Genomic DNA, 129,240 nt, shown 5'->3' on the forward strand with positions numbered 1-129,240 from the left:
GATAGATTTAATGTAATTCCTATCAAAACCCAGTATGCCTTTTTTCCTAGATACAGACAAGATTAATCTAAAATTTTATGGAAAGATAAGGGAACTAGAATAGCCAAAACAACTTTGAAAAAATAATAAAATAAAATGGGAGCAGTCAGGCCACTGTTTTAACACTTATTATTAATGTATATCTACAGTAACCAGGACTGTGTAGTATTTGCAGAGACATAGATACATGAATCAGGGAACACAGAACCCAGAAATAGTCCCACACAAATATGCTGAACTAATTTTTGAGAAAGGTGTGAAAGTAGTTCAAAGGAGGAAAGATAGACTTTTCAATAGGCTACAGCTATGACATTATGGGCCAAAACCTTGGAATACTGGGCCAGTGAAGAACGAATATAATGGTTTCATTGACGTTCTATTAGGTGGTGATGGGTAGGGAGAAATAATGTACACTCAGCTCAGGATGAAAGCTCCAAGTGCTGGATAATGGTTTATTTCATCTTTCTGAATTCAGCTTCTTCTGATTGATTAGCGTCACAGGTTCTGGTGATGTTCCCATAAGCTCCCACACTGCAAAGCCAGGTCACCCCTAACTGAGCACACAGCCCTCCAGACTCCATGGGCTGTTCCAATAAGCATCTTTCTCAGGCGATATGAGATAGCAGGATGGCTCTCGGTAGCTCCAAAAGTACAGCCTCCTGTGTTCAAGTCTGCCGGAAAAGAGAGCTTTTTCTAGGTTTTGCGACTCCCATCCAACTCCTGGGATTCATTCTGATTGTACCAACCTGGTCACCACCACGACTTCACACACACACACTTGAAGTGTAGCTAGGGTGATTTTGTGTGACCGGTGCGGAGTAGGCGCTCAATTTGTTGAGTTGCTGAATAAGACTGAGCCACAACTCACTGTTAACACTGACACTTGTTTCCGGCTGGATTCTCTGTCCTTCGCCATAACGCTGAGGATCCTGCCAGCTCTTCCGCCCTGAGTTAATGACAGTTATAAAATTCCGTGATTAGCTGTGAGAAAACAGGTGGCCTACCAAAGCAGCTAAGACTACACTTCCCGGAGAGCATTGCGGTACTCTCTTGCGTCAATTTCAGTTTACTTTTCCTCTCAGGGAATTTCCGGGTTGTGTGGGCGGGGCCAAAGGAGTGACCCAATAGGCATCTCCTCAGGCTGAGGGGGTGGGAAATTGTCCAATGAGCATCTCCATAGAGGGGCCAATCAGCGGGAAACTGGGGTAGCCGCCGCGGGTGGCGTCACTAAGCTGCGCCAGCTGAGCTTGGTGGAGCCCAGCCCCTCTGTCCTGCCTATTCTCCCGCTCACTCTTTCCTCAGGCGTCCGTCGATCCGGTTTCCATGTCTCCGGTGGACGCACCACCCCGAAACCTCCACACCCATGGCTGCTAGCCTGAGGAGGCCCTCTTTCACCACCTGTTCTTCCCCTACCGACACGGACGACGAGGGCGTGCGCGGCACTTGCGAAGATGCTTCTATATGCAAGAGGTGCCTGCCCGGTGCGGGGTTAGGGGCCAGCATTCCGGGGGTCTGGGGCCTAGGTCGGGGTGCGGGCTGTGTCTAAGGAATACGCTTTTACGCCAAAAGGCATCGGTCAACTCGTGTGACATCTGTGAAATGCTCAGAGCAGGGATTCATCTACTTAACTTTTAATTATCCAACTTTTGGCGTTTGCCAGGCACGGGACAAGCCAGGGGTTTTTGTGCCTGGGACATGGCGCCGAACCAGGCAGACATGGACTTGGCCTTCTCAGAGCCACATTTGTGTTGGAAACGCGTGAAGCAAGTAACAACTGCAGTTTTGATGGGTTATGAGGAGAAGTGCAGGTCCTCCCTCTTTCATAGGTTACGTTTCACTGGGACTTGTCATGATCCCCATTGTGCACCTGAAACTCAGGCCAGTTAATGGGGGAGATGACCTGTCCAGGGCCACTTAATATTTGCGTGCAGCGCCAGTATTTTCCAGAGCTGTTACCTGTGTGTTATGGGAGTCTACACTTTTAGGGGTGTGGTGAGGGCTGTGTGGGGATCGCTGTGAGCAAAGGTATGTGTCAAGTACCTGAAAGCATGAAGAAGAAAACATGAGGCTTGAGTGTATGCTACTCTTTCATTCATTCAACAAAAATTATTGAGAGCTTACTTTGTGCCAGGCTTTTCCTTTTGGTTGGTAGGTATTCAGTGATTGAGAACAAAAGATGAACAAGATTGACATGGTGTCTGAACTCATCTGCCTGGTTGGAAAAGGCAGGAAGCAAGTAATTACTCAGGAAGTAGCATAATTACAATTTTGTGTTGGGTGCTGAGAAATACAGTGCACCATTAGAGTTTGTAATTTAGTTGATAATGTTTGAGCTGGGAACAGAAGACTTAAAAAAGAAAGAAAATGCATGTAGGAGGGTGTTCAGGCAGAGCAAGGAAGGCTCATGGACTGTTAGAGGAACTGAATAAATGCCTTGGAAGCTGGGGCCGTGTAGGCACTGAGTCCAGAAAACAAGTTTTGGTTTAGGGCTTGTACTTTGTGTAGGTTCTTGGAGACGAAGCATAGTGATTCAGAACATTGACTCTGGAGCCAGACTGTCAGGCTGGTCCCAGCTGCGGAAACTTGTGCAGGCTACTAAACTACTTTCTGTTTCAATCTCCTGATCTATAAAGTGGGGATGAAATAATATTCAGTCATCTGTAAAGTAAAGATGAAATAAGATTCAATATTAGTAGAGCACTTAGGACAGTGTCTGGCATGTGCTAGGTGTTAGTGGTGGTTGATTACATAAATAAATACATTCATAAGTATTAAAGGCCTGAAGGCAGTTCTTGGTGGAATTTATGACGTTAATGAACTACACCCAGCTTATTTCTTCTCCAGCTTTTGGTTGCTGTTGACTACATCTGTAGCACTGTTGAATTAAAAGCAGTTTTTCTCATATTGGCTGCTGTCTGCTAAGAAAATCAGAAGTGTCTTCAGAATTACCAGAGGAAAATAAAATACTTTTCAAGAGCAAGTTAGGGTTAGGTTTACTTAATATCAATTGGTAATGATTGGCTTATTTAATGTTTGTTGGTAACATTTGCTTGCTCGCGTGTGTGCTAAGTTGCTTCACTCGTGTCTGTCTCTTTGTGACCCCAATTCTGTAGCCCACCAGGCTCCTCTGTCCCTGGGATTTTCCAGGCAAGAATACTGGAGTGGGTTGCCATGCCCTCCTCCAGGGGATCTTCCTGATCCAGGGAGTGAACCTACTGTCTCTTAGGTCTCCTGCATTGACATGGGGTTTCTTTACAACTAGCACTACCTGGAAAGTCTGGCTAACTTGCTTACTTAAAGCTAATTAGCTACTATATATAAGATAACTAATAAGAAACTACTTTATAGCACAGGAAACTCTACTCAATACTCCATAATGACCTTTATGGGAAAAGAATCTAAAAAAGAGTGGATATATGTCTATCTATAACTGATTCACTTTGCTGTAGTAGCAGAAACTAATGCAACATTATAAACCAACCATATTCCAATAAAAATGATTTTTAAAGCAAATTAGCTATAAAATAGTTCAGACACAAAAAGTACAGAGAAATAATGTAACTAGAGCATGTCTTTCCTTGTCTCTCTCTTGGATAGTTTTATAGTTTCAGCTCTTCTCTGCTTCGGATTTTAGCGCCCTCAGTGTTCTTCAGCCATCTCAACATTGTAGAGAAAGTTTGGGTTTGGAACTGCAGAGAATCTAAGGCAGTGGTTCCCAGCCTGAACTGCACACCAGCGTAGACCATGGAGCTTTTAAAACATATGCAGTTACTTGGGCCCAACTCTGGATTCACTGAAGCAGAACCTTCTGGGATGGGTCTTGGGTCTATAAAAACCAGACCTGTTTGCCATCTGGATGCATTTCTTCAGAGCCTTTTTTTCCTTTTCTTTTTTTTGCACCAGGTTTTCTCGCATCTGGAAAAAACATGGGATGAGATGGTGAGAATCCATAAGTTAATGTTTTAAAAACATTTTGCAGGATTCAAGGACTTTCAAAGTCTGATACTGTGACTTGCATCTTCCCTGTAATGTTTAGAAGCCTTAAGTCTTGTCACAAATTCATCTTGTTAAATAGGGATTCCTTGTGTGAATTGTGGGCACGTTACTGTCTTTTCTGCCTCAGTTTCCTCATCTTGAAAATGAGGATAGTAATGGTCACTGGCCTTTTGGATGGGAGGATTAAGGATTAAATGATGTCATACAGAGGTTAGCACAGGATCTGGCATAAAGAAAAGCCTAAAATAAATTCTTATTGCTAGTTTTAATTTGTCTCCAGTCTGAATGTTAGTTTGTTTTTTTTTTTCCCAATTATTTTTATTAGTTGGAGGCTAATTACTTTACAATATTGTAGTGGTTTTTGCCATACATTGACATGAATCAGCCATGGATTTACATGTGTTCCCCATCCTGAACCCCCCTCCCACCTCCCTCCCCATCCCATCCCTCTGGGTCTTCCCAGTGCACCAGCCCCGAGCACTTGTCTCATGCATCCAACCTGGACTGGCAATCTGTTTCACACTTGATAATATACACGTTTCGATGCTGTTCTCTCAGATCATCCCACCCTCACCTTCTCCCATAGAGTCCAAAAGTCTCTTCTATACATCTGTGTCTCTTTTTCTGTCTTGCATATAGGGTTATTGTTACCATCTTTCTAAATTCCATATATATGCGTTAGTATACTGTATTGGTATTTATGAATGTTATTTGTTTGAAGTTACTGAAATAGCTGTGGGTCTGACTGGTTCCTGCCACCCTGAGTTACAGCTGTGAGATCCCTAAAATCATGTTCAAAAAGCCAGTTAGCTCCCCAGGGCTCCTACAGTTCAATTGTTTCTTTCTTTTTTTAAAAAAATTTATTTATTTGGCTGCACTGGGTATTAGTTGTGGCATGCTGGATCTTTCATTGCAACATGCAGGCTCTTCATTGCAGTGCAGATTCTCTAGTTGTGGCTCATGAGCTTCATTGCTGTGTGGAATGTGGGATCTTAGTTCCCCAACCAGGGATCAAACTGTTAGTTCCTCTGCATTGGAAGGTGGATTCTTAACCACTGGTCTACCAGGGAAGTCCCTGTTGTTTCTGTTTTAATTTGTTCTCTTCTTTGGTACAGAGCCCTTCTGTGGCTAATAATGCTGTCCTTGGTCTTAGCTGTTTGTTGTGAGGATTAAACGTGCAGTGCCTCCAGCAGCGCTTGGTACATAGTAGGTGTTCAAAACTGGTCGTTGTCGTCATCAGCATCATCCCATTGTCCCCAGTCTTCATCAGCATCACTACCACAGACTGTATCCCTCCTCCAGTCCAATAGTTAGAGCTCTTCTGTTCAGGTATACTAGGTTTATGCCTAAGAATCCCGTCTGATTCAATAGCTATCTATAAAGCACTTAGTGTTCTTGCTAACTTACCCCAACTCCCCATTCCTCCTCTCCTATCTCCCACTTCATGCTGTGCCCCTCAGTCAGTTTCCCACTCTTGTTTACCTTTAACCCCCAGCCCCCTCCTGCAGCTCCTCCTGAGTCCTTTGAAATTACTACTTTGATCACCAGCCACCTCTGTTTCCTTAGCCTCTCTTTAGTCATTCCCTTCCTGTCTTTGCACTGACCCTGGTCCTTCCCTGGGGGCATTGTTTACTTAAAGCCAAGTCTCGCCTCTGTTTTCTCATACCCTGGCTGTCCTAGCATTGTGTGGGTGCTTAGTCACTTCAGTAGTATCCAACTCTGCGACCCTATGGACTATGGCCTGCCAGGCTCCTCTGTCAATGTATCCTCCAGGCAAGAATACTGGAGTGGATTGCCATTTCCTTCTCCAGGGTCTTAGCATTAGGATGGTCAAAATTTATGTCCTTACTGCCCTTTGTCTCCTCCCCCTGTTTCTTTGAGACCCATGACCCCAGCAGCCTCTCCTCCATATTGCTGTTTTCTGTCTGTTTGCTGGTTACTCACCTAATTCATTGACGACTTGGGCACCTGGCCCACAAGCCTTCCTGTTCATGCCATCATCCTAGTTGACTTTCTAGTGTGTGTGTGTGCAGGACCCACCCTATAGGCCGGGTACTTGTTTTCTTGAACACCTAGCCTGCAGTGATTACCTCTGCTCATTCACCTCTATTGCCATTCCTGCCATAATCCCCTGGATTTCCAGGTGCTGCGTATACCACCTCACAGATGAACAGTGCAGCACCGTCCAACCCCAGTCTCTCTTCAGCATGCTTGATCAGTTATTTCTGCTCTGCCTTCAGAACCTCAGGGCGTCCATGGTTTTCTCCAGCCTTTAGATGCTCCCCTATAGGCTCCTAGCTGTCAGTTGAGCTCAGAGTTCATAGTCCATTCCCTGGTAATTCTCTTGGCAGTGCATTTATCTCCCTTGCCCTTCATCCTAGTAAACCTCAGACCCTGTATTGAACCAGACTCTCCATCTCCACCTTGAATACTGATGGTAGAAATCACACAGCAGGGCAGCTTGGCCCTATGTGGACTCGTGTCAGCCAGCCTCTTCTGTACTCTTACGAGCTGACTCATTCATTCCAGTATGATTCTTTGGCTAGCTCCCTTTCCCACTCTCCGGAGACTTAAATCAGACATTTTTCACTTTCCTCCAACTTTTGATTTACTCCACCTTTCCTTCATCTTCAAGATCATCAGGGTGATGCCAGGGTATTGCTTCACAGAAAGTGGAAGCCTTCAGATTGGCACTCAATTAACTTCCCTCCTGGAAACTTCACCATCCTTTCCTACCATGAGAGTTGTCAGTGTCCTCTAGCAGAGAACATTAGAAATATATCTAATTTAGTTAAACAGGGTTTTTTTGTTTTTTTTTTTAATTCGAGTATAGCTGCTTTCAAAATCACTGCAGATGGTGACTGCAGCCATGAAATAAAAAGACGCTTACTCCTTGGAAGAAAAGTTATGACCAACCTAGACAGCATATTAAAAAGCAGAGACATTACTTTGTCAACAAAGGTCCGTCTAGTCAAGGCTATGGTTTTTCTAGTGGTCATGTATGGATGTGAGGGTTGGACTATAGCTTAGCACCGAAGAATTGATGCTTTTGAACTGTAGTGTTGGAGAAGACTCTTGAGAGTCCCTTGGACTGCAAGGAGATCCAGCCAGTCCATCCTAAAGGAGATCAGTCCTGGGTGTTCATTGGAAGGACTGATGCTGAAGCTGAAACTCCAATACTTCGGCCACCTGATGCAAAAAGCTGACTCATTGGAAAAGATCCTGATGCTGGGAAAGATTGAGGGGGGGACGACAAAGGATGAGATGGTTGGATGGCATCTCTGACTCAGTGGACATGGGTTTGGGTGGACTCCGGGAGTTGATGATGGAAAGGGAGACCTGGCGTGCTGTGGTTCATGGGGTCGCAAAGAGCCAGACACGACTGAGACACTGAACTGAACTGATAGCTGCTTTAGGGGCTTCCCAGGTGGGTGAGTGGTAAACAACCTGTCTGCAATGCAGGAGACGCAGGTAGACTTGGGTTTGATCCCTATGTCAGGATGATCCTCTGGAGGAGAAATTGGCAACCCACTTCAGTATTCTTGCTGGGAAGATCCCATGGACAGAGGAGCCTGGCAGGCTACAGCCCATGGGGTTGCAGAGTTGGACACAGTTGAGCGCACATGCACACACACACATAGCTTTGCACTGCTGTGTTGGTTTCTGCTGTTGCATGTGGTGAATCAGACGTTGTATATGTGCATCCCTTCTTCTTTGTCTTTCCTTCCTGTTTAGATCACCGCAGAGCGCTGAGTAGAGTTCCCTTGTATACAGTGGGTTCTCATTATTTGTCTGTCTTATGCATAGTGGTGTCTATATGCCAGTCTCCTAACTCGTCCCACCCCCTCTTCCCACGTTGATGTCCATATGTTTGATCCCTACATTTGTATCTGTTTCTGCTTTGCATATAGGTTCATCTGTACTATTTTTCTAGATTCCCAATATATTCATTAACATACGGTATTTATTTTTCTTTCTGACTTACTTCACTGTGTATGACAGCCTCTAGGTCCGTCCACATCTCTGCAAATGGCACAATTTTGTTCCTTTTTATGGTAAATGGATTTAATGACTCATTCTCATGAGGGAGCGCTCACCTCATGGGGAGCTTTGGGGTCTCTCCATAAGGGGTATAAGAAAGAACTTATAGGATTTAGGCTTTGGTTGGATAATTTGCTTGGGGGGAGGGGTTTTCAAGGAAGCAGGGATTTGCCCAGGATTGGGTGCTCACAGGAGGCAGAGACAGTTCTGTGGTTGCGTAGATAGCTCAGAAGGCGGTGTGACAGACTTCCCCAGTGGTGCAGTGGATAAGAGTCCACCCGCCAGTGGAGGGGACACGGGTTTGATCCCTGGTCCGGGAAGATCCCACGTGCTGCAGAACAAGTAAGCCTGGGCGCTGCAACTCCCGAAGGCCGCGCACATAGAGCGCTGCAGCGAGAGGGGCCACCTCGATGAGAAGCCCGAGCTCCGCATCCGAGAGCAGCCCCTGCTCACCGCAGCTAGAGAAAGCCTGCGCAAAGCAGTGAAGACCCAGCACAGCCTGGAATAAACAAGCTCCAAAAAAAAAGAGAATTAAAATAAATGACAAAATTTATGAAAAAAAGAAGAAGGAGGTGTGACTCGAGTCAGATATGCTGTGGTTAATAAAGAAGCCATAGTCCCTCAGCATCAGCCGGGGGACAGGAGTACTGGGGACCCTGCAACAGGCCTTGGTTTTGTCTGTTTGGACAAAATTATAAAGGAATCCTGGTTTTGTCTCACTTCATCACTGTTCTAGTGTTACCTTGTGCAGGTCGTCCTGTGAGATTGTTTCTGTCCAGCCAGAGGACAGCGTGGCCTCTGTGAGCACCAGGCGAGCATCTAACAGCAGTGAAGCCTGGCTCACGGCGCCAGGCCCGCTCCTAGGGGTCAGCATCACTTTTCTTTTTTTCACTGGGGAGGAGTTGAGTCTTAGACAGATGGGTGTTGGCCAGGCAGAGGAAAATAGAGACGTCGAAGAGCATAGAGATCGAAGCTCTTGAGATTGAAGTGTTAGGGGAACTTGACCTCTAGTGGGGGCTAGGTAGAATTCTGGAGAGGTTGTCAGGGAACAAAGCAGGAATGGTCCTGCGGGTTTTAAAGTGGGGAAACTGACATGCTTTGAGTTTGTATTTTAGAAAACTCCCCAGGGACTTCCCTGGTGGTCCAGTGGTTAAGAATCCACCTGCCAATGCAGGGGACATGGGTTTGATCCCTGCTTTGGGAGGATTCCCCCATGCCGTGGGGCCATCAGGCCTGTGAGCTGCAACTATTGAGTCCACGGTCTAGATCCCGTGCTTTGCAACAAGAGAAGCTGCTGCAATGAGAAGCCAGCTTGCTGCAACTCGAGAAAGCCTGTGTGCAGCCTTGAAGACCTAGCACAATCAGAGATAAATAAAAATTTAAAGAAAAAGAAAAGTCCCCAGCAGCTGTGGGGGGAGACAGGCTGGCAACAGACGGAAAGTCTGTTCCGTTTTCTTCCTGTTGGCCGCAGCCCTTGCTCACCTGACCTGGCACAGAACGTCCTTATTGTTTTGCCCGCTTCTAGTCTGGCCACCTCCCCTGTCCAAGTGTTTATGCTGTGGCCAGGGTGATTTTTCAGAATCACAAGTGTTACCCTGTCACTTTGTTACTTGAAACTTTGATTCTCCATCTGCCACAAGGTAAAACGTGACACTCAGTGGTAGGACACACCTCACCTTTCCTGATCAGATCACACTGCTCCAGATCTATCCCTGCCAACCGGATATCTCTGTTTGGTTGTCTCAGAGTGACCTCAGGCTTCCCTGGTAGTTCAGCTGGTAAAGAACCTGCCTGCAGGGCTGGAGACCTGGATTCGATCCCTGGGTTGGGAAGATCCCCTGGAGAAGGGAATGGCCAGTATTCTGGCCTGGAGAATTCCATGCACAGAGTAGCTTGGCGGGTTACAGTCCATGGGGTCTCAAAGAGTCAGTCAGACACAACTGAGCAACTTTCCCTTTCAGAATGACCTCAAATTCATTATTTCCGAAACTGCACTCTAGATAACCTTCCCCAATTTTCTGACAAGCCATCCCTCCCCCGCCCCCCGCCCCCAAGTCAGTGGATGGTGCCCGTTTCCCCTTGGTTCATGAGTAAAAAAGATTGGAGTCATCATGGAACTGCCCTTGCACTCACCCTTTCTGCGATCAATTACTCAGACTTTAGATTGTACCTGGAAAATATTTCTGGAATCTATTTGCGTTCCTCCACCTCCACGGCTGCTGACTCAGTCCACGCTCAGGTCATCCGTGATCTGAGCCAGGGCGCTAATCTGCCTGCTGAGCTCCGCAGTGGTGCTTCCCTCCCCAAATCCAGTTCTCACACCGAAGCCAGAGGTTTGGGAAAGGTGCCTGAGCCCATGTTACTCCCTGGTTTAATGGCTTTTTATTGCTGGAGTAGGAAATGGCAACCCACTCCAGTATTCTTGCCTGGAAAATTCCACGGACAGAGGAGCCTGGCGGGCCTCAGCCCATGGGGTTGCAAAGAGTCGGACACAATTGAGCACACACACTCTATTGCTGTTAGGAAAATAGCGAAGTTCCTCTCACGGGGCCCACCCGGCCCTGCCTGCTCCACCCTGCTTCTCCAGTTTTGCTTCCCCCGACTCTTTCCCTTCTCCCCACCTCCCTCTCAGTTCCTCCAGCCACCCTGAGCCTGCCTCCCCTGGGGCCTTTCAGCAGGCCAACCCCTCCCGAGATGCTTTCTGCCTCCCCTCCTTGTCTGATCAGCTCCATGTCATCCCTCAGACGAACTTCTCCACTTGATGTTCTTTACTGAGACCCTGCTCGATGTATGGCGACTCTGTTGTAGTGCCGATGTAGAAGTGAATGAAGCAGGCACACGCGGCGCTCTTGTGGGGCACGTAATGGGGGAAGCAGCCAGGAAACAAACCAGCAACGTACCTGACACCTGCTCTGGTGGGCGCTGCCGCAGGAGTGTGGAGGGAGTTGCCCCGTGAGCTGGGATGCCCAGGGACAGTCCCACCCAGAAGGTCAGTGCTGGGGAGGAAGTAAGCCTGGGGATGGACAGGGGAAACAGTGTCCCAGGCAGAGGGTACAAAGGCCCTGGGGCAGGAGCTGGCCTGGCTGGTCCAGGAGTAGCAAGACCGCGGGGGAAGAGGAGGAGAGGAGCTCTTGTGAGGACCCAGCTTTCAGTCTCAGCGAGATGGAAGCCTCTGGGGGCCTTGGAATGGAAGATACATCCACTGTCTTGGGGTGGAACAGGATCCTCTCAGCGTCTGTGCTGAGAACAGGCTGTAGGGGGCAGCATGGAGGCAGGGAGACCTGCTCTCGGAATAGCTCAAGTCAGATGCTGGGGGCTTGGATCAGGATTGTAGTGGTAGAGATGCTGGGAAGCCATGATTCTGGATACACTGAAGGCTGAGCTGATAGAGCGTATTGACAGATCAGATATGCGGTAAGAGAGAGGAGTCGTAGATGGCACCGAGGTTTTTGGCTTGTGTCAGATGTGGCTTCTTCAAGGAGGCCTCTCTGGCACCTGCAGGCAAGATACAGCCTCTGTTCCATGTTCCTGTGACACTCTGTGCGTCTCCTTTGTGGTAATCAGCCCAGGTGTAGTTCAGACATGTTGTTTAATGTTTGTCTTTCCTCAGAATAAAAACAAAGCAGGGACCTGTCTACTTTAGTGCCATTCACAGTATAGACACACAGCATGTGTCGGATGGTTAAAGTGATTAATGCTCAGCCGCTAAGTCGTGTCTGACTCTTTTCGACTCCATAGACTGTGGCCCATGAGGCTCCTCTGTCCATGGGATTTCCCCAGGCAAGAATACTGGAGTGAGTTGCCATTTCCTTCTCCAGAAAATGATTAGACCTGAATACAAGTGCTCAAGATGATACTTCCTAATGAGGTCTTAGAATTCTGGTGTTCTGCTTTGCTGGTTTTCAGCATTCTGTATGTGTTAGAAACCAGACCAGGGGCCGTAAGGCTGAAATTCTGTTGTGCAAATTATAGAAGTTCATCTGATTTCTCAACTAAATCCAAAAATTCCCCCCCTCCCCACCCCGCCCTGCCACCATTGTCATGAAAGCAGGTCACAGGTCACAGGATCACCTCTTAGGAAAGCCGGTGTTTTCCTGAGGGCCCTGGCCTGACCAGCCTACTGATTGCATCTTCACAGCTGTACCCCAGAGAGCAGGGCCCAGCTTCTGATCTGAAATATTTTGAAGGCAAATGCCAAGCTGCTTTCCTATTTTTAATTTGCATTTCTAAAATCACAAGTGAGACCGACCATTGTCTGCTCACACTCGTGGATATTTTTAGTGCAAATCCACTCTCCCATGTCACTACCCTACTGGGTTGTTGTCTTTTTTTTGTTTGGTTATTTGTATTTTTATTACTGATTGGTAAAAACCTTCTGTATCTGCAATAGTGATCTGTTGCTTCGCTATTTGTTGCAGTGTTTTCTTTCAAGCTGTTGCTTGTCTTTCAGTGTAGCTTGTACTGTCCATTTCATAATACAGAAGTGGTGACTCTTCAGGTTGTAGAGTCTTGACAACGTAACTTTATGGCTTGTGGTTTTTGGGTAAAGCTTTGAAAGGCCATTCTTAATCCTTATAGCATTTTCTTTTAGCACTTCTGTGGATTTGGCTTTATGGTTAGATCATTCATCTATCTTCATTGTTTTGTACATCGTAAGATGGCAGTTTTAACTTATCTTTTTCAAAGCTTATTTATTTGGCTTCCCTGAGTCTGCCTTGCTGTGCGTGGGCTTTCTCTAGTTGTGGGCGAGCAGGGGCTACTCTCTAGTTGCGGTGCACAGGCGTCTCATTACAGTGGCTTCTGTTGTGGAGCGTGGACTCTAGGCATGAGGGCTTCAGTAGTTGCTGCATGTGGGTTCAGTAGTTGTGACTGGCAAGCTCTAGGCACTTGGGCTCAGTCGTTTTGGCACCTGGACTTAGCTGCCCTGAAGCATGTGGGATCTTCCCGGACCAGGGATCTAACCAGTATCCCCTGCATTGCAAGGCAGATTCTTAACCACTAGATCACCAGGGAAGCTCTTACCTTAATTTTGTCACAAATTATTAGCCAGTTGTCACTACATCATCTGTTGAGTGGTCTGTATTTTCACCATTGATTTGAAATGTCCCTTGTATCACATACCAAATTCTTATATATATTTTAATGCAGTAATGCATATGTCATTCTTGACTTGCAGTTAAATTTTTTTTTTTTTTTCATTTTGATGTCTGAAAACTTCTGAGTAACAAAATTACTCAGTTGTGGATTGATTCAGACCTCCCATAGCTTGCTTCACAGGGGAAGGGTAGATTTATGGCAGGTTATCAGAATTTTTTGTCCATGTGAGCAGCTGTGCTCCAGGCAGAAGGAAAAGGAAGGAATACTAGCAAGAGACATGTTGTGCGTCTGAAACCGCCCCTTTTCATCAGGAAAGCAGTAGCTTTTTGGGAAGGCCTACCCTGTAGACTTCCACGCACTTCTCATCAGCTAAGGTTAGAACACATGGCTCTGCCCCTGGGTGCAGAAGAGTGTGCACCTAGTAGCGCAGATTGATGCCTGAAACCAAATTGGGGTCCTCTTAGGCAAGGGGGTGAGTGCACATTGGAGAAGGAACTGGAGGATGTGCTACATCCTTCATCTTTTTCCCCTCGAGAATTTCCTCAGACAGTCATTTTTTTAAGGATCATTTTTTATAGTTTTATTTACTTTTGGTTGTGCTGGGTGTTTGTTGCTACGCAGGCTTTTCCCTCCTTGGCGGCGAGTGCAAGCTTCGCTCTAGTTGCGGTCCACGGCTTCTCACAGTGGTGGCTTCTCTTGTTGCCGAGCATGGGCCCTAGAGCACAGGCTCAGTAGTTGTGGCTTAGTTGCTCTGCAGCATGTGGGATCTTTCTGGATCAGGGATCAAACCCGTGTCTCCTGCATTGGCAGGCAGATTCTTTACCACTGAGCAACCAGGGAAAGCTCCCTCAGATGTTGATAGAAGGCTGGCAAGGAGAAGGAGATAATTTATACAGAGTAAGATATTCAGTTTGATGAGTATTGGCAGTTGCATATATCTGTGTACCACCACCTGAAACAAGATATAAAATACCTCTGGGACTCCAAAAAGTTCCCTTGTATCTCTAGTTGGTCTCTTTACCAACTAGAGATGGTCGGTTACCCAGCAACCATTTTTCTGATTTGGGCTCTCACAGGTTTCCCAGTTCTGGAATGTCGTATAAACGGAATCATACAAAATGCATTCTTTTTGTGTCTTCTTTCACTCAAGATGGTCTTTGAGATTCATCCATGTTGTGCACATTGTCAAAGATAAAGCTGGATGCCAGTTAAAGTGGAAAGGTCAGATATTTTAGTAAGTAATAACTATTGCAACAGGGAAAAGAATCTAGCATGAACTAAACTCAACTCTGATTTGTATAGAGGGTGTGCGAAGGGGAGAATGAGGGAGGAAGCAGGGGGACAAGGCAGGAATCAGTAGAATCAGAGAAAAATTATAGAAAGTGTGAAAAGGGGAGTTAGTCCATGTGAAACCATCTGGATTTGCTAACTGGGAGACAGCAAGGCTCTATCTTCAGGTGTTGCCTGGAACAAACAGTAAATTCTTCTAGAGTTTTCTCAGGTCGTCCCCCTATGGGGGACTGGAGACATCCTTAGGGGTGTGGCCTCAAGCTGTTAGAAACTATGTCAGTGTTTGCTCAGGTCTTTATATTATAGGCCAAGACCAAGGTCTAGTCCAGGAGGGCTCGTTGGAACCTGGCTAGAGTTTGGTCGAGGAGAGAATCTTTGTCACTGTAAAATGGCTTGCTCCTTTGTGTGTTGTGTGAATACACCATGATTTATTCATCCATTCCACTGATGATGAACATTTGAGTTGTGTCTAGTTTTTGGCCATTCTGAATAAATGGCAATGAACATTTTTATATAAGCCTTAAATTTCTCTTGGATCCAAGAGTAAAATTGGTTAGTCATAGGGTGAGTATGCATTTAACTGCAGACAAATTTCCAAAGTGGTTTATCAGATTATACTTCCCACCAGCAATGTGCCAAAGCTCCGGTTGCTCCATATCCTCGTTTAACATTTGTCAGTGGGTGAGCAATAGCGTCTCATTATGGCCTTAAATGGCATTTCCTTGGTGACAGATGTATACTTATTGGCTTTTCCTACATCTTCATTTGTGAATTACCTATTAAAGCCCTTGCCTATTTTTATTGATGATAATGTTGATTTTTGACTTGTTAGAGTTCATTGTATATTTTGGATAGAGATACTTTTTCAGATGGATGTGTTTTACATATACATACACATATAGGAAAATGTGGTGGTGTGTGTGGTCATTTTGTCACTAAATTGTGACCAACTCTTTGCAACCCTATGCACTGTAGCCTGCCAAGCTCCTCTGTCCATTCTCCAGGCAAGAATACTGGAGTAGATTGCCATTTCCTTCTCTAGGGGACCTTCCCAACTTGGAGATCGAACCCTGGTCTCCTGCATTGCAGGCAGATTCTTTACTAACTGAGCCACCAGGGAAGCCCAACATAAAGGAACATGAGCTGCCTTGGCTCTCTGGGTACAAATCCAGCTGGCAGCACTGGTATAGGTCTATTTCTGTTTCATCAATCTATTTTTCCACCTTTATGCTGAGACCACACTGTTTTGATTACTTCAACTTTATAGCAGGTCTGAAAATTAAGTAGTATTAAGCAGTTTTAGTTCTCCAACTTCACTCTTCTTTTGAAGATTTGTTTGGGCTATTTTAGATAGCCCTTTGTGTTTCCATTGTAGAATCAATTGTTAGTTTCTTACAAAAAAAGAAAAGATGGCTAGGGTTTTGACTGGGAGTTAGTTAGAAACTTAGCATTATTCAGGTCCATGGCATCCTGTTACTATGTTCTGTGTTATAGTAATTACATTTTCTGGTTTTGTTGTTAAAAAGTTAGATATGGGACCTTACACCAAAGGGACTGACTTGATTCTCCTAGTTATTTCACTCTCTGTGAATGTAGGTTCCTTTTCCATTTACACTTTGTCCCCTATTCAATGACTTCTTACAAGCAAGACAGTAGATTGTAGATCATATTACTCCTTATAAAGTAATTAGATGTTACATGAAGCCAAGAGGCCAGTCTCCTTTGGGAGGAAACTATCCTGTGAGTCTTCTTAGTTATTCAGACCCAGTTTTTCAGGTGGTTGATCCCTTAAGGTCTGCTGATCTACTCAGGAAAGCAACAAGAAGCTTTCCAGAGTTCCCAAGAAGGAAGCGAATCCAGACTCTGTTTAAGTACAGAGTCTGTTGCCCTCAAGACTTTGCTTCCTGTCTTCCATTTATAAACCAAGAGTGAAACCAACAGGAAATAGAAACCAAAAATTGAAACTAAAAGATGTGAAAGAACAACAATAAATTTAAAAATGAGAGCAGTATCTTAAAGACCACAGGGCTTCCCTGGTGCCTCTGACAGAAAAAAATCTGCCTGCAGTGCAGGAGACCTGGGTGGGATCCCTGGATTGGGAAGATCCTCTGGAGAAGGGAATGGCTACCCATTCAGTGTTCTGCCTGGGGAATTCCATGGACAGAGGAGCTTGGCGGGCTACAGTCCATGGGTTTGCAAAGAGTCGGACACAGCTGAGTGACTTAACTCTTTCACTTAAAGACCACAAGCAGTGTACAGTTAAAATCCCTAACTGAGGAGTTCAGGTTTTTTTAAGCATGAGGCACCTGTTCTCCTTGCTTGGCCCTGCAATAAACCTTTCTCTGCTTTAAGAAAAAAAAAGAAAGAAAAATCCCAGACTTGAAAAATTAAAAAAAGAAATCTTTTAAATTATTTATGTATTTTTTGGCTGTGCCAGGTCTTAGCTGCGGCACAAGGGATCTTTTATTTCAGTTGCGGCATGAGAACTCTTAGTTGAGGCATGTGGAATCTAGTTCCCTGCATTGGGAGTGCAGAGTCTTAGCCACTGGACCACCAGGAAAGTCCCCCAAACTTGAAAATTAATGCTGAGAATACTCATTGACCTTTTTTTTTTTGCAATTGCTGCTGCTGCTGCTGCTAAGTCGCTTCAGTTGTGTCTGACTCTGTGCGACCCCATAGACGCCAACCCACCAGGCTCCCCCATCCTTGGGATTATCCAGGCCAGAACACTGGAGTGGGTTGCCAATATATGGAATTACATATCTACATATGCATCTGTGGGCTTCCCTCATGGCTCAGCTGGTAAAGAATCTGCCTGCAATGTGGGAGACCTGGGTTTGATTTCTGAGTTGGGAAGATCTCCCAGAGAAGGGAATGACTACCCACTCCAGTATTCTGGCCTGGAGAATTTCGTGGACTGTGTAGTCTATGGGGTCGCAGAATCAAAACACAACTGAGCGGCTTTCACATACATATTCATCTATAAGTAGTTAAACAACACACACACACACACACACACACACGACAAATACGTACCATTTAAGCACCTGAAACATTGGGTGGGCGTGCATGCTCAGTTGCCTCAATGTCCAACTCTTTGCAGCCCCATGGACTAGAGCCCGCCAGGCTCCTCTGTCCTTGGGATTCTCCAGGCAAGAATACTGGAGTGAGTTGCCACGCCCTCCTCCAGGGGATCTTCCCGACCCTGAGGTTGAACCTGCAATTCCTGTGTTTCCTGCCTTGCAGGCAGATTCTTTACCAGTGAGCCACTGGGGAAGCCCTGAAACGTTGGGGGTGGGGTCTGAATCCACATAGGTAAGTAGGTTTGTAAAGTAGTCAGATTAATTTCCCTGAAGGTTCCACAGCTTGAACAAACTAGTACTTAGGGTTGTTTTGAGGGTGCTGTGTGTCTCTATTTGTCAGGCATTTGCCTGGCACGCAGTAAGCACATGATGAGTCTCCAGGAGAAGTGAAACGAACCAGCCGCTGCCTTGTTCCTGCTAGTCTGAGACAGCAGGGAGGGCCCCTTCCCGTTCCCTGAATCCTCAGATGAAGAAATCCCTGTTGGAGGGCGTTTCACAATTTTCCATGAATTTTCCAGTATTGCAATTGACATTCATGCAAATAAGACAGAATCAGTAAATGTTTCTTTAACGAATAGATGGTTGGGCCAGATCAGTGTTTCTCACAGGAGGAATGTGAGATGGTTTTAGGTGGGACAGAGATAGATCTTTTAAATGTTAATAGTTAGGTATTTGTTACAGTGTGTGTTAGAAGGAAATACTAGATAGCACATCAGAGCTGAGTACTAAGAAAATTGAGTTTATTTAAAGACCTATTACTTTGGGGAGAGGTTGTTGGGGAGGGAAGGATTGAGAGTTTGGGGTTAGCAGGTACAAGCTAGCATATATAGGATGGATAAGCAGTGAGGTCCTACTGTATAGCCCGGGGAACTGTATTCAGTATCCGGTGATAAACCATAATGGACAAGAGTGTGAAAAAGAATATATTAATAGATATATGTATAGCTGAGTCACTTTGCTGTAGAGGAGAAATTAATATAACATTGTAAATCAGCTACACTTCAGTAAAATAAATTTTTGAAAAAGACATATTACTTTGACTAGGTGGTACGTGAGTGTCATGAACATTTTAAAAGCAGCAGTAGGTTGGATGAAGACCGATTGAGTGACTCTTTCAGGTCTTTCCAAATCTGAGATTGTTGACTCTTCGATTCTGAGTTTGAAACATGAAATCATGATATTCAGATGGAAGGGATGTTTTCTGAGTTTGGGAAACGAGTGCGATCGTGGACATGACAGCAGACCTAGGTGCACAGTGCCAGGGAGATCTCCGCTGTTAACATTTCAGTATCTACTTTATACGTCTTACACATTTGTTCTAACAAACTTAGGGATGTCCTGTCCATGTAATCTTGTAGCCTATCTTGTCGACCTGATACTATAAGTCCAGTTCAGTGGTCTTATTAGAAAAAAAAAAATCTTTGTGTTCATTCCTAATTATTTTCTAAGGATAAAATCCCGGTAAATGGGACTGTTAGCCATTGTGTTCACACGTAACTCTGGCTCTTTGTACCTGTTGCCACAGTGCCTTGAAGCATGACTGCCAGTTACCAGTTTGGGCAGTGGTGCCCCAGGGCCCTCTTCTCATCCCTCTCCAAAGCCAGGTTCTACTGAAAAAGAGTTTTATTGCAGATTTGGTAGGAGCACTGCTGCTCTCTGTTTTTGCTTTCGTCTTCATTTTGGTTTTTTTGTGATCATCAGTAAGGCTGAGCTTTTCGTTTGTTCACTGGCCAGTTGCTGCTTCTTTTGTGAATGGTTCATTTTTGTCCTTTACCCATTCTTCTGCGATACTCGTTTTTTCCCTTATTAATGAGCCCTTTACATTGTAAGGATATTAGCACTTTGTGACTTGTTACGCATTATTTTTCTAGTGTAATATTTGCTTTTTATGTTTGGTTATGAAGTCCAAAGTTACTGCTGCTCTTTTTTTTCTTAATGAGTTTTTTGGCTGCACTGGGTCTTTGTCGCGGCTCTCGGGCTTTCTCTGGTTGTGGGTGCAGCCTTCTCATCGCAGTGGCTCCTCTCGGTGTGGGGCCTGGGTTCTAGGGCACGCGGGCTTCAGTAGCTGCAGCACGAGGTATCCGTTGCTTCATGGGCAAACTTCCTGTTGCTCTTATTGTAAAGACAGTATTAATTTTTTGATGGGAATAGTTAATTTAATTAAAAAAGAAACAATAGCATCATTTAAAAATGGCAAATATTCCTCTCGTTAGCCACTTCATTGCTAAATGTTAACGTTGGGAGAGTCCCTTATAGTCATGGCGGTTCGTCACAGTTTGGTACTATGTTTTTTGTAATTTTATTTTTTATTTATTTTTAAGCTAATTTTCATTGGAATATAGTTGCTTTACATTGTGGTGTTAGTTCCTACCATACAGCAAAATGAATCAGGCATACATATACCGATGTCGCCTCCCTTTTGGACTTCCTTCCAATTCAGGTCACCACAGAGCGTTGAGTGGAGTTCCCTGTGTATACAGTAGGTTCTCATGAGTTGTTTTGTACATACTATTAATATCGTGTGTATGGCAATCCCAGTCTCCCAGCTCCTCCCACCATTCTCCCATCCCCTGCTTGGTATCCATACATTTGTTCTCTGTGTCTGTGTCTCCATTTCTGCTTTGCAAATAGGATCATCTCTACCGTTTTTCTAGATTCCACATGTATGCATTAATACACAGTATTTGTTTTTCTCTCTCTGACTCACTTCATTCTGTGTGACAGTCTCTAGGTGCATCCACATGTCTACACATGACCCAATTTCACTCCTTTTTATGGCTGAGGAATAGTCCATTATTTATAGGTACCACATCTTCTTTACCCTCTCCTCTGTGATGGACCCTTAGGTTGCTTCTGTACTATTTTTTAAAATCAAAGTATAGTTGATTTATGTTATTGGTAGTTTCCGATGTACAGCAAGGTGATTTCAGTTATACATATATATGTGGCAGTACTATCTGAGCCATTCTGTGATGCACGTGGTCTTGGATTTTAACTTTTCTGGAGTCAGATGTGTCTTAACTCTCAACATTACTTGCAGTCGCTGTCAAGTGACATTAGAGGTGTCCTTACCTGTGCAAGCAGACACAGATTCCTGGTGGCATGGCCTGCTTGGAAAGCTGTGACCTCAGCCCCCAGTGCTTTAGTCCACCTACCTTTTAAGGCCATTTGAAGAAAGAACACAAATCCTGTTTGCTGTTGAAAATCATTCCTTGATATCATCTGATGAGATCAAGAAAGAGCCAGTAGCCAAACTTCCAGGCTGAGGGTCAGCTTCTTGGAAGAAAATCTCAGAGAGAATGTTGGAGATCTCTTAAGAAATGCACCCGCAGGGGCTTCGCTGGTAGCTCAGTGGTTAAGACTCTGCCTGCCAATGCAGGGGCCATGGGTTCAATCCCTGATCCGGGAAGATCCCACCTGCCATGGAGCAACTAAATCCGTGTGCCACAACTATTGAGCCTGTGTTCTAGAATCCGGGAGCCACAACTACTGAAGCCTGCATGCCGGGAGCCCACGCTCTGCAACGAGAGAAGCCACTGCAATGAGGAGCTTCTGCACAACTAGAGAGTGGCCCCTGCTGTCTGCAGCTAGAGAGAAAGCCGCGAGCAGCAGTGAAGACCCAGCACAGGCGAAATAAATACATAAACAAATATTAAAGGAAAGAAATACATCCTCACCAATGCCCTCGGTGACACAGAGGTCATTATTGTGTGGAAAGGCACAGACATCCTGAAAGTGAAGGCTTAGCCCGCTTACCTCACTCTTTTTTCTGTCTGTACAAGAGAGAGGGAGATGATGACACTCTGGCCCAATAAAGGAGCCTTTTCAATAATTACAAAAGTAAAATTCTAAGCAATTAAAAAAGAAACATTCACTGGTAGTGTTTTTTAAATTTCTTTTTTCAATCTTGAAATTGATGGTGTCTTATATGACGAAATATAGTGTATGTGTTATGAACCTCTTGCCATCCCCAGTTCTTTTAGTTCATAGGTTTCTTTCTTTTTTTTTTTTTCCTTCAGCCGCCCTATGCAGCCTGTGGGATCTTAGTTCCCCTGCGTTGGGGGTGTGGAGTCTTTTTTTGTGTGTGTGTATTAAAGTTTTATTAAATTATAAAGGAGATAGAGAAAGCTTCTGACATAGGCATCAGAAGGGGGCAAAAGAGTACCCCCGGGGGTGTGGAGTCTTAACCACTGGACCATCGGGGAAAGTCCCCTAGTTCCTGTTATAGATGACTGGTTAGTATTCATTGTGGAGGCGCACTGTTACCTACTCAGCTGCATTGGCGGCCTGTAAATCCTGAATCACGGTGCTCACCTCCCTTCGGACTTCCCAGGAGGGGGCCCAGCAGCGCCCTCTTCCTTCTCTTCCTAGCAGTGTGTTAATTCGGCTTTTTATCTTGGCTGCTCTCCCAGGCTAAGCTGTGAGATCCTTTTTAACTCCAAGGCATGGTAACCACCGGCAGTTGTCTGGATTTGAGGACTGGGCAGAGACATGTGATGGTAGCCTTAGGAAGCAGGAGTCATGGGAACTAGTGATCGGGGGTCCTTGTGTTATGTCTGTGTGTCTCCCCAAGTGACTGGGGGGTCCTTGGGTTATGTCCATGCATCGCCCCACCTTTTTGTACCGCCGAACAACACTGACTGCGCCCTGAGTGCTGTGGGATCCATCCCAGGCTCCTGCCAGGCCCTGTATGACCTGAGTCCACTTCTCTCTCCAACCTCCTCTCCAGTTTCTCCTGTTTCCTTACTCTCCTCCAGCCCTCCCTATTTCCTGCTTCTGGAACATTCCACGTCCATCCCCACCCCAGAGCGTTTCTGCCTGCAGTTCCTCCTGTCTTGAATGCCTTTTGCACAGCTGCCCTTCTCTAGTTCTCTAGGACTCAGCTCAGCCATGCCCTGGAAGAGAGGCTTTCCCTTTCACCTCTGCTGTAGCTCCTCCATTCACCATATAAGTACATCCCTCGTTTGTCGTGATCTCTGTCTATGTCGCTTCTCGGTTTTGTTCACCACTGTAATCCAATGCCCAGCACTCAGCAGACAATAAATACCGCTAGACACTCAGTAAACATTGCTGGACTGAATCAATAGTATGAAATCAACTGATAATGCTGAGTTGGAAGGAATAGAAACTGCTCCTTGTTATCCAAGAGGGCACTAGTGAATCCAGCAGGGAACACTTGGAGGCAAATTGATCAGCTTTTCAGCAGTTGGAGCTTCTTGGTGGTGGGGCGTGTGCCTTCTCTGTGGGGAGTAGTCAGCAGTAGTTCAGTGTTGTCGACAGGATTCTTGCCCTGGATGTTGGGGCAGGAACAGTTTGACCTGTGTTCTCATCACATCTACATCATCTACTGGTCTTGCTTCAACTGCACATATGACTTTTACCACTAGATGGCGAGAAATGGCGAGAAATGATTCCTAAACCAGTGTTTCTTTTTTTTTTTTCTTTTTGATAATTGCTTGTGGGATCTTAGTTCCCCCACCAGGGATTGAACCTATGTCTATTGCAGTGGAAGCTCAGAGTTGCAAGTCTACCGCTGGACTGCCAGGGAGTTCCCAAGAACACTTTTTTCATAGCGCTTATATACCCAACATACATTGAAACAGAAGTTTCACAAAAGCAGTCCTGACTTCTCCAATATAGTATGATGCTGCTATTTTCTGCTTTACTGTGTTCTACTTCATTTTTTAAAATGGAGATTTGCAAACTATTACATTGATTTTGTGATATGAATGGGTCACAACTCATTGTTTGAAAAGCGCTACTTTCATTGGCCGAGATGCATGTCTTAGTTCACCAACCAGGAATTGAACCCTTGCCTTTAGCAGTGAAAGCATGAAGTCCTAAGCACTGGACCTCCAGGGAATTCCTGAGAATCACTGTTCTGGACAGCTGAGCAAGTTTGCTTTGTAAAACTCTGTGGGTCTGCTGTTCTCCTTGGACAGTCTGGGCTTTTAGCAAATTGTGTTCCTTAGTACTTTGTGTGTTGGTGTGTTGCGTTGCTGCCTCGAGTAGCTCCGCACATGTGCCTCCTTGTGATGCCTGTGGATGTGCAGACATGGGTGCAAGAGACCGGGGGGCATGTTTGTACAGAATTCAGCAGCTATTGCCGTTAAGGCAGCAGTAAGCCTTGATGGTGGGGGCTTCCCAGGTGGCACAGTGGTAAAGAATCTGCCTGTCAGTGCAGGAGATTCAGGAGACACAGGTTTGAGCCCTGGGTTGGCACGATCCCCTGGAGTAGGAAATGGCAACCCACTCCAGTATTCTTACCTGGGAAATCTCATGGACAGAGGAGCCTGGTGGGGCTACAGTCCATGGGGTCGCAAAGAGTTGGGACGTGACTGAGTGACTGAGCCCATAAGCCTTGTTGGTAGGTATGAAGAAAAGAAAAGATGTAAATGTGTGTCTGGGAGCTTAGAACTTAACTGGGTGACACCATACACGCACACACACACTCGCTTTAAGTTTCAGCTTACCAGGCAATGTGGAGTGGATGTATCATGTGGGATATCACTTAGGATGCTTAAGGTTGTAAGTAACAGAAGCCTGACTCAATTTGATGTAAGTGGTAAAGACATTTGTTATCTCACTAAATTTTCCTTGTGAGGTAGAGAAGGCTCTGGGCCCCTGAGGGGTGTGGTATGGCCCTAGGGATCCAGATTCCTTCCCTGACTTCTCATTTGTCCTGAGGCTGGTTCCATTCATGATTGCCAGAGATTTCCAGTGGTAATCAGGGCTTTAGCTCTCCGGCTTGGAACACAGTATCTATCATTCTTGTAGTGTAGACTAGGGTTGAGAACCTTTAGGCTACCCTGGCATTTTCCAAATTGGAGCTGTTTTATTTGTTCCTGGTTTCTCCACCACAGCCTCCTTAAGGGACATGAAAGGACTGACAGACAGAGTCAGGAGAAATACTTTGTTAGTTATTAGTGATATTTGCTATTTATTTTGGGGTCTCCCTTCCCCTGGACACAAAACTTTTGTTTGAGCAGAGTTACCTGACTAGCTCCGGCCAGTGAGTTTGCTGTGTGAATAAATGTTCAAAGAGCTGTATGAAATACAAGGTGAGCTTACGTGCTGTTTAGGGTCCTGGGAAAGGAATTAATGATATGTGGGAACAGAGAGGTAAGAAATGACTGGTGGGAAGTGTGATGGGAATGACTGTGAATTTAAAGGTGGATGGATGAGTCTGTTTAAACTTGTGCTGGAGCATTGAATGTTATTTGGCTTTTTATTTTTTTAAATTGAAGTGTAGTGGATTTTTTACAGTGGGTTAATTATTGCTTACAACATAGTGATTCAGTTATACATATATGTGTGTGTTTTTTGTGTGTGTATACTCCCACACATACGTTCTTTTTTAAAATACTCTTTCCTGTTATGGTTTAATGTAAGATATTGAATCTAATTCTCTGTGCTATACAGTAGGACTTTGTTCTTTATACATTCTGCATATAATAGCCTACATCTGCTCACCCCAGCCTTCCTCTCCATCCTTCCACCAATGCCCTCCCTTTGAAAACCACCAGTCTGTTCTCTATGTCCACGATTCTGTTTCTGTTTCACCAGTTCAGTTCAGTCGCTCAGTCATGTACAACTCTGCGACCCCATGGGCTGCAGCACGCCAGGCTTCCCTGTCCATCACCAACTCCCGGAGCTTGCTCAAACTCATATCCATCGAGTTGGTGATGCCATCCAACCATCTCATCCTCTGTTGTCCCCTTCTCCTTCTGCCTTTAATCTTCCCCACCATCAGGGTCTTTTCCATTGAGTCAGTTCTTTGCATCAGGTGGCCAAATTATTGGAGTTTCAGCTTCAGCATCAGTCCTTCCAATGCGTATTGAGGACTGATCTCCTTTAGGATTGACTGGTTTCATCTCCTTGCAGTCCAAGGAACTCTTAGGAGTCTTCTCCAACACCACAGTTCAAAAGCATCAGTTCTTCGGTGCTCGGCTTTCTCTATAGTCCAACTCTCATATCCAAACATGACTACAGAAAAAACCGTAGCCTTGACTAGACGGACCTTTGTCGGCAAATATTTCTGTTTCATAGATAGGTTCATTTGTGTCATAGTTTAGATTCTAAATTTAAGTGATATCACATGGTATTTGTCTTTCTTTTTCTGACTTCACTTATTATGATAGCCTCCAGTTACATGATTTGGCCAGAGATAAATCCCTGGATCCTTGATCTGGTTCCTGGGAACTTGCCCATGGAACCTGGCCTGACCCTACTCTCTAATCACCTGTTTCCTTTTTCATCTCTTTCAGGTTTGCAGTGAGCATTGGCTACTGGCAGGACCCTTACATCCAGCATTTGGTGAGACTTTCTAAAGAGAGGAAGGCTCCTGAAATTAACAGAGGCAAGTGCCCAGCTCCCTCCCCTACTTCTCATGAATCCCTGGGGTTCTAGGAATTCATTCTTAAAAAGAGAGTTCTGGGGTGTACTGTCTTCACCAGAGTGTGGAAATGCTCGTTTCCCAACTTCCACACCAGCACAGTGTATTATGAAACTTTTAATCTTTATTTCTCTGGTACATGAAAAATGGTGTTTTACATTCCTCTTATTTTAAGGTGTGGTTAAAACTCATTATTCTGCGTTTAAAAGCCACTTACATATCTTTTACTGTGAGCTGTCTGTTCATGTAGGGGGTTATTTTTGTAGTTGTTGCCCTATTTGTTAGTAACACTGTTAGGTTCTGCAAGTAATTTCTAGCAAGGAAGTCAAAGGATTTGAGACAGGAGTGTGACTTAGTTGCAGCCAGATTGGGAAATTGACCACTGACCATGATTCTTGAGGGCTGGGGGGAATCTTGGCGTTGAAGATGGGTCCTGTAGGTGGGTTCTATAAGAATTGCAAAGAAATGTGTAAATGGTGGTTCCTGAAGAGAAGGACATGGTAGTTAATATTGAACTGAGGGTAAGACTGGGCAGCAGTCAGCCTGGGCAAGGCCTGGCCAAGAGGCCTTCCTGAAGCCTGCCTCCGCCGCTGTGCAGACAGATTTCCCAGGGAATGTTCTGGAGGCAGGCAGCCGCCGATCTTCATAGTCCTGGGCCGCATGGCAGCCCCCTTCCTTCTTCCTCTCCCGGGTCCACATCTCTAGAATGGGGACCTCTAGCCCAGGAGGAGAGCACTGCCCAAACGTCTGAGGTGAGAACATTTTTCCCTCAAATTGAATCCATTGTGGATGATATTCTGCAGAATACAATAAAGATGATTTGCTAGAGGCATTTCCCTAGTGGTCCAGTGGTTAAGAATCCATGCTTCCACTGTAGGGAGTGTGGGTTCGAGCTCTGATTGGGAAACTAAGATCTTGCATGCTTCGCGGTGCGGCCAAAAAAAAAAAGGTGATTTACTCGAAAAATAAAATGCAAGCACAAGCCCAGAGTATTTGTTTGTTTATAAATCATGTAGGGGTTATCAGTTGATTATTTATTTGGCTGAACCACACAGCTTTGTGGGATCTTAGTTCCCTGCCCAGGGATTGAACTCTGGTCCCCGGCAGTGGAAACACAGAGTCCTAACCACTGGACTGTTAGGGAATCCCCCCAATTATTTCTCAGCACATTCACTAAAATTTCTCTGTCAAATGACAAAGTTTCTGCATGCTTCTCAAATTTTTCTCTTAAAGCATTCACACCTTGAGTATCAGGCCTTTAGAATAGATAGCTGCTATCTTCCTGTCTCCCTTCTGGGTTTCCCGTTTCCTTTGTTCCAGCTTCTCACCCTAGAGCTTAACAAGTCCATTAATTAGGCCACCACTTGCTGGTATCTCCACTTCCCCGCTCTGCCACCCTCACGTTGGTGATGCCATTATATAAACAGAGGCTGTAACCCACACAGGATGGAAGTGAAAGGAACAAGATAAGAATCATGGCTCTCTTTGCTTTGACATTCATCTGCCCAACTTCCTGACCTAAAAATGTTATTTTCCATGTGTGCTCAGTCCCTGAATCGTGTCCAACTCTTTGGGACCCTATGGACTGTAGCCAGGCTTTGTCCATTGGATTCTCCTGGCAAGAATACTGGAGTGGGTTGCCATGCCCTCCTCCAGGGGATCTTCCCAACCCAGGGATCGAACCAGCATCTCCTGCTTCTCTTGCATTGCAGACAAGTTTTAGCAGAGTACTCGTTAACTTCCCCTAGAGCCGTGAAAAAGCACCTTTCCAAGAGGACATTCAGATCAGATGTCTTGATAAAAGATACTCGTCTTTCCTAAGTAACAGGACAGGGCATTTTCTTTTTCTTTTTTCTTTTTTTTTAAATTTTTCTTAAACTACCATTTAATTTGTACTTATTTTGGTCCGACCAGCTAAAAAGGGAGAATTTGAAAGTCATTATTTCTCCTGACCCTGAAGAAGGGCAAAGTGTTGTTTTGCTCTCCCTAGCACTCTGGGCTTTGCACGGATTATTCCTGGCGTCACCAAGTGATAGCTTGCCTCTCTGTCTGTCGCTTAGGATACTTTGCTCGAGTCCATGGCGTCAGTCAGCTTACAAAGGCATTTCTACGGAAGACGGAATGTAATTGTCAAATTCTAAATCTTGGGGCCGGGATGGATACCACCTTCTGGATGTTAAAGGTAAATTTCCCCCCTTTTCTCCAGTCATTTTAATTTAGTTTGTTGAAGATGTTCACCTGGTTCAAAAACTTGAAAAAATAGATTAAAACGGGGTGACAGCCTGTCTCCCATCCCCCACAACTTCCATCAGCTCCGTACTTTATCCCACCAGGGCCCTAGTGAAGATATGTGGGTTGTTGCTCACATTTTGCTGCCACAAAAAGGGTTATAATACAATTCCTTGGGTACATTTTCCTCTGCACGTGTGGATATGTATCAGGAGAAAGAACTCTACCAGTAGAACTGCTGAGACAAAAGAAGACATGTGTTTGTAATTTTGATGAGAACTGAAGATTTTATTGTTAGAGTAACAGTGTCTTAGATAGTAACATCGGGAGATTTGCAAGACTGGGTAAAGATAACATGATCCAAAGCCTTTTTGAAGTCATTCTCTGATTTGATTCCTCAACTGTTCTGTTTGGGGTTGTTCAAGGGCAGGTGGGATTATACTCACTCACAGGTAAAGGAAACTTGGGTCTGGTTAGTGGCAGACCCAGCGCTGAAGTTCTGATCTTTGATTACTGGACTGGATCTTATCACCAAATCTTCTCCCTACAAATATCTCACTGATGGCATTTTTCTTTCTTTCCTTTTTTTTTGGTAGGTTTGTACAGATTTTTCTTGGTTCTTCTATCAGGTGGCAGTAATGGGTATGTGCATTTCTCCAGATTTCTTAACGACAGAGAGCAAGATAAATCAGAAGGTATAGGCTATAAGTCAACCTGCATTATCTATTTTGTCCCCTGTCACATGATAAGAAGGTCTTTGGTCATAAGAACGCTCAACCTTTCTCTTACTCAAAAATGAGTGGCCTCAACATGGCCCTGGTGTTAATAATTTGCTGCTGTATTCCTCCTTCTGGATAAGATAACTGATATTTATGACGTGCTTTTTTTTTTTTAATCTATTTATTTATGGCTGTGCTGGGTCTTTGTTGCTGTGCAAGCTTTTCTCTAGTTGTGGCAAGTGGGGACTACTCTCTGGATGCAGGGCCTGGGCTTCTCATTGTGGTGGCTTCTCTCGTTACAGAGCTTGGGCTCTAGGGCACAGGCTCAGTAGTTGTGGCACGTGGACTTCAGCAGTTGCGGCTCCCGGACTTGAGAGCACAGGTTCAATCGCTACCACTCTGTGGCATGTGGGATCTTCCCGGATCAGGGATTGAACCCGTGTCTCCTGAATTGGCAGGCAGGTTCTTTACCACTAAGCCACCAGGGAAGTCCCTATGAAGTGCGGTTACATACGTGACCTCAGGAATTAACATGAGAGCTCTGTTGGGGGAGCTTACACAGATGGGGAATATGGGGTTTTGGAAGCTCTTCCCCCATATTGGACAGCTAGTAGCATTGGGATGTGGGCCAACATTGGCCTCCAGCTGATCAAGTTCCCAATTCCTTCCTCTTTTTTCTGCACACAGCCCTGTGGTCACTTGGGGGGCTCTTTTCTATGGGTTAGTTGTGCCTCTGTAACACCATGACCTTCATGTGGTTCCACTGGAACAGAATGCGGTGTAAAAGAGTGTATCGCCAGCATCAATACGGGCTGCTGGAGAGATCCCTCCTCCTGATAACCTTTGGACTTGATCATGCTTTTTTTTTCTTTTTCCCCCATCTAGTAGGTGGTTTAATCATTAATAAATCTGAGATTTTAATTTCTGAGCAAGGTACACTGAGGCATATGTGCCCCTTGCAAGAAAAAAAGACAAGAGGCTTTCCCAGCGGCTCAGTGAATAAGAATCCGCCTGCCAAATAAATGCACGAGGCCGGGGTTCAACCCCTGATTCGGGAGGACCCCACATGCCACAGAGCAGCTAAGCCCATGCACCCCGACTATTGAGCCTGTGCTCAAGAGCCAGGGGGCCTCAACCACTGAGCCCATGTGCCGCAGCTACTGAAGCCTTCACGCCCTGGAGCCTGTCCTCTGCAGCAAGAGAAGCCGCGGGAACTAGAGAGGAGACACTGCACTCTGAAACTTGAAAAAAACCCACGCAACAGTGAAGACCCAGCACAGCCAAAAATAAATAAATTTATTAGAAGAAAAAGAGGCGAGGAAGGGGGCTAGCACAGGGCCTCAAAGTCCTACGTAGAAATTTGGAAATCAGTGTAATTATCTGATAATTATATTGATCTAAAGGGTTGTTGTTGTTGTTTTTATCTAAAGTTCTTCTTTTTAAGACAGATATTATCTGGTTTGTTCTCTTAGGGCAAAGGTTGCACAGGCCAAATCCAGCCTGCCACCTGTTTTTGTGAATAAAGTTTTATTGGAATACAGCCACGCACATTTATTTACATCTCACGTATGGCTGCTCTGGCACTTGGACAGCAGGGCTGAGTAGTTACGACAGAGATCTTCGTGTCTGCCAAGGCTAAACTGCTTACTTTCTTGCCAGAAAGTTTGCTAATCCCTGTTTTAGAGCTGTATGTGCCTCTATAAAAGAACAGGGAAATCTTGTCCATTGATCTTGATGTCTTGGGCTCTTGCCACCTGGGACGGCGCCCCCAGCTGCCCCAGCAGAGGCTCCTGCAAGTCACAGGCTTTGTGGGGCCATGAACATGTGAGCTCATTCTGTATAATCTCAGGGGCTCAAGACTGAACAGTCACAGATGCCCATCTTGAGGCAGCAGGCAGGAACAGGGAAAGGTGATCTTGTCATGAGCCAAAAATAAAGGGTAAGTGAAACCCTGTAAGGGTCCTCGGTCCTTTTTTTATTGTCATTTTTAATCGGAGTGTAGTTGCTTTGCAGTGTTGTGTCGGTTTGTGCTGTAGAACAACGCGGGTCAGCGCGCTTAGTCCCCCAGTCGTGTCCGACTCTGCGACCCCACGGACTGTAACCCGCCAGGCTCCTCTGTCCTTGGGATTCTCCAGGCAGGAATACTGGAGAGAGTTGCCATGCCCTCCTCCAGGGCATCTTCCCAGTCCAGGGATTGAGCCCAGGTCTCCCGCAGTGCAGGCGGGTTCTTTACCGTCTGAGCCTCCCGAGAAGCCCAAGTGAATCGGTGTGCATATATCCCTTCCCTCTTGAGCCTCCCCCACCCATCCCGCCCCTCTATGTCATCACAGAGGGCCTTGATTCTTGGTGGCCCTTGGATTCTGTTTCTGCCCAACCAGAGGATCAGGTGTGGAGGGGAAGCAGTCTCAATGTTGGCTGCCAGTGAAGCAGTCCATCACGTTGCATCTTTGATGAACCCCCGCTTCCTCATGGCTGTTCCCTGCTGCCCCCTGGTGGCCACGCTCAGCCCTGGGTGTCTCCCTGCCTCCTGTGCCCTGTGAGCTACTTGGGAGTGGCGAATCGCAGAATGAAAAGTTGAAGTATCACTTGCCAGAGCCATTTTGCCCTTTTCTGGAAGCTAAGAAAGAGGATGGCTGTTTGTGAAAAGCTCCCGATGTGCCTTTTAGAAACTTTCTTTTGACAGTGACCCCTTATTCAGAAGTCTTAGGAGGATCAAGTGCCCGAGTGCCTGGGAAAGTGCTTTAAAAAGTAAAAAGCGATGTAGGACGCTATGCTGTCCTTCATTTATTTGCTTTGGATTGTCTTTGTGATCTTCTGGAATTTTAGGCCTTTTTTTTTTTTTTTAAATTTTTAGTAGCTTTTTTGAGTGTACTGGGTCTTCACTGCTGCACACAGGCTTTCTCTAGTTGCAGTGTGCGGGCTTCTCACTGTAGTGACTTCTCTTGGTCCAGAGCACAGGCTCTAGAGCACTGGCTCAGTAACCCCATGGCATGTGGAATCTTGCCGGACAAGGGATCAAACCTGAGTCCCCTGTGTTGGCAGGCAGATTCTTAACCACTGGAACACCAGCGAAGTCCCAATTTTAGGGCGTTCTTATTGCTCTGTACCTTGTGAGTAAAAGTTCTTGAAAGGTGTTGTAGAATTTCTTAGCAAAAGTCATTTCGGGGTATCCTTTAAACACATCCTCCGAACATCTTCAGACAGCTTTTACCTAGCCCTGCTTTGCGGTCGTGCAGCAGGCGTGTGTTGCAATTCCAAGAGGGAACGGCTGAGGGTGGGTGAGCCCAGGTTTCCTCTGATGGCAGGAAACCGTGTTATCCCTTTGTTCTGTTGCTTTTTTTCCTTCCTTCTTCCTTCCCTCTCCTTCTCCCTCCTTCCCTCTTCTTTCCCTCTTCTCCCAAACCAGATCCCCTGACATTTTAACTGAGGACCATTTTCCACGTGGGTGGATCTCCTCATTCTGTTCCTTGCCCTTAGGGGTCACCTTCCTACCGGGAAGTACGTGCTCATGGTTTCTGCCCCCATCACTCTGTCCTTGGGCAGGTCTGCTCCCACTTCCTACCTGTCCTCCGTCTCTCATTTGCTGTTGTTGTTCAGTTGCTAAGTCATGTCTGACTCTTTCTGACCCCTTGGACTGCAGCACGCCAGGCTCCCCTGTTCTTCACCATCTCCAGGAGTTTGCTCCACTCTTCTCCAGTAGTATACTGGACACCTTCTGACCCGGGGGAGCTCATCTTCCAGCGTCATATCTTTTTGCCTTTTCATATTTTTCATGGGGTTCTTGCGGCGAGAATACTGGAGTGGTTTGCCATTCTCTCCTCCAGAGGATCACGTTTTGTCTGAACTCTTCACTTTGACCCGTTTGCCTTGGGTCACCCTACATGGCATGGCTCATAACTTCACTGAGTTACGAAAGCCCCTTCTCCACAACAAGGCTGTGATCCATGAAGGGGCCATCTCTCGTTCCTGTCTTCATAGATGGTATTAGCTGCCGGATCGCTCAAGTCAGAAACAAGGGTATCATCCTTACCCCGCCTTTTTGTTTGTCCTATCCTACACCAAGGAAGCCCCCACCAGGCTCTGGATATCAGCCCCTTTCTGGGTATGTTGGCCAGGTTGTGGGGTGTCTTGTTTCTTGCTAAGTCTTGGGGTGTGGAGAGCTGCTACAGCAAGTGGGGGTGGTGTTTTGTCTTCACAGCTGAAGATGCATCTGAGAAGTACAGTTGAATTACAGTGTGTTACGGCAGAGTGATTCAGTTACACATATGCCTTTTCCCTTAGTGGTTATTATTAGTATAGTCTTCTGTGCTATACAATAGGTCCTTGTTTGTTATTTTATAATTAGTAATGTGTATATATGGGCTTCCCTGATAGCTCAGCTGGTAAAGAATCCGCCTGCAATTCAGGAGACCCTGGTTTGATTTCTGGGTCGGGAAGAGCCCCTGGAGGAGGGCATGGCAACCCACTCCAGTCTTCTTGCCTGGAGAATCCCATGGACAGAGGAGCCTGGCAGGCTGCTGTCCAGAGGGTCGAAAAGAGTCAGACACGACTGAGTGACTAAACACCCAGCAGTGTATATACATATAAAGTTCCCAACTTATCCCTCCCTTCTTCCCCTTTGATAACCCTAAGCTTGTTTTCTGTGTCTGTAGGTCTGTTTCTGTTTTGTACATAAGTTCATTTATATCATTTCTTTTTTTTAGATTCCACATATAAGTGATATCATATAATTTGACATAATATTATGTTAGTTTCATAGTATTATTACATATGATCTCATATCTGCATACTTTTGTGTGTTTGTGTGTGTGTGTTCAGTTGCTTAGTCTTGTCCGACTCTTTGCGACCCCATGAACTGTAGCATACCAGGCTCCTCTGTTCATGGAAGTCTCCAGAACTGGACTCCAAGAATACTGGACTGGGTTGCCATTTCCTCAAGGGATCTTCTCAGCTCAGGGATCGAACCTGAGTCTCCTGTGCCTCCAGAATTGCAGGCGGATTCCTTACCTTTGAGTCATTGGGGAAACCCATTTGCATACATTTGGGGCTAAGTTATTGATTGGATAGGGAGGAGAAGCTGGGAAGAATTGCAGCACAACCAGTAGGTGACTGGATGGGGGTGTAACCACTGACTCAGCTAGAAAAAGCAAGAGGGAAGGAGGGCTGTGTGTGTGTGTTTCACACTTTTAAAAGTTGTAGCCACAGTAAAAAAAAAAAAATAACTGTACACCCCTTCAGTTCAGTTCAGTTCAGTCGCTCAGTCATGTCCAACTCTTTGCAACTCCATGAATCTCAGCATGCCAGGCCTCCCTGTGTATCACAAACTCCCGGAGTTCACTCAAACTCATGCCCATCGAGTCGGTGATGCCATCCAGCTATCTCATCCTCTGTCGTCCCCTTCTCCTCCTGCCCCCAATCCCTCCCAGCATCAGGGTCTTTTCCAATGAGTCAACTCTTCACGTGAGGTGGCCAAAGTATTGGAGTTTCAGCTTCAGCATCAGTCCTTCCAATGTACACCCCTAGCCAGGACCTGAATCTATGTACATGTACATGTACATGTCTGTACACACAAGATATAAGGGCACCTACTAAGGGCAGGCCCCATTCTGAGTGTTACTCATGTGTTTCTTCTTTAATGCTCACAACCCTATGAGGTGTTAATCATTTTCTCTACTTTTCAAATAAGGAAACATTGGCCCAGGGATTTTAGTGACTGTTCCAAGGCCTTACAGCAAACAAGTGGTGTAGTGGGGATTTGAACCTTTCCCCCACCCCCCGGGCTCCAGAGTACCTTCTATTTACCTCCCCAGTGTTCTCCACTATCTCAGGAAAAAATAAATATATCACAAAATAATGCTGACCCTAATTCCATGTGAAATTTTCTGATATATATTACTTTGTTTCACCCCCAGTCTGCTGGTTACAACTTACCACATTGGTTTCTTGACCCTCTAATATGTCTGAAGCTGTGTTTTTGAGAAATACCCTCATGTCCTGCATCCAAACCACCTCTTAACATCCCTGTGACCATTCTCCTGGTTCAGACTCCCCAGCACTTCTCTCTTGGACGACTACAATAATCTCCTTTTCCCCTTCATCCATTCTTGATGCTGAGACCAAGTAAATTGGAGAGTACATTTCTGACTATATCGTTCCCCTGATTTTATTTTAATTAATTTATTTTTTGTTTTGACCACTCTTTGAGGCATGTGGGATCTTTGTTTGCCCACCAGGGAACAAACCTTTGCCCCCAGCAGTAGAAGTGTGAGTCTTAATCCCTGGACTGCCAGGAAAGTCCTCATTACCCTGCTTTTAAATCCTTAAGCACCCCCATTGTTCCTTGGGCCCTAGGACTTGGTACATGAAAGTGATCCGTAAATGTATGAGTAATAATTGTATAAAAATTGCAGGTGTGCTCAGTCACGAAGTCGTGTCCCATGGACTGTAGCCCACCAGGCTCTTCTGTCCATGGGATTCCCCAGGCAAGAATACAGGAGTGGGTTGCCATTTCCTTCTCCAGGGGGTCTTCCTGACCCAGGGATCAAACCTGCATCTCCTGCATTAGCAGGCAGGTTCTTGACCACTGAGCCACTGGGGAAACCTTGTATGAAGATGACTCTCTGTTTTTTTTCTCAGGATGAAGATCTTCTACCAAGGAAATATTTTGAAATCGACTTTCCGATGATAGTCACGAGGAAGCTCCACAGCATCAAGTAAGTGTGGCCTTGGCCGGAAGCAGGAGCCTGGTGGGATCAGAACCGGCTCTGGGAGACCCCAGGTCCGGGTGCAGGAGACCACACGTTTCATCCCCTCCCTGCTCTCTCTCACCCCAGGACCCTCATTCCAACGTACTGTGCAGGTGTCAACAGGAAATATACCGTCCTTTGTCACTCTTCTCTCTGTTTATGTCATTCCCTTGAACATTAGCAAAAAACTGACTTATAGCAGATTAGTAATCTGAATTAAAAAATTTTTATGGAGTATAGTTGATTAACAATGTTGTGTGTTAATTTGAATTTTTGCGTGTATTTTGCTTACTCCTTTATCCCTAGGGTATAGAAAGGTGCCTGGCCCCAGAATAGATATGTAGTAAGATTCTTTCTTTCTTTAAATAACAATAGCATATTTGTTTATTTTTTTGTGCATGCTGAGTGCTGGGTAGGCTTTCTCTGGTTGTGGCAAGCGGGGGCTACTCTCTAGTGTCCTGAGGGCTTCTCGTTCTGGCGGCTTCTCTTGTTGCAGAGCACGGGCTCGTGGGCAGTCGGACTTCAGTGGTTGTGGCTCTTGGGCTTAGTGGGATCTTCCTGGACCAGGGATCAAACCTGTGTCCCCTGCGTTGTCAGGTGAATTCTCAACCATTAGACCGTCAGGGAAGTCCATTCAGAATTTTTTGAATGAATGAATGGGAGGCTGAAGTTATAGTTACTCTATAAGAGATGTTATAGGGGCCATTCTGAGTTTAGTTTTCAAGGAGTTTGCCAAGTTGTAAGTGATGAGTTTGCTAATCTTTGCCAATTTTCTTTGCTCACATTAAATGCTTCACTTGGATGGTCCTCCTCAATCCTCAGAGCCGACTCATAAATTAAGTGGCATCATTGACCCCTTTCTACAGGATGAGAAAACTGAGGCTCAGAGAAGTTTAGTTAATTTGCCTAAAGTCACCTAGCTAGAAGGGAGTGGAATTGAAATTTAAACCCTGACTTCAAGACCAAGGTTAAGGTTTTCCAACAGTTATAACCTACAGGTCCACTCTCCTTTTTATAATGATCACATAAATAAAATCCCAATTCCTACATTTAACCAAATTTTTGATAAGCACAAAAGTTTCTGCTTATCCTTTAGAGATGTCTAATTCTGTAGACATCTAGAGAGAATTGGAGGTCATTTTCAAACTTTATTTTTTTAGTTTATCCTTGTATCTTTTGCCACTGTAGGAGATGCAAGAGACACGAGTTTGATCCCTTAGTCGGGAAGAGCCTCTGGAGGAGGAAATTGCAACCTGCTTCAGTACTCTTGACTGGAAAATTCCATGGACAGAGGAGACTGGAGGGTTACAGTCTAAGGGGTCACAAAGAGTCAGACGTGACTATGCACACACACACATGAAAATAAGTTTTTTTACCCTTTCTAAATACAAAATTATGTCTTACATTAAATATGCTTTGAAGCTGCTATACTGTAATTCTGATGTTCTGGGAACACTACGAAGTGTGACTAAATACAAACTGTGACTAAACTTGTTGGAACTCTTGAGTGAAATCAGGGCAAGTAGGCTCAAGGCCCAGGGTGGTTTTCTGGGGTTAAAAAGCATTGACATTTGTGTATGGTTGTTGGGATATTGAACTTGGTTCTCTGATTCCTGATTTTTCGCATAGTCTTTTTTTTTTTTTCTGTCCATACCATGGCCTGTGGGATCTTAGTTGCCTGAACAGGGACCAAACCCAGGCCCCTGGCAGTGGAAGCCTAAGTCCTAACCCCTGGACTGCCAGGGAATTCCCTAGTTTTTTGCAGATTCTTGATTGAGGGAGTTATCACATAAATGTTACTAAACTTGAGGTCCCAGTAGCAGTCAATATTTTTAGTTTGTCTGTGAGAAATAATAAGCTATCTTAAAAAGTTCTGTTTGAGAAGAGGCAAGACACTAGTGATGACTTGAAAAATACTGGAACATTTGAACGATTCTTGCTAGCCTCTCTGTAGCTGTTTCTAAGTGTGTTGTGATCTGTTTGTGATTTGATAGCAGATTCTCAGTGTAAAGCTTAGTTGACCTAACCTGAGACTTATATCCCATAGACTTTTACTGTATGGATCTAAGGTCAAGTGTGATTAAACAGATGACCATTTGGCGTGGTCCTTCTTTTGAACACTAGTGATATTGGATTGGCCAAGGAGTCTGTTGGATATTTCCATAACATCTGATGGAAAAACCCGAGCGAACTTTTTGGCCAACCCAGTATCTGTTTGCTGTGTCTGTGTGAGTGTGTTTTAGCGGTAAATGAGCTACTTGCCTCATCTTTCTTTTTCCCATCTTCTGCAGACTGAAACCTCTCCTATCAAAACCCATTTTAGACTTGCATTCAGAGGACACACTTCAAATGGGCAAGTATCCATAACCTGAGTCATACAACCTGGGATATAGGACCATGTCAGCTCTTTTTTCCCTTTTTCTTTTTAAAGACTGAGTGTGAGTGTGTGTATTTGTGTGTGTGTGTGCGTGTGTGCACGTGTGCACTCACATCTGTCCTTCTGTTGCTACAATGTTCTCTTCCACCACTGTTACCAGGAAGAAATTTAAAATGGTTTTTGGTATGACTCAGGCTTCCTTGATAGCTCCTGCAATGCAGGAGACCCCAGTTTGATTCCTGGGTCGGGAAGATCCACTGGAGATGGGACAGGCTACCTACTCCAGTATTCTTGGGCTTCCCTTGTGGCTCTGCTGGTAAAGAATCTGCCTGTAATGCGGGAGACCTAGGTTCGATCCCTGGGTTGGGAAGATCCCCTGGAGAAGGGAAAGGCTACCCACTCCAGTATTCTGGCCTAGAGAATTCCATGGACTGTATGTATAGTCCATGGGGTCACAAAGAGTCAGACGCAACTGAGCGACTTTCACTCACTTGGTGTGACTCACCTTCGATGTCCATAGGGCCCCAATCCTAAATCGTTTTTTTTTTTAGAGAGAATTTAAATTAGTTGTCAGTGTTTCAAAAATAGGAGATTTTTCATGAAAGTCTTGATTTCCAGTTTTGCTTGGAAATATCAGATCTTGGAAAACATCAGATCCTGACTCCTCCATGGTGGTCACTGGGCAGCAGCCGCCTTGGTTAGACAGGTCGTGTCCTTCCCAGCTCTGACCCCGCCACCCATTCTTTTCTCACACCTGACCTGCTTCCTGGTTTATGTCACCTGCTTGGCACCTGCCTTCATTTTTCCCCTCAAAATTAAAAAAAAAATTTATTTATTTGGCTACACCGGGTCTTAGTTGCAGTACTCAGGATGTTCCATCTTTCTGCATGCAGGATTTTTTTAGTTGTGGCATGCGGAATCTAGTTACCTGCAGAGGAATTAAACCTGGGCCCCTTCCGTTAGGAGTGTGGAGGAGTCTTAGCCACTGGGCCACAGGGAAGTCCCTCCCCCCAAGTTTTAAGTATGAATGCTTGCAACAACACTTTCCTCATTCCTAAAGCCTCTCAAATTATAGTAAAACTCTTCCAGAATGTTCCATCATTCTCAGTCTGTATCTGATAGAGACGTTAAAGGGCCTTATTAAAAATTCAGGTCAGAAAATGTGCTTAGAGAGGATGGCCTTCTCGGATGGGTGATGTAGCTAGCACAACAAATGTCAGATAATTGGGTACGCCTCCCCTTTCACACAACCACAGTGCCTTAGACACCTACTAGTGATCAGATTACTAAGAGAGTTTCCACAGAAAATAACATCTTCCCCATCCTCTGTTGCCCTTATACAGATTTTAAGTAGAAACTGTTCAAGCTTTGTCATTTGCTGGCCAACTTGCTTTCTCCACACTTTGCCTATCACAATTTTCTATGTGTTTGGTTGATATTTGAGTCAGAACGATTATCTGTAGTGAACTGTCTAATACTTTGCTGGAACTTTGATCCATCAGTGTAGAAACATACGAAGGAGAGAGGACCTTCCCCTTATCCAAGATAACCAGTGTTCTGAGTATTTTCTCATATAGATGAGCAGTGTACCCAGAGAAAGGTGAATATACATATAATAAAGTACATACATAAATATAATCCAATGCCTGGTACATAAAAGATTCAGTGAATTTTTGTTGAATGAATGTCTATACAGATTGAATAAATATCTGTTGTAGTTTAACATGTATTTGTTGAATGAATGAATCTATGCTTCTATATATGAATACAGGTTTATATGTAATTTTATTTTATTATTTTTTTATTTTTATTTTTTTTTAGTTCTACCACTTTATTGCTACCAACCCATCTCCCTCCACCCTCATGCACACATGCTCAGTCATGTAACCCCATGGACTGCAGCCCGCCAGGCTCCTCTGTCCATGGACTTTTCCAGGCAAGAATATTGGAGTGGGTTGCCATTTCCTTCTCCATATATGTAATTTTAATAAAATAATTTATACATACTGTTTTGTGACTTGCTCTTTTCATGTCCTGCTAAATCATGACTGTCTTTTCATGTCAGTGTATATAATCCTTCCTCATTATTTCTAGTGGCTTTATAGCCATTTCCTCTGCACGGAAATTCCATTTTATTTAATCTAGTCCCTACTGATGGTCCCTGATAGCTCAGTTGGTAAAGAATCTGCCTGCAATGTAGGAGACCCAGGTTCAATTCCTGGGTTGGAAAGATCCGCTGGAGAAGGGATGGGCTACCCATTCCAGTGTTCTTGGGCTTCCCTTGTGGCTCAGCTGGTTAAGAATCCACCTGCAATGCAGGAGACCTGGGTTCGATCCCTGGGTTGGGAAGATCCCCTGGAGAAGGGAAAGGCTACCCACTCCAGTATTCTGGCCTGGAGAATTCCGTGGACTGTATAGTCCATGGGGTCGCAGAATTGGACACAGCTGAGCAACTTTCACTTTCACTGATGGTCATTTAGATTGCTGCCTTTTTATGTTTCTGTATTCAACAGTGTTGTAGAAGACACATGTATATGTGCATATTTGCAGAAATTGCTAGGTTAAAGGATTGTGCATTGTGAATTTTAATAGCTACTACCAAGATGATCTCGAGAATTCTTTTTATTAATTTATGTGTTCACTAAGAGTGGATGAGGATACTCTTTCTCTAAATCTTCACTAATGCTGGATATTTTCATATATTAAATATTTTTAAATATTGGTAGAAATTTGCCAATCTGATTAGCTGAAATGATGTCCTGTTGTTTTAAAATCTTATATAACTGCGTGCTAGTGAGTTATTTTTCTTTCATTAGTCTTTGGGAATTTCTTTGTAAATTTCCTTTGCCCAATTTTTTCTTCAGTTGCAATGTTTTCTTTTTTTTTTTTCAGTTTATAGGAACCCTTACGAAGATAGTTATAAGGGTTTTGTCAGTTTTGCCTTTTGTCAGTTTTTTTTAATTGCAGATTTTTTTTCTTATTCTTGCTTGTCTTTTTTAACTCTGTGTCTTAATGTGGGTAAATTTTCCAGTCTTTATAGTTGTTGTCTTTCCAGTCTTTTATAGTCGTTGATGTTGCCACTGTACTGAGAAAAGAGAAATTGAATAAAAATAAATTAAAATTAAAGTGCAAATGAAAATCTGAGAAAAGTGATAGGTGATAATAAAAGTGACAAATTTTAAAATTATCCTTTTTCTTCAAACCTGTGGGTCTGTCATTTTAAGAATCACCACTGTTTATCAATAAGAAAGAAAGAGTGTTGACAAATTAAACAGATACAATATCAACTGTTAGATGCATCCTGATTTCAGACATGTTAAAATGTTTAAAAAAAAATATGCACCTTAGAGTTAATGATAGATGTTTTCATAAGCTGAAGTATTCATAGGGGAAAAAATTAAAAATATATATATGGATACACAATGAAAAATAAATCAGGATGAATTCTTAAAATGGAAGTCAGGTTCTATGACTTCCTGGTTAAATCTTCCCAGAGCCGAAATCCACGTGGTTAATCAGTCAAATGGATGCCTCCTCATTTTATTTTCGACCATAGTAACTAGGATCTCGCCGCACTGCCCTCCTGCTGTCCTCTGATTGTGCCAAGCTCTCTCTTATCTTCAGACCTTTCTTTTTCCTCTCCCGTTGGTCTGGAACTCTTTCCCCCTGGTTTTGCTTGATGGGCTCCATGTCGTCACCCACGTCTCATGTCAGCTGCCACGTCATGCTCTACGCATACTATTCTGTTGCTGTTCAGTTGCTCAGCTGTGTCCAGCTCTTCACGGCCCCATGAACTGCAGCACACCAGGCTCCTCAGTCCTCCACTATCTCTTGGAGTTTGCTCAAATTCATGTCCACTGAGTCAGTGATACCATCTAACCATCTCATCCTCTGTCACCCCCTTCTCCTCCCCCCCTCAATCTTTCCCAGCATCAGGGTCTTTTCCAATGAGTCATCTCTTTGCATCAGGTGGTCAAAGTATTGGAGCTTCAACTTCAGCATCAGTCCTTCCGATGAATATCCAGGCCTGATTTCCTTGAGGATTGACTAGTTTGATCTCCTTGCTGTCCAAGGGACTCTCAAAAGTCAGTTCTCTGGCACTCAGCCTTCTTTATGGTCCAGCTCTCACATCCATACATGACTACTGGAAAAACCATAGCTTTGACTGTATGGACCTTTGTTGGCTAAGTGATGTCTCTCCTTTTTTAATATGCTATCTAGGTTTACCGTCCTCTTTTCTTCATAGCACTTAATACTCTGATGTTATCTTGATTCTTCATTTGTTCTGTGACTCACTGTCTCCCTCTCTGAAGGAATAAGCCTCATGAGAGCAGGGACCCTTCCTGTCTCATTCATCCCTGTATCGCCAGCACCCAAAACAGTGCCTGGGACACAGAGATTGTTAATGGAATAAACACGTACCCGAAGGCTTGAATGAATGAACATTTATGTTTTTGTAATCCATCTCGACTCCTGTGTGGAACTGGATGAATATGAAGTAAAAAGGGCAACCCAATCAAAGCATTTCCAAATATCAGGCATTTCAACTGAACCCTAAGAAGGAGAAACTCTAGGGAGAAGGTTGTTTCAGTCAAGGCAAGTGCAGACAAAGGAGGAGTGTGCAAGGATGCTGAAAGCCCAGAGTGACTGAACTTGGCAGTGGGGCGGTGTGCCTGGCTCACAGGGAAGCTGATGAAGCCGTCAGGGACTGCATCACCTAGGATCTTGGAGGCCGGGCCAAGAAGTCTGGACTCTGTTCTAAGGGAAGTGGGATCCTGTTGCCACAAGACCGCCCCCATCTTTGTAGTGCTCTCTACACTTGCCCACTGTTCATCTTCCCTGCTGGATCACAGGCCCCATGCGGGCAGGACAGGATCTCCCTGTTCATCCTCTTATTCCCAAAACTCAATGCCCCGGACATAGTGAGAGCTCAGTAAGTATTACCAGGTGGACTGATGGACAGTCTGTGTGGTCCAGAAATCCACCTGAGGCTGAATCCATTTTACAACACGCACCCCCCCCCACCTCTTTTTTAAACTGAAGTGTTCTAGGAAAATCTATAGACCTAGAAACACCTTGCAGTCCTAATAACGAGTCTGTCTTTGAAGACATACAGTAAATGAGATTGATGGGCTTCACTCCAGCTTAACAGCACATAGGAACCCATCTCTCTTGAAATGCTGACTTGGAGGTGATGGAAGAGATCATGACTTGTATGCCCTGTGGATTCTGTGTGTGTGTGTGTTTACACTGTTGCATTGTGTAAATCTTACACTTCTTCATGCCTTTTGTAGGCATGAGCTTAATGAGGCAGATAATTAAAGCCTATGTGAGCTTTTGCTCTGAAACAAACCACTGCAAAGCACATGGCTTAAGATAACAGCTGTCTGTTTATCTCACCATCTTGCAACTTGCCAATTTGGGTTGGGTTCATCTGGGTTGGGGACTTCACTGGTGGCTCAGATGGTTAAGAATCCACCTGCAATGCAGGAGACCCAGGTTTGATCCCTGGGTTGGGAAGATCCCTCAGAGAAGGGAATGGCTACCCACTCCAGTGTTCTTGGACGGAGGAGCCTGGAGGACTGCAGTCCACAGGGTCTCAGAGTCAGACATGACTGAGTGAATAACAGTTTTCATCTGGGTGGAGCTTCTCAGCACCTGCCTGGATTTAATGATCTGTGTCTGGTCTTCACAGAAGACCTCCGTGACATCCTAGGCATTGGGTCAGAGAAGGAGTCCCTACTTTCCTTGGATCACAGTGCCCTAAGCGCCTCAGTAAACTTTTCATAGTGACTCTGGGTTACAAAACATATCAACAATTCTGTTTATTAATAAGTTTAGGTTCAAGCATTGTAAGCATTTATATTCTAACAGTTTCTTGATCATTTGGAAAAAAAGATGCATACAGTTTAAGAACAAATGCTCTTTTAGTTTCCTTCTTAAATAACCACAGTTACTTCCAATGGGATACGTGCTCTTGTCCGGCACATCATGACCTTGCCTGGGAGCCAGGTGGGACCCTACCACCTGTTCCTCTTGGAGTATTGCAAGTGATGTTTGAGCCATAGTGGCATTTTTTTTTTTTTAAGTCGCAGTCATATCTGATCAACTTTGCAGAGATAGAGTGTCATTAAAAGTGAGTGTACAGAAGTCTCAAGTGGACACTGTGACTGCTTTGGACTGGTGGTTTGCTTGCATCTGATCCATGTTGAGTTTCTGTGTTTCCCTCAAAAATTTATTAAAACATCCTGCTCTGCCAAGTTGGTTGTGTTGTCCCAGGACACCTCAGGGTACACAGTTTGGAAACCAGGAAGCTTGTACTTTAAAAAAATAATTAATTTTGGTTGCACTGGGTCTTTGTTGTGGGGCATGGACTCTTTGTTGCTCCGTGTAGGTTTTCCCTCATTGCGGCAAGTGGGGGCTGCTCTCGTTGGGGTGCTCATTGCAGTGGATTCTCTTGTTGCAGCTCGCAGGCTCTAGAGCATGGGCTTTCATAGTTGTGGCGCACAGATTTAGTTGCCCTGCGCCATGTGGGATCTTAGTTCCCAGTCCAGGGATCGAATCCATGTCCCTTGCACTGGCAGGCAGATTCTTAACCACTGAACCATTAGGGAAGTCCTGGAGCTCACTCTTTTACATTGCCCTTAATGTTTGCTATAGCCATATGAGGGTTCCGTTGTCTGAATTTTATGTTTAAAAGAGAGGTGGGCGTGAGTGGTGTGTCGTATGACTGGGAACTGGCAGAATAGAGCTTTACTCTTAGGGTTGTTTTGACCCCAAAGCCTGTTCCTCTGCCGACGCGTTTCAGAGGATTTTCATCTTGGGAACCATGTCCTGTTCCCAAGCTACAGTATGTTACGTTTCCCCTATCTGAGAATAATTAGAACTGTTCAAGGAATTTTTTTAAACTTCAACATCAACTAATGATCTTCGAATTTTTGTGTGTAAGTCTAGCACAGTGTTTCTCAGCCTCAGTCCTCCTAACATCTGGGGCTGGATAATTCCCTGTTGGGGGACTGTTCCACACAATGTCTAATGTTTTAGCAGCGTCCCTGACCTCTACCTACAAGACGCCACTAGCATCCCCCAGTTGTGACAACCCAGAATGTCTCCAGACGCCACCCAGTGTTCCGTAGGGACAAAGTTGAGAGCTGCTGCTTGAATGAAATGATGACCAAGCCTGAGGAATAGGATTTTTATACTCGTCTCGCCATTCTGGCCTGGTATTAATTTGTTCTTAATTTTTTTAAAAAACCATGTCATGGTGCTATGCCTTCAGGACGTCTCCCTTTTAAATCCTCTTGGAAGTCAATCCTGTAGTGATTGATCACAGAGAGAGCTACTGGTAGCAGTTTAGGGTTTTAAATCAATGTTAATTTGCTTTCCAGAATTGGGTGGGTACCAGCTATTCCTTGAGAAAGTTGTTCTTATGTGACTATCACACAAAATGCTTTGAAGTCCCCTTCTATTTTTCTCTTTGGAAGTAGAATATAGAAATAAAGGAAGGGATTCTGAATCTCATTTTGGTGAGAAGGTCTTTTTCTTACCTGCTTTCAGAAACATTCTAAAGGCACTAAGGTTTTTCTGTTGTTTTCTGGGTCTCTTGCCACTGTTAGATTTTTGAAAAATGGTGCATTTTCCTAGAATAGCAATGTGTGCTCACTCATGTCTGGCTCTTTTTCGACTCCACGGAAGATAGCCCGCCAGGCTCCTCTGTCCTTGGGATTTTCCAGGCAAGAATACTGGGATGGATTGCCATTTCCTTCTCCTGGGGACCTTCCTGATGCAGGGATTGAACCCAAGTCTCTTGAGTCTCCTACATTAGCAGGTGGAGTCTTTACCACTGTGCCACCTGGGAAGTCCCAGAATAGGATACCTCCCTTGAAACTTACCCTGGGCCTGTATCTTCTTTCTGTTTCTTGTGAAATGAGGGTCAGGCATTCTTCAAGGGCAGATAACAGACTTTCTATTTCTGCACAGCTTGAGTAGCCCCTGACTTCTGAGGATCATGACAGGTGTGGTGTTTGTGTGATTTAGAGTATCAGATTGTATCGTTTGATGACACCTTGGGGTCATTGTGTCTAGGGCTTCCCAGGTAGTATGCCAGCTTGCCTGGGAATACAGCTGGGCCACTGCTGGGTGCAGCCCGGGTCATGGCCCCTTGCAACTCTGCCATACCTTATGTTCAATTGTTAAGAGTAATCATGACCATGTGCAATTTTTGCCTTGCATATACCTTTAGATCCACATCTCTTGGTAAGACGGGTCTCTTGTGAATTGCATGGTCCAAGGGAACCACATGCTTCAACATTCTGGGCCTCTCTCTCTTTTTTTGTGGTCAGGGATGGAAAACCTCAACTTTAATATCTATATTATTTGTCAGGAGGCACATAGGCATTTGAGAGTCATTGCTTGTTTTCACAGCAGGGCAAGCAAGTGCCTTCACATCCTTTATATTCTTTTCTGAACTCGGGTGTTGCAGGGCCCGGGACTGACTCTGGGTCTCCTAGCTTTGTCCTTGGGTGGTTTCCTGCCATCTGGCAGGTTCCTAGAAGGTATATCTTGTTAGCTTACGGGATGTGGCCAAGTGTATTTGAACTAGCTCAGTGGGGTTCTCAGGAAAGTAAGGGAAAACCAGCTCACATGCTTTTTCCCTTCCTCACACCTTTTTGCTGTGGGTTCTCAGGAGAGAACTGAGTTCTCAGCAGGGATGCAGGGTGGCTGTCGAATGTCCCAGCTCCTTCCATAGTTTGTACCTTTGAGAAAGTTGAGCAAACAGTGCTTGGAGTAAATAATCAAGCCATTTAATTTCTTTTTTTATTCTAATCTATCTTTAAAAGTGGAAAGTTTAAATTGAAAAGAATTTGAGGGCTACACAAAAATAATATGACTAGATTGATGAATCTCCTTGTCCCATCGCCTAATTTTATTGCCAGTGTCATTTCATCTGTACCTGTGGTTCTAAAAGTGTAGTCCCTTGGGACTTCCCTGGTGGTCCAGTGGCTAAGACCCCATGCTTCCAATGCAGGGGGCCTGGGTTTGATCCCTGGTCAGGGAGCTAGATCCCACAAGGCTGCAACTGAGACCAGGTACAGCCAAATAAATAAATGTTGAAAAAATAAATAAAAGTATAGTCCCACACTAACAGCACCAACACAATTGGAAACTTATTAGAAATATGGATTTCCATTTTTGAAAAGACCCTGATGCTGGGAAGGATTGCAGCCAAGAAGAAAAGAAGGCGGCAGAGGGTGAGATGGTTAGATGGCATCACTGACTCAATGGACATGAAGCTGAGCAAACTCTGGGAAATAATGAAGGATAGGGAAGACTGGCATGCTCTAGTCCATGGGGTCACGAAGAGTCAGATACAACGTAGTGACGGAATAACAATAACAACATTTTTTAAAAATATGAATCAGAAACTCAGGGGGTGGAGCCTGATCAGTTGTTTCAACAAGGTCTCTGGGTGATTCTGATTCCTGCCAAAGCTTGAGAATCACAATATATACCATTTCTTCCAACCTCTGTTAGAATATCTTAAAGGGAATATTGTTTTACCTTCCTCCTGAGAAACCAGTATGTGGGTCAAGAAGCAACAGTTAGAATCATACATGGAACAACTGACTGGTTCAAAATTGAGAAAGAAGTATGACAAGGCTGTATATTGTCACCTTGTGTATTTAACTTACATGCAGAGTACATCATGCGCGATCCCTGGCTGGATGAATCACAAACTGGAATCAAGATTGCCAGGAAAAATATCAACAGCCTCAAATATGCAGATGATGCCACTCTAATGGGAGAAAGTGAAGAGGAACTAAAGAGCCTTTTAATGAGGGTGAAAGATGAGAGTGAAAAAGTTGGCTTAAAACTCAACATTCAAAAAACTAAGACCATGGCATCTGTTCCTATCACTTCATCACAAATAGAAGGGGAAAAAGTGGAAGCAGTGACAAATTTTATTTTCTTGGGCTCCAAAATCACTGCAGATAGTGATTAAAAGATACTCATTCGAAGGAAAGCTATGACAAACCTAGACAGCATATTAAAAAGCAGAGACATCACTTTACCAGTAAAGGTCCGTATAGTGAAAGCTATGGTTTTTCCAGTAGTTATGTACAGATGTAAGAGTTGGACCATAAAGAAGGCTAAGTGCCAAAGAATTGATTCCTTCGAACTGTGGTGCTGGAGAAGACTCTTGAAGACTCTTGTCTGCTTTGGAAAAGGAGATCAAACTAGTCAGTCCTCAAGGAAATCAACCCTGAATATTCATTGGAAGGACTGATGCTGAAGCTGGAGTGCCAATACTTTGGCCACCTGATTTGAAGAGCTGACTTATTGGAAAAGACCCTGATGCTGGGAAAGATTGAAGGCAAAAGGAGAAGAGAGTGGCAGAGGATGAGATGGTTAGGTAGCCTCACTGATTCAACGGACAGGAATTTGAGCAAACTCCACCCAGGAGATAGTGAAGGACAGGGAAGCCTGTCATGCTGCAGTCCATGGGTTTGCAGAGTCAGACACAACTTAGCGACTGAACAACAAAGTATTATTTTATCTGTAAATACTGTTGTACATCAACTGTTTTCTTTTAAATGTAATATCTTGCAAATTGACAAAGCATTTTGAGAGCAATTAGTACCAGTATTTAAATAGGCTTCCTTTTTGATCTCCTGATTCTGCTCATCATGACCAGCATAACTGGGCAAGTCCTTTGTAATATGTATATAAGGATATTCATTGCAATGCCTCAGATGAAATAAATTTGGAAATACTGCCTGTCGAATACTGAGTGATTGGCTAAGTAAGTTGTTTTATCTTCTCAGTGAAGCACTGTGATATCATTACAGAGAATGTTGTCCCTCATACTTTTTTTTTTCCCCACGTTTTATTTTATACTGGAATATAACCCATTAACAATGTTGTGATAGTTTCAGGTGAGTAGCAAAGAGACTCAGCCATACATATACATGTAACCATTCTCCCCCAGACTCCCCTCCTATCCAGGCTGCCACATAACATTGAACTGAGTTCCATGTGCTGTACAGTATGTGATTGTTGGTTGTCCATTTTAAATACAGCAGTGTGAATGTGTCCATCCCAAACTCCCTAACTGTCCCTTCCCCCATCCTTCCCCCCAGCAGCCATAAGTTCTTGCTCTAAGCCTGTGAGTCTCTTCCTGTTTTGTAAGTTAAGTTCACTTGTTCCTGATAACTGTTGTTAAATAGGAAAAGCTTTCAGAACAAGTATTGGGTGGTCCCATTTTCTTTTGTTGTGCAAAGTGTGTGTGTGTGTGTGTGTGTGTGTGTATTTGAGGGGGGAGAATGGGGGGAGGATGTGTCTGTGTTGTGTATATGAATTTAAGCACATAGAAAAAGGGATAGAATGCTATACATTAAAACACTAATAGTTACCTTTGAAACATATGATTTTAGTTAATTTTCACCTCGTCTTTCTTGATTTTTCCCCCCTATAATGAGCATGCATTTTTATAGTGGAGAAAAACAGTACATTTACTTTTGTTTTGAAAAAGCCACGTCCATTGAAGTTACAATCTCTTCCTAATCAGTTTCTGTTGAAATTACCATCTCTTCTTGCATTTACAGATGGGCACATGATGGATTCAACAAGATATGCCATCATTGGAGCAGATCTCCGAGATATACCTGACCTGGAAGAGAAGCTAAAGAAATGTAACATGAGTACACAGTGAGATTTTTTTTTAACCTCTTACATTTGTGATTTCGTGCTAATTGAAGATAAGGCCAGTTGGAAATATGGTGTAATTACATATACCATCTTGTCCCCTGTAATCTTTAGAGTAGTTTCTGAAGTTTTTTTCATTGCTATTTAGAGTAGTTTTCTGAAGTTTTTTAAGAAGCAGTGTTCCCCAAGTCTGTTTTCCCATGAGAATCACTCATCACTTTTGTAAAATACTGATTCCTAATATCATAAGTTTGAGGGGAGATAATTGTATACATAGAAACATATAATTGTAACATATGTAAGAAAGGATTAGCATCCAGGATATAAAAGAATAGCTACTATTTTTTTTTTTAAAAAGCCTGGTGGAAAAATGGGCAAAGGATAGATGACCAGGCAGCTCAGAGGAAACTGGGTATCATGTTAAAACAGCATTGAACTTCAGTGGTAATCAGATGAAATTCTGTTTTACTATCACCAGGTTGGAAGAAATGTAGAAGTCTGACAGTATCAAGTGTTGGCAAGGATATTGGGGGAAAGGAATGGTCATACACCACTGGTAGAAGTGATCTTGGTATGACCACTGCAAGGAGCAATCTGGAATTTAGTAAAATTGCCAATATCATGTGATATTGCAGTTCCATGTTTGGGTGTGTCTCTCCCGAGAAGGTCTACATGTATGTACAAGGAGGATGTTCATTTTTAGTAGCAGAAAATTGGAAACAACTGAAATGTCCATCAGGAGGAGAATGGATGAATGATATATAAAATACATGACTTTGGAGAGAGCTCAAAAATTTAATGTTGAGTTTTTAAAAATTAGATGGCAGAGTTGTATGCAGAGTGTGATATCAAATGTGTAAAATCAACTCCTCCCCCCAAATACTGTATTTTTGAGATTACATGTATACATCAAGGAAGTATTTTTAAAATGGACCAGAAGGGTACACACCAAATTCTTGAGTGTGGGTACCTTTGGGAGGCAGAGGAGGGGAGTGGGAGGAGTGGTTTTAGCACAGTGATGCTGGTCAAATGGATAAAGAGCTAGTGGGAGGAAAAGGCATACCTACTTGGTCTGCCATAGGTGAAGATAACACTTTCAAGGATATTTGAGGTGAAAGACTCAAGGGAGAGGTTTGGAAGGAAGGGAAGGAAAAGGGAAAGTTATTTAAATAAATAAATTGAAGGCAAGGAATCAGCAGCAAACAGTGAAAAACGAACAATGAGGGAAATCACCGGAGGAGAGGGAAGGGAGGAAAAAGAGCATGGACTGCGTTAACTAGCCTTTGAAGGAAGAGAAACACCCCCCAGTCTCCTGAGACGGGAGGAAGGAGGCTAAGGACAGATACAAATACAGATGAGCTTTGGGCAGTGGAGGGTGAGGGAAGTATAGAGGGTGGAAGAGTGATCTTCCTGACGCATCAGCATGGCGATGGCCGTCATCTCAGCGTATTGAAGTTCTCGCTCACATTTCTTCTGGAATCATCAGCTAGGTTGTCATTCACAGGATTTACGTCCCCACCAGCCCACATGTCAAAATGGGCTTTGTCACTCCAGCTTTACTGTCTGAATCTGTCTCACTTGAGTGTTCAGAAGTAAGGTCCATACATTGTGAAGAGTATTTATACTTCTTTTTTCCTTTGGAGAGACCCTTGCATGGTTCACAAATTGCAGAATATGGTGTGTTTTCTTAAATTTATTTTTTTAAATTGAAGTATAGTGATAAACAGTGTTGTGTTAGTTTTTGCTGTGTAACGCAGTGACTCAGTGATACACACATTTACGTTCTTATTTATGTTCTTTTGCATTATGATTTATTGCAGAATATTGAGTATAGTTCCCTGTGCTATACAGTGGGACCTTGTTGAGTATCCATTCTATATATAATTGTTTACGTCTGCTAATCCCAAACGTAGTCCCTTCCTCCTTCGCCCCCCGCCCCCACCCTTGGCAACCACAGACTTGATCTCTGTGTCTGTGAGCCTGCTTCTGTTTATAGATAGGTGCCTTTGGGCCATGTTTTAAGGTCCACGTATAAGTGATGTCATACGGTATTTGTCTTTCTCTTCAGACTTACTTCACTTAGCGTGATAGTCTCTAGTTGCATCCATACTGATGCAGATGCCACTGTTTCATTCTTTTTTATGACTGAGTAGTATTTTGTTGAATATATATACCACATCTTCTTCATCCGTTCCTCTGTCAATGGACATTTAGGTTGTCTCCATGTTTTGGCTATTGTGAATAGTGCTACTCTGAACATAGGAGTTCCTGTATCTTTTTGAATTGTAGTTTTGTCCAGATATATGTCCAGGAGGGGGATTGCTGGATCATATGGTAATTCTATTTTTAATTTTCTGAGGAACCTCCATACTGTTTTCCATAGTGGCTGCACCAACTTATGTTCCCACCAACAGTGCAGGAGGGTTCCCTTTTCTCCACACCCTCTCCAGCATTTTTATTTGTAGACTTCTGAATGAGGGCCATTCTGACCAGCATGAGGTGATACCTCATTGTAGTTTTGATTTTCATTTCTCTAATAATTAGCGGTGCTGAGCAAGTAGTGTGTTTTCTTTTAGCAGAAGGAAAGTCTTGACTTTCAAGGGTGTGTTGCTAGATTTCTTGGGAGCATGTGGGTTTGTGAAGGTCAGCAGGAGATTAGTTTTTAAAGCTGATACCAGTGGACTTGGAGCCCACTCAGAATGAAGAGAGCATGAGTCTTGGAATCTTACCCTGGATTCCTATCTTACTTCTGCTTGTTGTTATTGTTGTTCAGTCACGCAGTCGTGTCTGACTCTTTGCGACCCCATGGACTGTAGCATGCAAGTCCTCTCTGTCCCTTACCATCTCCTGAAGTTTGCCCAAGGTCATGTCCATTGCATCGGTGATGCCATCCAGGCATCTCATCCTCTGACGCCCTCTTCTTCTGCCCTCAATCTTTCCCAGCATCAGGGACTTTGCAGTGAGTTAGCTGTTTGTATCAGATGACCAAAATACTAGAGTTTCAGCTTCAGCATCAGTCCTTCCTACAAATATTCAGGGTTGATTTCCCTTGAGATTGACTGGTTTGATCTCCTTGTTGTCCAAGAGACTCCCAGTAGTTTTTTCTAGCTTCCACATATGATTATACAGTAGAAGTGGTAAAAAAAAATTCAAGGGGTTAGATCTGATAGAGTGCCTGAAGAACTATGGTTGGAGGTTCATGACATTGTACAGGAAGCAGTGATCAAGACCATCTCCAAGAAAAAGAAATGCAAAAAGGCAAAATGGTTGTCTGAGGAGGCCTTACAAATAGCTGAGAAAAGAAGAGAAGTTAAAGGCAAAGGAGAAGAGGAAAGATATACCCATTTGAATACAGGTCCAAAGAATAGCAAGGAGCGATAAGAAAGCCTTCCTCAGTGATCAGTGCAAAGAAAGAAAGGAAAACAATAGAATGGGAAAGACTAGAGATCTCTTCAAGAAAATTAGAGATACCAAGAGAACAGTTCATGCAAACATGGGCTCAATAAAGGACAGAAATGGTATGGACCTAACAGAAGCTATTAAGAAGAGGTGGCAAGAATACATGGACGAACCATACAAAAAAGATCTTCATGACCCAGATAATCTCGATGGTGTGATTACTCACTTAGAGCCAGACATCCTGGAATGCAAAGTCAAGTGGGCCTTAGAAAGCATCACTATTAACAAAGCTAGTGGAGGTGATGGAATTCCAGTTGAGCCATTTCAAATCCTAAAAGATGATGCTGTGAAAGTGCTGCACTCAGTATGCCAGCAAATTTGGAGAACTCAGCAGTGGCCACAGGACTGGAAAAGGTCAGTTTTCATTCCAATCCCAAGAAAGGCAACGCCAAAAAAATATCCAAACTACCGTACAATTGTACTCATCTCACACGCTCGCAAAGTAATGCTCAAAATTCTCCAAGCCAGGCTTCACCAGTATGTGAACCGTGAACTTCCAAATGTTCAAGCTGGATTTAGAAAAGGCAGAAGAACCAGAGGTCAAATTGCCAGCATCTGTTGCATCATTGAAAAAGCAAGAGAGTTCCAGAAATACATCTATTTCTGCCTTATTGACTATGCCAAAGCCTTTGACTGTGTGGATCACAACAAACTGTGGAAAATTCTGAAAGAGATGGGAATACCAGAACACCTGATCTGCCTCCTGCGAAATCTGTATGCAGGTCAGGAAGCAACAGTTAGAACTGGACATGGAACAACAGACTGGTTCCAAATCGGGAAAGGAGTACGTCAAGGCTGTATATTGTCACCCTGCTTATTTAACTTATATGCAGAGTACATCATGAGAAACGCTGGGCTGGAAGAAGCACAAGCTGGAATCAAGATTGCCAGGAGAAATATCAATAACTTCAGATACACAGATGACACCACCCTTATGGCAGAAAGCAAAGAAGAACTGAAGAGCCTCTTGGTGAAAGTGAAAGAGGAGAGTGAAAAAGATGGCTTAAAGCTCAACATTCAGAAAACTAAGATCATGGCATCTGGTCCTATCACTTCATGGCAAATAGTTGGGGAAACAATGGAAACAGTAAGAGATTTTATTTTCTTGGGCCCCAAAATCACTGCAGATAGTGATTGCAGCCATGAAATTAAAAGACACTTGCTCCTTGGAAGAAAAGCACAGCACATTAAAAAGCAGAGACATTACTTTGCTAACAAAGGTCCATCTAGTCAAAGCTATGGTTTTTCCAGTAGTCATGTATGGATCTGAGAGTTGGACTATAAAGAAAGCCAGGTGCCGAAGAATGGATGCTTTTGAACTGTGGTGTTGGAGAAGACTCCTGAGAATCCCTTGGACTGCAAGGAGATCCAACCAGTCCATCCTAAAGGAGATCAGTCCTGACTATTCATTGGAAGGACTGATGCTGAAGGTGAAACTCCAATCCTTTGGCCACCTCATGCGAAGAACTGACTCAATGGAAAAGACCCTGATGCTGGGAAAGATTGAAGACGGGAGGAGAAGGGGACCACAGAGGTTGAGATGGTTGGATAGCATCACTGACTCGATAGACATGAGTTTGAGTAAGCTCCGAGAGTTGGTGATGGACAGGGAAGCCTGGCATGCTATAGTCCATGGGGCTGCAAAGAGTCAGACGTGACTGAGCGACTGAACTGAACTGAACTGAACAGTTCGAAGGCATCGATTCTTTGGCTTTCCGCCTTCTTTACAGTCCAACTCTCACAACAGTACGTGACTCCTGGGAATACCATAGCCTTGACTATACAGACCTTTATCAGCAGACTAATGTCTCTGCTTTTCAACATACTGTCTGACTTTGTCATAACTTTTCTGCCAGGAAGCTTACTTCTGCTTACTAGTTGTTTAATAGAGGGCAGGGTTTTGGGGTTTTTGCTTTTTTTAATCTGTTTGAGCCTTGGTGTCTTCATTTATGAACTGGGATAAAAACTATTTCACAAGATGGTCTTGAAGATCAGGTAGCGCATGTGAAAACAGTTGAGAAATTGGCACATATTAGGCCCCTGAGTCAGCTGCATCTGACTGAATACAGTTGCAGCTGAATAGCCAGCTATTTGGAAAATGTGCTGGAAGGTCATGGAAGTAATCGTGTATAAATCAGACTAGATCTGCATAGGAAGTTTGCCTCACTTTGGAGATCTACGAAATAGATGAAGAACAATTGGTGTAACAAGTATTCAGATTTCATTTGTGTTCTCTTTTTTCCTTTATGGGCTGTCTTGTCTGTTTTTCTTTCACTTTCATTTTAAAGAGTGTTAATCCTCTTTCTAATGTTGCTAATGGCTACCTCTTACAAAATATATTGTAAATATGTCTAACTTCATTTTTTAAATGATTCAAATCTACAAAAAAGTTGCAAAAATCATGCAAAAAATTCCCAAATAGGCTTCTTTACCTGGCCTGGGCTTAGCTGGGTGATTCATCTGCTAGGGGCCAGGTTTAGCTCAGGTCCTCTGGGGTTTGTTCATGTGTGGAGAACAGATTGGTCAGTGGAGCTGCGTCATTCTCAACCACAGGACCTCCCCTCTGAGGGCAAGCTCGCTTGGGTTCATTTCCATAGTGGTTTCAGGTTTCCAAGTACAGCAGGAGAGCAAGCCCAGCGTCCAGGTCCTTTCCAAGCTTCTGCTGATATCATGTCTGTTGCTATTCCATTGGCCAAAGCAAGTTACACGACTCACCCAGATTGCAGGGGGAGGGAAACAATCTCTGCCTCCTGAGTGGGGAGACTCTGCCTGGTCAGAGTGCCACAGTGTGGGTGTACAGTTAGGAAGAACTTGTAGCCATTTTTATAGTCTGCGTTTTCAACAGCCAGACAAAAATCATCGCTGATCACTCACCTTTTTGCATTGTAAAACTGAAAATTCGTGCTGCATTGATGGTTAATATGAAAACTGAAAACCGAAAGCACTGGGGTATGAACTGCAATGTGAGTGCATTTAGAGAGTCCCACCTGGATGAAAACCTATCTATGTGCCTTTTTTTCTTCCCTTAAGATTGCCGACCCTCCTGATAGCCGAATGTGTGCTGGTGTACATGACTCCGGAGCAGTCTGCAAACCTCCTCAAGTGGGCCGCCAACAGTTTCGAGACTGCCATGTTCATAAACTACGAACAGGTAAGAGGAAGCTCAAGAAATCCGCGTTCTGCACAGGACTCCAGGGGTGACTTTTCCGCTCTTGAGCACCCTTGGAATATGCTTTCCCTTATTCTTTTCCTTCTGCCTCTGTAGTTCTCATATAGCTCCTTTGTTAAATCAATTCCAGCAAACCTAGTATTCTTTTCTTTTCTTGAGGTTTATGTATTTAATTGTTTTTTGGTTGAACTGGGTCTTGGTTGCGCACCTGGGCTTTCTCTGGTAGCAGCCAGCAGGGACTACTCTCTGCGGTGCCAGGGCTTCTTGTGTGGTGGCTTCTCTTGCTGCGGAGCATGGGCTCGAGAGTGTGGGCACAGTAGTCGTGGAACATGGGCTTAGTTGCCATGCGGCACGTGGGGTCTTCCCGGACTAGGGACTGAACCGGTGTCCCTTCCATTCCAGGGTGGATTCCCAACCACTGCCCTAAACCAAGTATTTTTGAGTTCATGACTGCCTGCAAACTTTTATGTAGAGTTTCTGGAACTTCCATCTTGGCCTTTAAGGAAGCTTTTTGTGTTCTTACTTTATCTCCGTGTTTACTGTAAAGTCATAGATCGTGATGGAGGGAATTTTGGCTGTCATCAGGGTAGGGGTAGGGAACTCACATGCCTTCAGAGGCAGATAGTGATGCAGATGGAAGAAGCTGGCCAGGTGCCATAGGGTGTGAAGTGGTGGGGCCTGTGGTGAACTGGGACACCCACGTTCCATTTCACGAGATGCCCGCTTTTCACTGCCAGTCAGTTATTACCACGTGGAGTGAGCCTAGAGTTGCCTGAACTCCCGATTTTGCAAGAGAGATTAGAAATCCAGGGTTTTACTGTTAACATTTCCTGTGGTTCAGCTGGAATGAGCTGAGCTGAGCTCAATGAGCTCACAGCTCCTGCAATGTGGGAGACCTGGGTTCAATCCCTGGGTTGGGAAGACCCCCTAAAGAAGAGAATGGCTACCCACTCCAGTATCCTGGCCTGGAGAATTCCAAGGACTGAATTCCTGGAGAATTCACTTCACTTTCCTAATTTCTAAAATCACTGAGTCTGGCCTCTGGTTTGTTGTTCTTTTCTCATCTGGTGCCTAAAAGGTTAGGTTTTAGTGTTTTGGAATAATTCGTCTTGGGTCTGTGTGACCTGCAGCAGAATTGCTTTGTGGTTGGGAGTTTGTGCTGTGGAGACAGACTGCCTAGCTCTGTGATCTGGTCAAGTTACTTAACCTCTCTGTGCCTGTTTCCTCATCTGAAAAATGAAGATAACGATACCCCAACTTCATCGTTCATAAATGAGCTAACAGGTGCACAAGCATTGACAGCATTAAGTAAGCTGTTATTAATTCAGTTACTATTTGGATCTCTCAGAGCCCCAGGGATAAGAATACCTGCCTCTCAAGTCTAAATAATCCAGACTAAATTTGGCAAGTGCATTCATTAAAAAAAGAAGAAGACTTGCCTCTCTGGATTATTATGGGAATTCCTGAGATGTTGAACAGCAGTGGACTGATGATGAGCAGTGCCAGTACATGTTAGCTACTGTTATTGTTTATTTTAGTTTAGCTTTATTGATTTTATTTTATTTTTTTTACCGCTTTTTATTTTATTTTCAAATGTTATTACAGATAAGGGCAGTGCAGCGCCTTGCCCAGTGTGACATAGCTACATACAGGTCTGGGACTGGACCTTGGTCTCCTGTCTTCCCCACCCCCCACCCAGCCCAGGTTCTGGTATAGGTGGTTCTTGGTTGGTTGAGTTTTCTTCTTTTCCTCTCTTTAATTGGAAGCATTCCTCAGATTCAGTCTTTTTTTTTTTTAATTTAAATATTTATGTATGTATTTTTGACTGCACTGGGTCTTCGTCGCTCGCATGGGCGTTCTCTGGTTGCAGAGTGGGGACTCCTCTCGAGTTGTGCTCAGACTTCTCATTGCAGTGGCTTCTCTTGTGGAGCACAGGCTTCAGGGCACACAGGCTTCAGTAGTTGCGGCTCACGGGCTTAGTTGCCCCGAGGCATGTGGGATCTTCCCGGACCAGGGTTCGAGCTGGCATCCCCTGCCCTGCACAGTGGATTCTTAACCACTGGACCACCAGGGAAGCAGACGTCGTCTTTTGACCTGGTGAATGAATATAATGGCTGCTGGCCTCGTCAGTCTGTACTATCAACATGGAGGAATCCTGACGACCTGTCTCTGTTTTCAGGACACCATACCTGGGGAGGAGGAATTTCACTTCCCACGTGTCCACACGTTTCAGATGTGTACTGTTTCATTTGTGTGTTCTTTTATTCAACATCACGTGAGAGATAAAGGGTTAAATAAATTTTGGCCAGAGACCCTGTCAACTTTGGAGCAGGGCTGAGATTGTACTAGTTTTTAGTATGTTGACCACAGCTGTCCCTCAATGGGGTTAAACCCTGACCACCACCTTCATTTTGTGAATAATCAACTTTTAATTCATTTATTTCTTGACAAGTACAGAATCATCAGCCTTGTGTTCGTCAATTGCTCATATGTCTTATGTTGTTATTTAATTAATAGTTAAATGACAAAACAACATGGATGATGATTATTTCATTAATAATGATTTCAGATTCTTAGGATTTGATTACTTATATAGCCGGCGCTTTTCTTTGAGTTTCATATATATTAACCTGTTTAATCATTACAACAGCCCACAAGGTAGGTACTAGTACTATTCCTGGTTTTACAGGTAAGGGTTTGAACCAAGGGATTAGGTATCTTGCTCACAGCTATTAAATATCAAGCCAAGATTCAAACCGAGGCAATAAAATAAAGGAGTTTGTGCTCACAAATAAGCTTCTATTCCTAATGAATAGTCTCCAGTCATATCATTACTGCCATATAAGCCCTATGCATCCCCCCACAAAAAAGAGTAACATTGGTTCTTGTCTTGCAGAGGATTGGGGAGTCACTTCATATATTGTTAAAGTGCTGAATTTTTGATACCTTATATATGACAAAGTACCAGTGTGTGCACTACATTAATGTGCATAATATGTTGTTTTGCACACATATATACGTGATGTTATTTATTTATTTAAACTGGAGGCTGATTACTTTACAGTATTGTAGTGGTTTTTGCCATACATTGACGTGCATCAGCCATTTTGCACACATATATACATGATGTTTTTTAAACCTTTTTTTTTTTTTTATTCAGAGGTAGGTAAGGTGGTCTGGTATTCCCATCTCTTTAAGAATTTTCCACAGTTTGTTGTGATCCTCACAGTCAAAGTCTTCAGCATAGTCAGTGAAGCAGAAGTAGATGTTTTTCCTGGAACTCTCTTGCTTTTTCGATGATCCAACGGATGTTGGCCATTTGATCTCTGGTTCCTCTGCTTTTTCTAAATCCTGTTTTGAAATATATCTGAAAGTTTTTGGTTCACGTACTGTTGAAGCCTAGCTTGAAGGATATTGAGCATTACCTTGCTAGAATGTGAAATGAGTGCAATTGTGTAGTAGTCTGAACATTCTTTGGCGTTTCTTCTTTATTCAGAAAGTAGTGCCACATGCAAATAAAAAAAAAGTCATCTAGTTTGAAGGGTAAACAAAGAAAAGTTTCTCATCTATCGCAGACCTCAGCCTCTAACCTGGGAAGCAACCTCGCTGTATTCTAGAATTTTCCTGTGCATATATAAATGTGAAGAGAGAGTTTTTTTTTCTCCTAAAGATAGATGCGAGCATACAGTACACATCCCTCTGTAAATTACTTTTCAAGAGTTTATCTTAGGGGCCATCTCATATCTGTCTATCTTCTTTTTATGTTTTCATGGATATATGGTATTTCATTGTATAAACCTGCCAGAATTTATTTAACCCCAAGCAATGGGTATTTAAGTTCTTTCCAGATCCTTTCTATCATACATAGTGCTGCAGTAAATGTTCTTGCATCTTTGCATACACACGCAAGTCTACCTGTGAGACGGGCTCCTAGCAGTGGAGTTATCTGGTGCCAGGCTGAGTGTTTGCAATGGATGAACTCTGCCCAGTTGCCTTTCAAGGGCTTACTTCATCAGCACTGCACTTGGGGTTCCATGACCTGCACTGGGTATTGTCAGCCTTGACTGCTTAGAAATAGGAGGTGGTTATTTTAATTTGCATGTTTTAAGAGCCAGAGAGACCCTGTGGCAGTGCCCAGCCTCCTCTCTCCCTTCCCAGGTGAACATGGATGACCGGTTTGGGCAGATCATGATCGAGAACCTGCGGAGACGACAGTGTGACCTGGCCGGAGTGGAGACTTGCAAGTCGTTGGAGTCGCAGGTCAGAGGGCAGAGACCCAGATGCCCCTTGTACCCTTGGCCAACCGAGAAAGGGCCTCCTCCCTCCGCAGATGGGAGAATGTGAGAGTCCTTCCGGAGTGCCTGCCTGCGGGCAGCCAGGGCTCCGCGTGGGCCACTGGGTCATCCTGTGGGGGAGATCCAAGCCCTGTGCTACCATCTTAACATAGAAAATACAAGTTTACATTTCCTGTCTCCTGTTGCTTTAATTTTTTATTATGCTGTTTTTCAAACAACATAAGAGTAGAGGAAATAATTAAAGCGAACACCTATGTCCCACCAGCCAGCTTCAATAATTAATAATATTTTGTCATTGCCATATTGTTACCCCTTCCCCCAAATTTTTGTTGGTGGTGTCATTGGAAAGGTGGCTCAGTGGTAAAGAATCTGCCAGCAGTTCAGGATTCACGAGTAGATGTGGGTTCAATCCCTGGGTCAGGAAGATCCCCTGGAGGAGGAAATGGCAACCCACTCCAGTATTCTTGCCTGGATAATCCCACGGACAGAGAAGCCTGGCGGGCTGCAGTCCATGGGGTCACAAAGAGTCGGACATGACTGAGTGTCTGAGCACATCGTTGGAATATTTAAGGCAAATCCCAGACAATGTTTCATTTTCCTCATAAGTACTTCAGTGTGAATCTCCTACCAGTAAGGACCTTCCTCTGCCCAGGATATTGATGATACCATGATCACATCTGACAAGTCAACATACTCCTTCATAGCAGCTGACACCCACCCAATTCATACTTGGTTTTACCAGTCGTCTAAAAAATTGTTCATGGTTGGTGTATTTGAATCAGGATCCAAACATGATTCGCACGTTGTACTTGACTTAAATTCTTGCAATCTGTAATTGTTACCCCAAAATTTAGAAATTTTTTGGTGAAGAGGCACTTCCCCACCCCCTACCCCCTTTTAAATGACTTAGTTTTTACATGGCTTATGTTATTACCACCAGGGCCCTTTAAAAACCTGTTGCTTACATAGAAGAGTTTCTTCCTTTATTTCTCTTTAAATATTATACTTTGGAGTGTCCCCACTATTGAGTAGAGAAAAGGGGGAAAATGAGAAGACAGATGAGAGGGTCCAGAACGGGCTTTTGAAAGAGGAGCCCTCCGAGGGAAGCAGTGTGTGCAAAGAGCGCCCGGGTCTTGTGACAGCTCCGGTCGTCTCCCTTTCTCTCCACCCCACGTTTTAGAGAGAACGGCTCCTGACCAGCGGCTGGGAGTCGGTGTCAGCCATTGACATGATGGAATTGTACAGCAAGCTGCCTCGTGCCGAAGTGATCAGGTACGGGATTGACAAGAGTCCGCTCCATGGCAAGTAATTGTGAATGAAAGGCATCGTTGTCCATACCTGTTAATGTTTAAAAAAAAAAAAAAAAAAACCCAACCCCAAACTAGACCTATTTTGAAACAAGTTAACTGCTGCTAACATAGATTAAACATTGCTAGCTCCTTGAGAGTAACTCATTAGCTATTAGCCAAGATAAGGTTTATGCCCAAACAGGTTATTTTAGTCAAAAATAAGCAGTTACACCTCTGCAGTGGAAATCTTGCACAATCCCTGTGTTTTGGAAAAGGAGGAAAGTCACATTGCCCAAGGGGTCCTAAGGGGGTGGGGGAGTCTGCTTATGGATTTTTAAAGTGGACTTTCCCCCTCATTATAAAAGAAATACATGCTTGTTGTTCTAAAACAGTTTTCAAGTAAAGTGTGTGAAGTATAGAGCAGTTGTGTGCTGTGAATAAATCAGAGTATATTCTTTTTCTATGTGTATATAAATATTTATCAATCTATAGATTTGTATTTTTTGAATCAGTAGATTGATACATGTATTTGTCTGTAAACCACCATCCTTTCAAAAGCTTAACAATAGTTTGTATTTATCTCTGCATGTCAAGATGTTCAGGGTTACCCTGCCCTGTTTAGTGGTGCCTGGTATTTATACTGATGTGTGGATATATGCTAACGACAGTAGTTTTTCAAATTGAGGTATAATTGACAGACAATATTAGTTTCAGGTGCACAACATTTTTTTAAGGAGAATCACTTTATTTTGAGTAGTAAACAAAACTCCATTTATAATGTAATAAAAGAAACCCTCCGTCAGTTTCTTCAGTTAGTCTGAAGAATAAAACCTCCAGCTTAATTAGAATTTACATTTAACCTTAAATATTCTAAAATCCATCCATGTCAATTTTGGAGTTTTAATCTTGCCCAATCCTATGAAATAGAGCAAACCTTGATCGATAATCAGACTCCTAATTTTTGCCGTTCAACCATATTTCTTGATGTTGCTTTCTGACTCCATACATTCCATCCAGAGTGTTCAGTGGATTTGTAATACACTTCCAAGGTGAAGGGAAATTTCTTGCTCATTGTTTGCCTAAAATCTTGGCTTGTGTTCATATTTTTAAACAAAAAAAAACACACACCAAAAATGCCCACAGGTTCCGCTACTAAAACTCCTTTAAAGATCTTCTTTGCCAGTGGTTCTGGAGCGCAGTCCATGACATCTGAAGCAAGGTCTTGGAGCAGAACCCCACCGTGTGCAGACGGCAGGCAGGACATGGCAGCAGTCCTGGTTTAATTTACGTTTCTCTTCACATAAATGAGATTGAAAAGCTCTTGTTTTTTTCCTTGCCAGTGACCTGGTCTTTTCCCCATCTTTTAAGTAAGTTTTAAAAAGTGTTCTTTCTTACTGAAGTGTAACAGCTCTTTTATATGACAAGGAAATCTACCTCCATGTCATTTGTATTACAAACATTCTCTTCTAGTTTGTCATCTGTCACTTTTGACTTTGCTTATGGAGTTTTTTTTTTCTTCTTTTCAATAAAATTAAGCTAAAATGGACCCACGCCATACATACTATTCTGTAGCCTGCTTCTTTTCACATAGTCTATCCTGAAGGCTTTTCCATGCCCGACAGTATGCGTCGCAGCCTTCATTTTTAATTGGATGCGTTTGTACTGTTGTCTCTTCGTTCCACAGAATAGAGTCCCTTGAATTCCTGGATGAAATGGAGCTTCTTGAACAGCTCATGCAGCATTACTGCCTTTGCTGGGCCACCAAAGGAGGAAGCGAACTAGGTAGGTGACTTCACTTATATTGATTGGAATTTTTCTAGGGTATTTTTTTGTCTCCAGAGAGCATAATGCTCGATGGGAATTTTCTACCCAGGAGGAACTAGGGCTCATATACATGGATCCGTGAACATAGAAAATCAGCAGTTATATTATAGCACAAAACCCAGGAGAACTGTTCAAATAAAACCACATGTCTGAAAACCAACCAACAGCGCTTTAGGGTTGTTTGTGGAATTTCCTCAACTGGATGGTAAGAGACCTTGAGTCTCATAATCATCTTAATGAAAGGATCCAATGTTCAGCTTTTTGATCTGCTTGTCACCAAGTTTACTGGATGTTAAAACACACAGGTCATTGTTTCTGTCTAACACCCCTGCAGCTGTGGGTTGAATTTCTCTCTCTTATCTTCTTTTACATTGAAGGTGAATCCCCTGGCCTGGACGAGCCGGGCCGTGGGGACAAAGCTCGGAGCCTTGTCTCAGCATCTTGTTTCCGTGACTTGACCCAGTTCCTGCTTTACAGCTGCCCCTTGTTGACCTGCTTCCCCTGGGCATCTCTCGAGCCCAGTGGAGATAGTTTTAGATCCCAGTTCTGGCCTTTGCTGTTACAAGCGCCCTCAGACTTCCTATAGCTATGTCTGACATACTGCCTTAGGCAGGTAGTGAGTATAAAACAAAGAGCTTGGGGGAGTCAAGGACTGTCTCCTGTGTGAAAATTCCAGGTTGTTAATCATCCTCCTTTGGCTTATCTTTCCACCAGTTTATAAATTTACCCAGCTGGGCAGTTCAGTCCACAAAATCCATTTAAATTATTTTTTATTTAGAAAATCATTTATTACTGTGTTTTTGTACTGCTGTTTTTCTCTAGTTTTGGAAACTGTAATCTTAAGCAGAGACTTTGGAAACTTCTAGAAAAAAGTATGGCAAAGGAAAAAAAAATCACCCATATGCCCATCATTCAGAGATGACCTCTGGCAGCTTTTCCCTTCTTTTCTTTTTCTAGCTGTTGATTTGCTTTTAGTGGGGTTTAATTTTCTATGTAACCTTGATTCTGGATCTTTTTAAGCTTAATATTATAAGCATTTCCCTTTGCTATTAAAATCTCTGCATGAGCGTAATTTTCATGTCTTTATAAATATTCTGTCATGAAGCTCTGTCTGCATTTACTTAATTTTCTTAAACTTTTAAAAAATGTAGGTGACTTGTAACAGTATAGAATTAATTCTAGATTCTGTCAAGTAATGATGCATTGAGCTTTTCTATGTAAGGGGCTTCTTTTCCCCACTTCGCGCCTGACTGCTTGTGGTATCGGTATAGTAAGTTACTTACATACGAACCTTCGAGTTGCGAGCTTTTAAAGATGCGAACGTGCGTTCCATCAGTGTCAGGTGTGAGTGACTTGGCAGCTTTTCCTCCGTCTCCTGTTGCTGACAGTCCTTTGGCTCTATAGCCTCCCACCTCCCTGCCCGCCTCCGTCAGCAGCTCTTCTTGCCTCTTCACTCAATGCCAGCCCCTGTATGCCGAGCTGTTGTACTGTACTTTTCAAGGTACTGTACTGTGAGATTAAAAATGTCTTCTTTATTTTGTGTGTTTGTTTTTTATGTATTATTTGTGTGAAAAGTATTATAAACCTATTATAATACAGTACTATATAGCCAATTGTGTTAGTTGGGTACGGAGGCTAACTTTGTTGTACTTATGAACAAATTGGACTTGCTAATACTTGCTCTTGGAATGGAATGGAACGGAACTCATTCGTATGTAAGGGACTTACTGTACTTAACTTGTATGTGTGTAGAGGAGAAACTGTATGTGTTTGCTCGAAGTTCAGCATCTAAAAGACCAAGTTTCTAGAGAATAGGCTGTAGGACAGAATCCAAACAGATTGATACTAAACAAACCTACAGCCAAGACTCTGGAAAATCAGAATGATTCTCCAATAATAAAATCGCCTGCTAAAATAAAACTCAACACTCTTCAGAGGAAGAGATCAGAATTCAGTCTCCTCAGCTTACCACCCACCGTGTTCAGTTCAGTTCAGTAGCTCAGTCGTGTCCAACTCTTTGCGACCCCATGGACCGCAGCAAGCCAGGCTTCCCTGTCCGTCACCAACTCCTGGAGCTTGCTCAAACTCATGTCCATCGAGTTGGTGATGTCATCCAACCATCTCATCCTCTGTTATCCCCCTCTCCTCCCGCTTTTAATCTCTCCCAGCATCAGGGTCCTTTCCAATGAGTCAGTCCTTCGCATCAGGTGGCCAAAGTATTGGAGTTTCAGCTTCAGCATCATTTCTTCCAATGAATATTCAAGACTGATTTCCTTTAGGATGGACTGGTCAGTATTTGATAAAAAAAAAAATTACTAGATATGTGAAGAAATAAATTGCCTACACCAGTCTTTTTTATTACTGAATTTAACTCAAAGAGAAAAGGGTGAACAAAATTGCGAAGACTAGTCAGTAACCCTTTGACTTCTTTCTCACCCAAAATGGGCCAATAATAATTTTAAATTTAAGGTAAAAAGCAGAACACTCAAGATTGAGCTTGTTAAACAAGTTGTCTGAATGAAAGGTATTGATTCAGAAAAAAAAAAGTTCAGCATTTAAAGAACGGACGTGTGGGTTTTACTGCAGAGAGCCAGCCCATAAACCGCTGTAACATTTCTTAATCCCCTTTAAGCCACCTGTAAACACTGTCTCATCCAGCCTCCTGTTTCCTTGTGGAATCTTATCTTTCACAACCAGGAAGGCCGGGTGCAGTAACTGAATGTGCAGCCATGGCCCCAGAGCCAGTCCCTGTGGACCTGGGGCCCCAGGGTCACATTCTTCCGCCTCTGACTGTTTTCTCTGCCTCAGCCTCTGACAGCCCCTTCTCAGCATCTGTGTGTTTCCTCCCCTCAGGTTTGAAGGAAATAACTTATTGATCTGTTCAAGACTCGTGCTGAGCCAGAGCTGAAGCCAGCGGCCTTTCCGGAGTTGAGTCTCCAAGTTTCCTGAGCGGTGGGGAAGCCCCGGCTGCCACTCTCCCCCATTCTCCAAGAAGCCTCATTTACTGGGGTGGTTGTACAAGTTCCTGTTCCTATTGGCCAGCAGTTTAAATAAATCTCCGTTGCCCGTTGCCAGTGTGTTGGTCCTCTGCTGTTTATCCTTTGCTCCCCTGGGGCGGTGGGGGGGCACTGTGGTTCCCCTCTTTGTCAGCTGGAACCAAAGATCCTCAGCCTGACCTTGACCTTGGCTCACCCTCCGTGAGTCAGACTCAGCTCCTGCCCTTGCATCTGTTGTGGGATTTACTCCCATGTGCTCTTATGTGTGGCATCTGACCTTGCACTTGGCATCTTGACCAGAGGTTGGAGCTCATCTCTGCTCCCATTTCTGCCCTTGCCCGCTCAAATCCTCCTTCACCTTGGTCACTGTGGCAGGCTGAATGATGACCCTCTAAAATGTCCCTTCCCAATCCCCCCAGCTGAGAGTATGTTACCTTGTATGGCAAAAGGGGCTTTGTAGATGTGATTAAGTTAAGGATCTTGAGGTGGGAGCATCCAGGTGGGCCAGATGTAATCACAGGAGCCCTTCCTTTTAAGGGAAGGAGGGAGGGCAGAGTCAGAGGAATAGGCGGTGTGATGCCAGAAGCAGAGATCGGAGTGATACGCTTTGAAGATGAGGGACGGGGGAAAGTTGAATGTAAGTGGCCACTGGATGCTGAAAAGGGCAAGAGAATATCTCAGAGCGTCCAGAAGGAACCAGCCTTGCCAACACTTGGACTTTAGCCCAGTGAAACTAATTTCAGATTTCTTACTCCCAGGACAAGAAGAGAATAAACTTGAATTGTTGTAAGCGGTGAGTCTGTGGTCGTTTGCTATAGCAACAGGAACAAACTCATACAGATATGATACTAGTACAGATTAAAGGGTCCCTGGAGATTCAGAATCATAGGGCCTGTCCATGCCTGATGACATTCTTGGTTATGTGAGTGAGCTGTGAACTTGAACCTGAGTGTGCAGAATGGCAGCAAGGCAGCCCCCCAGCCCTCTCCTCCCCTCGAGGTTGCAGAATCAGAGGTCAGTGTTCCCTAGAGTGTGACCTGCGTCCCACTACACACCAGCGTGCTTGTGGGCGGGAGTTGGTGGTGATACAGCGTGAAATAACATTGAATGACCCAGTGAGAAAGTTACTTGCTTTTCAATTATCTTTCAAATCTTAAGAATTCGTTCAAGGAAAAGATCGCAGGCTGGTACTGATGGGTCTTCAACAGTAATGTCATATTTACAAATTCATTGTTTTTGAAACCATGTACTAGTCGTTAATGGATGGTGAATCTATTTGGGGAATCAAGTCCGTTACCTTTAAAAGATAAGGAACAGAATGGAAAATGTTCATAGCACATTATCAGTAGTAAGGGTAAGTACTTTTTTACAACTTGTTTCATTTTTATGTGTGTTTGCACTACCATGTTAGCGTTGTTCCTAATGTTTTTGGTCTTGTTTTTTAAGTGAAGTACAGTTGACTTACAGTGTTGTATTAATGTCTGTTGTATAGCAAAGTGATTCAGTTATTCGTATGTATACATTCTTTTTTATTTTCTTTTCCATTATGTTTCATTACAATTGGATCTAGTTCCCTGTACTATACAGTAGAACCTTGTTTTTTATCTAGTCTATATATAACAGTTTGTGTCTGCCAACCTCAAACTCCCAACCCACCCCTCTTCCTCCTCACCTCCCCCTTAGCGTCGGTTTTGGTTTTGATCATAAGTGAAGGTCAGAGTGTTACAGCACTTCACCAACTGTGGCAGCAGTAGCATTTGGCTGAAGTTTTTAGAACTTGGCTTGGCTTCAATTATATTTCTGTTTTTCCTTACATTTTTTAATGGATTACATTTCTCTCCGAGGCTAAGGATACACCATTACTGTTGATGGTTGTGTTATAAAATATCCCTTAAAGTACCTATAAATTTCATTTAAAAAATGAATGCAGCAGAGATGGTGAAAGTGATACATTTGGAAATACTGAGGTTGAGAAGCACCGCAAGAGGGGATGGTTGACCCAGCACTCTAGGAGGATCTCACCAGGGGTCAACTTTCATGCCGTCTCCCCGCCGCCCTGTACTTCCCACAATCAAGACATGCGTTCCAAAGTGTGGTTTTAGTTTTTGAATTGGAGCTTGGAACTGATTTCACCTAGGGTTTACAGTCACTCACTGCCTCTCCTGTTCTCCCACCCACTCATCTAAAACCTCTTGTGATCCTTTCTACACACACTGCTTAACTGAAGCTGCTCTTAGGAAGGACGTCAGTGACATTGAAACCATCACACCCAGGGACCCTCTCTTGGTCCATGGCTGTTTCAACTTCTCAGCAGCATCTGATATGAGCGACCACCTCTCTCCTTGAAATATTCTCACTGCCAATAAATGATGGAACTGGATCTGAAACCAGGCAGGTTGGCTCTGGAATTTGTGCTTTTGACTGCTGCGTTATATCTATATCCCTTCTCCCCTTGCCCCAAATAGCATAGAAAATACCCCCATGGCTGCCCTGATGCCTCATTTCCTTATTTCTGGTAAATTTTTCACATTTATTACATTCGCTTATTTCCCATTTGGGGGCTGCCCTATGTGCCGTTAATGAAGAGTGATCTTCTTCTGCAAAAATTTTAGTGAGGCTTTTGATTATTTAGTAGCAGAAATAATGTTAAAAAAAAAACACTGCGACTAAGTTACCATATGATCCAGCAATCCCACTCCTGGGCATATATCCAGAAAAGATGATAACTAATTCAAAAAATACATGCACTTTAAAACAGTGTGGAGATTTCTTAAAAAACTGGAAATAGAACTGCCATATGACCCAGCAATCCCACTTCTGGGCATACACACTGAGGAAACCAGATCTGAAAGAGACACATGCACCCCAATGTTCATTGCAGCACTGTTTATAATAGCCAGGACATGGAAGCAACCTAGATGCCCATCAGCAGATGAATGGATAAGGAAGCTGTGGTACATATACACCATGGAATATTACTCAGCCGTTAAAAAGAATTCATTTGAATCAGTCCTAATGAGATGGATGAAACTGGAGCCCATTATACAGAGTGAAGTAAGCCAGAAAGATAAAGAACATTACAGCATACTAACGCATATATATGGAATTTAGAAAGATGGTAACGATAACCCTATATGCAAAACAGAAAAAGAGACACAGAAATACAGAACAGACTATTGAACTATGTGGGAGAATGTGAGGGTGGGATATTTCAAAAGAACAGCATGTATACTATCTATGGTGAAACAGATCACCAGCCCAGGTGGGATGCATGAGACAAGTGCTCGGGCCTGGTGCACTGGGAAGACCCAGAGGAATCGGGTGGAGAGGGAGGTGGGAGGGGGGATCGGGATGGGGAATACGTGTAAATCTATGGCTGATTCATATCAATGTATGACAAAACCCACTGAAATGTTGTGAAGTAATTAGCCTCCAACTAATAAAAAATTAAAAAAAAAATACATGCACTTTAATGTTCATAGCAGCACTATTTTCAATAATCAAGACAAGGAAGCAACCTAAATATCCATTGACTGATGAATGGATAAAGAAGATATGTCATAGGAGCTTCCCTGGCAGTCCACTGGTTAAGGCTTTGCACCTCCAATGCAAGGGACATGAGTTCCATCCCTGGTCAGGGAACAAAGATTTCATATGTTGCTCGAGGTAGCTAAAATGTTTTTAAATTATAATGTATATATAAATAGTGAAATATTATTCAACCTTAAAAATAATGAAATAATGCCACTTGCAGCTACATGGATGGAACTAGAGATCACCATACTAAGTTAGATAGGGAAAGACAAACACTGTATGATATCACTTATATGTGGCATCTAAAAAATGAAACAAATGAACTTATTTATAAAATAGAAATGGATTCACAGACATAGACAACAAACTTATGCTTGTCAAAGGAGAATGAGGTGCATAAGATAGCTCGGGATTAACAGAAACACACTATCTATATATAAAGTAAACAACAAGACCTACTATTAGTATATAGCACAGGGAACTATGTTCAATATCTTATAATAAATGAAAAGAATCTAAAAAAGTATATATATATATAACAATATGTATATAATATTTACAAGTTATGTATTTATATGTTTATAACTGAATCACTTTGCCATATAGCTGAAATTAACACAGCATTATACATCAAGTATAATTCATTAAAAAAGACAAAAGCAGAAGACAGCACCGCCAGTGGGTATCTAGAATGCTTTCAGTAATATTGGTTGAAGAATACCATCAAGACCTGGGTTTGCTCTTTGTGCTCTGTCTTCCTGAGCGCGTTGGCTTTAATTTTTTTGTTGCCTTATAATGATAAAGTAGCTGCTAGAGTGTCTGGCATCACAACTGCATTCATGGCAGGAAAGATAAGTCTTTTCTTTAGTAGTCTCTTTTTATCCAGAGTGAAGTGGTCCTCAAATGTGCTCAAATATACTTTCTTCTGTATCTCATGATAAGAACTGAGTAAGACTGCCAAATGAGATACAGGTTGCCCAGTTAAATTTGAATTTTGGTAAACACAGATTTTTTTTTTTTTCAGTGTAAGTATGTCCCATGAGAAATCCAAATTTAACTGGGTAACCCCAGTTATTTTGTTATTTTATATAAATAGAAATATTAATAATTTTTTCAATCTGGCAACTCTAAACCTGGGTCCAATCGCAAGAGGGGTTGGGAAATAAAATATCTGGCTTTCTGGCTTTTGTAATGCAAGATGGGCAAAAGAGAAACGAAAGCTTTTAGGTGATCAGCCACCCAATGTGGAGTCATCTTGATTGTGTTTGCTCTCCTGCACAGAGAATATGTTTGCATAATATCAGAAAGTTTATGAAGTCCAAAGCAGAATCAAACTATATATTTTCATCTTAGAGTTTTTTAGTTCTTTTTTTATTTTTTTGAAGGGGAGGAGAGGAAAGCGTGGAGGGTCATGAATAAAGTGCCTGTCATAGGCAGGATATATAATTTTATTCTGCTTTACTATTTTATATCCCCCCTTATTCCAGAAAAGGAATTGAGGTGACTAATAAAGCTACATTAACACAAAAGGCAAAAATAAATGCCTTGGGGAGCTGGAGAGGAGAGAGAAGATGTGTGCTCAGTCGCTCAGTCATGTCTGATTCTTTGCAACCCCGTGGGCTGTGGCCCGCCAGGCTCCTCTGTCCATAGGATTTCCCAGTCAAGAATACTGGAGAGAGTTGTCATTGTCTCCTCCAGGGGATCTTCACCCAGGGATGGAACCCACATCTCCTGCCTTGGCAGGCGGATTCTTTACCACTGAGCCACCTAGAAAGCCCTTGGGCAGCTGGAACACGAATTTAGAGGGAAAAAAAGGCCCAGAGATGTGCATGTTTTATTGTCTCACACAGGTCTTGGAAGTGGGTTACAAATTTGACTCCCCCTAAGTCCTCAGAGAGGATTGAAATATGATTCTGCTTCCATAAAACCACAGCCAGCTACATGCTCTAGAGAGGCACACATCTTCCTGCACAGAGACCCAGGATGCTTCTCCAGAGCATCATCAGTGGGATCTGGGAATGTTTGGGGCCTGGCTTTGCAGCTGCTGCTTCAGGTTCCCTTGTTGCAAGCTGATGACAGAAGTGAAATTACACTGGAGCAAAGCAGTGCAGTCCAAGTACATAGCTCTGGGATGCTGTCGTGCATACAAGAGTAGGATCTAGAAAACCTGGGGAAAATGAAAGTCCCGCAGAACTGATGTGCTAAAATAATGTCTCAAAGCTGGACACTGTATACGAGATTCCATGACAGTAAGTTGGAGGTCAGAACCTTTGACGAAGACCGGGAGGTCAAATTGACTGAGTGGTCCAGATCAAAATGCTTATCAGGGCCGGCCCAGTGGAGGGCAGAGGTCTTCATAGGAAAGTGAGGCTACTCCAGAGGCAGAGCTTCTTTCCACGGTTGCTACTTCCAATATCAAATGAACCAATCCACACCCCTCCTTAAAAACCCTCCTTCAAGCCCCACTTCCTCTTGGTATGAAATCCAGCTCCTTCCCATGGCCTATGAGACCCAAGACTTGGCATCCCTCCTTGGCTCCCCCACCTCCTCTGTGCCTCTCTGCCCCAACCACGACCTCCTCCCAGCTCTGCCAAGCTACCAAACTCTGTCTGCCACAGGGCCCCGCAGTCGGGGGGCTGGAGATGTAAGCAACACAGCCGATATTCAGTTCATGAATCCCTTGGTTTATGGCACATAACACAAGGTAAGGTAGGGAAAGAGGGTAGCAGACCACTCCAAGAAGTCCTCAAAGGAGGCATCTCAGCTGTTTCCCAACCGGCAACAAGTCACAGTAGGTGTGGGTGGGAGGTCACCTTCTGCTCCAACAGGGAGTCGGGCAGCTTCCATCTGGAAAGGCTCCCAGAGCAGAAAGTCGGGTCCTCCAGCAAAGTCGCTGCAAGTCACTCGGCTCAGTGGTCTCTTTCAGAGTCAAGTTCCCCCAGGAGAGGAGGTCTTGGTCCTCTGTCCCAGTGAGGTACACTGCCCATCACATTTCTAAGGTAACGCTCTTAGTCTATCCCTCTAGGACTCTTCACACTTCTATTGTGGATGTTTCAAAACAACTAACGTGGATGTTCACATTGGCCACTGTGACTCCATTTTTTAAGCGAGACAATGAAAAGTTTTACATATGGATGCTCTGGGTCTTTGTTGCTGCACGGGGGCTTCCTCTAGTTGTGGAGAGTGGGGGCTTCTCTTCATTGTGAGGCAGGCTTCTCATTGCAGAACACAGGCTCTAGGGCGCTCTGGTTTCAGTGGTTGTGGCACATGGGCTTAGTTATTCCATGGTATGTGGAATCTTCCCAGACCAGGGACTGAACCCATATCCCTCTGCATTTGCAGGCAGATTCTTAACCACTGGACCACCAGGGAAGCCCCGTGACTCCCTTTTGAACTACTTTAACATAGCTTAAATCCTATAAGTTTCACAAAAGATGAGTAGGGATCATAACACTCAAGAACTCACATCATGACCCTTTGCCTCTGCTGGCCTTTGCACCTGCTATTCTTTTTCCTGACTCAGCCTTCGCCCTTAAAGCTGAGATTAAACATCACCTCCCCAACACCCTGTGTAAACATCCCCTGGGGCTGTAACTCAGCATCCTGTGTTTCTGCCTTTATGGCCCTTGTGTGAACTTGTCATCATTTTTACTCATTCCACAAGTATTTATCAAGCACGTTCTCTGTATGAGGCACTAAGAAACAGTAGAGCAAGTGACCAAATAAAACACAATAATTGCACTGCTCATGTGACTCAAGTGACTCAAGATTGTCATCACGTCTTTGCACAATGATGCAATCATACTTTTATGGCACATTTGATTTTTAACCTCTCTGAAAACATTTGAGATTCAGATGTTGGGGCCTCAGGACCTCTCACCAATGATGGACACCCCAGTAGGTTATGATTGTGGTTCATAACGTGTTGCTTCACACCTTGTCAATCTGAAGATTGGCGCAAGAGAAAAGCAATGACTCCGATGGCAACAACTCTTGCAGTATTGTGGGTGCTGTTTGCACGGGGGTACCTCTCAAGGCCAGACCCACTGAACCTCTGGGAGGAAAGGCAGGGAGTCAGGGAACAAGATCCAAGAGCTTGCTAAGCCCAGTGCTGGGGCAATCGTGCACTGTCTACCAACAGAACTTGCTGATCTCAGTAATAAGTGAGTAATTAAATGACCAGGGATGGCTTTGTGAACTCAGGGAGGGCCCATTGTTCTGGTTTTACCCACCCGTTGTGTCCCAACTGTGGGTGAGTTTGAGTGCTTGGGTCTGAAACCCTAGGGTGGATCATGTCTTCCAGACAGCAGAAGAAAGATAATTCAGAGATATAAGGAGAGGGGACCTATTTTGGAAGGGAGAGATGGGGGTGGTTCTTGAGGAGTGGGAACCAGGGAGCACGGCCTTGGTGAAATGATGCTAAATGGAATATTACAGTAAAACCATTGGAAAAGGAGTCACAAAGGCAGCTTTCATGCTGACGCTGGTGAAGCGCAGTAGATTGTAAAGAATGGCCCTAAAGACTTCTAGAGTCTCTGTCTCCACTCTTTGCATCAGGAGCAGCCACGTGATTTGCTTTGGCCAATAGCGTGATAAGAAAAGGTGAGTGGGGAATCCCCTGGTGGTCCAGGGGTTAAGACTCTGTACTCCCAATGCTAGGGGCACAGGTTCGATCCTTGGTGGGGAAATAAAGATCCCATGTGTCACATGGCATGGTCAGAAAAAAAAGAAAACATGAGCAACTTGACAGGTTGCTCGTGCATTGGGGTTCACCTTCTCCCACTGTTCTTGGGAACCACGTGGTGACCACAATGAAGATAAGTCTGGGGTGGGTCTGTTGGATGAGAAGATCATGTGGAGCTGAAGTGAGCTGTCTGGATGAGGTGCTCCCCAGACCCAGGTCCCAGGCAACTTACTAGCCAACCACAGAAGTACAAGGACGCCCTGACCTTAACTGCCCAGCCGTCTTGCAGAATCGTGAGCTAAATGCCTGGATCTTGTCTTAAGCCACTATGTCTGGGGATAGTTTGTTACCCTGCCATAGCTAACTCGTATAGGCGGGGGTGCAGATTGGGAGGAGAAGGCAAAGTATTAGTTGAATGTTTCCTGCTGTTGAAAAAAAATTTGCAAGTGTAAGATTTGTGAGTTTTATTTGGGGAAAAATGAGCACTGCACCCTGGGAGACAATATTTCAGATAGCTCTGAGAAACTGCTCCAAGAAGTGGCTGCAGTCTGATGGCTGCTACATGGCAGGTGTTTTCTCCTTCCCGAGTTCCCTCAGGGCTCACCAGCTCAGCATCCATGGTGGCTGCAATTGCTGATGACTGGGACATCCTTTGTTTACAGGAAACACTCCATCTCTCACTTCACGAATGCTTGTTCTGCGTCAAGCTGTGTGCCATGTCTTAAGATCTCATGATGGACATGGCAGGCATGCTCTCTGCACTCACAGAGCACCAGCCATCAGTGCCCCCCGCCTGCCCACCAACAAAAAAATCTTGGCTATTTCAGTATCCTGTGGCAAGTCCAGGAGGGTGTTCTGGGGAGAGAGAGATGTGTAAGCTGACATCTGAGGATGTGCCGGGTGAGTGGGCTCTGGAGGCGGGGATTGGGGGGCGGGGTGATGAAAGAGAGAAAGAAGAGAGTCCCTGACTGTAAGTGTGGGACCGTTTAGAAGAGACTGGCCATGTGCTGCCCAGAGCAAATGTTTCCCCCGGGAAGTCATGGAGACGTCCCGGGGTGCTCACAGTGTGCTTTTAAGGCATCCATTCTCAACGGAGGTGATATCGCCCCCACTGGAGCAAAAATTGCTTAGGGTTAGGGTTACTGTTTAGTTACTAAGTTGTCCAACTCTTTGCAACCCCGTAGACTGTAGCCTGCCAGGCTCCTCTGTCCTTGGAATTCTCCAGGCAAGAATACTGGTGTGGGTTGCCATTTCCTCCTCCAAGGGATCTTCCCGACCCAGGGATTGAACCTGAATCTCCCACATTGGCAGGCAGATTCTTTACCACTGAGTCATCAGGAAAGCCCAGCATTAGGGTTAGGGGGTGGTTATTAGCCCTCCAAAGAACCACAGTATGTAAACAGATATGAAAGATTATCTGTGGCATTAGTGGGCTTCTTTGCTGGCTCAGACGGTAAAGAATCCACCTGCAATGCAGGAGACCTGAGAAGGGAAAGGCACCCCACTCCAGTATTTTGGGCTGGAGAACTCCATGGACAGAGGAGCCTGGCAGACTACAGTCCATGGAGTCGTAAACAGATATGAAATATTATCTGTGGTATTAGTACTCAATAGAGGGGTGATAATTTTTAAAAAAATGGCTAGAAAGTGTCCACAGAGGGGAGATCATGAAAAAAAAATGGTTGAGAAATGCTGTTTTAAGGAAATCCATATCTAGGGCCTCGCCTTGTGCAATCTGCTCCCTTTCCCCACAGCCCTCCCACTTCTCCAAAGAGCATCATTCTCCCCATCTCACATCTGTGCTGCTGTTTTGCTCTGGGAATTCAAACCTGGGAGAGGGGAGAACAATTAGAAATACTGGTACTGACTGGCACTGAGAAAGTGAATAAATAATAATGACCATGTATCAAACAAGTCCTTTTTTAGATGTGAAGGATTCTTTGCTCTCAACCAAATTGAAGGGGGATATAATAGCTTAGCATGCTTTGAACTTTTTTAAAAAGCAATAGATTTGAAAAAAGTTTTTTTTTTTTTTAAAGAATAGGTTATTTTCAGCACATAATTCAAAAGGTGTTCAAAGAAATGTGTAGTATTGCTATAGAAACCTCTTTCTATTTGTTTTTGTGAAAGCTCTCTCCTTGCCTACAACTGTAAAAATGAAAAATAGAAACTGAATTGGTGTTGAGCCCTGTCTTACAAAAATGAGCTAGAGTCATCTTGGGATATATGAACTCATTGAATAAATAAGTAAAACTTCCTCTATCCATCTCATTAAAAGATACATTTCCTATACAATTTTATTTTTTATGTTTAATCATTAGTCGTCAACCTGTGCAGTATAGTTGGGGTATTCCATCAATTGTCTACTATCAATAATTGTCATGATAACTCAATCTAGAAAGGAATAAACAACGTTTAGAGCCACCGTTCACAGAAAATTTATAAAAGTATTAATTTCTCTCTCTCTTTCTCTTTCTCTGTGCAGACACATATTTCCATAAGATCTTACAGAAAACCTGAATGAACATTTTAACCAATTCAATATATGTATTTGTTTTTGCCTAAAAATGGAATTACATGCTACATACTGTATTATAAACTATTTTTACCCCAAAGTTTTACAACAATATATAGAGATCTGTAACCACAGCACACATAGAGATCTATGAAAGAGGTGAGACAAAATTTTTTAAGGGTCAGATAATTAATATTTTAGACTCGATGGATCAAGAGGATATTTTGTACATAATAACTATTTGAAGTGTGAAAGTCTTCTTACATCATATTCGAAAAGCCACTCAAACACCTGAAACTAACACTACTTCGTAAACCGATTATACTCCAATAAGTAAAATAAAAAGCCACTTACTTAAGTAGTAGTCTTTTGTTAGCATATATCTATGTTGCTTCCATATTAATTCAATATTATGAATATGTGGCAATTATACACAATCCCTCTGTATAAATCTTTTCACATTTATCTATTTACCTCCAAAGAATGTTGTTGTTCATTTGTTAAGTCATGGCTGACTCTTTGTGACCCCATGGACTGCAGCACACCAGACTCCTCTGTCCTCTACTATCTCCTGGAATTTACTCAAATAAGTGAAAAAAAGACATCTTGTTGATGTTCTTACACTTCTTAAGTTACTGTGACTCTCTTTTCACACATTATTGTGAACTTATTATTTCCAATTCCCTGTTGTGTCTTTTTCTCTGTGGTTATTTTTTCACATTGACTTCTAAGAGCTCTTTACCCAGTAAGGACAGTGACATTTTGTCATTTGTGTGCAGTATTTTTCCACAGTTTTTCATTTTTCTTGTCTATGCTAATCATTTTTTTCTTTTTGGTTCAGAAATTGTATATTTTATGTGTTTCAGGTTGATTCCTTTTCCAGTGTAATAGATGTCTGTGCATGTCAAGCTGCTCACGATTACAAAAATATTTACCCATGTTTTATTTTAGGGCTTTTATGATCTCTTTTTTACATTTTTTGTAGTGTCCATAGTATTCGTTAATCATTTATTTATCAAAAGAGACTTCCTTAGCCCAGATATTCATCATTTCATCCTTCAGGAACACAGGTAAGTGACAAAGTTCTATGGAACTCAATGCCCTAACTTTATGTTCAAAAATCACTTTTCACTCTGAAAGATAATAGTTTTCCTCATCTCTTCAAAATCTTCCATAGAATCATAATTCTGTAGAAATCTGCATAGAAGTCTGCATATGCCTCCTTCCTTGGTTCATCAGTAGCAAACTTACAGAAAGTTCCAACTCCCAGGCAGACAATGAATGCTCCAACCATATGAAATCACAGATGCATGACCAGAAGTTTTCATCAAAGAGTTGGACAAGGTAGTTTTTCTTTTCTACAGCTCAACAACATGGTCTTTCCACACTAACAGAGAAATGGACCTCTCTTTTACATATTAAACTTTGGCTCATTTAGAATTTATTTTGAAGTACAAAATGAGATTAAAAAAAATTTTTTAATAAGCCTAACCAGTTTTCCTATTTAAGTATCTTTAATCCATGATTTTGAACCCCAATTTACATTTCTATGCATATGCTTACATGCATGCTTGCTAAGTCACTTCAGTTGTGTCCGACTCTCTGTGACCCTATGGACTTCAGTTCATCAGGCTCCTCTGTCCATGAAATTTTCCAGGCAAGAATACTGGAGTGGTTTGACATGCCTTCCTCCAGGGGATCTTCCTGACCCAGGGATCGAACCCAAGTCTCTTATGTCTTCCTTCTTGACAGGCAGGTTCTCTACCACCTGGGAGGGCTTCCTTGGTGGCTCAGTGGGTAAAGAATCTGCCTGCAATGCGGGAGACCTGGGTTCGGTCCCTTGGTTGGGAAGATCCCCTGGAGGAGAGCATGGCAACCCACTCCAGTATTCTTGCTTGGAGAATCCCCATGGACAGAGGAGCTACAGTCTATGGGTTCACAAAGAGTCAGACATGACTGAGCGACTAAGCACCACCTGGAAAGTGCTTCCATATATATATTTGGGTTTAAAAGGGCTCATTTTAAAAACCTACAGGCTATCAAGGAACTAAGTTTTATGACTCCAGCAAGTTATTCAATCCCAGCCCTACATGTAGACTTTCTTAAAAAGCAATGTATTTTTTACCTGATAGCAATATGTATATCAAAGATAAAGCTCTTGTTATTCAGGTTGATAGGATTGTTTGTATTTTTCCTCAGCACAAAGATAAGAGTATTTAGAATTGAGAAATATAGCTGAACAAGTGCTATCCATTTGTACTCTATCTGTATGTATGTGTAACCATGACTGTGGGAATAAAATAGTTAGCAGAAGATTTCTAATTTAAAAAAATAGATATGCAACAAGCAACAAAGGTTTACTGTATAGCACAGGAAACTATAGTCAATATCTTGTAGTAACCTATAATAGAAAATTATTTCAAAAATAATATATGTGTATAACTGAATCACACACAAAAAGGATTCTACTCTTTGAAATTTAGCAATGTTTATCTTTTTGCCAGTTTTTCTAAATGTCCTGTGGACACCTAATAATAATGTATGAGGTACAAAATTTTAAATATATTTGTGTGAGATATGAGATTAATATAAATCAACAAAAATAGATAGCTATCATATTTAAATTATTAATGACATCATTCAAGATGCTCCTAATCTTACTTTTTCTGCACTTGATAAAATATTCTCAGAGAAATGTTAATATGTCTATGATTATATATTTTTCCTTTTCTCTTATATTTCTTTTGATTTTTGCTTTATATATCTTTGTTTCTTTGTTGTTAGGTATCTAATGGTTTATGATGTCTATCTTCTTTGTGAATTGTATCTTTTATCATTAAAAATATTAATCTTCACATCATTTAAAAAATAAAATAAAATAGCAGAGTGAGTTGCCAAACCTAAAGAGTTAAAAAAAATTGTAAGATGACATTTCACCAAGTTCAAGCAATAAAAAGGGCACCAGTTTGGAAGCAGTTTTGGTTAAATTCCAGCTCCACATTTTATGGCAAAGCCCTTCTCCTTTCTGGGCCTCAGCTCTCTCATCTGTAAAATGGGTTCATAAAGATAAACTGCCTCACACAAGTTAGGAGGACTAAATGAAATAAAGCAGAAACTCACTATGCCCAGGGTATTTGTATCCAGGTACCCTCAGACCTGTGGCATTAATTTAACCTTCCCAGGGCACACAGTAACACCTACAGCTTCTGTTCCTTTATGTAACAAGCCAGCTCCTGACTATGGAGTACACTAGCTGAGTCCTTGACCTTTGGCTTTGTTCCCATCCATTCCCACCCCATGACTCCTGAGGTCCTGCTCTCATTACAGGCCAGCATCACTTGACTTCCATTCTTGCCCCAGCCCAGAAATTCCTGGCCCACCCGTGGGTGAGACCTTGTAGTTCCTAACAGAGGTCACCATAACCTCTAAACTTGCTGCAATGGGCTGCTGGCCGGAGTCCTGCTTGGTCCTTCCACCTTTCCCTTCCCTCTGAGGATAATGAGGATACGTAATTCTCACCTTGGCCCTTGCATTCCCAAAGGGAATGGGAATGCCAGTGACTATTCTTATAGTCATAATTTCTGGCATGGTGACAGAGGAGGCGCACGCTGTCTGTCGGCCCAGGGTCAGGTCAACATGGGAGCAGCCATAAACTCCAGGGAAGTTCATCTGAAGGTGGCGTTTGCTCTCCCATTCCTCCTTTACAACGGTTATTTTTGTGCCTGACACACCTCCCTGATTTGACTGTAAAGTTCACGAGACATGATCTCTTGATCGTCTCCATTCCGGGTGGATAGGTCTATCACAGGATGACTGAAATGTTGCTCTGCCCCAACCCCTCCACCCCATGAACAGGAACAATTCTCTGTGGTCCTGAAACGCCAAGGACATATTTGCTTGCTTAGATTTCAGAATTCTGAAAAGCAGATAGTAACTGTGGAAGAAAAGGGTATATTAAGCAGGATGATTCTTTCTTTCTTTCCTTCTTCCTTCCTCCCTTTCTCTCTTCCTCCCTTCCTTCATTTCTCCTGCTTCATTCCCTTTCTTTCTTTCTTTCAAGTGGCAGAAACCCAGCTCCAACTGTCTTCAGAAAGGAAAAGATCTAAGAAGACAGTCCAGTGTGGCTGGATCAGGGCCATAATATAGATGTCATCAATCTTGTCTCCCTCTTGGTTTTACTTTCCTCTACGTGGCTCTGTTCTCTTGGGACTCATCTCTTCTGGAGACAAAGATGGTGGTTAGTGGCTCCAGGCCTCTATTGTCCCCCCTTAGTAACCCCAGAGTAAGAGCACTTCTTTTCTTTATTGAAAGAGCACGTCTTGGTCCCCAAAATCTTCAGAAAAATTCTCAGGATTGCATGTTAATGGCTTGACTTGAATCATATGCTGAGTGCTCAACCAGTCAGGATGGTCTTGGAGATGGACTGTCTCACTGGCTTGATGCCCCTGAAGGGTTGGGGAGCTGAATGATGGGGGGCGGTGGTGACAGCTCTACCCAAATTGTGTGAAAGTTAGTCATGCAGTCCAACTGTGTGACCCCATGGACTGTAGCCTGCCAGGCTCCTCTGTCCATGGGATTCTCCAGGAAAGGATACCTGGAGTGAGTTGCCATTCCTTTCTCCAGAGGCTCTTCCCAACCCGAGGATCGAATGCAGGTATTCTGCATTGCAGACAGATTCTTTACTGTCTGAGTCACTAGGAAAGCCCATTTTGTGTGAACAGAGAGTTGAAGACATGTGGTCCTCTCAAAGAAATCAAGATGCCATTACCAAAGAGAATTCCAGAAAAACATCTATTTCTGCTTTATTGACTATGCCAAAGCCTTTGACTGTGTGGATCACAATAAACTCTGGAAAATTCTGAGAGATGGGAATACTAGACCACCTGACCTGCCTCTTGAGAAACCTGTATGCAGGTCAGGAAGCAACAGTTAGAACTGGATGTGGAACAACAGACTGGTTCCAAATAGGAAAACGAGTACGTCAAGGCTGTATATTGTCACCTTGCTTATTTAACTTATATGCAGAGTACATCATGAGAAACGCTGGGCTGGAAGAAGCACAAGCTGGAATTAAGATTGCCGGGAGAAATATCAATAACCTCAGATATACAGATAACACCACCCTTATGGCAGAAAGTGAAGAGGAACTAAAAAGCATCTTGATGAAAGTGAAAGAGGAGAGTGAAAAAGTTGGCTTAAAGCTCAACATTCAGAAAACTAAGATCATGGCATCTGGTCCCATCACTTCATGGCAAATGGACGGGGAAACAGTGGAAACAGTGAGAGACTATTTTTGGGGGCTCCAAAATCACTGCAGATGGTGATTGCAGCCATGAAATTAAAAGATGCTGACTCCTTGGAAGGAAAGCTATGACTTATCATCTATCCATATGATATGGAATATCATAGAGTCTTTAAAAGGGAGGAAATTCTGACACCTGCTACCACATGGATGAACCTTGAGGACATTACGCTCAGTGAAATAAGCCAGTCACAAAAGGACAGAGCTTGTATGATTCCACTTATATGAGGTCCTTGGAATAATCAAATTCACAGAAACAGAAAGTAGAATGGTGGTTGCTTAGTGGGGGCAGGGAGAGGGGGAATGGGAAGTTAGTGCTTCATGGGGACAGAATTTCAGTTTGAGAAAGTTCTGGAGATGAATAATAGTGACGGTTGCACAATAGTGTGAATGTACCTAATACTGCTTAACTGTACACTTAAAATGGTTCAAATGTTAATTTTTAAAATGTATTTATTTATTTATTGATAATTTATTTGTTTATAACTAGAGAGAAAACCTTAATTTTTCCTCTAACTATGGCGATCGGGAGCTACTCTCTAATTGTGGTGTGCGGGCTTCTAACTGCAGTGGCTTCTCTTGTTGCTGGGCAGGGGGTCCAGGCATGCAGGCTTCAGTAGTTGTGGAACATGGGCTTACTTGCTCCATGGCATGTGGGATCTTCCTGGACCAGGGATGGAAGCTGTGTCTCCTGTATTAGCAGGCAAACTCTTTATCACTGAGCCACCTGGGAAGCCCTAAAATGTTAAATTTTGTGTTATGTGTATTTTACCTTAATAAAAAATTAAATTAGAAAAGAACCAATTATAATTGGGAAAACTTTCCCTTCTTTCCTAAACAAAGGACACATTTTACCCCATGCCTCCTAGACTTTGCCTAGTACAGTGCTCTGCAAACAGAAGAAATTATTAAGAATTTGCTGGATACATTATAAAGCAATATAAGATGTTCTGGCCCCATTGCCAGCAATAATATCTGAGCAAATATTGAGGTCATCATCCTTCAAATGCCACATCACAGCCCTGAATGCTTGGGTCTGGGCCCTCTGGTCTTACAGGGACTTGATCAGCACCGTGAGGGTGTTGGGTAATTCAAATTCCCTTATGTTGCACACCCCACCGCCTCTGAGGACATTTGGCAATATCCGGAGACATTTTTGTCACAACTCTGGGTAGTATAAGACCAGAGAAGCTGGGGATTATCCTACAGTGTGACTGAGCACACACACACACATCCTACAATGCACAGAACAGCCCCCCAACAAAGAACGTGAAGTGAAGTGAAAGTTGCTCAGTCGTGTCCAACTCTTTGCAACCCCATGGACTGTAGCCTGCCAGGCTCCTCTGTCCATGGAATTCTCCAGGCCAGAATACTGGAGTGGGTTGCCGTTCCCTTCTCCAGGGGATCTTCCCAACCTGAGGTTTGGGTCTCCCGCTTTGCAGGTGAATTCTTTACCGTCTGAGCCACCAGGGAAACCCCCAAGCAAGAATATTCAGTCCTTAGTGTCAAGTGTGAGCCAGCCTGGGAATCCTTTCCAAGGACTCCATCTCTGTCTCTCTCTCTCACACATGCACACACAGAATCATGCCAAACACATAGGCACACACATGCATACGTGCCTACTCTCACCTATGCCCTCCTAGACATCTCCCTGGTCTCTGTTACTTTTCAGTGAGTTGTAAGAACTTTATAGCATAAAAATAAACTTCTAAAATTAGATTCTTGCTCAATATCCTTTAAAGCAAAGGACCATGCAATAAATTTGTCTTGAATTTAGTTCTGTGCCTGGAGTTTTATATAACAGAGCAGACAAAGGGAGGGAGAATGGCATTCAGACTTAACTGTATCACAAACAAGGACCTTGCTCTCCTCCCTACCAAGTTCTCTTGAACCTGCTGACCTCAACAGACAAATGTAAACCAGTCAATCAAGTTTGACACGTAAGGAGACCTTCTGGAGGCCGGAGAGGGGGTTGGAGGTGAGGAAAGGAATATATGTTGTTTGGAAAACTATGTTTAATATGATTATACAATTTTGAGAAATGTATAAATATTATCATTTTTATGTTTAATGAAAGGTGGTATTTTTTGAAGAATGCTTCAGTCTGACACATTTATTAGAGTCAGGAGTTAAATTTTACATTTGCCTGACAAATTCACTTTTATAAAGAAGTCAATGTACGGCAAAAACCACTACACTATTGTAAAGTAATTAGCCTCCAACTAATAAAAATAAATGAAAAATAAAAAATTTAAAAAAAAAGCAAAATCAAAGAAGTTTCACTATTTTACTTATTCTACTCCTGCTTTTAATTCTTTTACACCCAGTTACCTTCTGTGTGGATGAGTTAGGCTCAGCAATTTTCAAACCCCCCAAATAATTTTTTCCCCTCTTTCAGTGTAAAAACAAGTCTGAATGTTTTTCTCTAAGTTTGTCACAGAATTCTAGACCCTTTTTTAAAAAGTCTTAAGACTTAACTTTTTTTTTTTTTTTTTTTGGCTGTTTATCAACTTCACCTTATTCCTAAGCTCACCACCCAATTTTTCTCCTATTATTGGGGTAAAATACTACTCTAAGCTTGTGAGAAAAACATATTTTTCCACTCAGGCTAGATTTTTTTAATAAGTTAGAAAATCTGGAGAAGGAGAAGACAGAGAATAAAATAAATTTGGAGAAGATTCTTAATTAAGGCCAAGACCTTTTCCTTAACTCTGTCCCAGTGCAGAGTTCTCTTATCTGAAAGTTCCTTTTCACAAGTGAGATAAACTCAAGTGCGTTTGACTTACAAGACAATGAAAAGACAAGACACAGATGAGGAGAAAGAGCTGCCAAACACATTATTGATAAAATATTTGTCTTGTTGACATAAAAAAAATTGCACAATGTGAGAGCTGCAAGTTAAGTTTTATTTGGGGCACAGTGAGGACTGCAGTCTGGGAGACAGCACCTCAACTAGCCCTGAGAAACTGCTCCAAAGAGGTAGGATGAAAGGTCAGTATGTGTTTAATTTTGGTGAAGGGGGCATACATGCAATCAAGCACATATTTTTCCAGAACTTTCCTGCTGGTCTCATGAAGCTTTAGCTAGTCATAAGGAACAGTCATCACCCTGAAGGATTTTAGTGCTTTTTTAAATGTGAGGAGATAGAAGAATTGGGCTCATAAAATTAGCTCCTGAAAATATCTAGCTATCAGAAGACCTGTCCTGCCAGTTTTTCCCCTGAGCACAGAGTACCTCATTTCTGCTCTCCACACTGAACTCCTTTCAGGTAGTACTGAAAATCAGCAGCTGTAGCAGCCTATGCTTTAATCTTTGTAGAGGTGGATGGCAAGTGATCATGGCAAGTGCCAATTTGTAGTTGACAGTCTCCAGAGTATATATAGTATTATCCAAATTCAGTAATAAGAAAACAAAGAACCAAAATTTTAAAAAATGGCTTAAACAGTTGAACAGACATTTCTGCAAAGAAGATGGGCTGATGGCATATAAATACATGAAAAGATATTCAACAAAATTAGTTATAATTAATGCAAGTTAAAACCACAATAAGATACCACTATCGATCTATTAGCAACTAAAAGCCTTGCATATGGGACTCTATAATCATTTTGATCAACAATTTGGTGGTTTCTTAAAAGCTATGTAACACACCTACCATTCTACTTTTAGGTATTCACTCAAGAGAAGTGAAAGTGGGCTTCCCTGGAGGTACAGTGGATAGGAATCTGCCTGCCAATGCAGGAGACATGAGTTCGATCCTCGGCCTGGGAAGATTCCACATGCTGAGGAGCAGCGAAAGCCCATGCACCACAACTGCTGCGCCTGTGCGCCCAGCGCCCGCGCTCTGCAACAAGAGAAGCCCCTGCAATGAGAAGCCATGCACTGCGGCTGAGAGTAGCCCCCAGTCACTGCGGAGACAGAGGAAGCAGGTCTTTCCCAGCACAGCCAAAAAACAAATAAGTAATAAAAGAGAGAGAGAAATGAAAGTATATATTACTACCAAGACTTGTACAAAAATGTTCATGGCAACTTTACTGGTAACATCCCCAAACAGGGATAATGTCCATTCAGGATGAATGGATTAAAAAATAGAATACTACACAGCCACCAAAAGAAATTAATTTTGGACCCACAACAAAATGGATGAAACAAAAATAAATACACTGAATGAAGGGAGCCAGATAAGAAAGAACACATGCTGTTTGATTCTATTTTTAATTTTTAGAATTTTCACACAATTTTTAAAGGTTGTATTCTGTTTGCAGTGGTTGCAAAATATTGACTATATTCCTCATGTTGTACAATACATCCTCATAGCCTGGCTTACACCCATCAGATTGTACCTCCACTCCTCGACCCTTTATTGCTCCTCTCCCCCTTCCCCACTGTTAATCACTAGTTCTCTATAAATTGGATTCTATTTCTAGGAAATTCTAGAAAATTCAAACTAGCTTATGGTGGCAGAAAGCAGATTAGTGATTGAGAACAAGAACAGGGTCACAGGGAAACTTGGGGAGACAATGCGTTCATGTTCACTATATGGATTGCAGCGCTAGTTTCCTGGGTGTACACATATGTCAAAGCATCAGTGGTACACTTGACCCATAATTTATTGTTGTACCTCAATAAAGCTTTTTAGAAATAGTAATAATTTAAAAAATGAGTTTCTCAAAAGATATCCCTGGTTTCTTTTTTGCTAGTTGATGGTGGCTCAGACAATAGAGAATTCACAGGCAATGCATAAGACCTGGGTTCAGTCCCTGGGTTGGGAAGATTCCCTGGAGAATTCCATGGACAGAGGGGCTTGACAGGCTACCGTCCGTGGGGTTGCAAACAGTCAGACTTGACTGAACGATAACACTTTCACTTCTTATAGGGATATTTTGCCTGTAGCAGCATAAGTTCTGGAGTTAGCAAACTAATTCTGACCCTAATTACCTCTAACCTTTAGTGAGTCACTAGATCTTTGAACTGTGGTTTCCTCAGCTGCAAAATGGGAACAACACCCACCTCACCGGACTGTCAACAGAGCTAGCAGGGTGATGTTTGTTAAATGCTCAGTACAAGGCCTGAGAGAGGTCTTGCTGGCTGTTAACCTGTATTGTTATTGATGACAATTCAATTACTGGAATAACAAACAGCAGAGTGAAGACTTCTGACTCCTTAAAAATTTTTTTATTTATTTTTTCACTACACTGGGTCTTTGTTTTTGCAAGGGCTTTTTCTGTCGTTGCCATGAGCGAGGGCTACTTTCTAATTGTGGTATGCGGGCTTCTCATTGCGGTGGCTTCTCTTGTTATGCAGCCCAGGATCCAGGGCACACAGGCTCAGTAGCTGTGGCTCTCAGGCTTAGTTGCTCCACAGCATGTGGGATCATCCTAGGCCAGGGGTCGAACCCATGTCCTCTGCATTAGCAGGCGGATTCTTAACCGTTGGACCACCAGGGAAGTCCAAGTCTTCTAATTCTTAAAGGCAGTTTCTAAATGTGCACATTTTTATATTTTATGGGGATATAATGTTATAGGCAACAACACAGAGATATAATTCAGTGTCTTCTTAGGTACCATTGGTTCACGTACAGATTTCTTCTTGGTTATGTCCGGAAGGTAACTTCTTAAAATATAATAGATTGGGTTTATTTTTAACTTTTTTATTGAAGTACAATGTACATACAGAAAAGTACACACATCATTAACAACTTGATGAATTTTCACAAGGTGAACTCACCCTTAGCCAGAACCCAATCAAGAAACAGAAAGTGATGGAGCCTGGAAGTCTCCACGTGCCCCGTCTCAGTCACTACCTCCCAGAGCTTATCCTTGAACTTCCTATTTCACTGTTTGTGCTCTTTTGTGTCTGACTTCTTTCCCTTTGTTTGTGAGATTCATTCAATCGCTGGCCCATCCTTGTGATTTACATTTTCATGACGCTTTCCCTCTTACACCTTTTCAAAACATTATCATATCTTTGTTGAGACTTGAAGCTGAGTAAGATTTTGTCAGCATTAGGGAGCAGTGTGGGTTAAAGAAACAGACTGTCCAGAGGCTTGAGGCTGAGTGAAACAGTGGGATATTCAGGACACTGAAAGTAGACATTCTTTCTGGGGTAGATGGTTCCTATTTAGTTCAACTGTTTCCAGCATTATAACCATTCAGACAGTTCTCAGCTTTTTCTACCAATAAAGAATAATGAAATCAATGTCCCTCCCCAGTTGGAGTTTTTGTGTGTTTTTGCATGTTTGTTTATTTACTTTGATTACCCTGCATGTTCACTGCTGCCCACGGGCTTTCCCTAGTTGCGGTGAGTGGGGGCTTCTCTTAACTGTGGTTGCAGGCTTCTCATTGCAGTGGCTTCTCTTGCGGAGCACAGGTTCCAGATGCACCGACTCCAGTGGTTGAGGCACAGGGGCTCATTAGCTGTAGCTCACGGGCCCCAGAGTGCGAGGGCTCCAGTAGTTGTGATGCATGGGCTTAGCTGCCTCACGGCATCTGGAATCTTCCCAGTCCAGGGATCAAACCTGTGTCCTCTGCACTGGCAGGTGGATTCTTATCCACTGTACCATCAAGAACGTTCTAGAGTTTTTGTTTTTATAGGGTCGCTTTTCAAACTTATGGCTCCTTGGGTCTAGGGGTAGGTGAATTTAAAGACTTCGTGTATGTTGCAAGATGGTGTTAACAAAATATTGTAGCTTTGTACACTTGTCCCAGAAATGTATGGGTTTGCCTATTTTCTCCCTCTTTGTCAGAATGGGATGTTAATCGTGTTTTTAAAATTTCTCTTCTGTTGTTTCCTTTGAGTTTTTTCCTGGTGATTATCTTTTCATGTTTGTTGACACTTTGGATTTCATCTTCAGTGCCGTGTTAAGTCACTTCAGTTGTGTCTGACTCTTTGCAACCCTATGTACCATAGCCCACCCGGCTCCTCTATCCATGGGATTCTCAAGGCAAGAATCCTGGAGTGGGTTGCCATGCCCTCTTCCAGGGGATCTTCCAGAGCCAGGAATTGAACTCATGTCTCTTCCAGTTCCTGCATTGCAAGAGGATACTTTACTGCTGAGCCACTGGGTAGAGTTATTTAATTTTAATAGTTATTACTGTACAAATAGTAGATAAAATAATAAGAGCAAAAAAAATGACAACATGGGAACATTCTGATTATTTGTATGAAATACGCTCATAGTGTCAAGCTCTTCAGCAAATGGTAGACATTATTGCTACCATTTAAAAAAATTTTTTTTGGCCTACCCACACAGCATGAGGAACTCCCCTGACCAGTGATTGAACCCATGGCCCTTGCAGAGGAAGTGCTCTTAACCACTGGACGACAATGGAAGTCCATGGCTACCATTTTCATTGTCCCAAACATGCAGATGGTGAGCAAATGAACTCCTGTAAACACTGAGACTTAGTGGACTGTGCCTTCAGCCCAATGACTTTCTGGGTGTAAAGAGTTCTGACTGTCACCTATAAGGTGGCGCTTACCATGGGCACTTTTAGAACAGGACAGTTAGAACCAGACATAGAACATCAGACTGGTTCCAAATTGGGAAAGGAGTACGTCAAGTCTGTATATTGTCACCCTGCTTATTTAACTTATGTGCAGAATACATCACGTGAAATTCTGGGCTGGATGAAGCACAAGCTGGAATCAAGATTGCCGGGAGAAATATCAATAACCTCAGGTATGCAGATGACATCACCCTTACGGCAGAAAGCAAGGAGGAACTAAAGAGCCTCTTGATGAAAGTTGAAAGAGGAGAGTGAAAAAGCTGGCTTAAAACTCAACATTACAAAAACCAAGATCATGGCATCCAGTCCCATCACTTCATGGAAAATAAAATGGGAAACAATGGAAACAGTGACAGACTTTATGTTTTTGGACCCCAAAATCACTGCAGATGGTGACTGCAGCCATGAAATTAAAAGATGCTTGCTCCTTGGGAGAAAAGCTATGACCAACCTAGACAGCATATTAAAAAGCAGAGACATTATTTTGCCGACAAAGGTCCGTCTAGTCAAAGCTGTGGTTTTTCCCGTAGTCCTGTATGGATGTGAGAGTTGGACCATAAAGAAGGCTGAATGCCAAAGAATTGATGCTTTTGAACTGTGGTGTTGGAAAAGACTCTGGAGAGTCCCTTGGACAGCAAGGAGATCCAACCAGTCCATCCTAAAGGAAATCAGTCCTGAATATTCATTGGAAGGACTGATGCTGAAGCTGAAACTCCAATACTTTGGCCACCTGATGTGAAGAACTGACTCATTTGAAAAGACCCTGATGCTGGGAAAGGTTGAAAGTGGGAGGAAATAGGGATGACAGAGGATGAGATGGTTGGATGGCATCCCCTACTCAATGCACTTGAGTTTGAGTAAACTCCGGGAGATGGTGAAGGACAGGGAAGCATGGCGTGCTACAGTGCATGGGGCTGCAAAGAGTCAGACATGACTGAGAGGCCTTATCATACTGTTCATGGGGTTCTTGCAGCAAGAATACAGAGTGGTTTGCCATTTCCTCCTCCATCTACTTCTACAAGTATTAACTCATGTGTGGCTGCAGCTGCTGACCTCCAACACTATCTGAAAGGAGTTCAAGGTGGAGAGCAGAATGGAGGCAGTCTGTACTCAGAGTAAAAACTGGCAGGACAGGTCTTCAGATAGTTAAATATTTTCAGGAGCTGATTTTATGAGCCCAGTCCTTGTATCTCCTCATATCTAGAAAAGCACTAAAATCTTTCATGCTGATGACTGTTCCTCGTGACTAGCTGAAGCTTCCTGAGACCAGCAGGAAACTTCTGGGAAAACACGTCCTTGATTCAGTGTATTCCCCCTTCACCGAAGTCACATATATGCTGGCCTTTCCTACCTCCTACCTGCCTCTTTGGAGAAGCTTCTCAGAGCCGAGGTGGGGTCTCCTAGGCTGCAGTCTTCATGTTGCCCCAAATAAAACTAAACTCACAACTCTCACGTTATGCATTTTTTTTTAAGTTGACACAACGTGGCCTGCATGTCTGATTCTGCTTACTGGTGACTCCAAAGACACTGATATTTGAACTTGACACTGCAGGGGAGAAAATGGGGTGCTGCTGGCTTCTCCAGGGAAGGAAGATGCTCAGGTTCAAACTAAACCTGCAATCTGAGCAGCCAGAAAGGTGAAAACCAGACTCATTTCTACCAACCAACCTGCCCCGAGCTCCAAGTGAGCAATCATAGCTGCAAACAAATGGCAGAGCTATTTAAATAGAAATAAAGGCACAGTTTCAGAAGACAATGAGGAGTTCTGAGACAGGCTGGGTCCTGAGACCTTTTGCTGCTACACTTGGTCCGGGACAAATGTCTCCTGCAGCAATAAAATACAAAGAAACTATACAGGACTAACAATAACTGCGTACATGCACAGTTGGGCCAAATTAAGAACACAAAAGATATAAAAAGACCAAAATCTAACTGCCACTTCTGAGGTGCTGGGAGCAAAACAGGGTACCGTGTATACACCTGCACACAGCACTGCTAAGGGGGTGGGCAGACCACCTAAGCTGCCCCTCTGGCCGGACCCACCAATCCACCCCTACCTTCACCTTATTTAAGAAACTGTCTCACCACCCTCCCCCCAGCCCCCCACCAGGGAGTGAGCAAGGGGACATTTTACCTGTTTTTACTCCCTCCTACTGGAGAGGGAGTCCCAGTAAAGCATTGCCTGGTTTTCTTGTCTGGTCTCTTATCAGTTTCCATTGATTAAAGAGTCCAAGAACCCAGCTGGTCACTGTTCTGCTGCGTGCTTCTGTGACTGTCCACAGAGCACAGATCTCATGATCAGCCTGAATGAGCAAGCATCTGCATTACTACCGAGAGTGATTTGTTTTAAGAAGAAATTATTAAACTGAAAGCCCAGTATCTTTGTTATATTGGGACGGAGCTTATCAGCAATAAATGTTCTCTGCTGCAAAGGACAGAAAATTCAACCCCCAGTGCCTGAAAGAGAAGGACATGTACTATTTACTCAGAGGCTCTTAGACTTTCTTAGTTCACTGTGTTCCTTGGCCAGAAGGAATATCTAACAGTTATATTTATTAGTTAGGTCCAAAAAACACAACATTCATGGCCTAACTACTTAGTCACCATTAAAGAAAATTCAAATATATTGAAAGAAAAAAATATTTTATTTCATTCTTAAATAACTATAAGAGCTCACTTGTTATTTAATAACACAAACAACTCATTGTAGTCTTTAATAACTTTCATTTTTAAATAGTACAGTTGCTTACCATGGGATATGTATGCCTTAGGAGCACTGCACAATTTCTCAGGGCTTGAAATCAGATTGGACACTGCCAGTCTCACTTCCTTTCCACACTGATTTTCATGTGGCACTTTTTATGGCAAACCCCATAAAACCAGATTTGCAAAGATATGCTGTCATTGAAAGGAATGTAGGACCATCTAATAGAAAAGTATGAACTACTTAGCTAGTAATTCACACTGTATCTGACAGATACTGAGCATCAATTTATTTTCCTTGAAAATTTAAAATATCCCCCTTTATGAATTCACTCTCTTTGGGGTGTTCTCTAGGAAGTGTATATTTATTTAACAAGAAGTCTGGAGTAGCTGGCCTTGGGACTGTCTGGTGCCTTGGTGATGTCATCAAGTATTCACACACCTAGCAAGTTGCACCTCGTGATCCCAAGGTGGTTGCCATGGCACCAGCATCACATTTTCTCCACAATAGTGCAACCATCAGTATGAGAAAGGAGGAGAAAGTGGTTTGTTAGGATAAAAGGCAACCTGCTCTTATACTCCATTTAGACCTGATGGTAGATGGCAGACTGCCACCTAAGGATGCAGAGATGTCTTAAAATGTCACCCAAGCAAAGATAAAAATTAGAGGCTTTGGTCATGTCAACCAGACCTGGGATTGGAAAGCTGAAGAGTTTTCCAGTCAAACAATTTCTTAGGATGGTACCATTTCCCCAGTGTACTTACTGGTCATCCTGGTGGTTTAGGGAGGCCAGAACATTGTACATGGAGACCTCCAGCCACAGAAAAATTCTCATGTTGTGGAAATATGTTGTTCTGCTTGAATGACTTTCAGATTTTCCAAGGAGAACCACTGGTTTTGTAGCTTCTGAGTCCAATCTTAGCGCTAGCCAGGGAGTGGGGCACTTGGCATCTAGTTGGCCCAGGAAGAAGGACAAATATTTGATCTGAGATTTGAGTTAGGAGTTGAAGTTGGCCAAGAGAGCAAAAGAGAGCTCCAACAGAAGGAACAGCCTGGGCAGGGAGGGGATGAGGTGCACGGCTCTTCTGACAAATCCTTTATGATTCGTGTGGCAGGGGTTGAGTCCAGATGTGGCTGGTATGGGAGCTTGGTTTTGCCCTGACTGCCACAGAAGGTGCTAGAAAGTTTGAAGTCAGGGAAAGATAGGATTAGATTGACAGGCTGGGGAACAACAGTAGCCACCATGTGGTAGGAATATCTGAATGCTCACAAAATGTCTTTTTTTCCCTCTAGGCACAGAGTTAGACTGCATTTCCCAGACTTTTTTTTGCCATACCGTGCAGCATATGGGATCTTAGTTCCTGAGCAAGGGACTGAACTGTGCCCCTGTAGTGTAAGCATGGAGTCTTAATCACTGGACCACCGGAGAAGTCCTTTCCAGACTATTCTGTGGCCATGTGATTGAGTTCTATTCAATTAACTGGAATGGAAATGGTACTTGCCATTTCTAGGCTTACTGCAGGACTTCCCTGGTAGCTCAGACAGTAAAGAATTTGCTTGCAGTGCAGGAGACCTGGGTTCAATCCCTGGGATGGGAAGATTCCCTGGAGAAGAGAATGGCAACCCACTCCAGTACTCTTGCCTGGAGAATCCCATGGACAGAGGAGCCCAGTGGGCTATAGTCAAAGGGATCACAAACAGTCAGACATGTCTGAATCATAGGTCTACCCGACAAAACCCCCTGCACAATCCTCCACATTCTCTTCCTGAATTTACTGGCCGATGGAAAAGATCTGAGGACCTAGATGGTGGATCTTCAAGATGGAAGTAAACCAGTTCCCTGAGACACCATGTGATGAAGGGCCTGCTGTTATTCTGTGAATAATGAATCACTTTTCACTATGTTAAGCCATTGAAGTGGTGGTGGTAGGGGGGGGTGTTATTTGTTACACAGGTGAGTCTACTCTGACTAATGCAAACCATGATAAGAGCTACTGGTTACGGGGCTCCTGCTCTGAATTGGGCACTGTGCTAAGGGCTTTGTCTCAATCCACACATCAGTCCTATGGGGATGGGTACCACCATTAGCCCACTTTTACAGAGGAGGAAACTGAGGCTGAGAGAGAATAGCTGGGGGCATAGGTGCAGAAACTTGATCCCCAATCCTGGACCCAAATGCTCAACTGGGCCCTGCTGGCTGCTAGTTTTAAAGGAACGGAATGAAAATGGCTGAGACATCAGCCATAGAGAACAGACTTGTGGTTGCCATTGGTGGGGGAAAGGGATGGGCTGGGAATTTGGGATGCAAATTATTATATATTGAATGGATAAACAACTAGGTCCTACTGTATAGCTATATTCTATATCCCGGGATAAACTATCATGGAAAAGAATATGAAAAAGAATGCATATATATATATATATATATATATATATATATATTCATAACAATCATTTTGCTGAGCAGCAGGAATTAACACAACATTGTAAATCTACTATACTTCAATTGAAAAATTGAAAAAAAAGGTTTATTGAAGCAAGAAGATCAGATGAGGAGTTGTTATAGTACCAGCTGGGCATTCCCACTTGTGAAGTGAGAAAATAATAGATTATTGGGAATATTAACTATAGAGGGAATGCATAGGAGGTGTTCAGTGTGGGGTCTGTAGTTGGCAGGTGTATAATAAACATTCGATTTTCTTTTCAAGAGCCTAAGCAAGAACTGATGAAGGCCTGGGTGAAAATAGGAGAGGAATATTCTGGAAGCAGCGCTTGGCAGGACTTGAGCAAAGAATGAGGGAGATGGGGAGTTGAGGGCTGGACCGCAATCCTATGTTTCAGGGACACGGAAGGAAGAGGTTAAGAAACAATGTGTACAATGTGCTGTGGGTGTGAAGGAGGGAGGGAACAAGCCCCAAGATAACCAGCAAGAGGGCAGCCCTGAAACCTTCCAAGATGTACAGATGCTCACCAGAGGCGCTGCATTCCCGGCCGCGAGCTGAAACGAGTTCTCAGCAAATTGTCGAACCCTTGTCCGGATGCGTCTGCTTCTGTCCTGAAGTAGATACTTTTTTTATCTACACAACCTTGGGCAGGTTCTTCAACATCTTTGTATCTCGTTTTTATCATCTGAAGATGGGGATAAGAAGTCATAGGACTTATTGAGTTGTAAATACGTGCAGAGTGCTTAGCACAGCGTTAGATACATAATGAGTTATCAGTTAATGGTGGACATTTTCATTAAAATTCTCTTATCCCAGATGTGACTTCTCTATGACTATATACGACATGCAGATAATGGTTATAAACATTAAACAGCTTCTTTGCCTCTCTTCTTCGCTGCTACGTTTCCTACCAGCTCTTAGGACAGTGGCTGGTTCACAGTAGATATTTAGATATTTATGGAATGGATGAATAAGGAAACCCATCTCTCTCCCCTGCCCTTCCCCCTTTCCTCCCTTCCTTCCCTCTTTCCATCCATCTGTCCATCCACCCATCTGCCCATCTTCCATGCATCTTTTTCATAATCTGTCCACCCATCCATCCGTCCGTCCATCCAACTATCCATCTGTTGCTTTAGAAAGGCTTAACCTACAAGACTTTTTAAAAAAATTGTGAGTGTAGTGGCTTAGCATACAAGTATTTTTTCCAACTGTGATAAAATATGTATAACACAAAATTGACCATTTTAACCATTTAAGCATATAACATTGGTGTGCAACCATCCATCTCTAAAACTTTTTCATCTTCTCCATCTGAAACTCTGCATCCATTAAAAAATAACTCCCCATTCTCCCCTCTTCCCAGGCCCACCACTCTACTTGCTGTCTTTATAAATTTGTCTATTCCAATACCTGATATAAGTGAAATCACACAGTATTTGTCCTTTTGTGACTTGGCCCATACATTCTGCTGTCACAAAAGCTCTGTGATCCTGGGGAACTAAACCTTCCCGAATCTCTACTTCCTCATCTGTTCAAGTGGCTGTAATAATAATACCTACCTCATAGGGTTATTGTGAGGTTTAAATGAGATAATACATATAAGGTATTTAACCAAGTGCCTGGCGTGTAGAAAGGTCTCAGTAAATATCAGTTCACATAAATACATATTCTAAATCAGCTGGCACTTACCCTGTGTCTATCATAAACATCTGTGTCTAAATGCTTTATGATCTTAACTCATTTATTTTTAAAAATTAAAAAAAAATTTTTGGCTGAGCTGAGTCTTCATAGTGGCGCGTAGGCTCAGTAATAGTGGCCCGCAGGCTTAGTTGCCCTGCAGCATGCAAGATCTTAGTTCCTCAACCAGGAATCGAATCCACTTCTGCTGCGTTGGAAGGTGGAGTCTTAACCACTGGACCACCAGGGAAGTCCCGTGATCTTCACTCATTTAAACCACACAACTCTATGTCATTGGCCCCACCACTATCATCCCGCTACACTGGGGAGGAAACTAAGGTACAAAGAGAGTGAGCAACTGCTCAAGGTTACTCAGTAGTTGAACTGGGGTTTGAACTCCAGGCAGCCTGTTTCCAAAGTCCGCGGGCATGTCCATTGCCTCTGCAATCTTCCAGGATGGTCATCCGTCTACACCCTCAGCCCTGGATCAGCCTGTCAGTGTGAGTGTGTGGAGGTGTCAGGGCCTCAGATACGAGGAAGTGTCCTTGGAAATTAGTGGAAAAAATCACTGAAGTTGAGCTTAGCCTTACTTCCCATGTGTGGTCCCAATTTGGTGGGAACCTCCTGTGTTCACTCACACACGTGGGTCTCCTCTGGACCACTCCATCTCCTGCTGCGGAAGACCTAGAGTCCTCCCTAGGTGACACAGCGAAGACAACGCCTTTTCCCTTTGTTGGTAGAAAGCTCAGCAATCCTTGACCACCCCCCTGCCCTGCCCAGCTGAGAATTTTTTTTAAAAAAGGCTTCCTTTCCATGACCTCAGGGCCACCTCCCACTGGTCTTTATTGCTTTCTCGGCACCCTCGGGAGCGTCTGGAGCCCTTTAAAAGGGGCAGAGCCTGTGAGTGGGCTGGCAGCCCGGGTCCTGGAGATAAGAGTGTCCTGTCTGGGACAGCAGGTGCGGGTCTCCCAGCCAGGGCAGGACAGAGTCCTGCCGAGAGTCGCCTCCGCCCCGATGTTTACAGAGGTGGGTCCACTCCTGGCCTCTTCCTCCGCAGCCTGGCCCTCCAAGCGGGTGGCTGAGGATTCACTCAAGGTGGAGGCGCTGGGGGCTTCCTTCTGGGCTCTCCTCTCACTCAGGTCCCTTTCTCTCTTGCCCACCCCTGCAGGCAGCTGCATCCATGTGTGACCTGGAGTCAGGCAGCGTCAAGGTGAAGGAGCCCAGAGGCAGGGGCCGGGGCCAGGGGGGCTGGTATGAGCGGTTGGTGCAGCCCTGCCTGGTGGAACTGCTGGGCTCCGCTCTGTTCATCTTCATCGGCTGCCTGTCGGTCATCGAGAACGGGCCGGACACCGGGCGGCTGCAGCCGGCGCTGGCCCACGGGCTGGCCCTGGGGCTGGTCATTGCCACGCTGGGGAACATCAGGTGGGAACAGCTCTGGGCACTCAGCCTGGTGCCGGCTGGGGGGAGCCGGGGGGCGGGGAGCGGCGCGGTGGGCAGGCACCCCGAGGCACACACCTAGGATCCCGAGAGTGGTGTGGATAGGAATGCGGGCTGGGGGGTCAGGCTGCCTGGGTTCGAATCCTGGCTCTTCAGCCCATGAGCTCTGCGGCTTTGGTTAAGTCCCTCTCCCAACCCAACTGCTCACCTATGAAATGGGAACAGTATTTTCTAAATCTTATTTCTCAAGCCAATGCAGGTATAGCGCTCATGCTTACCATGAACTATTCCAAGCACTTTGTGTATAGCAATTCATGTAATCCTTACACCCTTGTGCAGTTGATACTATTATTAGTCCCATTTTTTCACTGTGAAGGGGAAAGTTCAGGTAACTCGTCCAAGGACCTAGGGCAGAGCCAGAAGGCAAACCCAAGCTGTCTGTTGCCTAAATCCAGCACCTCCTGGTGGAGGTAAGAGAATGAAATATTGTGAAGTGCTTAGTCCATAGTAAGCGCTCAATCACTGTTGGTTGCTGTGTTATTGTTACCTTTGTTATTGTTGTTTAGTCAGTAAGTTGTTTCCAACTCTTTGCAACCCCATGGGCTGTTGCCTGCCAGGTTCCTCTGTCCACAGGATTTCCCAGGCAAGAATACTGGAGTGGGTTTCCATTTCCTTCTCCAGAGGATCTTCCTGATTCAGGGATCAAACCCGTGTCTCCTGCATTGGCAGGTGGATTCTTTACCACTGAGCTACCTGGATAGCTCATTGTTACCATTAGGACAGGGTTTTGCTCCAACCTAGGGGAAGGCAATGCCTCGCAGAAGAACCCACCAGGGGGTAGGGAGGGCCGAGGGGCTCCCCTTGCATAGCCCTCCCCTGAATGGAGGCTCCACTGGGAAGTCGTGGACTCCCAGGAGAAACGACCCAATGGATGAGGTGTCTGGCAGGGAGATCTAGGATCTGGTTGGTTTGCATTTACTCTCTCACAGAAAACTGATATGAGTGAGGAAATTAAAATCTTGTTTCCCAGAAAAACAGAATAGAAAGAGAACTGTTCCATTTCTCTTTAAATATCTAAGGGAAGCTGCAGGTGGGATGAAAATCACAGAGTCCTCTGTTCTCATTGGCTCAGGGTTGAAGGCAACATTTGTCATTGCTTAGCAGGGTGACCAGGGCAAGTAACTGAACCTACGTTAGGTGGAATAAAAGGGAGATGATAATAATAGCCGATATTTGTTGAGTACTAACTATCCGCCACTACTCTACAGGAATATGTATTACTTATCTCTGCAACAGATTTTATGAGATAGGGGTCACTAAGGCACAGAGAGGTTTTATCACTCGCCCATGGTCACACAGCTCTTCCGTGGCCGAGCTGGGGTTTGAACCCAGGCCAGCTGGCCAGAGCGGACATTGCTTTGCGCTGCAGGAGACTGTGTATCTGAAATGCCAGCCTTCCATCCAACCATCTGTTTTTTTGTCAACAAATATTTATTGGGTGCCTACCACGAGCCAGGCACTGACTTTGAGGTTGTTGGTTCACCCAGCACAGCACCTAGTGCACAGCAGGTGTTCAATAAGCCTTTAGTGAGTAAACAATGGGCGATTGTTTTATGTTTAATGAGTGTGAAGTGAGTTTCTCGAACATGTGTGGTGTTCCAGCCCTCTCCTGGTCAAGCCTTGCCCTGAGTGAGTTTCTCACGCCTTTTGGACTGGGTGATTTGGTGGAGGGGCTGATGGCAGACAGGCTTCTAACTCTGCAGTGTCCGGCGGGAGGCTGCCCCCGCCCCCGCCCCCCACCTCTCTGCTTTGGCAGAGCCCAGGCTAAGCTTGGTCATGGACCCGAACTGAGTCCCCTCTCTGCATTGATTGAATCTGAGATCAGCTAGTGCTTCCTGACTCTGCAGGAAGCTCTCCCAGGGCCCGTGCGCAGAGCTTGGCCAGACGAGTTGGGGCAGCTGGTCCTGAAATGTCGGCATGTTGGACCAAGTCTTGTGTCCAGAGCCAGGGTCCTCTGTCCAGTCTTAGCTCAGTGTCCTGTGCCCATTGGGTGGGCAGACCCATTGGTGGGCTCTGAACAGCTGGGGAGACATGGGGGGTCTTGGGGTCACCGTCCCTCTTATTGGGAGTGTCCATCCCATGCCCCTGAGGGCTTCTTGAGCCAGCCTCTCAGGACAGCTCTTCTATCTGTGTGGGGCTGGACAGGATGCCAGTGGACGTAGCAGTGTATTCAGGGGCCTCCTGGCCCTGGGACTCGGATGGGCTGAGCAGCTTGGTCAAGAGGAAGGCTCTTTACCCAGGACCAATGGAACTGCCTCATGGAGCCAACTTGAACCAGCCCTTTGACCTAGGTTCGACTTTGTCTAACCTCCCTTCACATTGCAAACCCCAGGTCCCAACCCCCAATACAATCATGAACCTCTAACCTCCCTCCTGATTACCAATGCCATTTCCAGGAACCTTTAACCTCAGTTTTACACACAACGCTAGTCACACTTTCAGACCCAAACTAGGATTTTTATTGGTTGAGTAGTTCAATCAGTCAGGAGCAGTTGTTCGGGGCCTGGTTACTTTTATGGGGAGGCTGGGATACCTTTCCTGGCCTATGCATTTGAAGCCTGGGGTCTTGCTGTGTTCTGTGGTCACTGCTCTGAAGGGCTGGCCACAGCTCTGCGGGGGTCGAGAAGGCGTTGAGAGATGCTTTTGCACCACGTTCTTCCTCTGGGCCATCCTGGGTCTGGGGCTCGGACAGGAATGGGGCTGCCCTCCCCTCCCAGCCTCCACCACCCTGCACCTCAGGGAACGTGGGGGTGATCTGGCTCCCATTTTCTGCTTGGGCTGCCCTTGACTGACGTGGGCCCTGCAGGGCCAGCCAGGGTGCTGTGGGTCCCAGGCTCTAAGCCTTGGCCTCACGACTCCTTCTGCTTTTTTTGGGCGACAGTGGTGGACACTTCAACCCTGCGGTTTCCCTGGCAGCCATGTTGGTCGGCGGCCTCAGGCTGACGATGCTGTTTCCCTACTGGATCTCCCAGCTGTGCGGGGGGCTGATCGGGGCCGCGTTGGCTAAGGTGGGTGATCCCCCAGGGGGCTGGGCTGGGGGCTTTGGCTCTGCCAGGGCTGCTGGGGTGAGTGGGAGTGGGGAGTGGGGACTGTCTGATTCTTTTCCTGTTGCCTCCAGTGGGACTGAAAGTGAAAGTGTTAGTCGCTTAGTCGTGTCCAACTCACAACCCCATGGGCTGTAGCCCACCGGGCTCCTCTGTACATGGAATTTTCCACGCAAGAATACCAGAGTGGGTTGCCATTTCCTTCTCCAGGGGATCTTCCCGACCCAGGGATCAAATCTGGGTCTCCCGCATTAGCAGGTAGATTCTTTACCATCTGAGCCCCCAGGGAAGCCCTCCCAATGGGACTGAGTGGGCCCTTTCTACAGGAAGGGAACACTCAAGGGGCCTTTGGTTTTTCTAAACCCACCCTGTTCTGTCCATGTCTGAATACAGCCCTCCCTGGACAGACCAGGAATCAGAATTCAGAACGGAAAGTTTCTCTTCCTGAGTCCATTTGTGGCTTTAGATAATGCTGATTTTTAAAATTCATCCACTCACACACTTGTTCATTCCTTCTACAAACATCTCACTAAGCACCAGTTGAGGATGCGGGATGCATATGGTCCTTCTTGAGAAACTCCTGAACTAACTTCTCTCTGTGTTCTCCAGTTTGCCGGCCTTTAAACTGAGTTACTCTACCTTTGATGGGAGTTAACACCAATTTACTGGAAATCCCCCATTCCAACAGAAAGGCTAGCTTTTCCTCTCAGCCACAGAATTTCTATGGTTATACACAGAGCTCCATGCATGGACTTCTTTCTCCCTCTTTGCTCCCCTGACTTTCTTTTTTCCTTCTTCTCTTTTCTGTCTCTCTCTTTCCTGCTGTTCTTATGCCTTAACCAGGAGTCCTTCAACATGAAAGCTTTGCTTGGCTTGTGGCGGGTGGGGGAGTTGGGGGTGGGTAGGCCTGAAGGGGGTACCTGTTAGCCTGGCCAGGGTTTGGTCTGTGGCTCAAGTGCTGCCTACTGCAGACTTTGGTCTTGATTCCCATTTTCCTATCTTCCCTGCCCTGGTAACCGCACGCCCCCATTTGAGACCCTGCTGCCCTGTCTGTTTAGAGGGGGACTGCTCTGATTCCCCATGGAAAGCAGTGCCCGGACTCTCCCTCCGGCCAGGCCACTTGCAGACTCATCCGACATGATGGAGACCAGGGCGGGGCAGCAGCGACTGATCACTGAGTGCTCCTCTCTGCCCACCCCACCACCCCACCCCTCCCCACCCCTCCCCAGCACTCAACAGAATCCTCTCATTTAATCTCCAGCTTGAGCAGAAGCCAGAAGCTGTCCTTAGAGAGCACCCACCACCTGGGCCGGGAACTGTTATTATCAGCAACCCCACTTTGCAGAGGGGGAAGCTGAGCGGCAGACGACAGAGAAGGCAGTGATTCGCCCAAGTTGAGATGAGCTGAGATGCAGCAGGGCCCAGATCTGAGTTCTGGGTCCAGAAGTTTGTTTGCCCTCCCCAGGGGTTGTGATGAGCCCAAGGCCAACATCCTGGGAAGCCAATTGGCTTAAGTTCCAGGGCTCTTCTCAGCCCTTCAAAGAGGCCTTTGAGGGGGCTGGCAATGTGTTCACCTGAGTATATGTGTTTGCAAAATTTGTAAAATTTAGGTATTTCTGTATTCTTTAAAAAAAAAAATGTCATCTAAGTTTCATATGCTTCTGGTCCACAACACCTGGAGCCACCACCAGGTTATGCCCATTTTACAGATGAGCAAAATGAGGCTCAGAGAAGCCCAGTAGCTCAGGTGAAGCCACACAGTAGGAACTGGTGGAGCTGAGATGTGGTTTCAGACATGTCTGGCTGCACATTGGACAGGACCCTTCCCTGGCTTTAAAGCGTGGGAACCCCCCACCCCCAGACCAACCCAGTTCCCAGCTGTCTCTCCACCCCCACTGTGGGGCTGAGCACTGCTCTCCACAGGTGGTGAGTCCCGAGGAGAGGTTCTGGAATGCGACCGGGGCGGCCTTTGTGACAGTCCAGGAGTCGGAGCAGGTGGCCGGGGCAGTGGTGGCGGAGATCATCCTGACGACACTGCTGGCATTGACCGTGTGCATGGGTGCCATCAACGAGAAGACGCTAGGTCCTCTGGCCCCATTCTGCATCGGCTTCTCTGTCACCGTGGACATCCTGGCTGGGTGAGTGCCGCTCGGCGGTGGGACTGCAGTGCTCAGCCCTGGGCCGAGGCTTGGTCCTGGAGGAGCGCAGGCCTGCAGAGCCTCCCTGAGGGTCACGGGCTTAGTAGCCAATAGAAGCCATGCAGACAGTCTAACCGGGGGAAGTGGGCGTAGGAGGCAGACAACAGGGGGTGATGGGGACTGCGGAGTCTTAGGAGGCCCGCACCATGCCTCTCTGGTGGTTCAGATGGTAAAGCGTCTGCCTGTAATGTGGGACACCTGGGTTTGATCCCTGGGTTGGGAAGATCCCCTGGAGAAGGAAATGGCATCCCACTCCACTACCCTTGCCTGGAAAATCCCATGGACGGAGGAGCCTGGTGGGCTATAGTCCATGGGGTTGCAAAGAGTCGGACACGACTGAGCAGCTTCACTTTCTTTCACTTACCATGCACCTCTGATAAGTTATCGATGTGTGGGAATATGGACTTGGGGTGACCTTTTAAATTTAATTCCAGGGAAGCCAGAAGACTGGAATTTTATGGGCTTTTTCTAATTTTGTAGTATCAAGAAATCATTCCTCTAGATTGTGTTTACCTTGCTAGCAGGCGGCCAGATTTTAGTCTCAGACTTACAAAGAGCTTCCACACCCATTGTCTTGTTTATCAAGAGCCTCTCAGTAGGCTTGGGAAGGCATTAAGGAGACAAAGGGTTATTTCTCCCCTTTTATATATGAAGAAACTGAGGCTCAGAGAGGACACAGGTGACTTATTTAAAGTCATTGTTTGGTCGCTCAGTCATGTCCGACTCTTTGCGACCTCAGGGACTATAGTCCATCAGGCTCCTCTGTCCATGGAATTCTCCAGGCAAGAATACTGGAGTGGGTTGCCATTCCCTTTTCCAGGGGATCTTCCCGACCCAGGGATGGAACCCAGGTCTCCCACATTGCAGGCAGATTCTTTACCATCTGAGCCAGCAGGAAGCACCAAAGGTCATTGGGCAGTGGCAAATTAAGTGACAGACCTGGGACAGGAGCCCCTGCTAAAGGAGGGATGAGGGAGCTCCTTCCTGAAGGCCAGCTCCTAACCAGGTGTAGCCTTTCCTAGCTCTGCCCTCTGACCCTAAGGCATCTTCTGGGAGGTGGCTCTTGGGGAGGCTGGGAAAATAGGTGTGTAGAGCGGTAGCAGTGCTTTGCTGCCCCCTAGTGGCACTTGGCTCAATTACAAACCTATTGACTCCCCCTTCTGGCTTTGGCCGCTGGCCACAGGTGGGGTCCTTGGGGGGTGAGGCCTGAGTGAGGACCCCAGCTTGAGTCAGTGGGGCGAGGGTACAGACACCAGGACTAGAGAGGTGCTCCTGGGGAACACCTGCCCTGTGGGATATGTTGGGCCCCAAGCTTGCGGCACAACAAAGACCTCAGCCAGGTCAGCTGGGTTAGAGTTAACACTTGCAATGAAACATATGAGAAACACGGGCTCTGTATGTGCTGTTTCATTCATCCCTGACAACAACCTATGAGATATGCATGCTCACCTCAACTGAAACACAGAGAGGTGAAACCAATGTCACCGCTAGAAATCTCTATAGAGTTCTGAATCTAGATCCACTTGATCCCGAAGTTCATATAGCTAAGAGTTGCCTGACTTTGCCTTATCAACTCTGGAGAAGGTGTAGGTCCATTTTCCTTCCAGCCATCACTGAGCTGGCACTGTTGGCTGGCCATTCTTCCAGAAGGGTGTCAGGAGAGTGGCAGACTGTAGGGAGGACCCCAGGGAGGAGTCAAGCCTTTCACTTCCTCGTCTTAGAAGTCTCTTCACCTCTGTCTTCTTGGGAAACTTCCCGATGCCCATGCTATCATGTAGCTTAGAGAGGGTTTCTGGGTAGTGTGTGATCTAGGCCCACATAGGGGAAATGAACCAGGGTGGGTCAGGGCTCTTTGGCTGGGATTCTGCTGACGAGTGTGGCTGGGTGTTGGCAGGGGTGCTGTGTCTGGAGCATGCATGAATCCTGCCCGGGCCTTCGGACCTGCCATGGTGGCCAACCACTGGGACTTCCACTGGATCTACTGGCTGGGCCCCCTCCTGGCCAGCCTGCTTGTAGGAGTGCTCATCAGGTAGGAATATGACTCGGGGTCCTGGCCTGTCTGGTGGGCATGGGGATAGTTCCCAGGGCATCCAGGGGCAGGGGGCTAGGGTCTTGCTTGGGTTTAGAGCAGAGAAGAGGCAAAGATTATGGTTCTGGGACCTTTGGCATCAAGTGATGGAAACCTACTTGAACACAGCTTTTGTCATAAAAGGAAGCTCATTGGCTGGCATAACTGAAAAGTTTACAGGTAGCCCTGACTCTGGTGGGATCTCACACAATGTCTGTAGGCTGAGTCCTTCTCACAGGCTCTACTGTCCTCTGGGTCAGCTTTGTGCTTGGGCAAAGTCTCTCCAATAGAGGCAAAGATGCCCACCAGGCATTCCGGGCTTCCATCCTAGCAGCTCAATAACTGAGACCAGAGGAAACAGAAGAATGGCTCTTACAAAAGTCCTGGATCAGCTGTTCCCTGGGTTGAACTGGCCCGGTGAGAGCCGTGTCTACCTCTGAATTGGTCTCTGTAGCCCTGGGCCCAGCTCTCTTACTGGCTGTGTCTGAGCATGAGCTTAAACCTGGAGTTAGGGTGAGGTCAGCCCCTCCTGAACAACTGTATTGACTGAGAGTAGGGGTAGGAATAGGGCCCCACAGGGGTGTCATACAACTCAGAGAACCCTATCCACATAGAAAATCACGTCAGTGGTGCCCCCAGAGCATGCATGTCAGGAGATGCCATTCACCTAAGGCGCATTGTGAGCGGTGCTCCCTGACTGTGTGCAGTGGATAAGGCTGATGTTGTTAGGAGGATAATATCTGCTTAACTGCCTCTCTTCCAGTTGTCATCTGTGAGCCTCAAGGATCCGTAGGGTCCTGTCCTTTCTGCTCCAAGTTGTGTAGGGATGCGAGTTAGTACAGAGTCTGCTGTCTGGGCAAGGACAGGCATAGGGCTGGGCTGATCTAGACTGCTTGCATCACTGCCCATCTGCAGTCCTGGCTTGGCCGATGGCTTAGTGAAAACCATCAGGAATCATTCTCTGATGTTTTCAAAATGGTACAGATGAGGATCTTCAAGAAAAGGGGATGGAAACCCATCAGGAGAGAGTTTTTCCCTCTACCCAAGGAGATCTGGCTATTGAGGCTGGAAAGGCCCCGGAAGGCATCTCTCTGGAGAATTCTGGGCCTGGAGACATGTGATGAAGGACTAAGTCCAGAGACTTGGAGACCTCACTAAGCCACCTTTTTTTGTAGGCTCTTCATTGGAGATGCGAAAATTCGTCTAATCCTAAAGGGACGGTGAGGCTGAGATGGTGGAATTCCTGCCGCCCCAGGGACCCTCAGTGGACCCATCCTGGACCATAGACCAGACAGCTCTGCATTTCCTGCCGGGGCAGAGCCTCCAAGGAGTGACTGACACCCTTCCCCTGACTTGGGCCTGGCTTCTCAGAGGTGCTAGGTCCTTCGCATTCCTTTGTGCTCATCAGAGACTTCAGCCTAGGGATTGTGTTGCCAGCGCCACCCAGAGGGAGGCAGAAACAGCACAGCAGAAGAGCTTTTGACAGGGAAGGTCCCAGGACTAGAGGAGATGACTGTTAATGTGTCTCTGGTCATTTCCCTCATCCTTTTTCTCCTTCTCTTGTTTCCCAATTTCTCTGTTACAAAAGGGCCTTCTGTGGTCTGTTTCCCTGCTGCCTGAGCTGTCAATCCAGTTTTGCAATAAATAGTCCAATATTTCCTTCTGTGTGCCCACTGGCTGGCCTTTCCTTTCATAAATGGACACTGCTGGGGAGGAAGCAAAAGTCCAGGTTGGGCCAGACCCGTGGGAACTCAGTCTGGAGCTAAGTCCATTCTAGAGTCCTGTTTGGACTCAAAATCAGTTCCAGATCACAGACCTCAAGACCCTGCTGAAAAGCCCAATGGACACTTGAGGGTCTGGTTTAGTTTCCAGTGCTATCCAGGACATGAATCTACCCACTCATGGCACTTTAGCTGAGGATGAGGGTGGATATGCGGGTGGCCCAGAGCTGTAAGGATTTCCCAAGGAAATATGTAATGTGTCATAGCACAAGTCTAGGGAGACAGGTATTAGATGAAAGATAAGAGTATAAAGAATAACTAAAGATAAAAAAGAATAAAAAGACACATTCCAGACTTCATACCTTACAAGGAGAGTGTGTGTCTTCTCTATGAGAATCTATATAAAATAGATAGCTAGTGGGAATTTGCTGTCTGACTCAGGGAACTCAAACCAGAGCTGGGTCTCTAACAACCTGGCGGGGGGAGGGCTCCGTAACAACCTAGAGGGGTGGGATAGGAAGGGAGGTGAGAAGGAGTTTCAAGAGGGAGGGGACATATGTATACTATGGCTGATTCACGTTTGATGTATGGCAGAAACCAACACAATATTATAAAGCAATTATTATCCTTCAATTAAAAATAAATAATTTTTTAAAAGAAAGAGAACAAAGATTAAAAAATAAAAAGAATCTGCTTGCCAAAACATGGAACATGGGTTTGATCTCTGGTCTAGGAAGATCCCACACACAGCGGAGCAACTAAGCCTGTGCGCAACTACTGAGCCTGCTCGCATAGAGCCCTTTCTCCACAAGAGACACTACTCCAGCGAGAAGCCCCTGCTCACCACAACTAGAGAAAGCCTGCACACAGCAGCAAAGGCCCAGAGCAGCCAAAAAAAAAAAAAAAAAGTGAAGGTGATTATAAAAATAGCTAGTGGGACTTGCCTGGTGATCCTGTGGTTAGGACTTCACTTTCCAATGCAGGAGGGTGTGGGTTAGATCCCTGGCTGGGGAACGAACTAAGATCCCACATGCCTTGTGGCCAAAAAACCAAAACATAAAGCAGAAGAAATATTGTAACAAATTCAATAAAGACTTGAAAAATCATTCACATTAAAAAAAAAAAGCTGCTAACAGTTAACAAGCGCTTCCTGTATGCCAGGATCTGCTCTGTGTTCTAAACATGTGGTAATTTATTGCATTTTCACAACAACTGTACAGGTACATATTATTGTTATTATTCTGTTATTATTTTTCATGTTGCGCATGAGGGAAGTGAGGCCCAGAGAAGTCAGATGACTTACTCAAGGTCACTCAGGAAGTGGCAGAGCTGAGGTTCAAACCCCAGGGGTCTGGCTTCAGAGGCTGGGCTCTTACACTGTTTGTGTAATCTAAAGACATGCAGTTACACATAAACAGTAACTCTCGGGGTTAAGAACAAACAGAATTGTGAATAAGGACTGTTAATTGTTATTTAGTCACTAAGTCATGTCCCGCCAGGCTCCTCTGTCCATGAGATTTCCCAGGCAAGAATCGCAGCATGCCTTGCCATTTCCTTCTGCAGGGGATCTTCCCGACCCAGCCATCAGGCATATTCTTTCCCACGGAGCAGGGGAACTGTGCAGGAATAGAACAGAAATGTCAAATGATGTGGAAGACCATCAGGGTTAGTCAGGAAAGGAGGAGTCTTTGCTGGAAGAATGTCCGGTAAGAACTTGTAACATATCTAGTAGATCACAGGAGTAGGGTGAGATAGGAAGGGACGGTGAATGATGTGCCCAAAACATCCCAGTGAAGAGAGGGAAGGCAAAGAACTTGATGAAGGCAAATTCAAGACCCAGCATGACGCATGATGGACCTACTTCAGTTAAGAACTAGGACCCCGGAGTCGGCTGAACCTGGGTTCGAATCCCAGTCTCCCCACACTTCTTAGCGGTGTGACCCTGCCTGGGTAATTTATTTAAACTCTCTGAGCCTCAGTTTCCTTAGCAACAGGCATATGGTGAGGTCAAATGAGTTAATGCATGAGAAGGACTTACTATGACACCTTGCATACAGTAAATGTTTAGGAAAAGCTTGCTACCGTCGCCATTAAAAAAGGGGGGGATGGGAGGAAATAATTTGATAAAATCAGAAGCAACAAGAAGCCCATTCACCACAACTAGAGGAAACCTGTGCACAACGGTGAAGACTCAGTGCAGCTAAAAATAAATACATAACCATTAAAAAGCAACAAAATAGTTGAATATACATGTGTATGTATCCACAGACTCACACACACATACATTGTACAGCTAACATTTATTGAGTGTTTACTGTGTGCTTGACACTGTGCAGAATGTGTTCCATGTATTACTTCATTTACCCCTCACAATAATTCTATGAGGGAGTGGGTTGAAGAGTGTTCCCCCCAAATTCATGTTCACTTGGAACCTCAGAATGTGGCCTTACTTGGGACTTTACTGGGGGTCCAGTGGTTAAGACTTTGCGTTTCCACTGCAGTGGGCACAGGTTTGATCCCTGGCGGGGAGGGGAGAATAAGATCCCACATGCCATGTGGTGCAGCCGAAAGATTAAAAAAAAAAGTGACCTTATTTGAAAATAAGGGCTTTACAGATGCAAAGAAAGGTAGCATACTGGATCCGAATGGGCCCTAACTCCCAGGAGAGTGACTTAATAAGAGACAGAAAAGGACATAGAGACACAGAGAAGGCATATATGGAAGAAGGATAGAGGCAGAGTTGTGGGGTCACAAGATAGTAGCAGGGTCACCAAAAAGAGCTACGAGAAGTGAAGAAGGGTTTTTCCCTGCAGCCTTTGGAGGGAGTGTGGATGGATGATGCCCTGATTTCAGACTTCTGGTCTCCAAAGTGGTGAGGAGGCCTTTTTGCTCTTTTTTGTGTCACTGAGGTTGTGGTCATTTTTCATAGCAGCCTCAGGAAATGAATACAGGTAGCAGTCGTGTCTGACTCTGTGATCCTATGGACTGTAGCCTGCCAGGCTCCGTTCCATGGGATTTCCCAGGCAAGAATATCGAAATGGGGAACCCCTCCCTTCTCCAGGGGATCTTCCTGACCCAGGGGGAGATCTCTTGCATTGCAGGTGGATTCTTTACCATCTGAGCCACCAGGGAACTCTTCCTCTTTCCTTTTTTTCAGAGGAACAAATGGAGATTTCAAGAGATGTTACTCAAAGTCACAGAGCACATTAGTGGAGCCAAAATTTAAGATCAGGTACATTTGACTGCAGAGTTCATGATCTCTTTTTTTTCCTCTTTCTTATTTTTTTAAATGATGAAAGTATGATAACACATTTACAAGAGACTTGGAAAATGCAGGACAAAGTTACATATAGTTTCACTATATATATTACAATTATATTTTAAGTAGATAAATTAAGATTTTTAGTTGGAATTTCAGTATCAAACTCTCAAAAATTAGAGGATGAATATGCAGAAAAGTAGAAGGTTATAGTAGACCTGAAAAACACAAAGTTCACATGATCTTTGTCATCACACGTTACTGTTGCTGAATAAGGGTCAGTATGTCTCCTGCCTTGTCACCTACATGCCCCTTTCCCCCACGAGGAGAGGGACAGAGGATGTGCATTACAACTCTTCTCACTCCTAACTTGTAACTGGATTTCAAGTCTGGGTCTCCACGTCAATTTCTAGACCATGCACTCTCAAGAGGAAGAGCGATGCTAATTGCTCTTTGGGACGCCATGTTATTGTTTAGTGTTTGCTGCATAAAAGGGACTGAGTCCTCATCGACTGAAAGAATGGCATAAGCTGATCCTAATGACTTTCAAATTCATTCTGCCACAGTTCTTCAGCTTCTAAATTCTGTCTGACTCTTTGCAACCCCATGAACTGCAGCACTTCACTTCTTCACTATCTCCCAGTGTTTGCTCAAATTCATGTCCTTTGAGTTGGTGATGGCATCCAACCATCTCATCTTCTGTTGCCCCCTTCTCCTCCTGCCCATAATCTTTCCCAGCATCAGGGTATTTTCCAATGAGTTGGCTTTCCCATCAGGTGGCCAATGTATTGGAGCTTCAACTTCAGCATCAGTCCTTCCAATGAGTATCGAGGGTTGATTTCCTTTAGATTGACTAGTTTGATCTTGCTGTCTATGGGACTCTCAAGAGTCTTATCCAGCACCACAGTTTAAAAGCATTAATTCTTTGGCACTCAGCCTTCTTTATGGTCCAGCTCTCACATCTGTACAAGACTACTGGAAAAACCATAACTTTGACTATACGAACCTTTGTGGGTAAAGTGATGTCTCTGCTTTTTAATATGTTGGCTGGATTTGTCATAGCTTTTCTTCCAAGGAGTAAACGTTTTTTCATTTAGTAGCTACAGTCACTGTCTGCAGTGATTTTGGAGGCCAAGAAAATAAAATCTGCTACTGTTTCCACTTTTCCCCCATCTATTTGCCTTGAAGTGATGGGACCGGATGTTATGATCTTAGTTTTTTGAATGTGGAGTTTTAAGCCTGTTTTTTCACTCTCCTCTTTCACCCTGATCAAGAGGCTCTTTAGTTCCTCTTCACTTTTTGTCTTTAGAGTGCATCATCTGCGTATCTGAGGTTATTGATATTTCTCCCAACAATCTTGATTCGAACTTGTGATTCATCCAGCCCAGCATTTTGCATGATATACTCTGTACAGAAGTTAAATAAACAGGGTGACAATGTACAGCCTTGACATACTCCTTTCCCAATTTTAAACAAGTCCATTCTTCCATGTCTGGTTCTAACTGTTGCTTCTTGACCTGCAAACAGGTTTCTCAGCAGACAGGCAAGGTGGTCTGGTATTTCTATCTGTTTAAGAATTTTCCAGCGACTTTCCTGAGGAGCCGCCGCCGCCGCCGCTGCCGCTCTGGATCCCGCCGCCGGGGGCCTCGCATCCCGGGCGGCCCTTCGGCTTCCCCGAGCTGCCCCGAAAGCGTAAAATCGACGCGGGGGCTATGACTGAGCCTTCGGTTTCGCCCAGCAAGCGCCGCGACGACGGGGATACCGGTGCTCAGGGCGGCGCGGAGCGTGAGGGCCGCGGCCTGGAGACCGGCGAGTCGCAGCTGCTGCAGCCGCCCGTGCGGCCCCGCGGGCCGGGGGAGGAGCCCCGGGGTGTCCGGCCCCCGAGAGGCGGTGGCGACGATGGGGCGGGGCGCGCAGAGTCCCAGCGGGGAGACTGGGGGGCCGCACCGCGCCAGCTCAGTGAAGAATTTTGGCAGTATAACACCTTCCAGTACCGGAGGAACCCTTTACCGCCTATTGATCTGGCAGACATTGAGGATGTAAGCGAAGACAACCTGATAGAAACAGCACTGCAGGGCAAGAATGAAGTGGCTGAGATTGACATGGAGTCTTGACAGAAGGAGCTAAAGAAGTGGGTTTTTCTCAACTCGAGGAGAAATCTCTAAGTGAATTTATGTTAAGGAACAAAGTTATTTTCCATACTTGATGTGGTATCATTCCCAAACCTGAAAAATGAGGAAAAGTTGTTTCAAAGATGAATGCCTGCAGTCACTACTGTACCTCCCAATGGGGATTTGTCAAGGATATAGTGCAGTTATAGGGGAAGTACAATATGTGTGCATTCTTAAGAAAAATGTATGTGTAGGTTCTAAATTTGAAGATATCAGTCTTACAAAATGGAATTCTGACTGTTACAGAAATAGATGGGAAACATTCAAATATTCCTGTTGTTGCACCAAAAAGTTAATTTGTGTACATGAAATGAATATTGTTTTATAATAACTTATTAATAAAATACTTTCTAATACACACACACACACAAAAAAAAGAATTTTCCAGTTTGTTGTGATCCACACAGTCAAAGACTTTAGTGTAGTCAATGAAGCAGAAGTAGATGTTTTTCTGAGTCAAATCCAAAGTTGAAACAGATCACCTATTTACCTCTACCCTACCTCTCATCTTCTCAGGAACAATGAGGTCACAAAATTTGAGGATGCTGGAGCTTGAAACTCTATGACAGTAGTAAAATGCAGTTGCTACAAGTTTGGATTTTAAGAAAGGTCCAGGTTTAAATCTCAGAACTTGTCTGAGAACTGCTTGTCCGCTGTATACGTTTGAAGAAGGTGTTTAATTTCTCTCAGTCTCAATTTCCTTACCTGTACAACGGAAAACCTCCTTCAGCATGCCTGTGAGAATAAATAAGATGTTCATAAAGCATTACACTGCCTCAAACCTTCTAAGTGGACAGTGTGGTGATTTTTATATTTATGGTCATCTAATCAAAGGTTTTGAAACTTGCAGATATCAGAATCATCTGCAAGGGGGTGGATCTCTGACAGGGAGAATCTGAACGGACTTTGCACATATGTATTTTCTCAGTTACCCTCACAGGAGGATCTCTGGACCTCTTGAGGGGAAAATGTTGGGAACCATTCATGCTCTCCAACCCCTACATCCAGAGAGGCTAACTAAATAATTTGACTATAATCACACAGTGATCTAAAGGCAGAACTCAATTAGAATCCAGGATTTTGGACACAGTCTCCAGTGTTTCTTTCTACTGCAGGAAGCATGCACTGCTCTACACCCTTGGAGCACAAGTACTGATTCTTTTCCTTTTGCCAGGATTGGCCTGAGTCCTCACATGCTATGTTGTTGAGGGGTCTAGTATTATCTTCTTGCATCTTACCCTCAGAAGACTGTCCAAGAACTCTGAGTTTAAGCAATCCAAAAGGGAAGTATGCCAATCTTCTACTCTCATGTCCTGTTTATTTTTAAAATTAAAAAAATTTTTTATTATAATTGAGGTCCAATGTTGTGTTAGTTTCAAGCATACAACAACATGATTTCAGATATTCTTTTTCAGAATCTTTTCCATTTTAGGTTATTAAAAGATATTGCATATAGTGTCTTGTGCTATACAGTAGGTTGTTGTTGTTATCTATTTTGCATTTAGCAGTGTTGTATCTGTTAATCCCCAAACCCTAATTTTACCCCTCCTTATACCCTTTCCTTTTGGTAATCCTATGTTTTCTGTGTCTGTGAGTTTGTTTTGGAAATAAATTCATTTGTATCAATTTTTTGAGATTCCTCATATAAGTTATACTACATATTTGATTTTGGCTTACTTCATATGATAATCTCTAGGTGGCCACAAATGCCATTCTTTCTATGGCTAATATTTCATTGTATGAATAGACCACATCTGCTTTATCCCTCCCTCCCTCCATGATCTTCAGGTCCTAACTTTCTACTTTGTGCCCTCTGCGGCTGCCATTCGTCTGTCTACCACATGGTGCTGTTGGCAGTGGTCCTCAGAGATGGCATGTCCTACGGCTGAGTCACACTTGTCTCGGCTGGGATGATTTCTAGCAAGAGGGGTTGCAAGCACACCTGTGTGCTCCATGGCTCCATGCTCATGTATCCAAGCAATTCTTAAGGCCAGCCTTCCAAGTCTGCTCCCCATCCCCTCTATTCCCACACTGCCACAGCATCTACCACCTCAGAGCAGGGTAGGCGTTTGCCAGCCTTGGGCCCCAAACCATTGCTTCCCCTCCAAATCCCTGCTTCCATCATGGAGTTTGGAGGTTGTGACTAGCTGTGTTCCTTTTGGGGTTTGAAACACAACGGATTCATCCTTCTTCCTTTGAAATCTAATTGTCTTAACTGGTTTGTAGGAAGTGAAAATTTGTAGCCTTAAGATAGATGATTTTTCCCCTTAGAGATTAAAAATATATATATATTTTGGCTGCGCTTGGTCTTTGTTGCTGCGCATGGGCTTTCTCCAGGCGTGGTGAGTGGAGGCCACTCTCTGGCTGCGGTGCACAGACTCTCCCCGTGGTGACCTCTGTCGTTGTGGAGCACAGGCTCAGGGTGCCCGGGCTCAGTCGTCCCACAGCATCGTGGGAGCTTCCCTAAGATCGAACTGGTGTCCACTGCATTGCAACGTGGATTCTTCACCACCGGACCTGCAGAGAATGCCTCCCACACCCCCACCTCCTGCTGCCTGAGATTTAAAATCTCTCATCTAACTCACTCTGAGAGTCAGTTCCTAGACCTAAATCTCTATAGAGAAATGGAAGATCAGATAATCTTGTGGAAGAACTCTAGCATGAATATTCTGAGCCTTTATCTTTGTTTCCTCCAAAAAGGTCATGGCCATTTGCTCAAGCAAAGTATAGAAAACGTATAGGGACTCAGGTACTGACCCTGAGTGGTTATCACTCTTGAGAACCTTGGGAGGGTGCTATTGCAGTCGGCTGCTTATAAGGGCTAGGTGGGAGAGACTCTTTGGAATCCACTTCATATTTAGGTGAACTGGCTCGAAATTTATCCTGCAGTTCTTCTCACAGTTTCTAAGAGTATAGTTGGAAAAACATCCTCAACAAGGGGCAAAATCACTTCACTGACTGTGACCTATGGAGTTGGAGCTGCTATGGGAAGGAGGGCTAAGTGGAAGCCACTGGAACTCTTTAAGTCAAATAGTGAACCAAAAGCAGCACTGTGTCTGGGGAAATTGTGTCAACTGGTTCTACCAGGAGAGGCTGTGAATTTATGAGCATACACCCAGTGTGTGCCTCCACAGCTAATCTACTCTGGAACTACAGTGAAGCATCCCCTAGGACAATGGCAGTGACAGACGTCAGAGGACTGTTGCAGGGGAATAGCTGTGGGCTCACGCAAGACCTCTGCTAGCTGAGGGGCAGAACAGTGGACTGGGAAAGAGACAGATTCTTCTTCGCTGTGAGAATCAGCTTTTATTACCTCTTGAATAAGTTCTCTTTTCCCTCAATAGAAGACAGTCTTCGAATTATGGCAAAAGCCAATGGGAGTCATTTATTTAGACATTTATTTCACATACAAGTTTTCAAGAAGACATCTAAGTGAACAGTCACACAAAACAATGAGTGGACATACATTTATACTAGGAATGCATTCAGAGGTAAGGGCTTAGCATTGCATTTGGGGTGTCCCCGGCTCCCTCAGAGTTGAGGTTCGTCTGTCATGGGGCACCAGAGGTCCCAAAATCGTCTTTCTTCACTGCAGCTACCTGCCACTGTCTATTGCCTGCTGTTGAACATGAGTGATTTGTCCCTTCTCCTCACTGAGCACGCTCCTGGACTGCTGGTTGCTCACAGCAACCTCTTGCTGAAGTATGGGATGGATTCACGGGATGGATTCAGTATGGCCTGAATGCTGCCTGCAGTGGCAAGCCAGGGCGACAGCCTGGTCTTATAACTTCTCTCTTCCAATGCCCCAGAGCCTCACAGGACCTTGGAGCTGGAGTGGTCTTGGCAATCATGCTCAGTTTCTCTTCAGATAAGGAACTCAGGCCGAGAGAGAGACTCGTTTGTCCAACAACACTCAGGAAGTGGGAGTGACAAGAATGAAACCTGTCTTACAGCTTCTGGTCTAATGCTCATTCACACGGCAGGCTGCCCTGAGCTGTTTGAAGTGTACTGTGAAGTTTTCCTCTTAAAAAAAAAACAAAACAACCAAAAAATGCTTCCTTCCAGAAGAATAAAGTAGGTTGTATGTGTAATAAAAATGCTAGTAAGAATTAGGGTATTTGTGGGAGTAACACAGTAAGCATAGGCAGGGATACAGCCAGGCTCCAAAGGGTCTTGGTTAAGAAGTCAGAGAATAAAATGACTACTTATGTACACTTTTAAAAAATAGGATACGGGGTAATTTTTAAAGATATAAGACAGGATTAAGCAAATACAGGTTTAAGTGGTTGGCTGAGGTGACTTAAAAGTTCTGTTTTTGTAAGTTTCTTTGTTCCAGCAGCCAGAACAAAGAAAGAATAGTAGTAAGTTGCTAAAAAAAAAAAAAAAAGTCACAGTGTTTGTATGGTAACTTTTTTTTTTTGCTTTAGGATCAGAGCTTTCCCTGATACTGAAACTTAGGGAAAAAAACTTCTCCTACGGATTGTCATGAAGGCAATGTTATGTGATATGAGACACAGTAATCAGAGTGTGACTTCACTTTTGACTTTCATGTTCCACCTGAAAAAAGATAAAATACAAACAGCCTTGGTCTAAGATGGTGGGTAGGACTGTCTCCTTCTTCAGAAGCAAAGTTCATTAAGTTAATTTAATACAAGTCCAAATGTCCACTTACAACTGGGAACAGGCAAGGGGGCCCAATTCCACCTTGGCATGATCCCAGACATGACAGACAGAATCAGATTGTTCCACTTGGAGAAGGAATGGTTCCTGAGCCTTTCTGGCCATTGGGGAAATTTAAGAGACAGAGGTAGAGAATATGATTTTAGGCATTGAGAAAAACTCTTCTGCAAGAGAAGGTGGCTCTTTCATTAATGAACAAATAATGCTCCATAACTGACATTAATGTCATTGGCATTATCTTTTGCTACAATAGTTCGTTCATCATATTGCAAGTTTCTTGAGCACAGACACCAAGCCTCAAGTTTCTTGAGCACAGACACCAAGACTTTTTTTTTTTTCATTTTCATATCCCTCACTGTGCCTAGAACATAGCCTTACACATAATCGTGCTTAATTAATATTTATAGTAAATCATCTACTTTCCTGAATCATGCTTTGATATAATGATCAACCCTGGGTACCTATTACTAAGTGGTGATTTCTATTAATGTGCATCTTCTCTAGAGCAGGAATTCCAGAACATCTACACAATACCAGCACACACCCACTAGCACCACACACACCTCTCTGTGCTGGGCACACTAGTGATATGAAACTGCACTTAACTATTAGGAATTCATAGTTTGGACAACACAGTGGAAATCAACCTAGTGAGATGTGAACAATCGTAATGCTCCTAATGAATGTCAGAAAGAAACATTTATCAGCGTTTACCTGAGTCACCTGCCTTCCAACAGGCCACAGCCTATTCTGACACCATAGGTTGGGTTTCCTTCTACACTGCCTATATCCTCCTTGGTATCTTCTTGGATAAGTTTCAAAAAATTCAAACATACTCAGATGTCTTCTAATAAAAGAGCATCTGACAAAGGAAAGGAGAAAAGTGAAAAAATGATCTACACACAGCCCTGACTCTGGTTATCTTTCCACTAAACTTGTGACTTCTCCTTCCCCAAAGCAAAGTCCCCTGAGGTTACTGTCACCTTAAGGGTATAAATGCCACTGGTCGCATCCTGAAGTAACAGCTTTGGATGACCAAATCCCAGGTGTTTATCTGCAACATCCGCAAGTGAACTATCTCCCCATCTGTACCCTTTCTTCAGTAGTTATTGGGTCAGTGCTGGAGGTTGTCAAAGAGATTTTTCAGACCAACAGGTAAGTATGGAAAACAGAAAGTGTTCTGGGCTGAAGTGTCAGAAAGTATTTCCACCTTCACTCAGTGAGCTGTAGAGTTGTATAAATTACTCAGGGCTCTACAGAGAGGTTTATGACCATATGAAGAAGGGCTAGCCTCAAAAAAAGAACAACGGTATACTTAACAAACTGCCCTGGAGAGCTGGTCTGGACCAAGGTGACTACCTGATCTAAAGCAGGGCTAAGGAGTCCAACTGGTCTTTGAAATATTGAATGTTTCAGGTCTCTAACTCACCTCTTCCCTGGTTCCTCAGAGTTTTAGAAAACTATCCAAAATTATATAACATTATATATAAGTGTGGGGTTGGGAGGCAGAAAATTTGCCACGTATCAGTCATATTCTAGATAAAAACTAGAGCAGTTACACATTCAGAACTGGAATGTGTCTGAATTCCACTTTAAAGAGACACACCAGGAGCATGCATGCTACTCAGTCTGAGGAAGGCATGGTAGTTCCGAAGAGTCAGACAAGGGCACCCAGAACAATGAAGAGGTAAGTGTAGGACTTAAAAGAACAGTAAAGGGAACTGGATCACTCCTAGGCTGGAGGAGCAACAGCCAAGGGATGTCAGTCTTCAGGTACAGAGAAGGTTAGTCTACAAAGGACAACGGGTGATAAGCTGTGTCCTGTCTCTACGGAGAGCACGGCATTGTTTCAGTGACAATACAGAGACACTACCCGAGCTCTTTAGATCAACTTCTTGACACAAAAAAGGTACACTGCAACAGACTCCTAAAGGGAACTAAAAAATCTTCAATCTCCTTTTGTGAATACCTTCAAAACCAAGACAGATCCGATGTGGTTCTTATCAGGCTCCTGAAATTTCTATCCACACAGGAAGCTGTGATCGAGTTGCATCCGAGATCACACATGGCAGATAATGAAAGCGACCTTGAACATTTTCATCTCCTTGGCAACAACTCTCCCCTGTGCTGAAGGATTCTGGATGTTGTTGGGTTTAGGGATCCCATGGCAGTGGCTTCGACATACTGAAGAGAATTTCACTGTGTACTCAGACCCTGTATCTTCTTCACTTTATTAAAGGGAAAAGGTTGAGACACACAGGAGAGGAACAGGCTAATCAAGTAAGAGGCAGAGGTGAGAACAGGATCCAAGCCTTTAGCTTATTTATATCCTCAAGCTTATCTTGGGAATGACACTGTATAGCTAAGAAAAGATTGCTTCCGAGAGTGAGATCAGGGTAAAATGGCTAAGGGGATATTTAGGAAGAGAGGAGCTCATCATCATAAAGTCTGCCTGAAGTCATCAGTCTTGCCCTTGAGGGGGTTCTCCAGGGAGCAGAATGCTGGCGGGGGTGGCAGCAGCTTTTCTCTCACGTGAACCTCCCGATGTTTGGTGAGCACAGAACTCTTGCTGAAACGTCTGCCACACTGGATGCACCCGTAGGGCTTTTCCCCGGTGTGTACTCGCCGGTGCTCGCGAAATCTTGTGCAGTTATTGAAACTTTTCTCACAGTCCACACACTTGTAGGGATTCTCACCAGTGTGGACTCTCCGGTGGGCGCTGAAGTGTGAACTGTTGGTGAAACTCCTCCCGCACTCTCCACACTGGTAGGGCTTCTCGCCAGTGTGGGTTCTCTGGTGTATAACGAGACTCGAGCTCTGGCTGAAGCATTTCCCACACTCTCCACATCTGTAGGGTTTCTCTCCTGTGTGAATTCTCTGGTGGGCACCAAAGTTGGAGGAGTCGTTAAAGCTTTTCCCGCAGTTGAGACACTTGAAAGGTTTTTCTCCCGTGTGGATTCTTTGGTGTCGGACTAGACTCCTGCTTCTGCCGAAGCACTTCCCACAGACACTACACTTAGAAGGGTTTTCCTTCTGGTGGGTCATGCGGCACATGAGACGTGCACTCCTTCCAAAGCTTTCTCCGTATCTGAGGAGCCGGAAGGGCCTCTTCCCCACGAGAGGCCTCTGATGCACTACGGCTTTCCCTAAATCTCGAGGCTGAGGCATCAGTTTTCCCTGTCGGATTCCGTGAAGGTTTTCCCACTGTCTTCCTGAGATGCAATCCCTTTTATGATATTTACCTGGGTCAACATTCTGGGAAATGACCCTTTTAGACTTTTCTATGAATGCCCTATGCTGCTCCATGTCCTTACAGATCACCTGTGTTGCATCCTCCTTGATACTACTTTCAATTTCAAAATCTGAAAAAAAGATGACAATAAACAATTCAGACCAGTTCTGGGCTAATATAAATAATACGGCTGACAGGCCCTGTGCCTTCAGGCCTCTGTGCGCTGCACTGGCCTCAGGCACGGGGACTCTACTCTGATTCACTGGGCCTTACCTTCTCTCAGTCCCATGGATAGCCATCAGTGAGTCCACCGACTTACGTAAGAAGCCCTAATCATGTCCTCTTTGGAAGTGTTCTGATTGGGTCCACCTGGGCCTTGGAGGAAGTTACAGCCTAGCAGTTGGCTTACACAGAGCCTGGGAATTTGGTGACAGGTCTGGAGCTCATCTTAAAAAACAAGGTTCACCAGAGATGGTACAGAAAGACTTTGTTTCCAAAGTTATCAACTCAGCAGTTCCAGTTCCAGAGTCAAAAATTCCATCTTGCCTACTACAAATTCTCATACCTTTTTCAAATGTTTGTTTTGAATAAGTATAGAGTATAGGAAGGAAAATGATGACAGGTAAGGTTAAAAAGATAAGCTCAGATTAAGGACGGCTGTGGGAGCTTAACACAAGTCTAATGAGGAAAACTGGTTTGGGGACTTTTACAATAGTTTAGGCAAGAGACAGAGAAGTGCTAAACTAGTGGTTACGGCAACTAAAGAGGGGGCAGATGCAAATTCCCCAACAGTTGAGAAAATACGTCATCTGCCTGGATGTAAATGAGAGAAGGCATCAGAAAACATCCCTACCATCCAGGCCGGATGTGCTACGGGGGGACACCAGGAGAAGCCACGGTGTGGGAAGGAAGGCGCTGATGTTCCTTTTGAAACTTTTAAGGCTGGGCTGCTGGTGAGATGCCCGTGAAGGCATCCAGTGGTTGGTGGGACACCCACAGGTGGAGCTCAGAATCAGAATAAAGTCTTTCTGTCTCTGCCTTTTTCTTATGCATATCACACATAACAGACATTTCTGCTCTGAGCTTACCAACATGTCTCCTTGACCTGAGTTTTTCTCACATATAATTCCAAGTTCTTCTTCCCAACAGTATTTCTAGGAGATATAAAACATTATCTGCCCTCTACACACAAAAACCAAGGCTGAGATCCCAAGGACCAAATCAGGAAAATGTAAGCTCCTCCCCTGAACAGAAGTACCATGAGGACAGGGACTCTCTTTCATTCACTGCCACTTTACCCTTTTCCTCAAATGGCACAGGACACACAAACCTTAATATTTGTTCATGAACAGACATGCACCGTGATGTGCCAGCTCTCTTAATTTGTCAGCAATCCCACTGACTCCTCCTCTACCCCAGAGCCCCAATGATCCTTACCACTCGGGCTTTGCAGTAAACCTGGAGGTCCCTGGAATTCTGGTTCTTGCAAGATTTCCTCCTCACTCATTCTCTCACTGCCAGAGTCTTCAACAAGTGCCTCCTGGGAGTCCTCCTCAGGTTCCCAGACTGTATGTTCCTGGGGTTCAATTTCCATGTCGTCTCTTTCTTGAACTGAGGGTGATGGGGCTTCTTCTGGGGAGCTGGTGGGAGTAGCAGATGCCCGAGAGTTAATCAGGGCATCCATCTCCTTGTAGAATGCGCAGGACTCTAGCACGTGACCATTTTTCACTTTGCGGTAACTCTTCTGAAGGCTTTTGAACTTGGTCCGGCACTGTTCCGGAGTTCTAAGGAAGCCACACTCTCGCAGTTGCTCAGCCACGGCCCCATATAACTTGCTCTTCCGATGACAGGCTTGCAGTGCTTCATAAAACCGAGTCTCATGGAGGATGTCAAGGAAAGTCTTGGTTTCCTCGTAGCCCCAGTGAACACCTGCCATTCAAGGATAAATTTCAAAGATACAAGTGTCTGGAGCCATTCAAGGGTAAAGTTCAAAGATATAAGTTGTCGATAGCCTTCATACATTACAAAATATAAGAAGTACAGGAAAACAAATCCCATTTCCTGGAACTATGATATGTCTGGGAATAAGCTTTGTAAGGAAGGAGAGGGTCTGTATAAAAAAATCTATAATATTATATTGAAAGACATAAAAGAATTAGAAAGAATGGAGAGACACTATATTTCTGGGTAGGAAGACTCAAACTACAGATATGAATTCTCAAATCTATTCAGTCAAAAACCCAGAAGGATTTTAAAATTGATATACTGATCTCAAAGTTTATCTGGTAGAATAAAAATGCAGCCCCTAAATCTGCCATTGCTATGGTTAATAAGGATTCAGCTGTCTGCCTTTAAAAAATTTTTAGGAATAATGGACTAAGACACCCAACAGCATGAGAGTTGCTATCACTTCTTTAGCCCATCTTCTTTGAAGAGCAGAACTATATCCAGAGTAGTTTTTGATGTTACTGAGTTCCTCTACTTCAAGAGATGAAATGATCCATAAGACAAGCAGATGTCCTGCTTTTATAGCAGAATTAAAGTTTTAAGAGTGTGTTTGAATATAGTTAACATGCTTTTGGGGTGTTCTGTAATCTGTACTCGTCCTTTCTATCCTCTGCCTTACTGGTTTCCTTCAGTCTCACTGGATTCCCAAATTTGAAACTGTCTGACCCTCATGTTTATGGATCTCCAGAATGGTGAATACCTGTATATATGTAATACATTTTCCCATCTTTTTCCTGAGATTTGTTTCTTTTGAATAGGTGCAATCACGATTATACAGTCTCAGCTCTCCTAGTCTGGTTTATTTTTCCATTTTATCTAAGAAACTATCATCTTTTTCATAAGGTGGCACTAATAACTGTGACACCAGGCAATGTTCTATTGCATTGTAGCATCTGCAGAATGCCTTCATCCATATTATTTAACACTAACAACTATGCTCATAACCTAAACCATATTTTAAAGACAGAAAATTGAGTTCTAAGTAGTTACATGATAAGTCAACTGTCACACAATGACTGTCAACTGGTGGTTTAGTTCTGCATTTCCCAGTCCCCAAATTTTAACATCTTCCTTTGGCATAGTATCTTTTCCTACCCTTTTAATTTTAATGTTTCTGTTTTCTTATATTAAAGATGTATCTATTGTAAATACAGCTTTTAAAAAATATGAAAGATGTATCTCTTGTAAATATAGTTTTTAAAAAATATATCTGAAGAGGAGCCAAGATGGCGGAGGAATAGGACGGGGAGACCACTTTCTCCCCTACAAATTCATCGAAAGAACAATTCAACGCAGAGCAAACTTCACAAAACAACTTCTGATCGCTAGCTGAGGACATCAGGCGCCCAAAAAAGCAGCCCATTGTCTTCAAAAGGAGGTAGGACAAAATATAAAAGATAAAAAGAGAGACAAAAGAGCTAGGGACGGAGACCGTCCCGGGAAGGGAGTCTTAATAGAGGAAGTTTTCAAACACCAGGAAACCCTCGCACTGGCGGGTCTGGGGGAAGTTTTCGAATCTCGGAGGCCAACCTAACTGGGAGGAAAAATAAATAAAACCCACAGATTGCGTGCCTAAAAGCAACTCCCAGCAGAAAAGTACCCCAGGCGCCCACATCTGCCACCAGCAAGTGGGGGCGAACGGAGAGGAGCGGGCGGCATTGCTTAGGGTAAGGACCAGGCCTGAGTGTCCTGAGGGCAATCGGAGGGAGCTTTTGTGAGATACCAACTTAAACTGTGGGACAGCAAAAGAGAGAGAGAAAATTAACCGGCCCAAACACACTGCCGGCGGTTCGCAGAACAAAGGGTCTGAGCAAGTCCAGAGGAGCTAGCCGGCTGCTGACCGGCCCAGCCCCGCCGCAGGCAGGAGGCAGGGGGGGAGGGGAAAGGGGCAAACTCGGCCCCAGAGGCAGCATCCCCTACCACACTGCAAACGGGCCTCCAGTTTCTAACCAAAGACTTCCTGAGATTCTGGATGGTCGACATCTGCCGGGAGGGTCGCGGCTAAACACAGGGCGCACGCACCCGACCAGCGCGAGTGGAAACTGAGGCTGGGGCCACGGAGGGGAGAGGGCTCACCGCACCCGGGGAGAGTGCACCCGTCAAGCTCCTGGCTGCCTGAGCTGCTCGGCCGGGGAAGGCACAAAACGCAGGCGCAGCCAAGTCCGCGCTTTTGTGGAGTACCCGAAAACTGGAACCGCACGCAACGCAGGGCACGCTCCATATAGAGCAGCCGGGAGCCTGAGCAGCGTAGACTGGGAAAACACCACACCCCTCTCCCCGCAGCGCAAGGGATCTAGCGAACCTGAACAAGAGACCACCTCCGCCGGCCTGTGTCAGGGAGGAAATCAGACACTGAAGAGACCAGCAAACAGAAGCCAAATAAACAAAGGGAACCACTTCAGAAGGGACCGGTGCAACAGATTAAAATCCCTGTAGGTAACACCAACTACACCGGAAGGGGCCTATAGATATCGAGAAGTGTAAGCTGGAATGAGGAGCTATCTCAAACTGAACTGAACCCACACTGACGGCAACAGCTCCAGAGAAATTCCTAGATATATTTTTACCTTTTTTTTCCTAATTAAAAAAAAATTTTTTTTTGCTTTTCTATTTTTTCTTTTCTTTTAAAATTCCCTATTACTCCCCCATTACTACTTAACTTTCATTTTCATATATTTTTAAGATTTTTTTTAATTAGGAAAAAAATTTTTTTCTTGTTTTTCTTTTCTTTTTCTCTTATTTTCTTATAAAGTCCTCTATTACTCCTCTACTACTCCTTAATTTTCATTTTCATTTCACTATAACCTTGCAAAAAAAAAAAAGAGAAGTCCTATTTTTAAACCAAACTTCATATATGTTTCTAAAATTTTTTGTGTACTTGTTTTTGTTTTTAATATTGTATTTTTAAGAGTCTAATCTCTACTCTAGATTTTTAATCTTTGTTTTTCAGTATGTGATATAAATTTTGGACATTTAAGAATCCAATATTCAGTTCCCATTTTTACTCAGGAGTGTGTTGATTACTCTCTCCCACTTTTGACTCTCTGTTTTCTACCTCAGAACACCTCTATTTCCTCCTTTCCCCTTCTTTTCCCAATCCAATTCTGTGAATCTTTATGGGTGTCTGGGCTACGGAGAACACTTTGGGAACAGACAACTGCGTAGATCTGTCTCTCTCCTCTTGAGTCCCCCTTTTTTCTCCTCTTGCTCATCTCTATCTCCCTCCTCCCTCTCCTCTTCATGTAACTCTGTGAACCTCTCTGGGTGTCCCTCACGGTGGAGAATCTTTCGCCATTAACCTAGAAGTTTTATTATCAGTGCTGTATAGTTGGAGAAGCCTTGAGACTACTGGAAGAATAACACTGAAATCCAGAGGCAGGAGACTTAAGCCCAAAACCTGAGAACACCACAAAACTCCTGACTACACAGAACATTAAGTAATAAGAGACCATCCAAAAGCCTCCATATCTACAATGAAACCAACCACCACCCAAGACCCAGTAAGTTCCAGAGCAAGACATACCACGCAAATTCTCCAGCAACGCAGGAACATAGCCCTGAGCGTCAACTTACAGGCTGCCCAAAGTCACACATAACACATAGACCCATCTCAAAACTCATTACTGGGCACTCCATTGCACTCCAGAGAGAAGAAATCCAGTTCCATGCACCAGAACACCGACGCAAGCTTCCCTAACCAGGAAACCTTGACAAGCCAATCATCTAACCCCACCCACTGGGTGAAACCTCCACAATAAAAAGGAACTACAGACCTCCAGAATACAGAAAGCCCACTCCAGACACAGCAATCTAAACAAGATGAAAAGGCAGAGAAATACCCAACAGGTAAAGGAGCATGAAAAATACCACCAAGTCAAACAACAGAGGAGGAGATAGGGAATCTACCTGAAAAAGAATTTAGAATAATGATAATAAAAATGATCCAAAATCTTGAAAACAAAATGGGAGTTACAGATAAATAGCCTGGAGACAAAGATTGAGAAGATGCAAGAAATGTTTAATAAAGACCTAGAAGAAATAAAAAAGAGTCAATTAAAAATGAATAATGCAATGAATGAGATCAAAAACACTTTGGAGGGAACCAAGAGTAGAATAACGGAGGCAGAAGATAGGATAAGTGAGGTAGAAGATAAAATGGTGGAAATAAATGAAGCAGAGAGGAAAAAAGAAAAAAGAATCAAAAGAAATGAGGACAACCTCAGGGACCTCTGGGACAATATGAAACACCCCAACATTCGAATCATAGGAGTCCCAGAAGAAGAAGACAAAAAGAAAGGCCATGAGAAAATACTTGAGGAGATGACAGCTGAAAACTTCCCTAAAATGGGGAAGGTAATAGCCACCCAAGTCCAAGAAACCCAGAGAGTCCCAAACAGGATAAACCCAAGGCAAAACACCCCAAGACACATATTAATCAAATTAACAAAGATCAAACACAAAGAACAAATATTAAAAGCAGCAAGGGAGAAACAACAAATAACAAACAAAGGGATTCCCATAAGGATAACAGCTGATCTATCAATAGAAACCCTCCAGGCCAGAAGGGAATGGCAGGACATACTGAAAGTAATGAAAGAGAATAACCTACAACCTAGATTACTGTACCCAGCAAGGATCTCATTCAGATATGAAGGAGAATTCAAAAGCTTTACAGACAAGCAAAAGCTGAGAGAATTCAGCACCACCAAACCAGATCTTCAACAAATGCTAAAGGATCTTCTCTAGACAGGAAATGCAGAAAGGTTGTATAAACGTGAACCCAAAACAACAAAGTAAATGGCAACAGGACCACACCTATCAATAATTACCTTAAATGTAAATGGGTTGAATGCCCCAACCAAAAGACAAAGACTGGCTGAATGGATACAAAAACAAGACCCCTATATATGCTGTCTACAAGAGACCCATCTCAAAACAAGAGACACATACAGACTAAAAGTGAAGGGCTGGAAAAAAATATTTCACGCAAACAGAGAACAAAAGAAAGCAGAAGTCGCAATACTCATATCAGATAAAATAGACTTTCAAATAAAGGCTGTGAAAAGAGACAAAGAAGGACACTACATAATGATCAAAGGATCAATCCAAGAAGAAGATATAAGAATTATAAATATATATGCACCCAACATAGGAGCACCGCAATATGTAAGGCAAATGCTAATGAGTATGAAAGTGGAAATTAATAGTAACACAATAATAGTGGGAGACTTTAATATCCCACTCACAACTATGGATAGGTCAACTAAACAGAAAATTAACAAGGAAACACAAACTTTAAATGACACAATGGACCAGCTAGACCTAATTGATATCTATAGGACATTTCACCCCAAAACAATCAACTTCACCTTTTTCTCAAGTGCACTTGGAACCTTCTCCAGAATAGATCACATCCTGGACCATAAATCTAGTCTTGGTAAATTCAAAAAAACTGAAATCATTCCAGTCATCTTTTCTGACCACAGTGCAGTAAGATTAGATCTCAATTACAGGAAAAAAAATATTAAAAATTTCAACATATGGAGGCTAAATAACACACTTCTGAATAACCAACAAATCATAGAAGAAATCAAAAAAGAAATCAAAATATGCATAGAAACAAATGAAAATGAAAACACAACAACCCAAAACCTATGGGACACTGTAAAAGCAGTGCTAAGGGGAAGGTTCATAGCATTACAGGCTTACATCAAGAAACAAGAAAAAAGTCAAATAAATAACCTAACTCTACACCTAAAGCAATTACAGAAGGAAGAAATGAAGAACCCTAGGATTAGTAGAAGGAAAGAAATCTTAAAAATTAGGGCAGAAATAAATGCAAAAGAAACTAAAGGGACCATAGCAAAAATCAACAAAGCTAAAAGCTGGTTTTTTGAAAAAATAAACAAAATTGACAGACCATTAGCAAGACTCATTATGAAACAAAGGGAGAAGAACCAAATTAACAAAATCAGAAATGAAAATGGGGAGATCACAACAGACAACACTGAAATGCAAAGGATCATAAGAGATTACTACCAGCAGCTCTATGCCAATAAAATGGACAACTTGGAAGAAATGGACAAATTCTTAGAAAAGTATGACTTTCCAAAACTGAACCAGGAAGAAATAGAAGATCTTAACAGACCCATCACAAGCAAGGAAATCGAAACTGTAATCAGAAATCTTCCAGCAAACAAAAGCCCAGGACCAGATGGCTTCATAGCTGAATTCTACCAAAAATT

The 129,240-nt window shown here is 44.0% G+C and overlaps 4 protein-coding genes and 1 pseudogene across 4 annotated transcripts in view; 3 read left to right on the plus strand and 2 right to left on the minus strand.

Annotated features, from left to right (window-relative positions):
• The first annotated feature begins 1,269 nt into the window (after positions 1-1,269).
• Positions 1,270-66,824, plus strand: LCMT1 (leucine carboxyl methyltransferase 1). The gene is made up of 11 exons (XM_043456044.1): positions 1,270-1,509; positions 25,814-25,905; positions 28,002-28,123; positions 35,526-35,602; positions 37,927-37,988; positions 49,619-49,721; positions 56,208-56,328; positions 60,505-60,606; positions 61,822-61,913; positions 63,615-63,712; positions 66,608-66,824. The coding sequence occupies exons 1-11, from the start codon at positions 1,403-1,405 to the stop codon at positions 66,628-66,630; spliced, it is 999 nt and encodes a 332-aa protein (XP_043311979.1). The 5' UTR covers positions 1,270-1,402; the 3' UTR covers positions 66,631-66,824.
• Positions 62,885-63,134, minus strand: LOC122433521 (annotated as a pseudogene).
• Positions 66,825-97,983: 31,159 nt separating the features above from the next.
• AQP8 (aquaporin 8) lies at positions 97,984-107,584 on the plus strand. Its single transcript, XM_043456564.1, has 6 exons — positions 97,984-98,144; positions 98,287-98,540; positions 101,497-101,623; positions 103,583-103,797; positions 105,752-105,886; positions 107,101-107,584. Exons 1-6 carry the CDS (start codon positions 98,133-98,135, stop codon positions 107,147-107,149), a joined length of 792 nt encoding a protein of 263 aa, XP_043312499.1. The 5' UTR covers positions 97,984-98,132; the 3' UTR covers positions 107,150-107,584.
• A 1,761-nt stretch (positions 107,585-109,345) lies between these two features.
• LOC122433548 (uncharacterized protein C9orf40-like) lies at positions 109,346-113,434 on the plus strand. The gene is made up of 2 exons (XM_043456583.1): positions 109,346-109,352; positions 112,481-113,434. Exons 1-2 carry the CDS (start codon positions 109,346-109,348, stop codon positions 113,017-113,019), a joined length of 546 nt encoding a protein of 181 aa, XP_043312518.1. The 3' UTR covers positions 113,020-113,434.
• Positions 113,435-116,435: 3,001 nt separating this feature from the next.
• Positions 116,436-129,240, minus strand: part of ZKSCAN2 (zinc finger with KRAB and SCAN domains 2) — a 24,418-nt gene continuing 11,613 nt past the window's right edge. Inside the window, exons 6-7 of the mRNA XM_043456178.1 lie at positions 122,426-122,917; positions 116,436-121,118 (exon numbers count right to left, since the gene is read on the minus strand). Coding sequence (XP_043312113.1) covers positions 120,196-121,118; positions 122,426-122,917 — 1,415 coding nt within the window. The 3' untranslated portion in view covers positions 116,436-120,195. The remainder of the gene's footprint in view (positions 121,119-122,425; positions 122,918-129,240) is intronic.

This window comes from Cervus canadensis, chromosome 32, assembly GCF_019320065.1.
Source record: "Cervus canadensis isolate Bull #8, Minnesota chromosome 32, ASM1932006v1, whole genome shotgun sequence".
Taxonomy (NCBI): Eukaryota; Metazoa; Chordata; class Mammalia; order Artiodactyla; family Cervidae; genus Cervus; species Cervus canadensis.

Excerpts from the sequence above, each read along its gene's own strand:
- AQP8 (XM_043456564.1), top strand. Across the intron at positions 98,541-101,496 it reads GCCACGCTGGGGAACATCAG|TGGTGGACACTTCAACCCTG; the intron begins GTGGGAACAGCT and ends TTTGGGCGACAG. Across the intron at positions 101,624-103,582 it reads TCGGGGCCGCGTTGGCTAAG|GTGGTGAGTCCCGAGGAGAG; the intron begins GTGGGTGATCCC and ends TGCTCTCCACAG.
- LCMT1 (XM_043456044.1), top strand. The coding sequence starts at position 1,403 with ATGGCTGCTAGCCTGAGGAGGCCCTCTTTCACCACCTGTTCTTCCCCT. Across the intron at positions 25,906-28,001 it reads GGCTCCTGAAATTAACAGAG|GATACTTTGCTCGAGTCCAT; the intron begins GCAAGTGCCCAG and ends TCTGTCGCTTAG. Across the intron at positions 49,722-56,207 it reads AAATGTAACATGAGTACACA|ATTGCCGACCCTCCTGATAG; the intron begins GTGAGATTTTTT and ends TCTTCCCTTAAG.